This window comes from Rosa chinensis, chromosome 1 (genome assembly GCF_002994745.2).
Source record: "Rosa chinensis cultivar Old Blush chromosome 1, RchiOBHm-V2, whole genome shotgun sequence".
Classification (NCBI taxonomy): domain Eukaryota; kingdom Viridiplantae; phylum Streptophyta; class Magnoliopsida; order Rosales; family Rosaceae; genus Rosa; species Rosa chinensis.
Window position 1 is genome coordinate 43,151,824 of NC_037088.1, and position 144,179 is coordinate 43,296,002.

A 144,179-nucleotide genomic window follows, 5' to 3' on the forward strand; every position below is an offset into this window, starting at 1 on the left:
ACCGACCGTAGGATATGAGGATTGGAATATTTTATGCATGTTGTAAAAAATTCAGCCATTTTCGTTATTGTTTTTACTTCGATCCATTTGGTCAACCAATTATGCACTTATACTTCCCTAAGGGAAGCCGAACCATGAGAGGATAAAAATTCCTAAATTTTTACATTGGTTGATTTAGCTCATACCCACGAGAGTGTGAGAGCTGACAGATCGAAAAAAGAAGTTGGGAATGAGCGGTTATGTGCATATTAGATTTAGATGGTATTTAGGGTTTAAGGTTGACCTACTAGATCGAGATCCAAACGATGACAAAAATAGCTGAAATTTTGACCATAACTATTTCTTCTAATCATGACAACATCCAACGGTCGATTTTGATTAACCCTCCACGTTGTTGCTCATAGAAGATATACTTTTCTATACAACTAATAAACTAGTTAGACTACATTAGTAGACATATAAGGATTTTGTGCAGTCCAAATAATCGAAATTGGAAATCAATAAATTTGACTTTATCCATCTATTTATAGTGTATTAATATGTATTGTGTAAACAAATTAACTTGATCTGTTGTCATTTCGACATGAAATTAACCGGTCAACCCTTTAAACATTTCTACTTCCCTAAGGGGAGCCGACCCTTGAGGAGATAAAATTCAGGAAATTTTTACATTAGTCGATATAGCTCCTACCCACGAGAGCGTGAGAGCTAACAGATCAAAAAAATAAATTATGAGTGAGAGGTTATGAGCATATTAGTTTTATGTGATATTTAAGGTTTATGGTTGACCTACTAGATCAAGACCCAAACGGCGACGAAAATAGATGAAATTTTGAACATAACCATTTTTTCTTATCATGATAACATCCTATGGTCGATTTTGATAAAGTCTATTTCCTACACATTGTTACTCATGGAATGTATACTTTTCATTACAACTAATAAACTAGTTATACTAGATTAGCAGACATATAAGAATTTTGTGCGATCCAAAAATTTGAAATTGAAAATCGATAAATTTGACATTACCCATCTATTTATAACGTATTAATAGGTATTGTGCAAAAAAATTAACCAAACCCGTCGTCATTTCTACATCAAATAAAGCGGCCAACCCTCAACATACTTACACGTCCCTAAGGGGAGCTGGACCACGACGAGATAAAATTCCTGAAAATTTTACATTAGTTGATATAGGTCATACCTATGAGAGTGCGAGAGCTGACAGATCAAAAAAAAAAGTTGCGAGTGAGCGGTTATGAGCATATTAGTTATATGTGGTATTTAGGGTTTAAGGTTGACCTAGAAGATCGAGACCTAAACAACTTCAAAAATAGCTGAAATTTTGATCATAATTATGTCTGCTTATCATGATGACATCCAACGGCCGATTTTGATAAAGTCTATTTCCTCCACATTGATCCTCATGGAAGGTATAATATTTGTTACAACTAATAAACAAGTTAGACCACATTAGTAGGCACATTAGTCAGCCCTCACACTCTCATGGGTAGGGGGTTTAGTAACCTATGTCAAAATTTCTAAATTTTTATCTCCTCGTGCTATAGCTCCCCTTAGGGAAGTTTACGTCTACAAACGGTTGACTAAATGAATCGAAATCGAAACAATAAGTGATGCTATGAGAAATCTGAAATTTAAATATTTGAAATTACATTATGTGATGTAATGAGTTGGTGAAAATTTTCAGAAAATTTTTTGGACGCCTGACCTATTTACAATTAATGTATGAAGTTTTGAATTATAGAAATTCATTTTTAAAAAATTAAAAAGGCAATTGAACTAGGAACATATTTTTCAAAACTTTGTTGAATGAGAATGTCCAATTTAAAAACTCAATAATCAAGTATGCGTTGCGCCAAGTCCGTAGTAAATTTCATGACATTTTTCGGCCAGCTATTTATTATGAATTTCGGAAATTTGAAAATCCATGATATATATATATATTTTTTTTTTTGCTTTTTTAGAAAGGAACTAAATGAATACATTTAAATCCTATGGAGATTACATGGTGCAATCAGAGCCGTTGATTTCAGTCACCGACTGATCCGGGCCGTGTATCATTAACTACATTTAGAGTATAAAAATCGAGACGGTGTAGAAGAAGCCAGACTGGTCGACCCTGTTCCTCGACCCCAAAACCCATAACGGTGACCCGATTCCTCCTTTCGATTCCGGCGACCTCTGTTCGGCGGACCGGTGACGTTGGAATCGTCTCGGAGGTGCGAAGCGGGGCTTTGTCCCCTTTGGTTCAAACGGGCGAGCTGTGACGGCGGCCTGAGGCTCGAAAGTTTCCACTGTGCATGGCGGTTTCCAGTCGGATTTTCCGACTTCGACCATGACTGCTGGCGAGACTGGTAGCGGTTTCTGCGTCTCGGTGGGGTGAAGGATCATATGGTGTCTGTATTTTGGATCCTCAACTTTGGACAGAGAATCAAAACTTGGAAGGTTCGGACCTGCCGGCGGGATTTCTGCAATTTCGGGCGAATTTGGTCGCAATCGGCGAAGACCCAGATGAGAGGTTTGATGTGCTCTTACGATTATGTGTTCGTTTACGAGTTTCGGTTAAGTGTTGGAGGAATTGGTATTTTGGGTCCGTCCGCCACCAGTACATGACTACATGGTGAGGCAGAGGCCAACACGTCTTGGCACCGAGTCAAGCCCTCCATTCCCAAAATGCATATCAGCCACCTCACCACCTGCAATATATATCTCAACAAATTAAAACCTACTAATCAAAATTGCTCAAGATCAATGACTTTCCATGTTCCAGTAATCAAAAACAAGCAAGCGAGTGATATATATACCTGGACAATCTTGAAAGTCCCATCGGAGCGGAAGCGAATAGGGAGATTTGGGCTGTTCTTCTGGAGGCTTACTCGTGGATAAATGTTCTTAGTGAATAGTGATTTGGGTGTTCGAAATTTTACCCACCCATTTCTTTCTACCTCTTTATGGAACCGGACACCGTCTATGCCTTTTCCATATAGAGTGGTGTTCACCTGGTCAGTTGCTAGATTTACATCCAAAGACGTCCATATAGAGTGGTGTTCACCTGGTCAGTTGCTAGATTTACATCCAAAGACGTCCATATAGAGTGGTGCTCACCTGGTCAGTTGCTAGATTTACATCCAAAGACGAGCATGGGAAGCTCAGAGCAGGGAAGACGTTCTCGTAGAGAGGACGTTATTGATTCAATCTATTTCCTTGGAGGGTAACTTGCAAACAAAGTAACAATGCAGGCTATGAATATACCGTCCGATGATCAAACTGATATGTATGAGAAATTAAGAATCCTATTACAAATCATTGTTTCCCATTGATTTGTCAAAACTGATGTGTATCAGAGCCCAATTATGAATCATTGTTTCTTGTTGATTGTTCAAATATTTGAATATGAGTCCAAAATACGTAGAGCACTTGTGATCCACAGTGAGCTTAGCATAGAAAAATGGAGGTCAAGTACTACTAGGAGGACCTTTTCTAGGATAGAAGGGTATAGAATTGCAGAGCAAGTGACCGAGAGGGGGAAACATTGAAGTTCAGAAGACTTCAAGGATCATGACAAAGACATCGTAAGGTAATTTAAAAGTTCATTAAACAAACGTGATCCAGAAAAGCCATCCTTGCAAAACAAATCCCCTTAAATAAATGGTGTTAACACTTGATGTAAATATTCAAACGTACACAAACTACCGAGGGCTGTTCTGCCATAAAGATTCTCATGTAGTTCACTAAACCAAAAGAAATTAAAAACAAGCCCTGCTCATTTAGAAGTACACCCAAAACTGTTCCCAATCATATCAGGCCTAAGCCACAAGAGTGCTGGCGGTGGTAGATTCACTGCAAAAATAAGTAAAATAAGTGAGCACTTCAGTTACTACTACAATCTTGAAAGAAAAAAAAATAATTTGACCAAGAAGCAGAGCAATGCCTCCTTGTTATGCAGATTCAAACACTCAAATGGAAAAATAGAAGAGATCACAACCAGGACCACACTCGAGTATTAAAAATTATACCAAATGCTGCAACACTTTTGAAGGGGCAAACCAAACACAATTACTTGAAGAAGTTGCATTGGTTTCAAATTGACCTCAAATTCTGCCTGATATAATTTTTATATATACAATCAGTTCTTCAGATTTTCAAAGTTGGGGGAAAGGCAGCATCAACCACTATATGCAATACACACTACCAGCCATGTTTCTTAATGGAAGTACTTTCATAAATCATCCATTTTTACACTCGAGATGAAACTATTTGATCACCCTTTGGGCATATCACCATATTAGTAACATCTAAGCTCCTCCCAACTAAATCCCATAAAATCAGACATGCCATCAAATTTAGCAATAAAACTCATTTACAGGTCTTCAGCTAATAAGAGCAATGTCTATTATTTAGAAAGGAAAGAAGCATCCCCAGAGAAAAGAAAACTTACTATTTCCAAACTGGTGGAAGCTTCTTTGTCTTCTTGTAATATCGGGCAAGGCGATGGATTCTGCTCTCAACCAGGATCAGCCTGAATTTGGAGTCCTTATCCTTCCTGTTCCTCTCCAAATGCTTCCTGATGGAGACTGCCTTCTTGATGAGGTGGTACAAGTCCTCTGGAATTTCGGGGGCAAGAGCTAACAAAGCACAGGAAAAGACATCATTCACTCATTTCTCCAAAAGAAAACATAGCAAGGAAATAACAATTTACATACCGTGTGCCTTAAGAATACGCAATATCTTGCTGCCAGTAACACTCTTCACCTGAGCAATTCCATGAGAATCACGAAGGATGACACCAATTTGTGATGGTGTCAAGCCCTTCTTGGCAAACTTGCAAATGTTCTCCTCAACCTGAAAACCAAGCCCAATTAATCAACTAAATGCAGAAATATAAATTTCAGGTCTAATAAAAGTGGCAACTAGATATGTCATGACTTGCTACAAACGTGAGTAATAATGCATTCAATATAAAAGAGGTAAACACAAACTAATTACAAAAGAAAAAAAAATCAACAAAAATACAAGCAATAGAAAGCAGATAATCGCCTATGTAGATATGGAATTGCCAAAGACATAGGAAACTCCCCAACCTAAAATTTCCAACCAAGATATAATTTTAACCCATTTCCCAGTCCAGAGTTCACAACCTTAAAAGCTATGAAACTCAAAAGCAGTAAAGCTTTTCATACACAACAGATTAATCATTATCATGAGTGTAAGCATCATAGCGAGCCAAGAACAGATTGAGACAATGGACTGGCTTTCTGAGATGCTAGAATTTATTATCAGGTCCTATCTTGAACAATAAAATCGAGACACCCTTCCGAAGTCTGCATTAGAAGACACAGCACTCGTTGTCTCATGAGGACCTTTTTACTCAACACACAGGAAAACTAAACCGAAAACAGAGTCTTATTAGATCCTCTACACTTAATTCTTTTATCGAAAGACGATTACCAACAGTTAGTTCTCTCCCCCAAACTACATTTCCAATTCAATCATTCAACATCGGATTAAAAATACAAAGAGACTGTTTTACCTTCTAAACGATTAGACACCGTAAACATCTTTTTCTATTCCAATAATTACAAAACTGAGCTAAATATTCAAACTTTAATTCACAATCCGATCACACACTGAAGATCAAGAGTTGAAATTTCTTACATCCTGAGTGGAGATCTTCAACCAGCTCGGAGGTGTCCTCTTGTAGGGCAGAGCCGAAGCCGACATACCCTTACTGAAAATCAAAAAAATCACAAAAATGGTTAGGCCGGAGAAATCAACGGCGCCGGAAAAGGCTTCGCCGGAGCTGATTACAGAGAATAAGAGAAGAACGAACCCTTTGCTGTGCATTCTCCCCATGGTGAAAGGCTTGTTGTGGTCTCTGTGCCGCCGCCGCTACTGGTTAGTCTGAGCTTCTCTCTCTCACTCTGACGAGAAAACCCTAGTTGCCTACAGCAAGAGTAAATATAAATATGGGGGGTGGCTAGGGTTCTTATGAGTTTGGTTTATTGCAATTTAGTCCTTTGATTTGTGCAATTTTACTGTTAGGGGTTTATCTAAGGGTTTATTGGATTTGGGCTGCAGGGGTTTATCTATGTTTCCGATTGGAGTTTGGCCCTTTGGTGGCTGGGCCAATCTAAATTAAATTCCAAATGAAACATTGCAAATGCACTCAACGCAATCATAGGGGCCCAAAATCAAAACAAACTTCGGAATTACATTGGTGAATTTGACTCGAAATTAGGGTCCGTCTATAAATAATATTAATGTATCGACATATGAAATACACTAACTTGATTATGACTAGCTAAGGTTGATCTTAAACTCATCTACCGGTGTAGAAGTCAGTCTACTACTGGAGAGAGTTGGTTTACCGTTAATATATCGATATGTTAATGTATTGTACATTAAATAGAGTTTGAATATGAAATAGAGTTTAGACAAGTTTGATATTTTTCGTTGTTTGGTTCACTCCTCCTCATTCTATTCGTGCAAGTCTTGTTTGTTGTCAAGAATTTAACATCTTTCATTGTCAATTCCTCTATATTCAATTCTTGCAAATCTTGTTGCCGTCACGGATTTAACATCTTCCATTGTTTGAGTCACTCGTCCCATTCAATTCCTCCACAAAAAAGACTTAAAGCCTTTGTTTTATGAGTTTATAAGTTGTTTTTGCACTCAACATGTTAGAACTAATATCTACATAAGTACATATAATGCAATGTGTTTCTGTCAATGTTGCCGACTGATTTTAGAAACTCTAGTTTCATGCATCATATCAAAGACATGCAGCTTCTATGTTTTAGTCCAAATAGATACCAGGTGGGTTCACATCACTCTCAAATATGATTTATTCAATGTCGGAAAATAATGTAAGATCTCAAACTTCTCCACCTGCCATCAAATTATTCTGGAAGGATGATCCAAGTTTTTATGAACTCTTTGTTGCATGAATTGCAATATTCTGTTCCTTCAAATCATGAACAAGTCACATTCAAGCGAGGATGAGTCACGAATCACGATATATATTTTAACTTGTGGGATTGTGAAAAAATTGATCAAGAACTACTGGTTAAGCAAGAACAGGCTCATCCAAAAATCCAGAAAGGAAAAGTGTGAGTTCTATTCACTCATGCTTATACAGTATGAAAAGGAGAATAAGTGAATGACAATAAGGCATATATAAAAGGCATATAAAAACAAGTATTTGCCAACGAAAAGTGAAGTTAGATTGCATTAACCCAAGCAGTTGAAGTGAACTTTGTCTAGCTCATGCAATTATTTCGTCCGGCCATTTCTTGAGGGAAGAGATCAAATCAAAAATTGAAAACCCTTTTCTACGATACATCTAACATGGCCTTAGAGAAATTTATTTTCAAACAATTTGACGTGTCGATCTAAATCATTCATCATCATCAGATGAACTTACACAATCTACGTAACATATGTCAATCGATCAATGATTATCCAATTGAAAGTACAAAAAAGTTTGAGTGCCCATAAATTGACATAAGTTTTCCCAATTATAAGACTCGCTAAGCAATCACCATCGAATCGTTTCATAGTATTGGGAGTTTAATTTAGGTGAGGCTAGATGTGGCCCTCTACTAACTAGTCACGAGCAAGTTCAAGTTGGATTATATGACTAACATGTCGTCTTATCTTGCATATTACTTACCTATCTGTGGTGCAGAGCTAGCTATAGCTTGTTTGCAAATGAGACTATGAGAGTACGTAGTACCCAAAAACCCATATGTGACTACTCTTAGCATATTGATTGATACCTATGTGACACCCCCCGACCCCACAAACCCTGTCTTATTCTAATTTCCTTGACCCTGTGATTCACAGGCTCTCTGCAAAAATAGCCTTTACCTTCATAACTCAATGTGATCTATGGAGGTAGATGACAATGAATCATAATGTTTATTGTTTCCAAGTTCACATGTGGAAAAGTTTTCTACCTAATTTCATTTCCAGTTCACATGCATGATCAAGCTGGAGAAGAATGGGTCCATATGTATATGCAATGCTTGCTCTTCATGATAAATCAGGAAAAAGATGATCTCTCTTTCTTTTTCTTTTCTTTTTTTCGTTTTGGTGGTTTTTTACTTAAAAACAAGCATCGTCTCAATCATTGACTCGTATCAATTTTGATACTGTATGATGCAACTATACGTACACATTAGTCTCTTGTTTGTATTGTGCTCAGATATTCAGTTGTCAATTCAGGAATCGTTAACGTAATTACTTACTGCCATGTTTAATGAAAACATCGAAATATTCCTTATTCAACACTTTTATAGAACAAACATAACAAATAAAATGTAGTGAAACATAAATATGAGCAACTTTATGTATTGGCACTCTTGATTATGGCCAATGGCTCGTGGCCGTCTGAATAATATTGCTAAACAACGTTTTAAAACGAGGACTCAAACTTCAGTTCTTTGAGTCAATCACGTATGTCAATGTTCCCACAGTTTGACTAGAAGAAGGATGCGTATGAACATACAGTGATTAACATAGTAACAGATGTTGATAATTAGTGTATGAGCGTTTTTCTTCACTAACAGTCTGACACTATTAAATCCGCCCGTGACTACACTTATTAATATTCATAAGTAATGTTAAATCACCAAAAGCATATGATTAATTAATCAAAATCTTTACTTTAGTTGAGACGAGACATCCTTGCAAAAGACTCATTAAAGTTATCAAGACACACTACCGAAAGAACACCTTAAAGTGAATATGAGATCCTTCACATACGTCTGGACTTAATAACAGAGACAGTCATGGGGCATCAGCAACAGAGAAGCAGCACGTCATTTCTTCTTCATCTCATTCTCATTCACCGACTCACCAACTCACTCTTTTCTGTTCTTCCCCATTTGAAAGAGACACCATGAAATCCAAGTACTGTCATCCATGTTTGTGCCATTTCTCTTTTACCTTTCTGGCTTTTCATTCTACCCCATCCCCTGCAATAAAGTGGTCTCGCTAAAGCGCCTTTATCTGTGACATAGGGTCCATTTCAAAGCATCATGAATTTGAAAAATGAAATTTTAGTTCTGTTTTATTTCACTGCAGAATGATTTTTCTTGTTCCTAATTATTATTTCCACTTACAGTTGTTTTCATAATGTAAATTTGTGGATTAAGCTTCCATAATACCATCCATGGCAATACAAACAAATTTCTGATCCTCAAGACCTCAAGGATCATTTTGTTGGTTATGAATTTCAAGGGAACACTTAATCATGCACGATGAATTCAAGGAGGGATAATTTTATGCAGTCTTGTTGGGGGTTGAAAAGTCCAATCTATACTCTTTGCCTTTCCAATAATAATTTATCCATCCCCGATAATTCTGTCTGATCGATTATACAGTAGCGTTTTCTAAGTAGGATCGATTTAGACGATATTAAGTAACCTGACTTGAAAATGACTAAACACTCTCATGTAATCATCATTGAAAGGCAAGTTTTACGAGAAAATGTTAGAATTGACATAAATGGTGCAAATTTACACTCGAACTTTTTATACTGCCAGACGGCATACTGCGTATATACCACAAGCTACTACTACTGCTACTTGGCATACTCCTACTGTGGGCTGCCTGAAATTATACTTTGATTGTGAGTGTGATGCAAAACGTGGAGTCTGTGGAGCTAGGAGTTATTTCCAGGGATGATCAAGGTGGTTTGAAGGGCGCCGTGACTGTGCCTCAAGTTGGGAGTCTCTCTTTAAGATCTATAGAAGCTTTAGCACTTCTTCATGGGCTCAGATTTGCTCTTCATGTTGGCTTCAAGAAATTAGAGATTGAAGGTGATGCTTTTAACTATGATTAATGCTTTGCATGAAGAAAGTGATGATTTGAGTTCATAAGGCCATATATTAGATGAAATTAAATTGTTAGTAAAGTCTTTTTAAGTTTATAGTTGGCACTTTGTGAGGCGAGATGGTAATAAAATTGTTCATCGCTTTACAAAGGAAGCCTTGAATCTTAGTTAGCATTTTTTTTGTTTAGAGTCGGGGTCTTTGGTTTGATCAGTGTGTCAGTATGAACTTTGAGTTTGAAGTCTAAAGTGGACAAAGATATTTCTTTGTTCTTTCTTGTTGAAAGTTGGAGCATAACTTTTGTATCATTCGCATTGTAATCTTTCATTATGAATGAAGTTATCTTATGATAAAAAATAAAAAATAAAAAGAACTTTTCTGTGTAGAATTTACAAGGTATCAAGTCATACTCTTACTTAAAATTATGAAAATATTCATCTCATAGTCATTGCATGAGGGGAACTGGGACGAAAAGTGTTAGCATTGTAATTTTTATGCAGGAGTTACATGATGTTAAGTAAGACTTATTTAAAATGACGAAAAATACTTATCACGCGATCAACAAACAAAAATAACTTGACCTAAAAGTGTTAGAATTGATGAAAATGGTGCAAAATCGACATTTTTAACTAACCATTTGACAAAATCAGAATGCAAATTAAAATTTTCAGTCAAAATCAGGATAAAAGCTGGCATTTAACCCCCTGATGAAATTCTGTCTATGGCCTTTGGCCAAGAACAATGTAGGACCAGAATTTTGATTTAAAATTTTGATGGGAGAAGGTACTAGGAGAAGGGTCCCATAAGCAGCTTGGCAAAGAACTGTTTAAACCACTCAAGAGTCAGAAATCTATGCATGCAGGAAGAAAATCATTCATACTAATACTGAAAGGGAGTGTATGACAGTAGGACTCTGTTTCCACCTGCAGAGTCCACTCAGACAGTCAGATTCTCGAATCATCTCCCTTTCAAACAAAACCTCACCCTCTGTCTTCATCCAAAATTAAAAAACCTCATTCACTCTCACCTCGAATCTGCAACTTCCCACATTTTCCCACGCACTTCAAAACAAATAGCACAAAAAAATTTCTACTTACCCATTTGGCCATTTTCTTGTAGTTTCCCACAGACCCTCAAACACCCCCTGTTATCTTCACAGACTCAATGCAGAGCCTAGACCACCCATTTCAATTCAAAACCTCAAAAACCCAATAAAACCCAGAAAGCAAAAGGTAAATAACACCCCAAACTTCCATACTTTTCTACCATTTGGGCATTTTACTTCAAAACCTCAAAACCCAGAGCCAAAGACTAAAAAAGATCAAAACTTTCTCACATTTCTCTCAAACCAAAACATGCATTCCCTTCTCGCTGTTCTCCTTCTCCTTCTTCTCTCAACCCCTCTTTGTCTCTCCTCAGTGTCTGAGCTCCAGGCTCTCATGGCCATGAAGGCCTCTCTGGACCCACAAAACCAGTTCTTGACTTCATGGACTCCTCATTCTGATCCATGTGGTGATGATTTTGAAGGTGTGGCTTGCAATGAGCAAGGCCTTGTGACCAATATCTCTTTACAAGGGAAGGGTCTCTGGGGAGAGATACCCTCATCTGTGGGTGACCTGAAGAGCCTCACAGGCCTGTACCTCCACTTCAATGCCTTGAGTGGAAAAATCCCAAAGGAGATTGCTAATTTGGACCAGCTTAGTGACTTGTATCTAAATGTGAATAATCTCTCTGGAGCAATTCCTAGGCAGATTGGTAACATGTCTAATCTTCAAGGTGAGTGTTTGATTTTTGTTCAAATTTTGCAGTGTTATGTTTATGTCACTTTAATTTGGCCTATGAATTTCTTGTTCTAACTTTTTAGAAGAAAAGTTTAACTTTATGGTGAGTGTAGACACAGTGAAAAGCTTCTTTCTTTGAATCTCAGATGGGGAAGTGGCTGCATTCAAAGCTTTTGCTCATTGAATTATTGCATTTGGTTCTGGGTTTTTTTTCAGATTCTTAAAATTTAGAGGTTGAACTGGGTACATTGAAAATGGAAAGCTTTGTCTTGTTGTGTTGTATTGATCTCATTTGGTTTTCCCCAGTCATATTTCTTGTTTTCTCTACTGGTTTAGGTTGATCTTTTTTGACATTTCTTGTTTTCTCTAAGCTCAGCTTTCTAAACACTAAATTAAACTAAGAACTGGATTGGATGCAGCAAAAGCGTTAGTTTAATCTCTTCCTAAGTGATTTCATGTGGAGCTTTTCATTTGAAAGTTAGATAGCACAATTTCTTTAACTTTATATACTCTTGTTGGTTTCTTCAAGTCCTTGATAACCTCAATCCTTTTATTAATCTCTAAATGTTGTAAACTTGTAACTGACCAGAAATATTGTTAGAATCTATGTCTCATTTGTTTTGGAGCCAAGCATATTTAAATATCTTTATTTTGGCAACAATAATTATGTGTAGTTTAATACAGAACAGCAAGAATTTACACTGTAATTTCACTTAAGACCTCTATGAATATATATATATATATATATATATATATATATATTGATTTGTCAGATGAATCAGTAAAGTAATTTCTGTAGTGTAGTGTGAATAACATAAACTTTTCAGTTAGTGACTCTTTTGACAGCCCTACCGGGTGCGTCGTTATGTATAATTTCGCTGATCAATGCAATGAGTTGACATTTATCTCTCTCAAAAAAAAAAAAAAAAACTTTTCAGGGAGTATGTGTTTGTAGTCCATGATTAAATGTATGATTATAGCTTCATTCTAAATTTTCTTTGCTTTTCACTTTGCAGTTCTGCAGCTGTGTTATAACAAGTTGACTGGTGGCATACCTACAGAACTGGGACATCTTAAGAGCCTAACTGTCCTTGCATTGCAATCCAATCAGTTAACGGGGGCGATTCCTGCTAGTTTGGGAGAGCTGGATACATTAACAAGGTTGGATTTGAGCTTTAATAACTTTTTTGGTCCTATTCCTGCAAGGTTAGCTGATGCCCCTATGCTACAAGTACTTGACATCCGAAACAATATCCTCTCTGGCAATGTACCTCCAGGTAGCCACAATTGTGATTTACACAATTATTATCTTTTCTTGTTTTAATATTTAAGAATTTTAATATGATTGTCGTGGTTGTTGATGAATATACAGCTCTGATGAGACTTAATGGAGGATTCCAATACGAAAACAACCCTAGGTTATGTGGTGTTGGGTTTTCTGACTTAAAAGTTTGCAATGCTAATGCTCAGAACCCAATCATGCCACAACCTTATGAACCTAATAACCTTTCTGCAAAAGATCTTCCAAACTCACCTCCTGCAAAAGATATCCCCGAGTCGGCTAATGTACAGTCCAATTGCAGCCAATCCCGCTGTTCAGGAGCATCAAAATCTACCCAAGTTGGTATAGTTCTTGGGGTGATCGGAGTTGTTGTTGCTTTAACTGTAGCTGGACTCTTCATGTTCTCATGGTATCGACGGAGGAAACAGAAGATTGGGAATTCTTTTGACACATTTGATAGCAGGCTTAGCACTGATAAGGCAAAGGAGGTTTACAAGAAGACTGTGTCTCCTCTTATCAGTCTGGAGTATTCGAATGGATGGGACCCATTGGCTAAAGGTAACGGCGGGTACTCTCAAGAAGTTCTTGAGAGCTTTATGTTCAATTTGGAAGAAGTGGAGCGTGCAACTCAGAGCTTTTCGGAACTGAATCTGCTGCGCAAGAGCAATTTTTGTTCCATGTACAAAGGGATCCTAAGAGATGGATCAGTTGTTGCTGTAAACTGCATTGGCAAGACGAGCTGCAAGTCTGATGAAGCTGAATTTTTGAAGGGACTGAAGATTTTGACCTCCTTAAAACATGAAAATCTTGTTAGGTTGAGAGGATTTTGCTGTTCAAAAGGAAGGGGAGAGTGGTTTCTTATCTATGACTTCGTCCCAAATGAAAGTCTATTACAGTATCTTGACATTAAAGATGGTAGTGGGGAGGTTCTTGAATGGTCAACCAGAGTATCTATAATCAATGGCATTGCTAAAGGTCAGTTCATTTCCTCTTGCTCATTGAATTTACTGCCATTTTTATGTTTTTCTTTTGCTTGCTTGCTTCAGAAAACTCCTATACAGTTAATGAGTTTAATGTACATAATGATCTATCATATATGTCGGAGCAACCACTGGAAAATTTGTACAGTCTTTAGCATTGTGTAGTACCATACAATTTGTTTGCATTGCTTGCGCGCTGTGGTTGATATTATTTACTTTTGAACTGGCTACCTGTCGCTGAAATATCATTTACTTCTATTACTTGGTGTATGCTGAATATTAATTTGAGATACCTTGTGGTGCAGGTATTGGGTATTTGCATGGTAATATAGGCAACAAACCAGCTATAGTTCACCAGAGTATATCAGCTGAGAAGGTGCTTATTGATTCCCACTATAACCCTTTACTCTCAGATTCGGGTCTGCACAAACTCCTGGCAGCTGATATTATCTACTCGATGCTCAAACCCAGTGCTGCCATGGGATACTTGGCTCCAGAGTATGTGACCACTGGTCGCTTCACCGGAAAGAGCGATGTCTATGCCTTTGGTATGATTATATTTCAAATCCTCTCGGGGAAACGCAAAATCACTAATGTTACTCGTCAAGGGGCTGAGGTAGGCAGGTTTGAAGATTTCATTGACGCGAACCTGGAGGAGAGGTTTTCAGAATCTGAGGCAACTAAACTCGGAAGAATTGCTCTTCATTGCACCCAGGAGTCTCCCAATCACAGGCCATCCATAGAATATGTGGTCAAAGAACTAAGTGAGTGTATCTGGACTTGATGATCTTATGAAGTTACTGACTCAATTTCCGAATGACTGGATCAGATCTTTATATGAAGCAATTAACTGTTGACTGATGCTGAAGTTTTGTTCTTCCAACTCTTGTGTCCTTTTCTTGAAGACCCAAGTTGTCTTAAAATGTTAATGTATGTATGTACTAGTTATTGTAATTTATGAAAGGATATATTCATCCTTATTAGTCTTTGTTGAACTTAAGTCATTAGAGAGTTCAATTAGCAACACTAATTATTTGTAGCTTTACATAATAACTGGTAGAAGCTATTGTGTTTCAACTTTCATTAGCATGGTATTCCTTGTAAACTAAGAATTTGTGTGAAATTGTAAGTGGAGGCAAGTTTAACTTCCTGGATTTGCAAGCTACCCTTGATCTTTATAAACTGCCATTTCTGGAATCTATATCAATTAGGGGAAAGCAGTCATCAGTCCACAGAACAATTAATTATACCATGTTGCAATCCAATTTATGAAAGGTCAAGGATCTGAAATGGCTGTATAGAAATGGACAAAATGATTCCTGGAAAGGAAGGATCCTCAGGTTTTAAATGCGTGCATGTAAATTTTAGGTTCAAACAAAACAGATTTCTGGATTCACTGGTTGTGCCAAGCATGCCTGCGAATGCTCCTTGTCGTTTTTTGCTTGCATGTTTCTGTTTTGTTATTTTCCTCTGTAGAGTGAATAGAGAGAGAGAGAGAGAGAGGGGCAAAGAAACGAAGCAGACAGATTAGAGAAGCATTGCACAGAGATTGGGCTGCAGCAAAATTTTCTGGACAGCTCCTGCCATATCATATTCTCTATTAATCCAGATTATGATTGGAGCGGTTTAGGGATTTAATTAAGATTATCGGTTAAATTGCTTGTGTAGACTGGTTAAAGATTTGAGTTAGAAGTGAAGAAAACATATAAAGAGTGCTGTTCAGGTGATCAATTGTTCATTACTCAGATGTCTTCAACTGTATTTGGAAACAGGTCCAAGGATGGATAATAAGGAAGCTAAAATTGGTTTATTGTCTCAGTATTTTCCACATTTGAATTTAAATTCAAGAGTAATTCAGCTCAATTGATTGAGTACCGAATGGATTGACTATCAGAAATGACTCAACAAATAATTTTCAACGACTTCTTGCAATTTGGTTATTCAAATGTACATGACTACATGTTGCACAGTCATATCAAGTACATGCATTTTATGTCATGTCCTGTAGCTTTTTAAATAAAATTGTCAAATACATATGTTGGTTTTCGAAATTACTCCATCCAAGTTATACTGTTATAGACAAAGTTAAGAGACCAATATCAAATACGAGCAATTTTTTTTTTCTCGTTACATGTATTGGAATGATCAAATTTATGATATAGTTTAATCCTGACTCAATTCTTCACACTTTCTCACCACTTGAGTTAACCTCAATGACTTTTGACAAACAAACAGTGAGGGGGGAGAGAGAGAGAGAGAGAGAGAGAGAGAGAGAGAGAGAGAGAGAGAGAGAGAGAGAGAGAGAGAGAGAGAGAGAGACACCATATTAGAAGTTGTCTCTTTAAACAATCGAAAATCAAACAACCCAAATAACCATAAAAATTATGCATACTTCAGCCTCTAAACCCTGGCTAGAGCCAAACTTATCCAGACTCAAGCACAATCTAACCAAGCAGTTGGATTCAAATTTAGTATCCTTGATTGTCATTGACCTGGTCAATTAATCTATAACACATTTCTCAACAAGAGTTAGATGCCCTTAATTAGATATTTAGCTGCTCAGGTGAGTCCATGGAACCAAAAATAGAAAAAAGGGATTTGATCCTTTTAGGCCTCGTTTGGTTCGCAAAAAGGAAAGTAGTTCCTTTGTCTTTCCCATAGGAAGAGAAATGAAATTTCTGAAGAACTTTCCATTCCGATGTTTGGTAATGCAAGGAAAGTCATCTGGAAAGTTGTTAAAAAGTATGTAATTAATAGAATAAAATAATGTGTTGTGAGTAATAAATGCAAGGAAAAATGGGGGAAAGTGATTCCTTTGGAGTATGGAAAGAACCATTTTCCCCCTATTTTCCTTTGCTTCAGGAAAGTATTTCCTTTCCTTTTGCATCCCAAACACAGGAGAGGAATAACTTTCCTTTCCTGATGCTTACTTTCCGCGAACCAAACGAGGCCTTAGGGTTGTTGTCACGTCCTTCTGCTTCCAAGCATGAGGTAAGCGACCTCAACAGCTTATCTTAAAAGACAAATTTACTTAACTTATATATTCATTTTATTGTTGCCAATCTGCCATGTCCAAAGTCTCTGTCTCTGCATCACCGATTCTCTTATTAAATATTTATTCGAGATATTTCATCAAATAACCATCGTTTACTTGTGCAGAAGAAGAAGCTAAGAGATAAGAAACGATGTCAACCTCGAAGTGAGACCCCGTACGCTTTGGCTTAGATTTTACTTCTGTTGTACGTACCCAGAACCAAGGCATTGTGGACCGTACATTGGTTAGAGGCATGTCAACTTGACTTAAAATTCAAAACGATATATCTTATCATTTACATCACCACATCACCAATTTGTAGTATCATAAAGAAAGTACCAATCTCACGCTCTCTTTGACACTATTCCATTGAAATTAAATATGATCATGGTCATCATCTCCACTGTTCCCTTGGAATTTACTATGGTGCAAGTTGCCTTGTTAATATAATTAAGGCTTAGGCATGCCAGGATTATACTAATTAACTATAGTAGCTAGTGATAATATATATCTCTCATGTCGAATTGTCGATGTTGGGTGCGAGTTTAGGGGTTACTGGTTTATTTTCTTCAACTTTTAATCTTAATTTACTCGAGCTGAGTATATATTGAGAACTAAATTTCTTAGAGTACTAATGTTAGGTGAACAATTTTTTTAAGTAGCACATGCATTTTACCTTATGTGGCAATTGATGTAGCATAAAAATCAACCTATCAGAGAATCTCATTAAATAATATATGTGATGTGATACGTATATCAGCCACCACATAAGGTGGTATGAATGTGGTATATGAGCATTATTCATTTTCTAAACGCATAACGAGATGCTTTGGATCAAAATACTACTTGCATTTTGGGTCCAAACACTACTAGTGCTTGGGAAACTACATGAGCATGATGAAGTGGCTTCTTTGCTAGGGTGAAAAATTTTCATATCAACGAAGACGATTATGTATCCTAGTGTTATAACACAAGATTTGCATGCATTAAGTAGAATTATCAACTAAAGGGCTAGTTTAACCAAATATTGAAATATATGTACTGTTTTGGAAGATTAACAACGCTAGCTAGTATGCTTCTAACACTAGCTAGCACCATTTGAAGTCTGGATGTCTCCCATATTTTGAGCATAAAAGAGATCATACTTTATACTTCCATATACATTACGCGGTACATATTCTCATTTCTCTTGATGATCTTCTATATATCAAATTCTAATTTGGATATCTTGTATCTTTTATTATGGTACGTACATACTCTCGTTTACACTTTTACTCTGTCACTAGCTTCCGTCAACACATATAAATGTTGTGTAGATTATGCAAAGAAACAACGGCCTTAAATGAGATCATGTTTTAAAACAGGGTGCAAAACATTTCAACTAGCTGAAGCTGTCGACATGTCCACATTCAAGTTTGCTGATTGAACTTGTTTATTGGGTTGGTTAATTAACTAGCTATATAGCTTAGCTAATGTGCTTATCAGCTTATGCATAAACTAATGACTAACTCCATGGTTGACCAAAATAAAAAACAAACACAAAAAACAAAACCTATATATATATATATATATATATATATATATATAAAATTGTAAATATCTACATGGGCACCTACTTTAATGACGCTGGTGGACGAAATCTAACAATATTTTGTTTTTGGTCAGAAATCTAACAAAATTAATATTGTAAGTTGTTGCAACTTGCTTGGCTGAAAATATTACATTTTATGCCGGCCAAAGTAATCTAGCCGTAGTTAACTTCGTGTTTCTTAATCTGTTTCATAATTAATTAGCAGTACAACGTGTTTATGTATTTCTTTTTTGACTAATAATCACTAACATGCCAAAGTTATAGGTTCTCATAAGTAAATTAACTAATTTGAATAAACTAATTATATACTAGCCATTAAATTTAATGACCACAATTTATTTCATTAAAAGCGAAGATTACAAATAATGACTATTAAATACTGATAAAAAAGAATGTAACTATCAAAGTAACTACCTTTTCAATAAAAAAAATAACTGCAGATACTCATTTGGTGATAACATACAAATGAATGAATATGGCTAAATTACATTACCGACGCCAATCACCTATTTACTCGCAAAAGCAATAGTCACAGAGACCACACTCTTTGAAGCACTATAAACAGTTGTCACGAAAAACCATCAAGGATATCCACCGTGCCAATTTGATCACAAACCAACAAAGACGACGGATTATTTGTGTGAGGGAGAAGTACCCACCTAGAGTTTACTTGAAGAAAGTGTAGAAGAACAAGTTGAGGAGAACACCAAAGAAGGTGCTTGAAAAACGTCGAAGACGTTGAGATTGAAAACAAAGAGCCTCTTTGCAAGGATGACTAGAGTTTGGCAAAGCCATAAATGATACGGAGATCCCATGAGATGCCATAGAGATCGAGTAGAAAACCTAGCAGAGCAAACTCTAATTTTTTTTTATTATTTGTTTAGCCATTAATAGAGAGTCACACGGTGCATAATCATGTAATGTTATATTAGGTTTAAAACTTTTAACTTGAGATTCACTATTCTAGACCCTAACTAGTGAATATGTGTAAATATCTATCAATTGATTACGAATTTCAATGACTATAATTAGAATCATGTCCCAAAACTTTTTTCTCTTTTTTTTTTCAATTATATATGTCCCAAAACTGTTTGATTTTGCGAGTACATTGCACCTCGAATCTTTGTTTCCCATCCCATGAAAAAGGCATGGAATTGATGTTTCAACTTTCAATCACTCGATCCACTCCATGCATGATCACCAAACTAAAGCCTCAATTTCCTCACAGGCCATTCTTCCTATTTATAATTTTGAGCATCTTTTCGTACACGTGCCATCTTAATTAGATATTGTAGAGAGATTATTTAGAGCACCGCTGTGCACTTACACCAACATAAATGAATGGTTAGATTGCATTAAATACACTTTTTGTTTATTAAAAATAAAGTTGATAATAAATATCGAGGGTTGAGATTATTTTATAAAGATTGGGTCACTTATACCATCGGTGCATAGAATAATTTCCAGCTCTACAATATCTTTCCAGATATTGTAATCTGACTTTATTCAAGAAGAGTAAGTCAGTAACCGATCTCGAATACCGTACAGTTGTCAACTGGATACGTAGTCAGTTAGATAAGCACAGCAGCTACCAAGTTGCCAAAATGATCGATATCAGCGAACATTTCAATTCAATCCCAACTCCTATTTCACTTTTGGCACGTACATTGATTCTGCATTTCATATTCAATACACAAACCACACGTTCTAACTGAAATGTGTGCCCAAATGTCAACGCTAAACCTCGCTAGCGACAACGTACTCTATCTTCCCCTCATAACCCATTTATAAATAATCTCAGCACACAGACAGTTAGCATCAGTACTCTCTCCATCTCTCTCTCTCCTTCTCCTTCTCCTTCTCTTTCTCTTTCTCTTTGTCTCTCTCTGTCTCTCCCAATTCTCAAATCACCCAGAGAGAGAGGCGGCAGAGATTATGAAGCTCATTTGGTCCCCAGAAACAGCTTCTAAAGCTTACCTAGACACTGTCAAATCAGTAAGTATTGTCTATCTAGTTGAAGTTCGAGCTTATTTACAGGTTCTGTACTATTTAAGTTTGAGCTTATATATCGATCTCACAACTAATTGATTCTTCTGTTATTCTGTTGCAGTGTGAGAAATTTAGAGAATCTGGTGTTGCCGAGCTGCTCTCTGCGATGGCGGCCGGCTGGAACGCGAAGCTGATCGTCGAGGCGTGGTCCTACGGTGATCCGATCGCCACCAGCCTAGGCCTGGCCACGGCCGCCCGCCACACGTGCGGACGGCACGTGTGCATAGTCCCGGATGAACGTTCGAGGATGGAGTACTTAAAGGCCATGCGTAACGCACCAATACAGCCCGAGGTGGTGGTCGGGGAGGCCGAGGCGGCGACGACAGGAGTTGATTTCTTGGTGGTTGACTGCAGCCGTAGGGAGTTCGCTAGGGTTTTAAGGAGAGCCAAGGTGAGCCCTAGAGGGGCGGTTTTCGCATGCAAGAATGCTTGGCAGAGAAACGTTTCGGGGTTCAGATGGCATGGTGTGGTGGAGAGGGGGACGCGTGTGGTGAGGTCGGTGTTTTTGCCGGTGGGAAAAGGGTTGGATATTGCCCATATAGGGTACGGCGGCGGAACGGGGTCGATAGGTACAATTAGGAAGGGTCCTGGCCGTTGGATCAAGCATATTGACCACCGGTCCGGCGAGGAGCACTTGTTCCGGGAGTGAGTAGTTTCCGATCAGTGATCGATCTCATGACTTATCAGAGGGTCTGAATTAGATGTGTAATATAGGGGTGAAGTAATGCAAAAGTGAATTGATTGGTGCTTGAAAAATAAATAAATTAATCTACAAGCAGCTAACAGTTCACTTTTTCTGTTTATTTTCACACTGTTATGATTAAAATCCCAATGAAGATAATTTTGAGGAGAGATAAAAATCAGTTTTTCACCTTTGTTTGTTACTTTGTTTATCTAATATCTTGTACAAATTTATTTAATGAAGTCAGGTGATAACATCAGTTCTTACTTACTTCGTTTTTATTGTTATAAACTGATTTGCAGTTATAATTAGAGAAAAATGCACCAACAGTGTTCAAACACTTTGAAGACTGTCAAAGTGATACCTGAACTTTAAAACTGTGATACCTTGACTTATATTTTCTTGTCAACATAGTATCTAGCTACGTTAACTTTCCGTCATGGTGCCGTTATTTATGACCACGTGTGATGCACGTGAGGCCGAAAATGAGGATAAAAAAGACTTTTATTCCATCAAATCCTAATTGAATAAATTAAAAATTAAAACTGAATAAATTATTATATTGAAAATAAAAGTTGAATAATTTTTTTTGCTTTGTTCTATTAACCAAGATCCCAATCCAATACAATTAATATATATATATATATATATATATATATATCCGAAATCCAATCATCATGATTGGATATTATCCCCATCAACACGAGCAATTCTTCAGTGACAACAACGAAGATAAGTAGTTGAACTAGATATTGTTCATGTTCATCTTCTCAAATCCAGCAAAAAAAAAGAAAAGGAATCCCAGTAATTGTTCATGTTCATCTTCACAAACTCGACAAACCCATTTTCCCATTTTGGAAGAGAAATTGGAAGATCTGGGAACTACCAAGAACCTAAAAGATCGAAAAGTTGAAAACCCATTGCTGCTCGAGATCGTTATGCTTCTCATGCTCGGCGAGAAGTGAAGTTGCACCGTCGTCCACTACTAGAAATATGGCCAAAGGCAACTGATGACTAGCCACTGTTGCCAAGTGGTGCTGTATTGAAATAGCGTTCCACCATTGCATTCTTCAGTGACAAGCTTTTACAATGCCACTGATGATTAGTGGGAATTAACTGCAGTTTGATTGGTTTTAAGTTTCTCCGAAATTTCCGTAAATTTGAAGTATCGAAACGAAATTCGTATGCTATATCATTTCCGTAAGGAGTTTTCCGAAATTTTCAGAAAATTTCAGTACATTTCCTCGAAATTCTTAATTTCCGAAATATTTACTTTAAAAATTCACACCGAAATTTTATCTGAAATTTTTCTAAAATTTCTGTGAAATTCGCTTGTCACTAACAAAATATGAAATTTTGATTATTTTTTTTTCCAATCAAGTTGATATTTAATACAGCAAAACCCTCTTTGCTTTTATCGGCTACCAATCGACAATCGTGAGGCAAATTATGGAAATGACAGGGGGAGTGGCAAATCATGGCACTACAACCAATATAATAGTGATGATCATACTACTTATCCTGGTGCAAATCGTGAATACAATTCTAGAGCTAGGGATACACAAGAAAGACGCGATGGCCATTTGTCTCTAAATGAGTTTGAATCACTTTCTTTAAGTCTTGGCTCAATGGACATTAGGCCTAATAAAAAAACCCGCGGATCAAATGGGCCGATGGAGGCCCACCGGCCCTGAGGGCTAAAAGCCCGGCCTGGCCCGTTAAAAAGCCCGTCTCAGTGGGTAGTGGGCCGGCCTGCCAAAAGCCCGCAAAAACCCTGCCCGGCCACCCAAAGGCCCGCTAAGCCCGGCCCGTAAAAGCCCACTAGGCCTGGCCCCTAAAAGCCCGTAAAATATTTTATATATATATATATATGTGTAGATATTTGTGTGTGTGTTTATAAATATATATATACACACACACACACACATATAGATTTATATTTGTGTGTGTGTTTATATATATATACATATATATATATATATATGTATGTATGTGTGTGTGTGTTTATATATATATATATGTGTGTGTGTGTGTGTGTGTGTGTGTGTGTGTGTGTGGAAGTTCTTATATTTCTATATAAAATATGTGCATTAGTGCATATATATATTCTACATATCGGTTGACTAATTCGATCAGATTCTAAAATATGGTGAAATTTTTTACCACACTCATAATTTATTGTAATAAACTCATCAAACGGTCGGTTTTTCTATTTTCTTTGAATTGATAGGGGTTGCTCTTTAGAGTGTATGATATATAAATATAAGTTTATAAGAGTAACTAAGTTTGACTGAGTGGATCGAATTCGAAACGAGAACCAAATTGGCTTAATTTTCTACAACCACCATAAAACATTACAATCTCTCCATCGAGCGGTTGGTTTCTCCGAATTCATTTTCCACTTCATGGTTGGTTTAGAATGAACCTCAACAATTTAAATGTAATGTATAAGTCATACAACTTTAGGAGGAAAATTGGTATAAGTCATCGTGTTTGTAATTAAAATTAATTTTTTTTTATCTCATGTCCACACACATCCATAGATGGAATATTTACAAACGTGATGTGAAAAAATAAACACGTTACGCGGTCGTCATGTCATCGGTCAACCAAGAAAACATACAAGTGACGACGGTTGACCAATTCAATCGGATTCGAAAATATGGTGAAATTGGCTAAATTTTTTATCACACTCATAATTTATTGTAATAATGTCATCCAACGGTCCATTTTTCCATTTTCTTTGAATTGATAGGGGTTGCTCTTTGGAGTGTATGATATATAGATATGGGTTTATAAGAGTAACTAAATTTGACCTAGTTGATCGAATTTGAAACGAGAATCAAATTAGCTGAATTTTTTACAATCACCATAAAACATTACAATCTCTCAATCGAGCTGTTGATTTCTCTAAATTCATTTTCCACTTCATGGTTGCTTTAGAATGAACCTCAACAATTTAAATGCAATGTACAAGTCATACAACTTTAGGAGGCAAATTAATATGGGCCAACATCTTTGTAATTAAAATTGAAATTTTTATCTTATATCCACGCACATCCATCGATGAAATATTTACGGACGTGATGTGAAAAAATAAGCACGTTTCGCGGTTGTCATGCCATCGGTCAACCAAGAAAATATACAAGTGACAACGGTTGACCCATTCGATTGGATTCGAAAATATGGTAAAATTGGCTAAATTTTTTACCACACTCATAATTTGTTGTAATAATCTCATCCAATGGTCCCTTTTTCCATTTTATTTAAATTGATAGGGGTTGCTCTTTGGAGTGTATGATATATAGATATAGGTTTATAAGAGTAATTAAATTTGACCTAATTGATCGAATTCGAAACGAGAATCAAATTAGCTGAATTTTTTACAATCACCATAAAACATTACAATCTCTCAATCGAGCGGTTGATTTCTCTAAATTCATTTTCCACTTCATGGTTGCTTTAGAATGAATCTCAACAATTTAAATGCAATATACAAGTCATACGACTTTAGGAGGCAAATTGATATAGGCCAACATCTTTGCAATTAAAATTGAAATTTTTATTTTATGTCCACGCACATCCATCGATGGAATATTTACAGACGTGATGTGAAAAAATAAGCACGTTTCGCGGTCGTCATGCCATCGGTCAACCAAGAAAACATACAAGTAACGACGGTTGACCAATTCGATCGGATTCGAAAATATGGTGAAATTGGCTAAATTTTTTACCACACTCATAATTTATTATAATAATAATCTCATCCAACGGTCGGTTTTTCCATTTTATTTAAGTTGATAGAGGTTTCTCTTTGGAGTGTATGATATATAAATATAAGTTTATAAAAAATATTATCTTTAAAGATTTATTTGTAAATAAAGCCTGCAAGGCTAGCCCCAAAAAAGCCCGCAAGGTTTAGCCAGGCCCGGCCCGAAAAAGCCCGCAAGGCCCGCATTAAATGGATGGGCTTGGATCCTTCAATTTACAATAAAGCCCGGCCCGGCCCGTTGATGAGGCCTAATGGACATAAGAACTCAATATAATGATAACTCTAACCCATTCCATGCTCATTATCCTCATCATGGAATGAGTTCTACCTCAGAAAGTACTTATGGAATTGGATCAAGCTCACAAGGCCCACTACTACAAAAAGTTAATCACACAACACCAATCACACAACGGAACAGAAATCATCTGTTGTATGTTTAAGTAAAGTCTATTGTACAACGGTATTAGTGATGTTCTGTTGTGTGAATGTCAACAAAATGATAACTTTTTTATCATAACTACATTGCACAACGGAATTAAGTATTTTCCGTTGTCTGAGTCTTAGAAAATTTAGCAGCAGATTTCCCTCCACTCTGGAGTCTTGGTTGCCTCTTCAAATCTGAAATTTGGGCTACTAGGCACAATGGTGTTAAGATTTCCGTTGTGTGATTGAAAACTAGGCGCCAAATTTTGAGGAAGCTTACTTGAATGTCGCAAGCTGTAGAAATTAGACAACAGATTTAAGCTATTCTGTTGTGTGAAGAAGGAACTTAGGCGGTAACATTTTGAGCCAAAATGTTGTAGGCGGCATGTTTCCCTCCATGTTTCCAAATTTTGATTTTATGTAGTGCACTCATACAACGGATGGTGAGCTTTCTGTTGTGGGAGTGACTTTGAGAATTTTTTTATGTTTAATTGTCATGCCACATCGTGTCCAAAAGAAAGAAGAAAACAAAACAAAAGCTCTCAGACCCTCTCGACCCTCTCTCTCGACATACAGACTCTCAACCCTCAGAATATCCTCTCGACCCTCTCTCTCGTCACTGTTCCTCATATTCACCAACTCCACCCCCAATTCTCTTTAGCTCTCCTTCGATCTACTCTTATCCTGCGTCTCTTCCCCCATGGACACCGTCACCGAGTCCCACATGGCCGTCTCCATGGCCGCCCTCGGCGGCATCGGCATCCTCCACTCCAACGCCGCCTCCTCCGACCAGGCCGCCATGGTCAGATCCGTCAAGGGCCGCCGCGTCCCCCTCCTTTCTGCCCCCGTCTTCATGTCCCGAGGAGACCGCATCCACAACGACGACGTTTTCAACCACGGTGCCAATCCCTACGTCCTCGTCACCGAGTCCGGCGCCCCCAACTCCAAGCTTTTGGGCTACATGGCGAGCCGCGATTGGGTGAAGCTGGCGGACAAGGAGGTCAAGATTTACGATTACATGGTCAGCTGTAAGGACATGGTTTTGCCTTGGAGCTCCGATTTGGGGAAGATTGAGGAGTTCATGGCGGAGAAAGGCCGTGACGTGGCGGCGATGGTGAGGGACGACGAGGTTGTTGACTTTGTGGGGAAGGAGGATGTGGGGCGGAACAAGGGGTACCCAAAGTTGGGGGTCGGGTCGTGGAAGGTCGGGGCGGCGATAGGGACGAGGGAGTCGGATAAGGAGAGATTGGAGGAGTTGGTGAAGGCTGGGATTGATGTGGTGGTTTTGGATAGCTCACAGGGAACTCCATTTATCAGATTGAGATGATCAAGTACATCAAGAAAATGTACTCAGATTTGGATGTGGTTGGTGGGAATGTGGTGACTGTGAGTCAGGCACAGAATTTGATTCAGGCTGGTGTTGATGGGTTGAGGGTTGGGATGGGGTCTGGCTCCATTTGTACTACTCAAGAGGTTTGCGCCGTCGGCAGGGGACAGGTATAAAGATGCATTCTTTTTGTTCCAGTATTGGTTTGAGATGTGTAGAGTTTGATTAGACTGTTTAGATTATTAGTGGATGAACATTGGACCGAGGACTTGTCGAATTAATGGCATTTTCGCTCATTGGTGCTTGCTTTACTCTCTTGTTATGATATTTATGCCAGCATAGAACTTAACCAAAGGTTTGAAACCCTGCAGTGTGTAATATTTAGCACTATAATTCCATTCTTAACTTGTGAAGAAGTGTGGATTTTGTGATAGCTCTATGTGTGTGTGTACATACAGATGTATATATATGCATGATTTGAATTGTGTGATGCATATGAGATCAATAGGCTCACTGACGATGATTTGGAAGCGCTGCAAAATCTGGGATTCTGAAATGGTTTTGCTGTTATTGTTTTACTTTTTTAGCTTTTAATTAGAGGTAGAGGTCGGTGGTTTTGATAATATATCTTATAAGAGAGTGTTGTAGAGGTCGGTGGCTATGCCCAAGGAGTTGTTCAGTGGCTTCTTTCTTCAGCACTCGGTCAGTCATTGCTTGAATTTTGGTTATCTACATTTTGTTTAATGCATACATGATCCATTTGTTACTTATAAGTTTGTTTTTCACTCTTGAAAAATTGAAATCTTTGCTAGAACTTGGCAATGTTAACTAGTGGAGTAGAGAATGTCGGCTTTGTTTTCGTCTGTTCGGACCCTTTTTAGTTACCCATTAATTTGGCAATCCATTAATTTTTTTTTGTTGACTTCCTGCAGGAACAACAAGTAACATTATCACTTATATTGCATGGTATATATACTCTCTTCTTATTTAGTTATTTGTGTCAAAATGTCTGGTTCTATTTTCTGTTGCTGAAAGTTCCAGTTTTCTGTCAATACTTTCGACACAGTCATTGTCAATTTGTGTCCATCTGATCCCACCTTCCTCAGCTTTGTCTATTCCAAATTGCTTTCTTTCTTGTTTTTCTTACTGTTTTGCTTTGCTGATATGTGTAGTTTCTTTTTGTTTAGGCTCGCTTCTTTTTCCAGCTCCTTGCTTAAAAATATGTGATTTTGGGTACTCAAAGGTATGATTCTCTGTTTTCTATTTGTTACTTATCCTTTTCTTTTGGATAATGTCTTTGTTACTTATCTAATGTATACTTTGTGTCCACACTTTTAATAGAAAGAAAGGGAGCTCAAAGCTAGTCAAGATGAACTTCTAATAGAGCACTTGTTTATATATCAGTTACCTTTATGGATTACCATAGCTAAGCCAATCCCCTGGACTATTGTCTTTCTTGTTAGAAACTTAAGGCCTACCTGATACCTATCTCATAATTTTTTTTTATAACTCTGTGCACTTTGATGGGATCGATCCTATTAAGCTAATCATTTTTCTTTTCACGAAACATATGGATCGGATCTGCTATAGCACCTGTATAGATGAGCATGATTGATTTAGGCAATTATGTTCATTTGTATGCATTTCTTGGATCATTATCTTTTATGTATCTAATAATTGGTAGCTTTGGGATTAGAGCACTCAGTGGTTTGTTTGCTTTTGTGTGTGTTTTCCAAATGTTCAGAAGTTTTAATTACCAACAGAGTTATACATGTGGTGGAAGAACTCATATAGGCACCTTGGCCTTGGAAAGAGTAAGAATGCTGCTTTGTATTGATTTTATTTCTAAGTTGTCAACTCTGATATTAATTTCCTTATACTTTTGCTCATTTTTCCTACTCTTGTCGGTTTAGTGTGCTTTGAGGTGAGTTCTTTTTGTTATGTCCTTAAACTGTTCTCTGTAAATGAGCAGGTAGGCTGGTGGGTGGACGACTACCTAAAAGATTCAGATGATCCCTTTGGAAGACTCGTATGAATAACTCTTGGTGTTGGCAGATTTGTTGGTAGGACTTACGTACATATTTAGATTATTGCTTTTATGAAACTGATTGCATTTATTAAATTATCTCCCATAGTGAGAACTATCAAGTCCAGGATACCTTGTCACCACAATTTGCTTAAGGTATTGCCTTAATCACTGTTTGCTTCAGCTTGTAGACAATATTTACCAAAATAATTGAAAACCGCATTGAAAAGTTTAGTTCCAAACTTCTAATTAATTGAAATGCTTCTGAAAATCAATCTAGACCCTCTAGCTTCTCTCCCCTCAAAACCAGAAATACCCAATTCGAGAGTAGTTTGGTTTTCTGCTTTTGATCAAGATTTGTAGAAAGACAAAAGGAGAGAGTTTCTGAAGTGGAGGGCTATTATGTTTACTGTGCTGTAGGAAGCACCTGCTATAGTCAAGTCCTACTATGACAAAAGAATAGTTGGATGCCCTGGTGTTGAAGTAGGTAAACTCCTCTAGCTGCATCTTTTTCTTCCCTCCTGAACTTACATCATTCCTCTTTTTTTTTTAACAGTGCACAAGGGGTTTTGTTGTTCTCTTGGACAATGATGGTGCAGCTGCATTAGTGCTAGCTAGTGGGGAGAAGGAACTGAATGCAATAGTGTTAGCATGTGGATGTTTTTGGAACAATGATATTGTATCAGCTTTTGCTATCTTTCAATGTAATTAGCTAGAATGCAGCAACCATCAAGCTAGGAAGAATGCCTTCTTTGGTTTTATGAAATGGATGGATATATGAATGCTATCTCTTTTGGTACATTAGATTGTTGAATTAGAGTATTTCAATGCCTAAATCTTATATATTGTGCATTATTTTTGTGGAAATATTTCAGGTAAAGAATTGAAAATAATCAAACAACAGTCAATTACATTACGTTGTAAGAATATGTATATATCGTTAATCACACAACAAATCAATTTTAATCACACAACGGTACCAACTAAATTTTGTTGTCTCATTAAAACTCACACAACAGAACGAATACATATCAGTTGTCCAATGTTAAATCACATAACGGTATAGAAATAAGATGTTGTATGACTTATGAAGAAGCCTCACACATACAACAGTTACTTATGATACCTGTTGTGTGAAGGAACAACCAACAACAGTCGCCATATTTTTCTGTTGTATGATAAGTTAACCAACAACAGCATGTACTTACTTCTGTTGTCTGAGTGTTATTTTTCTGTTGTGTGAGAAGTTAACCAACAACAGCGTGTGCTTACTTCTGTTGTCTGATCACCATCGAAAATGCGCCGCATCCAATTTCTGGCATTGGCATGCGCAGAATTGGTGCAACGGTTATAAGCAATGCGTTGTGTTTATGATATTCAGATAACGGTGTTTCACCGTTGTGTGAGTGTGCTCATCACACAACATCGAGATAGACGACAGACATGGTCCACATCACACAACAGATTTCCACCGTTGTGTGATGCAGTTTTTGTAGTAGTGAGGTGGAAGCACATATCGCCTTTTTTATCATTAATTCGTCGTCCCAAATGCCATATGCTTCATACAATGAAACACCACATTGAGTAATTCCACAATATCCAATATATGGATTGCATGTGAGAAGATATTAACACACATACATTAGCCATATGATAAAGTACCAAAATCATTTCCAAAATTCATGTACTTGGGAGCAGTATTGTATGATAATAAATGGGAGCAGTTCAACCACATGAATTGAACCACATCGTACATAGTAGCTCTTATTACTAGTACTGTATATTTTTTTTGTTGTACTTGTTCATTTTCATTCACGGGATTTTGGTATTACGTCCTCCCCGTTGTGTTTTTCTAATTATTAGTGAAAAAGGCGTGATGGCCCAAGCTTCCCTCAGGGTTTCAGCTATAAAAAAAAAAAAAAAAAATCACATTCACATTATCAATATACAAAACATTTATAAATTGCATATAGATAAAAACACTAGTTTAGCAACTCACTATAGTTTTAGTTAATTACTCGTCCATATTAAAATACTAAATACCACAATTCTATTATTTATGTATCATTTTAGAGAGGTTACATTGTAAATAGGTTTATTATAGGTTAGTTTAGTCTGTGTAAAATTTTTATTCAAAAATATCATTTTATAAATGCAATAAATGTGATTTCTTTATTTTTAACCAAAATTTCCACCGAAATCGAAACTTTCCCTGAAATTTCCTTAAATTTGAAGTACCGAAATCGAAAACGAAACCGAAATTTGAAACCTTGACTGTTTGAATGCATTTTGATATTATATTATTTAGAAGGTTTTGCTAGTGGGAATTGACCGAAGTTAGAAGGTTTTGCTGGTACTGTATCCACACTAAACATAGCTAAATGCATTATAATAACATTTAACAATAATACAAGTGGGGTCCGGGCTTCTTATGTTTGGGCTGAAATTTGGCTTCTTCTGGTGTGGTGCCGAGACAACAAAGAACTCCTCTTTGTATATATTCATTTGCTTCGACTAAAACCGTAGCTTGCTCTTTGCCTCTTCCTCCTGTCCACAATTTCTGTGTGCGATGCCTTTCCATCAGGTTGGAAACCCTAATCTCTCTCTCTCTCTCTCTCTCTCTCTCTCTATCTCTCTATGGTTATCATTTCGTCTGCTCCATAATTTTGTGAGTGTTTACTCCAGAATCGCTCAATTTTCAGGATCAAAGTTTCAAAAGCCATGTTATTTTTCGGCCTAAGCCAACCTCGAGGCTTTGTTGATTCGAGGTTGTCGTAGGGTGGAGTGGCAGATCTATTGTAGCGATCTCGGACGACGACAATGAAGGGTGGTTTGGATCGATGAGGCATCGAAGGCGTTCTCGCATGTTTCTCTTCTCTTATGTTTTTAAAGTTTCAATCTTTAGGCTTGCATGTTGCAGATATTGAATGTTAATGTCTGACCCACATAAACAAAATTCCATTTTTTTTCACGGTACACTGCTAGTCCAAAACTGCATTTCATGCCTTTTGTAAACATTCTAGGTCCAACATGAAGCCAATCCATACTAGTAATTTGATCACTTAAGCTTAAACCTACCAGGTTCAATTTTAGTGCTCTATGCTCTAAAGGAAACTGAGGCAATCACCGCTGTCATGTATTTGGTGGCTGCATAGTGGTTAATGGAGACTTTGGTGGCCTTTGTGAACATTAAACACCCTTATCGGAGGGTGTCCTATAAGCAAAATTGTAGTAGACGCGTCTATGCAACCCCAACAACTCCTTTTTGTTCTTCTCCTCCCCCTTCTTCAAATCCCTATCACAACCACCCTAGCTTTCTATCCATGTTACCCATGCCCTCACCATTATATCTAAACCCACCAACCCCATTACTCCAGCCATACACCTTCATACTTGCTCCCTCCCTCCTTCCCCTCACCCTACCAACCTCCTCTACATATGCACACGCGCCGTCCATGGCTTCTCGGTCACGCTCTCCGCCTCCCAGGCCCGCGCTCCAATGCCACCCCGCCATCCTCCCCAACTTCAGCCTCGCCTTTGGCCCTTCCGCTATATAGCCTATATCATCATTTCCCAGACACCAGCCCCAATTTAATTTCAAAGAAACAAGCTTTCCAAAATCCTCGTTCTATCTCCTGATGATGAATTAGGGAGAAGAAGAACTGGTGATGAATGAGATAAATTTTTTTTTTAAATTTCTTTCTTTATTTCTCTCTTTTTTATTATAAATTTTTTTAAGGGCACATCAGTTATCTAGCTCTCTTTTTCGGTCTCACGTGCGTCACACGTGATCAACTTGATGGCACCGTGATGGAAAGTTAACGTTTGACAATAAAATATAAGTCCAGGTATCACATTGATAAAGTTTTAAAGTCTATGTATCACTTTGACAGTCCTCAAAGTGTCTGGACATTGTTGGTGCATTTTTTCCTTATAATTAAACTGATTTGTAACTGCTACTAGGATATTCAATCCACATTTCTCATAAGATGATTCAAGAGTAATTGTGGCGTTGCATTAATTTATGTCTTTGATCATGATCCTTATAATTTACACTTAAAATGAAAAAATGGTCAGAAAGCTAGAGGAACAAATTTTACATTTAAAAGCATATAAGCTTGCACACTTGCCCAACATTTTCTCCATGATAGCCTCCATCCTAGGATCCACATTTGCTACAGCATTTGATTCTGCTGCCTAGACTTCAGACTGGCATAATCATCTATAGCTTTAGCTAAGGAGAGGAGAAAGAACAAAACATGTTGAAGGCCACACAAGAACATTATAATTAATGATCATAGGAATTGTAAAGAAAAGCAATTACTGCACTTTTTATTGCTCCGAGTGGTCATCCCCCCACCCCGTAGGTAGCAGATTCACTCATGAATACCATATGCTGCCTTGACAAATTTGAGAGACATACCGCTAGGAGGCAAGTTGAGCATCACTCTCATTTACCAATACATCAAGAGAACTGAATGATATGCAATACAATATGCCCGAAAAGAAATGATTACTATAAAAATAAAATAAAATTAAAAATTAAAAAAGGACAATAGTGATAAATTAACATATTCCAATGCATTTGGAACCTAGACCACTTTTAAGACCTGAGAGATAAAAAGAAGAGAAAAGACAATGTTCTATATGTTTAAAGAAAACTGAATTGGGAGAGAATTGAGTTGTACTTTCATTGATAATGGGGGTCTCTTTATATAGAGGATTACAAACATAGTGATAGAGTTGTACATGGAAACATAATCGTACATTGATTGGATATCTCCTAAGATTCTCTGAGAATATCTCTAATATAAACCCTATTTCAACTAGAGCAAGTAACCTCTAGTTTGGGCTAGACACATATTCTGGATTTACTTAAACACTCCCCCTTATGTCTTCCAAATATGGTGCTTCTCTTGTTGCCTCATTAAAAACCTTTCCAAGTAACAAAAACCCAGTGGGACAAAAATAACCTCAGTCGAAGGGAAAAAGAGCACAACACACCCTTTACGTTTCGAGACCATATATGTAGACACCTCCCCATGATGTCTGCATGTCCCCCTGACGATTATAGTCATTGGAGTTCGGATAACTTCCGCAAACGATGCTACCAACGTGTTTCTCGAAAGTGGAATTTAGGCAATGACTTAGTGAGCAAGTCTGCCATATTGTCCACAGATCGAACCTAGTTCACTTTGATCTTGAGGAAAGTTTGTTGTTGCTGATTATACTTGGTCTAGTCGTTTTTGATGTAGCCTTGCTTCAAAACAAGCAGCATTATCCTATATGCTTGTAGGCTCATCTGTGGTAAACTTCAAACCACAATTGTTCGAACATGCGTAACTATGGATCCAATCCATATACATTCATAAATCACTTCGTGAAGAGCAATAATCTCTACATTGTTCGAAGAAATAGCGACTAGAGTCTGTTCTGTAGACCTCCAAGATATCACTGTTTTTACCCATGGTGAACACTTAACCAGTTTGGGAATGACCTTTGTATGGGTCAGAGAGACACCCAATATCAGCAAAACCTTCCAAAATACATGTCGTTTTGGGATGGGGATAGAGGACGCGAGCCAGTATTGGTGGCGTTCCTGGTGTGTGATGGGACCGAATCCATCATCTCTCTGTAGGGATAGAACAAGCCAATATCAATCGTACATCTCAAGTACTGAAAGATATCTTTTACTCCAATCCTAATGGCATCGCGTTGGCGCAGAGCTATATCTTAGCTAACAAGCTTACTGCAAATGAGATGTCCGGTCTTGTGCATTTAGCTAAGTACAATAATGCGCCTATTGTACTAAGTAAGGCACTTCTGCCTCTAGCACATCTTCGTCATCATCCTTTCAACGAAGAGGATCCTATTCAGGATCAAGACTATGGACCATCATGAGGGTGCTTGAAGGCTTGACCTTGTCAAAATGCCTAAGCATCTATCGACACGATGCTCAAGTTCCAAACTGAGACATAATCGTGTTCTCCCAAAATCCTTCATCTCAAACTCGGATTTCAAGTAGAGCGGTTATATGGACCAGAAAGTCCAAATGTATTCCTAAGATTAGGGTTTCGCTCTTGGCGCCCTATCTTTGGGGCGCGATTATAATTGGATTCCGGAATATGCTTTGTTCCCACGGATCACGAATTATAGTTCTTCACAAGGATGTTGTCTTGCTTTTCAGCGACATTCATAGCTCCAATGAGCTCAAGAAACCTTGTGATTCGTCTTGCAGTAACATCGATTCGATAGTTCTTAGCAACCATCAATGCAGAGACGGGGAAAGTAGAGAGAGTCTTCTCAATCAACATCGTATTTGTGATCTCTTTACCACAGAATTCCATTAAGGATTTAATGTGAAGTGCTTCCTAGTTGTAGTCAAGAACTGACTTGAAATCACAGAAGTGAAGACTATGCGATCTCACTTCTAGGTCAAGAAGCAGGGAGTCACAGACGTTGCCAAATCTATCTTCGAGTGAGACCCACAGCCTTCTGGGGTCTTCATTCATACACTCGTACTGGAGCGAATCATGCATATGACGAGTCATTAGGATGATGGCTTTCTCCTTATTTGCCTCTAAGGCTGCTCTATTTGCTTCCAAAGCTTGAGCTTGCTCAATAGTTAGCATGTCCTGGCTAGGCTCGAGAATCGTATCCAAGATTCCATCGGCCTTGAGATTCTGGCGGATGTCACGAACCCACCTGTGATATTTAGAGCCAGTTGTTCCCAATGGAGTAAAGTCCAATTTGTTCAGGTTACTCATCCTGAAAGAGAACAAGAAATTAGGGTTAGTTTCAGAACGAAAAAGGCTACCACGAAAACAAATAAAATATCTGAGCGTAGTCGTTTCCAAGAAATTTGATTCCAAAAGGGGTTGGATTAGATCGAAACAATGATGTTTGCGGTCGATCGTTTTATCTCAACAAACTCTAAGTTTGGAGAACTGTACAAGCTCCAAACTTGGAGTGAGCACGAACCCCTACAGTTCGGCTTAATTTGGTCTCCCCTATGATAAAGAAAGGGGGGTAGAAGAAGGGATGTTGCAAGTCCCCGAAAAAGAAGAGAAATTGAATTAAAAAACTCTAAAAAAATAGGAACGTTTAATAAAAAAATACCTCGAAATAGGTCGCCGGAAAATGGCTGGAAAGTTGCTGGAAAAGTCGTTGACCGAGCGTTGACTGGGGGGCTGACGTGTCAGTGGGTCCTGCTATTGACATGTCAGTGGATCCCTTTGATGACGTGGCTGTGGGTCCCCCTGCTGACATGGCAGTAGGCCTGCGTCAGTGGGCCTCTGCCTTCTCTGCCTTGGGCAAGGTCTTGGGCTTCTGGGCTTCTTTTCCTTTCCCTTTTTTTTTTTTTTGCTTTCTTCTGCCGGTTTTTGGCAGGCCGGTTCACCTATTTCCGAACTGGTTTTTGGGGTTTTGCTTCCGGTTCCAGAATCCTAGGGCTGAGGCGCTACTGGTGGAAAAAATTGGTAGCAATCGGAGGTCCGGAAGGTGGTGAACCCTTGCTGGGATCCCTCTTTTTTTTTCTTGGAGGGCTGGTTTGATACTTCCGGTGGCCGGTTCGGTAGTTTTCCGGCCGGTTCTGGTGGTTCCGCCTCCGGTTCTGGAATCCTGGGATTGAGGGATTTAATATATGCGGCGGTGGTGGCTAGGGTTTGAAGGGTACGATTTTAGGGTTTCAGGTTAGGGTTTCGTGCTGATAACGTGTTTAAGGAAAACTGAATTAGGAGATAATTAAGTCGTACTTTCATTGATAATAGGGGCCTCTTTATATAGAGAATTACAAAAATAGAGATAGAGTTGTACATGGAAATATAATCGTATATTGATTGGATATCTCCTAAGATTCTCCGAGAATATCTCTAATATAAACCATATTTCAACTAGAGCAAGTAACCTCTAGTTTGGGCCAGACACATATTCTGGATTTACTTGAACACTATAATGTTTTTTTTTTTTTTTGCTTCTGAGAATGAATGATTCATTTATTCAAAGGAAACCAAATTACAAAATATGGGAGTAACCGGTAGTGGACATAAAATCTCCACTCACCTTCCTACTGCCTAAACCAGTTATGGGTCCGTCACCAACGATGACATCCATGAGTCAAGAGGGCCCAAACCCTAACCAAACATATCACCCCCTATTACGAGCTACAAAACCTACCACTACATGAGCTGCCATATTAAGCCTTCTAGGAACAAAGTGAATACCTTGAATACCCATAGAACCCATTAAGAACCGAATTCTATCTACCACCAATCCTTCAACAGCAAGACATTCCTCAGTTCCATTAATCAAATGGGCAACTTCCAGACAATCTGTCTCGACGCTCACACTTCTCCAACCTTGATCCATGCTCCACTGCAATCCCATCAATATTGACATCAACTCTGCTGCCACCGGGCAAAACCTACTCATCAATCGCTCACCCATTGCAGCCACTAACATACCTCCACTGTCCCTACATACAATAGCCACTCCAACATTGTTGCCATTATGGACAACGGGGGCATCACAATTAAGCTTTAATTGGTCATCAATAGGTGGCACCCATCCACTTGATGCATTACCATGCATGTTACTACCTCCAGGTTGATTCAAAACCTGGTTTTGTAATATGCCATTCCAAACTGCCTCGCTCATTGCATAAATAACCTCTGGAGGCTGTGGATGCTCATCAAATTGCACCACATTTCTTTCCTTCCAATTACTCAATAGCAACACCACCAGAAACCTCAGTTCATCCACCGTCAACACCTTCCTAGCAACCTCCAAAAAATTAATAAAAGAATTCCACGTGCCTTGGCCCAACTTGGAATAGAAGTTCACCTTTTCCAACACCGCAATACTATATGAGCATTGATATATTGCTTGTAAAGGTGATTCCCGAGCTTGTTGACACCGAGAGCATGTAGAATCTGTAACCAATCTCCTCAAAGACAGAGAAACCTTACATGGTAGATAACCTGTAGCACACCTCCAAAGAAAATGAGACACCTTTCGAGGGACTTTAATCTTCCAAAGTTGTTTCCAAAATTCAGAAACAGTAGGAACTTCATTAGAAGCGCCTCTTAAATAATGCATGATTAAGCAAATCACTTTTGTTTCCCTCCTCTATTCTCTTAAGATGCCATGAGAAATGTTGTACATCTTGTTTACAAACAAGACTTTAATCTTCCAAAGTTGTTTCCAAAATTCAGAAACAGTAGGAACTTCATTAGAAGCGCCTCTTAAATAATGCATGATTGCGCAAATCACTTTTGTTTCCCTCCTCTATTCTCTTAAGATGCTATGAGAAATGTTGTACATCTTGTTTACAAACAAAGCAAGGTATTGATGATCAAGTACATATTTTAAGTCATGACACGTAATTGGCTTAAGAAGATTAAAAATAACATGAAGTATAACATATCATTTTTCTACAAATCCCTGAGAATTTTTTTTTTTTTTTTGAAAAGATACCAATCCTTGAGATTGAAAACATGTCAGACCCAAAATGTACACTAGCATGGAGTGAAACGGAATAAGTAATACCAACTACCTTATAAGATCGTTGAGCATAGATTCCGCTTCCAATTTTAAAGGATCCTTATCACCAAGCAATGATGTAGCATTTTTTACAACCAGACGGAATGTGCAAACCTGTGAAGTAAATGAATATAGACCACAAAGATATAGCTAATATTAGGCTAGTTAACAACGATTCTCCTCTCTTCCCATTTTACAGAACTATCATCATTTTACAACGAAAAGTGTAGGCAACCAGGAAAACACAGTACATTCAGCAAACTCAAGACCTCAATCATTTCAATATGTCTAGCAAAACACTACCATATCCACAAGAAATTAGAGCACTAACTACCTCAACACCAGTATTGGCTTGAAACGCAACGAATGAACTCCGGTCTTCCACAATGCAATCGCTAGCAGTAGATCTGAACAGTCTATGAACCTCCTCTGTCTCCTGATTCGTATCATCCACTCTAAAAAAAAAAAAAAAACAAATCAATCTTGTTTGGCTACGACCTACTTTGGCTAGCAAACAGTCTCTTTTCTGATGCGCAAGCATGCCAACATAAAGGGTGTAGTCGTCGGGGTGTCCATTAACCTGATCGACTTCTTTACAAACGCTGTGGACAATAGGAGAGCATCAACCTCTTCACAGGGGGTTCTTTTTTCTGCCTTACGGATAAGGACTTTTGATGTGATCTTCTGAGTCACCGAGTCGATACTTAGTTTTATAAACTAAACAGAGCAATCACCGGGAAGTAGGAGAAAACAAGGTTATCTAAAGCGTGACTTTACCTTCGCTGGGTTGCTGAGGAGTGACCCTGGCTTCGCTGGTTTCAACCAGGTTGAAGATATGTTGCTCAGGAGAGACTTTGGATAATCTGAGAGACTAGTTGTGTCTTTGCATTTTGCTTTAGCCTCTATATGTATAGGCCACTCACTGCATATTCACCTTTCTAATAGCTAGGAGTGAAATACCTTTAAGGGATATACTATATTTTAGACCACAGTTAATGGCCTTGAATACAATCAAAACACTTAATAGCCTTGATAACTATCGTAGGCAATAATTATATAGTTATTTGCCTCTGTGACGTAGCAATATTCTAGGACTGATTCTTGGATATGCATATATATCTTCGCGATCATTATATAGCTTAGTGGCACACTTAATTGATCTATTGTAATTAAGCATGCAATCATGTATAATAAGATCATATATACATATCCTTTGTTTAATGCAATTAAGGATGATTATATCCTTCCATATCTCGCTTCACGTCTAGCAATCCTTAATTGCATGGGAACCTTGATTATTTGCGTGGCCCGCGTTCAATATTCCTTGTGTGACTAAAGGTGCAGTTTGCTTCTTAATATCTTCCTATTTTGCACAACTTTGGTAATCAAGAAAATCACCATTAATTATCAAATATCTTGATTATTAATAATAATCCGATAAATACCAAGATTTGTCCATAGATTACTTGGTCTCCAAGTAGGCTTTATTCAACCTCTAAATAATATAGTTCGAGCTAGTCAAAAATATATAGTTTGGGCTATCGATATTGGCCCGGATTCTTTCGAGACATACCTTGTCAAGAAAAATGATAATTTGGGTTCAAACAAATCTATTTGAGAATGAACTTAGATCATCATCAATTCATGATTTAAGTCCCAAACTTTTTCATTATGAAGGTTTATGTACAAAAGTATAAGAAGGTTACCCAAGGTGGTTGAGCTGCTTCCACAGAAGACTAACAAAAATCTTGGGCCTGCTAGCAGTAGGTTTTGCCTTGGGGTCGACAATGGGAAACATCTTCTCTGATTCTCTTGCTTTCAAATCCTGGAAACCAAATTACAATACAAAAACCAACATTCTCAGAAATGAAAGAGAACTCAATTATCGAATACAAAATCCGAAACCAGTTAATGCAAATCCATGCATAGAATAAAATATGGAGCTTCAAAGACAATTGAGATTTTCATACTTCAATTTCAATAACCAACTTTAAGCTGATCTTAAAAATTTCAGGCTAAGTCTACAAATTCGAATCAAATTAATAGAACTACCCATTTACTATATACGAAAGTTGAGTTCTACTGTGCCACTATTCCTAAGGCAACAGTAAGGAACAGTTCGCGGGGCTTAGGAACAGTCAGGAACACTTCGTGGGGCAGGAAAAGACCGTTCTGCCCTCATTTGAGATGTTTTTTTTATTCTACTGTGTATCGATCAGATTCTCCTCTCTTCTAGAGCCGACTACTCTAATCCCTCACACCCGAGCCAAATCCACCTCAAAACCCAAAAATCACTACATAAAAGAGCAACAGAGAAAGAGAGTTGTGAGCAGCAAGAACAGTGTTGACGACCATAGCTTTCAAAACAGAGCTGACCCAAAAGTTGGTTTTCTTAGACAAGCACAAAGCCACCATCTTTGCTTTTATCTTTGTTTAATTGATCAGTTGAAAATTGTGTCTGTTCTAATAGGGTTCTAGCTTCAGGCCACAAATAGAAGAGCTCCAGTTAGTTAATTGAAAATGATTGGAAGAAGCCAATGGGGAAGAAGCCACCGTGACTGAGGTAAAGGATAGCTAGATAGCAAGTGACTATGAAAATCGATGAACTTTACCAGTTTTGTAGCTTACAATAATCAAAAGCTTTGCTGTTTATGATTTCCTATTGGTTCGGTTCTCATATTATAGATTGTGAGGGACATGATTGCTGTTTTGTGATTGACTTTTGCGGTTTCCTTCTTTCTTCTTTAATCATTTTTAGTATCGTTATTAACTCTCCTCTTCGTCTCCAGACTGATCTGACAAATCTCGGTGATTGGATTTTGATTTGAGGAAGCTGAAAACTTATCTGGTTAGTTGGTTTTCCATTCCTGTTTTTTTTTTTCTTTTTTTTTTTTGGGTTTCTTCTTATCAATTTTTCGGTTTAATTGGTATTTTTTTTTTCACGTCTTCAAATGCTCTGATCGATTTTCCAATTTTGCACAGCGAATTTGGATTTGAGTTTCTATATGTGGATGTAAGGGCTATTCTCTGAAAATCAAGTTGTTTGACATTATTAGGGAGAGGTTTGGACTGGAAACAATGGTTGCTACTTGCCCATCTTTCTTGCTTTCTTTGATATTCATAACATTGTTGAATTTCTTCGTTTGAGTATTGCTGAATAATGAATTGGATTGTTTTAGGTATATATACTTTTAAAACATGCTGAAGCTAATTTTGATTTAGAGCTAATGTCTTTACATTTTTTGGGCTATTATTATGATAAAGAAGCTAGCTTTTTGAATCCCATAAGCAAATAGTATATTGCTTTATTTCACCAACCTTGATTGAAGCTGTAGGTTTAGGTTGATCTTTATTTCAGCAAGGGTTTATATGTAACTAAATGAATCACTTTCTTCAAATGCTAGGCATGGATTTCAAAATATTTAAATTATGGTGGTTTTGTGGCAGGTTGAAACTCAATTTGAACAACAATGGGCGGATGGTAAGGTGGAAGAATGGAAAAATGCAAACGATGGTGAACATGTTCAGGATTAGCAGACTGTACTGCAAATATTATTGAGTTTTGAGTTGGGATGATTGGAATTTGATAATTGAAAGTCTCTGTATGCACTGCGCTGAAAAATGTACTCCCTCTTTCTCAATCACTCTTCTTCTTTTCTCCCCCCTCTAATTTTATTTATAAAAATTGTAATTTTTAATGTTTATTTTACAGGGCACAACCAGGTTTTTGTTAAGTGTAATTCCAAACTTCACTAGGGTAATTCCTTTATTTGTTTATCACTCTTTTGCAGCTTCTGCTTATTGTAGTTATGTCTGGTTATAAGTGTTCTTTGTTAATTGCTTTGATTGGTTTAATTTACTGCAGTGAAGACATAGGAACAATGAAGTTCAGTTTGCTGGTGAGCTTAAACTCAAGGGTTATAGCTATTGGTTGAAGGTACCTTCTGTGCATCCTTTTTGCACACATTTGTAATCAATATTCAAATTGTATCACTCATGAGCAGTGACTTTCCTCAACATTCATATATAGTAACTAGCTTATGATAAGAAATATTGGTATATATATGTAGTACTTCACATATCTATCTATTTTGGTGGAAGAACCTAAAAAAAAAAAAAAAACAACAACAACAACAACTAGGATGAGAAAATGCAAAAAAATGGAGCAAAGAAGTAATATTAACATTAACTATTTCCTATTTCTGATCTGAATTTCTGAAGATTTTGGGTATGGTTGTTGAGTATATGAGTCCAAACTGTAGCTTAAGTACAATTGTGCATAGACTTTTTGATCTGGGTTTTGCCCCATTATGAAGCTCGCAATGAGTAATGTATGACTCACCCTGTATCCTGAGAAACAAGAGAGTTGGCCAGGGTATACTATACTATGAGCATTTAGTATTTGTGTTTCAGGAAAAGGCATATATAGATCAAGTATGAGCATGAGAGGTCATGGTTTTGGCATCAAAGGAGGTTTAGTGCTATGAGAGGCTTCATTATGAAAATTATCGGAGATGGATAAGAATGATACGAAGTTTGGTTTTGGTGTAATTGTGAAGTATCAGGAATTAAGTACTTCCATTTTTTTTTTGTACGCTTATTCTCATCTGTGAAGCTTTTGGTTTTTGAATACCAACACTATTACCTAAATTCAGGTGTTGGAAAGAGTTGCCTGCTTTACGATTCTCTAATGGCTCCTTCACAACCAGCTTCATACCACTATAGGGTTTGTATTCTTAGAAACTTTGGATATTTTGTATTCAGAAGCTCCTTAGCAGATAAATGTTGATTTATCACATTAAGTCAATTGGATGGTGATTTAGGCTTATAGAATATAGAAATATGGCATTATAAAGTGAAGTGTTTTTTATTTTAATGTACTGGAGTCGTTACATGAATATATCTTATAATGCAAGCAAGCTTTTAATGTATTAATGAAAAGTGTAAGGGCTACAATGAGTGTATATTATAATGCAAGCAGTCAAAATTCAAGAAGCTAGGTATTTAATAATCCTCTAAAGTTTCGGCATGCATTTTGATAATTAGATGCAGGTGTCAATTTTTAATTTTGTTTGCTGTTTTGACCCTTTTTGAATTGAACCACTATGAGAACGTCAAATTTGATTGTCACAGAAGATGTTGGAGTTCCATTGGTTATGCAGCACTTGCAAATGGCTCATCTGCAAGGTTGAATTTTGATACCTGTTATACAAAGAAAGTTAATTTTAGGTATTCAACCTATTCAGTTACTAAATCATTAGGGCACATATATGTTTCCCAAATTCAGGAAAAAGAAACCCATTTGTTTATGTAAATGACATATTAATTCCTTACAATTTGATGGTATAGTGAAAGCTTTGAATTTAATCTTTGGGCAGTGGAGTATTGAGGCCAATATGAAGCAATGGAATATAACTCGAGACCCATGTAGTGGAGCTGCCAGTGACTCCACCGCATTCGACAATGGCGATTACAACCCCTTCATCAAATGTGACTGTTCAGTCATTTAGCCTCTTACTGTCAATGTTTTTACTTCAATGCCACACTGAAGAACCATACTTTACCTTCAATATCAAACCCATGCAATGATCATGATTTGCATTTGCAGGAAAGTTTATGCCTTGGATGTTGTAGGTGTACTTCCAGAACTATGAAAATTGAGCTACCTATTCAATCTCTGTGCTGATCTAAATTATTGTGCTTCAGTTTTACTCACATTAGTTAGCCAAGTATAGTACTAAATTTGTAATTTTTGACTATTTTGAAATTTGTATGTACACAAGTCTGGTTAGAACACCAGTTTTTGCAATCTGTAAAATAAAAACGGCTTCAGTTACATTACATATCTAGCATGAAAATAAACCGATATTTTGTTAATTATATTTGCTACTTTATCACTCATAGAATTTAAGAAGAAAACAAACCCGCAGGAAAGCGCGGGCAACTTTTCTAGTGATCATACTATTTCCCACAATCAATGTATTAAACAAAATCTCTCTCCAATTTTCTTGCACATAACTTCCCTGACTTGATTTCTCTAGTTTTCGAAAGCCCAAATATTCACACCCAATTTGCACTTCTCTTCCTGTTCTCTCACTTTATGAGCAATCAGATAGAAAGCTCAAAAAGAGCATTCTTTCTGTTTCCTATGACCCAAATCAGAACCCAATTTTGAATTCTGTGAACATGCCTGAGTTAAAGCCCAATTATAAATCATCTCTTCAATCTCACTTGACTCCTAGGTAAGCAAAGAGAAACTTAAAAAGGGTACATTCTTAGTCATACCTCTTAAGACCGTTGAGTGCAGTCTAGGAGGGACGATGCAGCATCGATGGATGATTGGCGCACCTACATTGATCAGAAATTGGTCATTCGTTTGACGAAAATTCTGCTCTGAGACTCGCACCAGACCACATAATAAAGATACAAAGTCACTGGTGGTGAAAACCGTGAAATGTTAGAATAACCATTCACACTCAATAGGGAACAGGCAGATAGAGTTCTTTAATGCTATCAGTAATTCAGTAAATGTTCGAAAATTCTACTATCCACCCGGGGTGGATGTCAGCCTGGACCCATCTACCGTTGATCTGTGGCTGAGTGGGTCCCGAGCAACGATGACCGTCTCTTTCCCGTTAGTTTGAGCTTGTCGTGAACGTGAGTGTGAGTTTGTGAAAAAAAAAAGTGGGACCGAGGTTGAGAGGTAGAAACAGATGGAGGGGGTAAACGGAAACTGTTTTGCTACCCATCAAATCATCAATGGCAAACCAGAAAGGTTGAAGTATGAACAATTGGCAGTTCCCTGAGCCAAAGCAAGATTTCCGCAGAAACCCGAATTGGAAACAAAAAAGGGAGAAAAGAAGGCTGTGAAGGCAGCGCGTGACGATGAAGAACCTCAGCTTTGTGGTGCTTATTTGCTTATGCTGCAAATATTTACACCTATCTCCGCCGTATGGAGGTGAAGATCTTAAGTTTGCTTCTATCTATGATTGATAGAATTGGGTATTGAATCATAATTGAAATTGGAGTACAAAGATGTTGAATTTGTGAGTTTGGGTGTTAATGCAATAATGGGTTTGGACTTTGGTTGAATAGTTTAGGGGATCGATCTGGATTAGAGTGTTTTTTTTTTTTTTTTACTTTTGTCAATTTGGGTATTTTGCTTATGAAAATTGGTTAGTCTTTAGGTATTTTGATTCAGAAGGAATGAAGGATTCTATCAATTCGAATATGAGAGGTGTTCTTGTGAATTGTTAAGTGGAGGTTGCAGATGAATATGAGGTCCTTCCAGAGACCCTTCGATCATCTCGCTGCGTCTTATGTTGATGAGTATCTTTTCCTTTGGAGTTTGAATTTTGAACTGGGTTGTTGCTTTCCTTTTTTGGTTGGGTCATGTTTCCCTTTTTTGGTCTTCTTCTGACCGTCTTTTCCTCCACACAGACTGAAAAAACAGAGAGAGCAGAAGAAGAGGGCTCTGTTTTGCTCACTCTGTTCTTTCTCTCAGAACCCAGAAAACCCAAACTTTCTTCATACATTATCTGATAAGATACATTAGATGAGAAAAGTGTGTAAAATTGTATGCTTTTCTTCCTTACATGTACTATTTTTTGAGGGGAAAATTAAAATACTCGGTGTTTGCGTCCAGTTCCTTGGGCTGGTAAAGTTTGCACACAATGTATGAGGGAGAGGGAGAGGGAGAGGGAGGTTTGACAGGGTGACATGAGAAATTACCTTAATCCACATGTCAATGACTGATCCGCAATAAAGCATCTTCTCATTCTGGGTTTTCCGAAAATGAATTAGTGACTATGATGAGGTTCGTATAATATCTAATCTAGCTGTGGAAGAATGAGTTGCACCATCATAGATAGAAACTAAACAGAGTGATGGATAGAGGAGACATTGAGACAAATACTTTTTGGCAAAACGTCCGTGTTCTGTGGGATTAATTGTCTGATTGCAAGCATACTAGTTCCAGAGGACTTCTCTTATGTTGTATCATTCATTCATTATATAGGGAATTGGAGTTGCACAGCTACATATAAACAGATAGATAGGGCTGAACCATTCTTGTTGTCTGATTCTCATGCACACTGCACAGAATCAGTTGGCACATATGACCCCTTGACAGTGAACTTAATATACGCTCGGTTTTGATCGCTAAACATGTCTGATGAGGTTAGTCGCAATTTGCGAGTAATCTATCTCCTTGCTCAGAAATATTTATGGATCTGGACTAAGTTGAAGCTTGTTAAAAGAGCGAGCAAAGAAAAATTGTCAAAAGCTATGCCAAACTTCTGTGACAAGTTCCATGTTTGAGTGTCTTGTGCAAGAACAAGAAAAATAAGGGTGCAAAGGCCGGCATGCGTTGAAATATACAAACCAAATTGAAAACCATAGAGAAGAGAAGAGAAGGTTGGTCAGTCGTCACTCTTCAGGACCCAAATATACTAGGGAAAGTCATAGAAGAGGATCATATTTTAGACTTCCATTTCAACCCCAGACCAACCAGAAAGAGAAGACGTTTCTACCCAAACCCAACCTTCCCTTAACAACTGATGCTTGGTCCACACTATTATTAATTTATCATCTTACTTCAACATACAATAAAATTAAATCAAATTTAAAAAAAAATAAGAAGAAGAAGAAGAAAAGAAAAGCACGGTTTTGAGCAATCTGTGCAATATTGCAATGGGCCATGTGGACGGTATTCAACGAAGTAAGGATTGATCTCAAACAAAGACACAATTTCACTACAAATCTGATTTTCCCTTTTTTTCTCATTGATTTTCTTGATTATGTGTTTTGAAATCGAACCCCCATTATAGGACTTTTAAATAGCTAATGTATTCACCCGTATACAACCCCCCTTTACGCCACATCTACCAGAGATTAGAAACTGGGAATTGAAACAAGAAATCGATAAATTTGATATTACTCATCTATTTATAGTGTATTAGTAGGTATTGTGTAAAAAAAATTAACCCGATCTGCCGACATTTCGACATCAAACAAAGCAGTCAGTCATTTATATATACACTTATACTTCCCTTAGGGGAGCTAAACCACTAGGAGATAAGCTTCCCAAAATTTTTACATTGGTTGATATATCTCATACCCACAAGAGTGTGAGAGCTGACATGTCCAAAAAAGAAGTTGTGAATGAGCGGTTCATATTAGTTTTATGTGGTATTTAGGGTTTAGGGGTGACCTAATAGATCGAGACTCAAACGATGACAAAAATAGCTGAAATTTTGACCATAACCATTTTTTCTTATCATGATAACATCCAACGGTCGATTTTGGTAAAATCTATTTCCTCCACCTTGTTGTTTATCGAAGGTATATTTGTTTTATATAACTAATAAACAAGTTAGACAACATTATTAGGCATATGAGGATTTTGTACGATCCAAAAAATTAAAATTGAAAATCGATAAATTTGACAATACCCATCTATTTATGGAGTATTAATAGGAATTGTGTAAAAAAATTAACTTGATCCATCGTCATTTCGACATCAAACAAAGCAGTCAACCCTTTATACACTTATACTACTCTAAAGGGAGCTGAACCGCAAGGATATAAACCTCCCGAAATGTTTACATTAGTTGATATAGCTCATACCCACGAGAGTGTGAGAGCTGACAGATCGAAAAAAGAAGTTGCGAATGAGCGGTTATGAGCATATTAATTTTATGTGTTATTTAGGGTTGACCTGGTAGATTGTGATCCAAACGACAACAAAATCAGCTGAAATTTTGACCATATCCATTTATTCTTATCATCATAACATCCAACGGACAATTTTGATAAAATCTATTTCTTCAGCTTGTTGTTCATGGAAGGTATATTTTTTTATACAACTAATAAACAAGTTAAACCACATTAGTAGACATATAAGGATTTTGTGCGATCCAAAAAATTAAAATTGGAAATCTATAAATTTGATATCACCCATCTATTTATAGTGTATTAATAGGGACTGTGTAAAAAAATTAACCCGATCTACCATCATTTCGACATGAAACAAAGCGGTCAACCATTTACACACTTATACTTCCCTAAGGGGAGCTGAACCACGAGGAGATAAACTTCACAAAACTTTTACATTAGCTGATATAGGTTATACCCATGAGCGTGTGAGAGCTGACAGAATGAAAAATGAAGTTTCGAATGAACGATTATGAGCATATTAGTTTTATGTTGTATTTAAAGTTTCTGATTGACCTAGTAGATCGAGACTCAAACGACGACAAAATTAATTGAAATTTTGACCATAACCATTTCTTCTTATCATGATAACATCCAACGATCAATTTTGATAAAATCTATTTCCTCCGCCTTGTTGCTTATGGAATGTATATTTTTTATGCAACTAATAAACAAGTTAGACCATATTAGTAGACATGTAAAGAATTTGCGTGGTCCAAAAAATTGAAACTTGAATTTGACATCACCCATATATTTGTAGAGTATTAATAGGTACCGTGTAAAAAACTTAACCCGATCCGCCTTTATTTCGACATCAAACAAAGCAGTCAACTTTTTATATACTTATACTTCCTTAAGGGGAGCTGAACCATGAGGACATAAAACTCCCAAAATTTTTACATTGGTTGATATATCTCAAACCCAAGAGAGTGGGAGAGCTAACAGATTGAGAAAAAAAGGTTGTTAATGAAGGGTTATGAGCATATTACTTTTATGTGGTATTTAGGGTTTAGGGTTGACCTAGTAGATCAAGACCCAAACGATGAAAAAAATAGCTAAAATTTTGACCATAACCATTTCTTCTTATCATGATAACATCCAATGATTGACTTTGATAAATTCAATTTTGTCCACCTTGTTGGTTATGGAAGGAATACTTTCATATGTCTAATAAACAAGTTACGCCACATTAGTAGGCATAAAAGGATTTTGTATGATTCAAAAATTGAAATTGGAAATCGATAAATTTGACAGTACCTATGTATTTACCACAGTCTTAGATACTATGTAAAAATTAACCAGGTTTGTCGTTGTTTCGACATAGGTCAAAACGGTCAACCCTATATTTGCGATATGCCATTAATTTTTGGACTTGATGAAAAACTGCACGATGCGCTAAGTTCGTGAGAATTTTTGGAGAATTTTTCCGACAGTCTAGCTATTTATTACAATTTTTGAACTCAAGCAAGTATTATTGCGTTGTACTAAGAATATTTTGATACAAATAAGGCTCATTTTGCGCCGTTTCAGGCTAAGTGAATGCGTTGTTTTTACCCCTATGACTGAGCTACTTGACCGTATGTTTTGAGAATTTAAGCTGACATGCGTAAACGATTGCAATCTTTCATGTGAATGTTGAATTTTATTGTCATAATAGTTGAAATAAAGATTTTCAAATTTACAAAATAGTCATCTCTCTGCCAAAGGGGGTTCTTTCTAAGAACAGTCTCCACGCGCTAGGGTTCGAGGAAAAGCTTGTCGCCGTCTTCTCTTGTTCTCGTCCGGCTGCGCTGCGGCGTTGGCACAGGCCTCTGTCCTGGCCGGAGTACGTCAGTTGCGGTCGGACGGGATATGGGCTCAGGGATTTGGCCTGGTGATCGGAGCACGAGGCGGAGTTGGTCCAAGCTTGTTGGATTTCGGTTTATGGCGGTGACTGCACGGGGAGGGGTTGCGCGGCAGCAGAGGGTGTCCGGCTGTGGGGCGTCGGTCAGACTTTCGGATCTCGCAGTAGGGGTTGGGGAGGACGACAGTGGGTGTCCAATTTCTGGTGTTTCTCGTCATCAGGGATTTGGGCACTCGAGTGTTGGGGCTGTGTTGGTTGAGGAGGGCAGCTGCTAGTTCTCTGTCGGCGGCGTTTGTTCGACGGTGGCCGGGGTCCGAGAGCTACAGCGGAGCGCCGATCTGGGATCTGAGAAGGTAGTGGTGGTGTTGCAGCAATTGTTTTGGGCTGGATCCAGTAACTGGGCCCTCTTTGCCCTAATCCGATTGTGGGCCTGTCCTAGGGCTAGTGATTTTTGGGCCTGGGGATTCATCTTCATCCTAGGTCCATTAAGGTTTATTTATTTCTTTAATGTTGTTTTTTATTTATGTTATTTAGTTTGTTTGCGCTCTTTGCGAGTAATAAGTTCCTACAGTAGTTGTGTAGGGCTAGTCAGGCGGTGGGCCTGTGTCTGCACTCAAAGTGCCTTGTCTGCTCTGGGTAGGCGGCGAGTTCCTTGTTTCGTCAAATGGTCGCTACCGCCTAGTGGTAGGGTGAAGCTAAGTGTCGTCGGATGTATTCTCCGGCGGCAACATAGTAGGAAAGCTGGGATTATAGTAATTATGCTACGATATAATCGGGTTACATATTGAGTTATCTTTCCGTTATGTCACCGCTATGTCAAAGCAAATAGAGTAGTCATTCGTGCACTCTTTGCTAGTTAGTGCTTGTTAGAATACATGTCTTCTGTAGAGATTCCTGATGTTGTTTCGGGATATACTCTAGATGCCTATTGTAATCAGGGGTTTAGGCTCAACGTCCCCCCCCTTGTATTCGACAGTTTCTTTAATCAAGGCGTGAGGGCAACCGCACCCGCCCTTTATTTAAAAAAAAAAAATGATTTAGCAAAAGTAGTTACAGTTGTCTCGTCAAGTAGTTACAAAAGACCTTAGTTCCAGTTGTCTTGTCAAGTATCAATTTTTTAACCAATTGAAGATTTAGATTTATAATATAGACATAGAATTTAAATTTTGCAAACCATTCCATTTTATCAAACTGGATATAGAGTTATTATAAATTTAATTTGACATGAGTTTGTTTTCGAGAGTCTTATCCCTTGTAAACATAAAACAAAGGCTCTCAACTCTGCAAGAGTGAAGCGGAATTCAACTCAACATTTCAAGTTCTCAACCGGAGCCTTCATCGGCCCAGAAAATTTAAAGTTTCCCGCTTGTGCAGTTTCACTTCCCTCTCATATGGAAATCCTAAATTTCCAACTTCCCTCCAATTCCATTCAGCTAACCCACTTAGCTATCAGATTCATTTCATTTCTCCTCCCATCACCAGTCCTCTCACCTTCAACCTCCAATTCTTTAGTCCCCATCGCCCATGGGATTTCCCTCTTATAGTTCGATATGGGTTAAGTTTTAACGAGTTGTTAAGTGCCAAAATCTAGAGTTCAACACCAGCCGCTCTCTGGGATTATGAGGTGATTGTTCTCTCCAGGTTATTTCATTGGGTTCCATATCTTCCTAATTTGCAATTGATTTTCTCTGCACTTCAATGTGATCTATATGTAAATAGAAACCTGGTGTTTGCTCGGTTAAGTTGCTGGTTACCTCCATTAAAGCCTGCTTCTCTACAAGTAGTTACAAAAGACAAATCATTGGTTTGCCGTTGACACTGTGTTTAAAAACAATGAGATTGTCGAGTGTATTTTCGTTGTACTTGAGAGCGTCTTCATATTCAAGTGTTAATCTATTTCTTGTGGTGAATATGTTGGAGGTCTAACTATAGTATTCTTCAGTATTGCAGAGGAGAATCATGAAACAAGTACAGATGTATTGGTGTCGGGAGATGGAATTGAATTTTGTATGCGGACCATAGTCCTCAACGGTGGAATGTCATGTTGAGGATTTGTTGGAGCTGCAACAAGAGTTCCTGGCCAGCGAGAAGGTTTGTTCTAGCTACTGTGTTTAACTTATTTCATTGTATTTGCTCGTGCTTTTGAAGAATTTGCTTTCAAATGTTTCTAGCTATTGTGTTTAACTTTCATTGGCATTCCAACAATGGCAAAATATTTTTGGTATTTTGTGTATATTATTTGTGTGACAGTCTAGGCACATATACATCGAGGAATTGAGGATGACCATTTTTCATGTCATATAATACAGTTTTTCTACACTACCATTAGTACCATATACTCTGATGTGGTATATAATACATCAACTTACTTGGAGGGTTTACATTTTATAATTGTAGCTGATATATTATAGAGAAGAAAGAAGAAAACAAAAAAGTGAAAAGATCATCTTGTCAATATGCTAATTTCACTAATACAGATATATGTTGATTCATTATGCTTCTGATAAACCAGACAAGTATATTAAGCTGTGTTTCTTCTGGTTGCAGAGAATACTTGGGCAGCCTATCCCATGAGTACATTCCCAACGCAAACATACTATGTACATTCCCAACTTGGCACAGACCATGTACAATTTCATCAGTGGTTTAATCCTAGATAAGACAGTTTAGTTAACTCATTAACTAAGCTAGTTAAGTAGTTATTGATGGACTTTAGGTTGCTGGAACTGAAGACTGCTTGACAACATTCTCAGCTTGCTTTGATGCAAAATGCTACATCCGACCAAGTAGGACTGGTTGAGAAGAATCTGCTTGCTTTGATGCAGCATTTTTGACGTAGCATCCTGGCATGGCTACTGAATGGAAAACTATGATCATGCATGCCTTTCCAAATAAACTTGCAGTAGTGTAGTAACTAGAAACCACTAAGTTTGTGGGATTGTAATTTTCTACTGCTACTTAGCTTGTGTTTGATTATTTTCATTTAGAGTTTGCTTCATATTAGGAAGCATACATGAGTTTCCTTTTTGCAATGTTAAAAGATAAAAGCTTGTAGATCACAAATGAATTACATTGACAATTGAGGCCTTATGTTCCATTGATTGAATTTGACAACAATAATAGCATATATCTGTTACATTTGGGCAAGAATAGCCTGTCTTAGCAAAGCACATGTAAAAATTAGAAATATATAGTTACACCAGTGAGAACATTGTAAAACATAGCAAATAAATTATCAAACAAGCAACTGTCTCTTGAAAACAAATCCTATTTGCCTTGAAAGATTATCAGGCCTTGTAGAGGACCAAGTGGAACACAAATTACACTTGCTCCATCTGCAAAGTCAGCCTTTTTATGTGATAAGCAATCTGGACCTCCTTTGCCAAGCTAAGCATGTGTGCGAAGGATTTGATAATGGTATCCTCTGGGTCCAAACTTGTATAGCAATGTAGTCTGCACGTTTTATCGTTATCATGCTTTCCTTCATACTCCACAGCAAGCTCATAACACCATTCCTTAATTGCTCAACCAATAACACTCATCACAGTAACTTTCAGCACAGACCAATAACATTTGGTTCATCAAATGCATCCTTATGCTAATCACCACAATGATAATTAATTCAAGCACCATTCCTTAATTGCTCAACTAATAACACTCATCACAGTAACTTTCAGCACAGACCAATAACACTTGGTTCATCAAATGCATCCTTGTGCTAATCACCAGAATGATATTTAATTCAAGCATTGCCAACCCGAGATAATGTGCCTAATTTGTTTTTTCATCTATGTCATGTTTAACCTCTTCAAAATATAAGATCTTTAGAATTTACGAAAATTATTCTACGCACCGACGGTGCAAGTAACCCGACAGTTAAAATGCAATCTCAACCATTCATTTGATCCAACCGTTCATGTGACACTAACATTCACACTAACGCCGTTAAGAATTAAAACCCCAAAAAAAAAAGTCGGTTAACATGGTAGAAACAGAGATGGGTAACTCAATTTATCTAATTAAACAAGGGTGAAATCTAGAAGTGGGAACTGGAAAAGTCGGGCATGGAGGCAACCCCAAAGAAGTCGTGGCTGAGCCATAGCCTCCGCCGATATAACGGCGGATTCTACTCTTCAGCCAAAGGTAAAGCCGCCACCAGACCCGTCTTCTTTGGCGCGTGGAAGCTCAGACTCGTGGCCTCTGTTTTCCTCCTTTGCGTCGTCGTTTTGTTTCCTCCGGGCTCAGCTTTCTCATGATTCTAGAATAATTGGTTTTATAGTGGTGAATCGGTAATTGGGTTTTGAAGCAGAGGGTAATCGGTAATTGGTATTGAAGCAAAGGGTAATCGGATCTGGTTTTTGGCGGATTAATACAGTGAGGGAGAAGAGGTTTCAGATCGACCTGCGTTTCCCAATTTTTTAATTACTAGTTTTTGGTGTACTCATATAAGAATAATAATGGATGAGAGTGAAACCACCAGCCATGCATAGCGTAGTGGTTGAGATGCTATTCATATGAGTGGCTAGCTACGGGTTCGAACCAGCTTAAGGTTTTCTTTTATTTTTTATTTTTATATATTTTCTAATCTTTGCTTTAATAAACTACTTTTTTTTTTTTTAATTCTTTTTTATCAAGCATGTAGTATTCAATAAAACTTCGTGGTTTGTTATTTTTATAAACTACGTTGCTTATCTATACTATATTTAATTATATATATATATAATTTATTTAAATAGGACTATATTTAACTATATTTAAGATAAAAGAGTTTGTCAGTCAAATCAGAATTATTTTACATAATACCTTTTATATTTTAAAATACGATGAAAACCAAACTAATTAGAAAGAGTACACAATTAAACCACAATTCAATGGCTGATTTACTTTATCATTGCATCCAAATATCGGTTTTCCTAATTCGAGGACTCATTTTGAAGAATCTAATTGAAAGTTATATGGTTATAAATGTAACTTCGGTTGACCAAGCAGATCGAAGTTGAAACAAATATGAAAGTCGTTGTATTTTTTACTCTAGGGATGAGGTATTCAAATCGTCTCCTCTAATGGTTGATTTCTCCAATTTCATTTATCTCGATTGGGTTGCCCTTTGAGGAATCTAATATATAAACATAGGGTTATAAAGTTAAGGGTTCTTGACCCAAAGCACCAAAATGAACAAAAATTGTCCCACTTACCACAACAACAAATTTTTGTTCCCACATACACAATTTAACAGAAAATAACCATTTTACCCTCAATCCAATTAAAGATTTACAACCCTGCCACTCTGTCTTCTCTCTCTGCGGACGCCGATTCTCTCTCTCTCTGTCTTCTTCAATTCCCGTCTTCTTCCCCTCCAAGTTTGCCTCTCTCTCTCTCTCTCTCTCTCTCTCTCTCTCTCTCTCTCTCTCTCTCTCTCTCTCTCTCTCTCTCTCTCTCTCTCTCTCTCTCTCTCTCTAGATCTTACATGCTCTGAGCTCTCTCACTCCGAGTAGCCATGGCGGCTCACCGATCTCTCCTCCTTCTCCTTCCCTTACTCGCCTCCCTCCTCCTCCGTAATGCGGCGGCGAACACTATCTTGTTGCGCCTGATACACCACTTCTCAGACGAAGCCAAGGCTCTCAAGGCCTCCCGCAGCACCGGCGACGCCAAATGGCTCGGTCGGTGGCCGTGGAGAAACTCCATGGACTACTACCACCTCCTCGTCAACACTGACTTCCACCGCCAGAAGATGAAGCTCGCCGCCATCGCCTTTTTTCGTCATCATCAGTTCCAGTTCCTTTTCCCCTCTGAAGGTAGCAACACGGCATCGTTTGGCAATGACTTCGGCTAGTCCGTCCCTCTCTGTTCATTTTGCTTATTCCTTCTTTGAAATCGAGGTTGTTTGATAATGGAATTTGTGTGTGAATTGTTAGGTTGCATTATACATGGATTGATATAGGGACGCTGAATATTTGGTTTTTGCCACAATGCGGCTTTCAAGTCTGCCCACCACATGTTCGACGAAAGTCCCCTATGAACTTTGGCTTTACTATAGACGAATTTGTTGTTCTATTTTTGTTTTGTTTTGTTTTTTTTTCCTTGAAAGGTATTTTTGTTTTGGGTTTTTTGGCAAGGAATTGCATCTGTTCAAATATAGTTTTAGCTAATATAGTATTCATTCAACATTATTGTTGACCAATAATATTATGTAGAAAAGATTAGAAAGTAATAAAGGTCTATTGGGGGGCAATAGACGCTTTGAATTGATGTAATCACCTCGTTTTTTATCTTTAATCAAAGTTTTATTTGTGTAATTTTAATAAGATTAGTTCCCATTTTGGTAATCGAAACGTCTATTGGGGGTAATAGACGTCTATTGGGGGGCAATACATGGCTGATATACGTCTATTGGAGGGCAACATACTATTGGGACAATATTCGTCTATTGGGGGGCAATAGATGTCTATTGGAGCAATAAACCTTTCCGGTGAGGTTTTCTAGAAAGTTCGGTGGGCGGCAGCAGGTGACAGGCTCCGACGAAGTCTCTTATGGTTTCTCTCTCTCTCTCTCTCTCTAAGTAACAAAGGGGTGAGGGGTAAAATAGTATTAAAAAATCAAAAAAATCCTAATGGGGTATTAGGGAAGACTCCCTTAGAGTGTATTAGGTAAGAAGGAATTAAAAAAACTTAATGGGGTTATGGGAAAAAAATCCCTAAAAATGGGGTAAATTGACAAAAACCCTAAAGTTAACAATGGTTAACCAAGTGGATGAAAGTCAAAACATAGACAAAATTGACTAAATTTTTTTACAACAACCACGATTCCAATCATCTCATCCAACGGTTGGTTTAGCCAAATTCATTTTTCTCTGTGTCTTCACTTTTGGAAGGTCAACATCACTTTATATGCAATATACAAATTAGACAACACTAGTAGACACATCACTATTTCTTGTGATCCGCCAACTCGAAATTGAAATTTTTTGTTTTCAACCCTTAACAAGTACGCACCATGCAGTTATATACGCCATATGGAAAAACTAGCATGGTTTGTGGTCGATATGACATCGGTTCACCATTATGAATGTTACTTTGGTTGACCAAGTGGATCGAAGTTGAAATTATGGCAAAATTATCTAAATTTTTGATAGAAAGCATAGAATATTCCAATCATCTCATCAAATGGATGATTTCCCAAGTTTCATATCCCATGAAGGTGTTGTCCTTTGAAGAATCTAATAAATAAATATAGGATTATAAAGAAAACATAGGTTGACCAAATTGATCGAAGTTGACACGTAAACGAATCTTGCTAAAAATTTTATAGTAACTATAAAAGATTCCAATGGTCATATCCAACGGTCAACTTTCCAAATTTCATATGTGTTGATGGGGGTGACTTTTGAGGTATGCATGTATATTTGGTTGACCACGTGGATCAAGATCGAAAAGATGACGACAATGGCTAAGAATTTTACCATGTGCCTGTAATATCTCGGTCATCACATCCAACAGTTGATTTGACCATTTTCCTTTTTCTTGATCAATTAATTTTGACATGTATACATTTCTATACAACTAATAAACAACTTAGACAATTTTAGTAGGTACATTAAGAATTTCGTGCAATTTAAGAAATCAATTAATGAAAAATGATAGATTCAATCTTATATAATATACACAACGTGAAAAAGATTGGCCTTATGTCTTCATTCCGGCCTCAATCAAGGCGGTTGGTTCTTAATTTTATCTTTACCAAAATACCTTGTCATTAAAATAACTTTAAAAAATTCGATATTTGAGCTGTCGTGACCGTACACTATTATGAGTAATGTAGAAATTTAATCGTTCTTTTGAAATTTTTGATTGTATATATATTTATCACACTACAAGAAATTTGACACAATTTTAATGTTGTAAATGAAAGTATTGTTTTGAGAAGGAAAAACAAAAAATAAGTATGATATATTTTTCTCATTTTACAGCCAATTTTAGCAGTATGTTGTAGATATTTCATTCCATCACCACTTGCTCTCATCCTCATCGTTCTGAGGCCGCGAAAAATTGAATTAAAACTCAAAAACCCCCGCCACGAATTTTGTTCTCCCGCTCCCTAAATTTAAGTTAAATTACAAAACAAAGCGGGGGAGAAAAGAAAAGGAGAGTCTGTCTTAGAGGTCTCCCCCAACCCTGTCCAATATCTGGTTTCTCTCTCTTTTTCTATAGTCTTTCCCAATCTCTTCTCAGTTAGGTTTAAAATCATTAAATTCTAGTCCAATTTCGTCTCTTTTAACTCTTCGATTTTGTTTTTGATTCCAGATCTTTGAGATTGAAGCAGAGCACTGATGTCTGGGCGTGGAAATGGAGGCAAGGTTTTGGGTAAGGGAGGAGCAAAACGACATCGTAAGGTCTTCCGCGATAGCATCAAGGGCACCAAGCTGTCGACGGCGAGGAGAAGGAGAAGTACGGTGACGAGCTTTACTATGTTTCTTTGTGCTTATTGATTCTCTTGGGTTGAGATTGATTGCAATTATGTTTGAATTCAGTACATCACACCGGGAATTTGGTGGGCGGGACACAGTTTCATTCGAGCGGCAATAGGGGGACATGGATCAGTTCACTCAGACCAGGTGTTATATTATTCAGTATCGAATTGTTATGCACACAAGGTGTTCGACAAAATGATTCTAAATTGCTTTCTTTTGAGTTTAAGACTTTGGGTTTAACCTACAGCAGGTTTTGGTCTTTTTGTCTTATGCCACTAGTGATTGATCTTAATTACCAGTTACTAAAGTATTTGGGTAGCTAGACATGATCACGGGAATCTAGTCTCACTCAGTGGTCAGCTAGTGACTTCCACCGAGGAGGTGCATATTACGTGTAAAGATGCGGTTGTTTCCGGTTTATCAGATGGAGACCAGAGAGGCTATTTCCGTTTTACTAGAGGGAGTCATGAAAGGTACTGACTTGTGAGAATAGTCTAGATTGTGATGTAGGGTCTCAAGTATTTAGATCTGGTTTGTATTGTAAAGGTTTCTGTAAATCTCTCATCCCAAACGTTAAGTGCAAATAGGAATTCAATAATTTTTTTTGCTTGTATAATTACCGTATGGCTTCAAGTTAAGCAGAGAGCACATTTTTCTGTTTCGTTCAAGTTACCCAAAATATTATGTATGGCATACATGCTCTACTTTCCATCTCTGAGGAAAATTATCATACTGATATGGCATACTTTGTTCACGTTAGTTTACGCGGAAAGCAAAATGATTGACACTTCACAGAGTGATGAACGGTATTTTCGGTTTCCAGAGAGTCATGAAAGGTATAGGGACTTAAGTATTCACCATTCAGATCCGGTTGTTTATAATTGAAAAGGTTTCTGTAAATATCTTCTCATCCCAAGGGACAGTGCAAATAGGCATACTTTTTTCACATTAGATCACGTAGAAAAGCAAAATGAACGGCAAAAAAAAAAAAAAAAAACTGGGAGTTTACAAGAACTCTATCAATGACTAGAACTTCAATTTCACACAATACAACATCAGAATCCCATTTTCTGCAACTCTCCTTGAAAGACAAAATACTGAGTATTTTGAATTGCAACTTCTACACTTAAAACACATTGGATCTTGATTGGCCTGTTACATATCTTAAACCCATAGCATGAGTTCACTTTATTATACTATACAACTGACATTGTATCTATTTTTGAAAGGAATAAGGTTTTAACAAATAGTGATTAAACTAAGACTTCTGCAAAAACAAATTCAGGACGGGAGTGGGGTCTTCCAGCAATCAAGATATATATGCAAACTGCCACCTTTTAATCTCCAGCAGTCTTCTCCTTTCCCTGCACAAGTCCTCGGCATCTTTCCTGGAATATCCGAATATGTAACCATTTGAATAACCAATGAGCAACGAAAATGCTTGCACTATATTACTTGAAGAGCAGTTAGCTTCTAATCTGTTTCTCACCTCTTTCTCCAATCTTTTTAAGTTGTCCTTCAGGTAGCATGAATACAACGTTTAAACTTTATCCATTGCCTGTAAAGAAACTAACAATCTATTCAAACAAAGATTAAAACATAAGGATGGTAGTAAAATATCAGGAAAAAGGTTATTAAAAGCTCAATACTAGACGAGTAAAGTTACAGTTCTTCATGAGGTTGCCACAAATAGAGACCAAGAAACTGGAGATTTAACATATTGCCTAATAGTACTAGATATTGGGACGCATTGCAATCCCCATATATTAGGACATAAATACGCATAAGAATAGGATTGATACAAGTTAATAATGATAGAAATATTTAAGTATATCAAAAACAAAGTGTGATTAGAGATTTATCAAGCTCCAAATTACATTACTTAAAAACAAGTTATGTTGTTTCAGCATATGCAGACTACTCTAATGGGTCAAAGACCCTATTTTTAAGGGTATAAGTTCTGCACTAAAGAGGATTTAAATGATCAAAAGGCACCTATAGGGATCTAATATGTTTGACACCTTAACCTTCCTTTCAGCATGTAAAATACCCAATGCCTTAAGGATGCTGTTTAGAGGTAGGTAACACACAAAAATTTAACTCGAAATTGTGTTTGGAATTGAAAACATGTGTATCTTTTCACAGATTCAAAAACATTTTCAACCATAATGCATGCCGAAAGCCTTGAACATTTTCCAAACAGAGGCTGCATGTCTGTTTTCCAGAGATGAGTGCAAACCATCACGAAATTCTATAGCAAGACATTTTTACATGGAAGCCAATTTCCCTCTAGTCTTGACACATAGATAACATCTAAATTTATGACCCGAAGACACTATGGGAATATTTCAGGGAGGTTTTTTTCTCTTAAATTTTAACACTGTTAATAGAGCAAAAAACGTATCTCCAAAGACAAACTTCAAAGGGAGACAGATGATTAAGTAACCAAAATAAAGGATGACCAATGCATTGATGTCTGGTCCAAGCAAAACATTTTTCTCCGTGCTGATTTTGAGTCAATCTATTATCTATACCAAATTATAGCAAAGGATAGATAGCCAGATCAGCAGTCACTTGTTACACTACTGGGTCAAATGGTCTGAACATTACAGTTGTATTTACAATGCTTCAATCTAAAAAGCAAGCAATTAGAAAAAAAGGATACGAAGAAGTATCAAATAACTAAAAAGAGAAGTTTGAGTTTATATAGCAAGTTGCAGAGAATGTGATAACATGAATGAATTTCCTGGAACATGTGAGTTTGATTTTATATACAGAACCATATAATATGGAACCATGACAATTTACACAACATGTAGCAGTAAAAATTAAATTTGAGCTCAGACACCTATTTGTAAGCATATCAATATAACCTGGATACTTTTGATGATTAGCCTATCCATGTAAGCATTTTTTAATAGTATTGTGCAGAACACCAAAGAAGTGTCTCATTCCTATCCAGTTTAAAAGTGGGCAATATGGGCATGAAACGTTTGCAGGTACTTCGTGCTTCTTAATTACTATAAGCTCACCTTGTCAAAATAAGTTGCAGGGGGAGGTATCACACCTCCTGCACCTATGACAGGTTCGGCAATGAACGCAGCAATCTGAACGTAATAAACTGTGTCAGGCACACAAAGTATTCTCTGCACTTGTAGAATGATTTTATCTGTGCAAGTCTTTAAGAGAATATTATGAATAACTTACAGTCTCTGGTCCTTCTTTGAGGATAAGATTCTCCAAATCATTGGCTAATCTGGTTGAGAATTCCTCCTCCGACTCACCTGTCATATCCATTAGCAAGATAAAGTTTGATAGAACTGGTCAAATATGAATCTGAAAGATTAAAACAGTGAAAAGTAAAAAGACCTGGCTGGTGATAGCGCCAATAATGGGGACAATCAGTGTGCAATACAAATGGAGCAGGAAGATCAAATTTTTGATGCAGAGCTGGGAGGCTGTGAAAAGAAATTTACAGTTAATGAACTGAAGGGTGATCTTTTCCTGAAATTTCACTAAAATATGTATCATACCCAGAAAGGCTTGCTGCTATCAAAGTTGAACCATGGTACCTGTAATAATACAAAGATAACATCAAAGGACTTGAGTACAATGACCAGAGAAAATAAGGAGAAAACAAATTAATTGAGTAGTGAATATACGATTTATGTCGAGCTATGAATTTCTTTTTATCTGGTCGTCCAAGTGCATTATTATAATACCAAATTAGATTCACCAACAAAAAAAAAAAAAAATGCCAGTTATAGAGACATTATCTCAGGATTTTGACAAAGTACTTGAACATGAAAATAAATTAATAATCGACTGATTAGTGTCTCTATATCATCATTTTTGAGCTCTGATAAAACAGAGAATTTGAAGTTGTTGAATGTGGGTGATTTAGGTCGAAGGGTAACTGAGATATCTCCACAATCGTAGCTCACTAAAGGAGCTCAACCCAGAATCAAATGCACACACTCAATTCGATTAAAACCTAACATGCAAGCACAAAATGATTCTTGTATGCAAGGTTCTAAATATCATGAGTTCATGACAACTTCAGAAAACCCAATCAGTTAATCCAATCAATAGACCCACTCAAAGAAGGAAGTTGTATGTCAAATCTTATTCAACTCTCAAGAAATCAACTGGATAAAATCAAATCGAATCAAATATAAACCCAAAAGCAAACGACTTACAGGGGAATTTGAGCTCCGTGGGCTGAATGCTAAGAAGAACTCCGGATTCGGTATTGATTTGGGAACCAGGGTTTCGCAGAAAAGAATTGGTCTTCGCCTCAGGAACTATCAACAATCGGTGTTCTTCTAATTCTTCTTGTTTGGAGGGACCCTTCGGAGACTAGAACCGCTCTCTGTCTTCTCTCTTGTTGATCTTTCCCTTGTGTTCTGCATCAAGATCAGTGAACAGTCTCTGCCAGCTGCAATTTCCCCGCAAACAAAAATTGAAAGGTCGGGCATAACAAAGGCCGATCTCAACAACCACGTGCATGCCAACTGGTCGGGGTAAATTTTCTTTTTACTGTACTTTGGTTTTTTTGTTCTTCGTTTCCGTTTTCTTCACTAACCAACGGATGGCAACGTCTGTTAATGCACGTGACTTGCACACTGCTGGTGCAACTGACCCGACGGTGCATGGAATCCTCTCCGTAGAATTTAATTTACCCCGGCCACTAAAGGTTCCAGGTCCTAAGGTCTAACCATTGCAAAGAGGGAGCATCATGTACGCCTAGGAAGTGATACTAATGTCTGGAGCACATAATCTTCTATATTCCATAAACTAGGAGTACATTCCTATGACACTGACTCTGGCACTTGCTTTGCAAACAAATCATCAATGATAGAAGTCCATTCCATTAAACTTTGAATGTGCTCATTAACTGCCTACCTCTGGTGATGATACAACTGTGATAATTTTGATATATTTGTGTTAATTTCTTATACGGAATATATTTTTACATCACCAATAAAGCAATCCAACCATTACAAGGATCTTTTAATGTTTCTACCACTCTGCAAAACAATAGGATATATATTTTCTGCTCTTGTTCTATACAAATAAGGTTTTAAAAGAATGAACACGAACCAGAATAAGAACAACTCACGTATGTTTTTGGTCATCATTTGTATAAGATGGTTTAAAGAGCTCTATTGCTAGTATAAGGTGATCTCAAATTCTGAAAATGTAATGCACTGCAAAAATAAATAACAGACCTTCAGTTTGACAAGATATTAACAAGCCATCTAATCAATTAAATAAATGACATGAACTTTGATATTTTTTGACTGAGTTAGAAAACAACCCAAAGAACTTAATTTTCATAAGATTATAAACGCCCATATTTTGTGTTTCACCAATTTTTTGAAATAAAGGACCAACAGATATAATATGTAAGCAGAAGAGGAGTACCTTGAGACTATCAGAGAAGAACAAGATATGATGTATATGAACCCCATCAGAATTAGATGCTACTCGAGGAATGGGGTAGTCATTGTTCCCATGAAGCCCAAGACTCTTAGAAAGTGAACTAAGATTTCCTTATGCTGCAAAGTGCAAACAATCAGATTTTCAAGTAATTACCCCGCAAACAAACCATTCAGCTCAGCACAAAAACTCAAACTCAAACATGGAGAAGGGGGAAGAGAGAGAGGTACCTCGCTCTAAGGTTTGAGCCGAGGCCATGGCGGCAAACATGCGGGATTAGACGATTCTCGAGCTGGAGCCCATCTCTCGTAGTCGTACGACCCGAGAGAAGGGATCACTCCCAAAACGCCCGACGGAAAAATGTAGGTCATATCACCCTCTTTGTTTCAGTTAGGCAGCACGTGCAGTGCAAGTGATTGCAGTAAACATAATTTTACTGACCTCCACATTTTTTTGGTATTCCTTGCAAAACGGTTAACATCAACAGAGCGTGTGTTACACGCACTGTTAACGAACACACGCTCTGTTAAACCCCACTTGGAGGTGGTCAGCAGACACTCTCGTAAATGTTTACCTTTCGGTGATGGTACAGAAGTCCACTGCTATTTAATTGCATCAAATGAATTAGTGACTCCCAGATCAATCAGTGAGTTTGTCACCTGTTATATGGAAAATGCTGCAGTTTAGGAAATCCCACGTCAACCCAGCGTAAATGATTGTCATTAGCATTGAATGTCACAACTCACAACCATCGTTGGGTAAAGAATTTAATTCTTTTTACCTAAATAGCTCTGTACGACTGTACGTACGTAGTTCAGGTAAGGACGCTCCATGCATGTCGATCTTTCTCCATCTCTCACGTACACATTAGTTAGACTGTTGGAGGATGCAAATCCCATTATTATTATTATTATTTCCACCTAAATAGCCGGTCAGTAGGTCAATCTATTTATCACCAAGAATGATTGGTTCACAACTTCACATCCATCAATCTATGATTATATAAATATCGATCTCTCTTCAGGTTCCAAGGAAGACCGGAAATATATTATACAGAGACGGCAAAAAATAGCCCAGCTAGTATCAAATAATATGGAGTTTGGAGAAGAAGGACTACTACTGGAGCCGGTGAGCCCTGGTGGTCAGTTCTTCAACAGTACTGTCTTATCTCTTGCAATAATTTCCGTTTTGGAATTGGAATCACAATTTTCAATGAACGATTCTCAAACTTTTTCACTTCTTAAAACTGTGTTCCTCCCGATCAATCCACGCTTCTCTTCCATCATGGTACTCTCTCTCTCTCTCTCTCTGAGGAAACCAAGTAATTCCCTCTTGCATATATGTCGACATAATTGCTTTATGTAACACTGATTAATGAATGCAGGTTGAAGGTGTGGATGAAAAGAATAAGCAGTGGAAGAGGGTTCAAGTGAAGTTGGAAGACCATGTGCATGTCCCCATTTTCCCCTCTGGAATGTCACTTGAATCATACGATACTTACTTTGATGAGTATATAACGAAGATAGCATCAGAAACATTCCCACAAAGCAGGCCATTGTGGGAACTTCATATTTTCAAGTACCCAACAAGTCATGCAGCTGGACAAATAATATTCAAGATCCACCATGCCCTTGGCGATGGCTACTCTCTCATGGGCGCTCTTCTCTCTTGTCTCCAAAATGCTCACAATCCTTCTCTTCCCCTGACATTTCCTTCACTAAAGGGTGCAAAGAATGAAACTAGTAGTCGATCTCGTGTATTTGAGTTTGTACCTAAGATATTTTCTGCTGTTATCAACGGTGCATGGGATTTCGGTTGGAGCATTTTGAAGGGCACTTGGGTTGAAGATGATCGAACACCAATAAGGTCAGGCGTTGTTGGAGTTGAGTTTCGGCCTTTGTCCACGTCAACCTTGATGCTGTCTATTGAGGAAATCAAACTTATCAAGAACAAGCTTGGGGTGGTAAGCTAGATAGACTAATCTTTTACTTGTACGTAGTTACGTACCTCATTAGTTATTGGGGTACGTAAATCTTTTGGTTAGATTGTGTTGGTGCACTGTTTGTTTGCTGTACAATGATGTATTGATTAGGGTTGGGAAGAACAAATGGACGAAAGGGGCTAGCAAAACTAGTTATATATATGTCATTATTGTTATTGAAACAAGTTTTAAATAATGCAAATACAATTTGTTGCATGCAGACGATAAATGATGTTATTGCGGGAATAATCTTTCTGGGCACCCGAATGTACATGCAACAGATGAATAGTGAAAAATCAAGTAGCCAGAATTGCACGGCACTCGTGTTGCTGAATACTAGACTTGTTGCGAATTACAAGTCGGTGCAGGAGATGTTGATGGAACCAAGCAAGTCTTCTTGGGGCAACCAATTTGTGTTCTTGCATGTCCCGGTGCCCAAGTCGAGTGAAGTTTCCAAGCCATTGGATTTTGTATGGGAAGCACATAAAATAGTCAAGAGACATAGAAGCTCTTCAGCTTGGTACCTTACTATTAGGCTCTGGGACATTTTGAAGAAATTTAGAGGCCCTGAGGTAACTAATTATTAACAATGCAATTATAACTTTTTAGCTATATTAATGCCTCCATGTCTCATTAGCTAACTTTCTTTTTGTACCCTAAAAAAGAGTGGTAAATTTTTTGACTATAAGTGATAAAATATATATATATATATATATATATATGTCTTGTGTGAGTTTTTTATTTTATCTATTTATTATTATTTTTGGAATAAAGATAATTTTAATGTCATTCATCTCAAGTTAGAATGACCATTACATATCTTTCACTGTCATCTATAAACAGATATAAAAATGTGGTACATAAAGATAAGTCCACTCATTGAACATCCAATGCTCACTAAAACTAGTGAGCCAAAAACTAAACAATTTAAGGTGCACAAAAGTGCATAGTTCTCCCCACCCAAAAAAAAAAAAAAAACAAGAAGAAAGAATTATTAGAAATAAAATTAAAACTAAAACTAAAAACAACATCCCAAAAGGCCCAAAGGAAAAGCCATAACCCTAGGCCCAACAGTTGGCCTAGCCTTGTGTACACTTTTTGCTTTATTATTATTAATTTTTTTTAAAGAGGGTTGGTGCGGCTGCTTTCAACTCTTGATTAATGAAACTGCAAAATATATAGGGGGGACATAGAGCTTGAACTTCAGATTACAATAAGCATCAAGAGAATATCCTAAAATAATATCAGGAGTCTTCACAAAATCTATGTATTCTAACAAGCACTAATTAGCAAAGAGTGTATGACTGACTACTCTATTTGGTTTAACAAAGTGGTGATCATGATATAACTAAAAGATAACTCTATCACGGAAAAGCATTATTACAAATAACACAGCTTTCCTACTATGTTGTAGCACAGAAATAAATCTTGCGACACTTTGTTTCATCCTACCACTAGGAGATTGCGTCCATTTGATCATAACTCGCCACCTCTATAGGTCAGACAAAGCACACTGAGTGTGCAATCTGGGATAGAGACCACGTCGCCCTACCAAAATATGATAGGGACTTATTGCTAGCATAAAACCACTTTTTCCTTTATTAAAGCATCTCTAGCAACATTTTTTTTTCTTTTTGTTCAAAAATATACCTTAAACTTATTTTGACTAACCATTTTTGAAAATTTTCTCTAACAATATTACTTTATCAAATTTAGTTATATGTGAATAAATCTTTATTTCTAATTTATTAGTCAAAAGAAAATTAGCAAGTCTTTAGTGATTAATTGCATTTCTAATATAAAAAGAAATAATTGATTTGATGTTGCTATTGTCGTTACCTATATTGTTCTTTTTGGATATAGGAATAGGTGATGACAAATGTGAAATTTAGCTATTTTCTAAAATAAGGTATGAGATAAGAGAACTGTTAAAGACTCAAAGTTGATATTTGAGAAAAACCCTCATATTATTTTTGTAAAAAACTAAAAGTAATGTTTAGAGGATCCGTTGGAAATGCACCTTTTTTTTCTTTGATAGAAATATATCAATCTTTATTAACGTACCGAAACAATCAATGAGTACAATATCAACTATTCCTTAATATCTATAGGAATGCTACCAAACCATGAAATATCAAAATTTAGGGCGTGTTTACTTACTTGGAATTGGAGGGAATGATTACGGAGTAAATTTATTCCTGCGTTTACTAACACATAAAGGAATTGGAATGATTCCGGGTAAAAGTATTTATGCGTTTACTAACACATGAAGGAATCAGAATGAGTGTAGGTCACACCTCCTCATAAGGAATCGATTCCTGAATACTCAGGAATTTGATTACGAATGGGGGAGATGAGTTTAGGAATCAACTCCTCTTGAATCAATATTGATTCCTTTCTTCTCCCATTCCAGTTGTCTCCGATTCATGATTATTTCCCTTCTAAGTAAGTAAACGTGCCATTAATGTAAAAAATTGGCCTACCTAGTTTGCCAGGTGCTGAATTAGCCTCCTTATACACATGTGAAAAAGAAGAGTTAGGTAGCTACAACATGACTTAGGAATTTCCCAAAATAGGAAATGAGATAGTTGGAACTGTTGGAGTTGGTTTTAAAGAAAAACCCTTATATCTTTTTTGTAAAGTTAAGTTAATGACCTAGTTAATTAGCCTAACACAAAATTTCAATAATGTCTGATGAATAAAAATATGAAGAAGTGAAAGAATTGCAAAATCTAAAAGAATATCTGAATTAGGGAAGGGGTGACAACTAGCAACATGTTTAAACAAATATACTTTTAAGTAACCCTATAATTTTCTTTTTCCACCCTACAAATAGTATAGATATTAGTAAGAGAAGAAGTTTTGTTAGCCAAAATAGAAAAAAGTACCAAAATAACCCCGAAATATTAAAAAACTATACAACTAAAAAAAATAGATAGGGGTGATATAATCAAATTACAAAATAAACAGAAAATATAAAAAAAGGTGAAAATGAGAAAAAGATAATCAAACTATCCACTTTTATCATTCAATGAAAAACTACCCACTTCTGTAAATAATTTACCACTCCCTATTAAAAAAAATTAATTTTCACACACAGTGTGTGGGGCCATCTAGTTTGAATTATTGAATGACTATATTACCAAAATGTAAAATGACTAATAAGTACCATAATTTTCCAAAAATATAAATATGTAAGGAAAACTAAATACATAAGCAATTAATTAAATACAAAACTACTTAATTTCTCAACGGATAACATTAACCTTCATCATTAATTTGTTATTCAATTCACAAAATTATTAGTATTAACTTCTGAAAGTCTTTGCAAACCCTATCAAATACTTTGTATCAATTAGTTCTCTATTCTATCAATAAAGTTTGACATCATTTACCTCAAAAAAAAAAAAAAAAAAAAACCTTTGATTCCTTCTTCCCCGATCGATCGAATCTCCTTCCCCTACAGTCTTCCTTTTCCAATTTCTCTATCTCACCCTCTTCACTTCAAGCTTCTGTATAGAAGGAAAAAAAAGAAAAGAAAAGAAAAAAAGCTAAATATAAATTACTACCTTGTTGTTTAGGTCCAAAATCAATTCAGTCCCTGAACTTCTAATTTCATCAAAAACACCCCTGCACTTTCAATTTTGATCTAATAGGTCCAATTTGTTAGTTTTCCAACAATTGAGTTATTTAACTTGTTAATGTGGCTCATATATAGCCTATGTTTTATGATGTGGTGTCGAGGTGGTCTGCATAGTCAATTTAGGAGTGAGTCCTACTAATAAAAATAAATAGTTTTTCAACAAATAATCCAACTATAACTTGAACTCATAACAGAATATTAACGAATTGGACCAATTAGATCAAAATTGAAAATGCAGGGGTGTTTTTGATGAAATTAGAAGTTCATGGACTGAATTGATTTTGGACCTAAATTATAGGGTACTAACTAGTATTTAGCCCAAAAAAAAAAAAAAAAAGAGGGCTTGCTTTGGTGATCAAATGGCCTCCAAATTGTGATTAGACTTCATATTTGCTATGGGTTTTCATCGGGCGTTCATATTCCCAACTCAAATTCAGAATCTTAATGCTTCCTGGTCTATTATCTTCCACAATCAAACCTATTGTGCTGGTGGTGTTGTTGCTTTCTACCAGAAATCTCAGTTTTGAGATTTGATTTGAGTATTGCAAACTATTTAGAAGTCCCACTATAATCTATACCCAACATCTTCCAACAAGATTTCCTTGAGGAAAACCCAAATCGAAATGCCACCCACAATCCATAAAGCTTCAATTTCTCAATATTAATTGTTTTGTACTTGGTATCGAGAGGCAGATTAATCAGCTAATCTGCGAACAAAGGCAACGCGAATTCTCAGAATTCCACCAAATTCTTCCACTCTGTGAACCAAGCATGACCCATAGTGTTAATTTTAAACCGAGAGAACTAGTCGAGGAGGTGGAAAACCAACCAAAACTAAAAACCGTAACCATGAACGATGACCAATAGAGGACGACTCCTAATCTGGGATTTTTCGGTTATTGTTTGTTTGTTTTAGAGTTGCCATACTTCATGAATATTAAATTACAAGGTACAAGTAGAAGAGAGAGAATATTCATGAAGTGGTCTGCAATTGAGTTTGCTGGGAGGAAGATGAAATTAAGCTCCTGAAGAACCGTTTCTGAGAATTGGGAAGGAAGAGAGTTATTTTTATTTCTTTCTCTTCATTAATTACAAATATTATTAGTTTATTATAATAGAATTTTAAAGAGTTAACCATGGTTGTACTGTAGAACACGTGGCAAACTTTTATAGGGTGGTGGTATCACCACCTAACCAAAGATAGTGAGCAAATTTGAATCCATAAAATTTGTTGGGGGTCACAATAATGTTTATTATGTGTCAATAAAGTGCGAAGGGTAGGAGGGTTTCAAGACTTGTTCTTACAACCTAGAGGTGTGTCTGACAGAACTTGCCCAAAATTTAACCATAAAATCTTGTGAGGCCCAAATTAGGAGAAATTCTAATGAAAATTTGACAAAATTACCCCTAAAGTGAACTACCCATCATCCCAACCCCAAATCATGGTATGAGATCTATGCCAAACGATTCATTACAACTCCAGGAGTAAGTTTATACCTACCACAAAGTTTGATTATACGTGGTTTGGCCGGAATTTTTCTCAAAGTTTCGGTTGCTTAAATTTTCTTCCTCAAGTTGAAAGCTGTAATAACTGAAGAAGCAAGATCGATTTGATTATGACGAGAAAATCTTTTATATTTTTCACTACTCGCCTTGAAGAGGCAATTCCAGCTAGACCATGTGGTGGTCTAGGGTGTGGTATGGTGGAGAACCCTCCTAGTTTGGTATACGGGTCAAGAACAGTGGCGTATCCAAGATCTGAATATGGGGTGGGCTGGATTTAAGTACATAAAAATTTTCGACCTTGACCTCCATCCCAAGAAGATGGATAACTACTTAATTGGGGTTGATAGGGTCCTAAGACCACATAAACTCTTCGAATATTGTCATGCTCATTCAAAGGATACTTACATATTGAATGTCGTATTCTAGGATCACATTCAAGAGAAGTAACATCAAAACTCACTTCTGTCTCAATTTTATCATTACCACTCTCTTCTACCGGACTAGATGGACAAGAGTCTAAAAGGACATCATTCACAGAATTCTCAGTCACATTTCTACTCCCACTCCCAAACGCATTCCCACTACCACTAGATGGAGTATCACTTGTAAACCATGAAAGAAGATTTTTGTACCGCTTGGGTTTTCGATGATTCGTCATTGTATTCAATACCTATAATAATATATATGTATCATCATTAAAATTTTATATATATATACAAAAACCAAAAACCAACATCAAGATTCAAGCACCAGGTTATAACTTATAACAAAAACAAAAACAACAAAAACAAAAGCTAAGCAACTGAAGCAAGTGAACAATATTTATATAAACAACCTAATATTCTAATGACCAAAAGAATGGACACCAGGACATGAAATATTGGCATATATAAAGACCTCCCTAAGTCGGCAGAAATCTACTAAAGCAACCACATATAATATTGCATATTTCAAACATCCATATTTAATATTGCAAGCTTCCAATGGCCACAGCAAACCAATTAATCCACCGCAAAGCAACTAATATACCGATTATCATTTATCAATAGTCCATCCGCCATCCCTATCACATATTTCAAACATCCACTGATCCACAGATATACCAGAACATCCACTTGGGGCTTTTTCTCCTTGATTCTAGGTTGGGCTATAGCCCAACAAGCCCTGTAACTGGTTACGCCCCTGGTCAAGAATTGAAACAAGACGAAAATTTAGGTTAGTGGCTCTTGGGCTACCATACTGAAATGGAAAGTTTCCATTGTGAGAACTTGCTTTTGTAGTTAGTATCTCAAAATAGTATATCAACTTCCCCATATCATATCTCAGTTAAAGAACTCCGATATTTTCGCATTATTTGTGTCTGCAAATTCAGTTTAACAAACTCTACAACTTTTGTGAAGGATGTTTTATGAATAACTGGATAAAAAAAAATGCAAATTCACTTGTGTTAACATGAACAAAAGTCAAAAGAATTTTTGTTGTTGTTTACCTTGGTAAATCTTGGTCTAGAATGTAACAATTTTGACCCTAATAAAAATTATGTAGCTGCCAATTTGTGTGGGGGGTGGGTGTTAATTACCACTACTCTAAGTACATCTCTTGAAGGATGGAAACATGACAATCCCATGGAGAAGGTGAATATGTCATATTGAGTGGGAATGTAAGTCTACGAGGGATAAAAGGAAGTATTGCTTCCGGGTCAAAAAAGTAAAAGTCGGTTAAGTAAAAACAATTGTGAAATACAGCAAACCTTTGCTAGGGCAGGCTTCTCCCATTGAATTATTGCTATCATTTAAGAGACTTTCATCCAAGCTTGACCTTTTACATTTAACACATTCCAAATTAATAATATACAGATGAAATCGCATCATCAGTTTTGCATATCCTTGTGGTTTCGTATAATTAAAAATAGGAGAAAATTATATGAATTAAAAATAAGCAAGCAAAACACATAAATCAAGAGTTATGGTCAAAGTAATTATATCGCACAATACTTCAATATTTTATAAGAATATAGCATAAGAGAGTAGCGTGCTGATGATGTGTTATATATAGAAAGCTTGATTGCATAAAGTGGAGAACACAAAGAGACATAATGGAGGGGGAGAGAGAGAGAGAGTAGATGTTTCTTATTCATTTTCAGTAGCCTCATCTATATATAGGTAGACTTTAAATCATAAAAACATGAATACTGAGTATTTACCTGATCAACCACATTTTATAGTATATTTACAATAATTTAACTTAAAAATAATTATTGAAACCTTCAGACATTTTTTTTTCCTTTTTGGTTCCCAAAAGGTCAATAATTATAAGGGTGGTTCTATTCAAACCTCCCAATTTGCTATTTGGACCTCCTTTATTTTTTGCACAATTTTAAAACCAATTTTACCCCTTTACAAATATATAAAAAATAATATAAAAAAAAAACTTGTATCTACCTCTCTTACATCTTGCAGTTCTCTCTCCAATTCTATCCCTATCCACAAAATTTAGAAAGAGATTAAAATTCAAACTTTGAAATAATTACTCCATCTTATTTATTTGAAATCACCATCTAATCAAAGATTAAACACGTTTTGATCAAAACTGGAAAACAGAAAAAGAAAAACATGTATCATATGATCTAAGCAGTAGACATCTCTCTTTATCTCCAACTCTCTATTGTAACCCTCTCTCTATTCTCATTTCCCTCTTCCTCACTATTCCTTCATGTCTTTCTTCTCATTCCCTCTCTCGCTTCTCGTACCCATCACCTAATTGGTTGTCACTGGCTCTAGGAGCTTGAGACGTCTTCATCGTTTCATCTCAAGTTTATTATTAGATTCTATAAATTATAGATTAGATGATAATTGAAATCTTTGAATTTAAATTTATGCAATTTCAATGTCAATATATCTTTGAAATCAGAAAATAAAAATAGGGTCAAGACTTACTTTCACTGATTTTTCTCTCAACCCAAAAAGGATTGATCAATATTCATCAAACCTAGTTAGGCAATCAAGAATTATAAGGTTCTTTAAATTGCTCCAATGGAAATCCAACTTCAACTGCATCAAGTAATGTCAAATTGTTTGAAGAACACAAAATGGGATTTGAAATTGAGAGTTCAAATTAGTCGATCGTAATTATCAAAAACAGAGAAAATGTTAATCTTAAAAGATTTTTTTTGGTGTGCTCCTAGTTGATCATGAAAGCTAACTGGAGTTTGGAGGTGCAAATTTTTTTTTTCTTTTATTATTGGAACATCGCATATATAACATAGGTGTAAATAGATAAAAATAGGGGTAAATCAGGAAGTTCAGTGGCAAAAAAAATGAAGAGAGGTCCAAATAGACCCACCCTAATTATAATCAACTGTCATTGAGATTTGAGAGATTTTTTTTTTTTTTTTTGAATAGAAATTGATATCATTAGAATCAATAGACATGAAAAGGCCAAAGTCTACAAACCCTCATATAAGACCCCGACAAGTAACAACTAGTACAACCTATCTAAGAAAATGCAAACAATTAAGTTCTAAAAGCGCTCGCTTTATGCAAGCCTATACAAGAAAGGATTACCTCGTCTTCTAAGGAAATGAATCATTCAACTAGTCCCTACTTGCCAATCACACAATTGTGGTACAAGCAAATAACTAGAAATGTCTTAGAAAACTTATAGAAGCTCTCCCAACTCACACATGCTTGAAACCCTAGTCCATGAAGATCTATGCCACAACTAGCTCCTTTCCTTTCAGATTAGAGCTTGTAGTAGCATTTGCACCATTCAAGTTGTTTAAACAGACTCTTCTTTACAGACCTCCGCTTCCCAGTACCATCTACCTTTGAGTCCTTCATCTTGTCCGTGGTACCAGATGGGATTTTATTTTTGCTTCCCACTGGCCTCCCTCTCTTCTTCTTCACCATGCCTTGATCATTCTGTGGCAATGAGACCAGCCCCATATCAGCAGGCTCTAGAGTTTTTTTACCCACTGCTAAACTCAATTTGAGTTTCTTGGGAGAGATGGTGAGCTCAGCCTCAACCCTAGAGCAACGCTTGCCTGTTATGGACTCCACCATACAATCAAACTCATCTATCTCTATAATGCTTTCCTTACGACGTGGTTTATGCACCAAATATGTAAGATTGCACAAGAGTTGTTTAGGGATCATCCTAGGGAGTTGAGTTTTGAAGATCAAACTATGCCTATTGAAAGAAACCCTAGGAGTGAATGTAGCTGCTTGATTGCAACCTTCAGAACCCGACCCCATATTCAAGTCTCTGATCTCGACCTGCATGGCACTACCCTGCTCCACTGTCGATGACCCTAATATTGTGCGCTCTGCAGCATCATCTTCTTCGTTCAACGCCGGCCCTGAGCACGGCAGCCCAACATGAGTGATCAACCCACATACTCCACACCTCCCAAACAGCTTATCATACCTGAATTTTCACAAAAACTCCACAGTGTCTTCCATCCAATACCATCGTTGAAAGGACAACGGCATGATAAGAGGAATCTCAACCTGAATCAGGTACTTGCCAACCTTCTTCCCCTGCTTATCAATCTCCTGAAAATCTCCCAAAGTATATCTAATCATTGTCATCACCCTTTCAGATCTAAATGCAGGTTGAATACCCTGCATTATGATCCAATATGAGGACTTCACCAAAGGCACCTTCTCAATTGGCATAACCCTATCATACTCTGTCAAAGCCACAGGAGCACGGTTAAACCCCCATGGCGCACCCCTCCAAACCCTAGCTTGGTTTGTAGGATCCGAAAAAGTGAACAAAACCCAACCTCCTTCAGCTTCTTCAACTTGCAGCATCCCATTGACCCTCCAAGCAGATCTGAACATACCTAGGAAGGAGCGAACCTTGAACTCCCTAGCAGTGATGAGTTTCCCAACCATAAAGACTTCAGATTGCCGCAAGCCCTTACCTTGCTATGGACGGAGATCTACGTTCTTCTTTGCCTCTGCCAGTGCAAGAGAGGAGGGGAGTCGGGCAGCCATGGCATCAACAGAACTCATGATGAGGCAGTTGAAACTTGAACAGAACGGCAAAACCCTAACCCTAGAGTGATAGAGAGAGAGCGGCGTTCTTCTTGGAGTTTGAGATTTGAGAGATAAGTGAACGAATTTTGAGGTAAGTGAGCAAGTGATTGCATTAATGTGAATCATATGAGGTCTATGAAGAAATTTTACTATCATAAAAGTATAAGGAAGCTATAAAAACAACAAGAGATAATTTAAGTAGATCTGAAGGTCCCAATAGTAACGAATCGAACATTTACTATTAGATGATTTATTATTTTCTAAAAAGAATATGTATCATTTTGATACATCTTTTTTTGAACCAAGCAATTCATTCATCTCAAGCGAGAATGACACAGATACATATATTCCCTTGCCAAACTCAAGGACAAGTTTAGGACGTGGCATGCTAGCACCACTTATTAGATAACCAGTGTTCACTTATTCAAAAGCGAGCCTATACACTATGAAAAGAAAACATAGTAAATAGGCTAAGTTCAAACAAAACTTAAATTTCCTGAAGCCTATACTCTAGACAACTCTAGTACCACATGTGTCAAGTATAAACATAGATAGTTGGATCATACCACCCGAATCCCAGATACGAAACCCTCTAGAATTAGCTCTCCTTATTTTGGTCCATAAGTGGGCCTTAATCCAAAGAACATTCCCAGATCTAGGCTTCAGAGTTGATTTGGGCACCCAAGTTGGATCAGGCCTCCACTTGGATCCGAGCTCCCCTCCTTCTCTACCTATCCCCGTCGCTGCAATCGCCTCCATCACTCCTGGCACACGGCCATCATCAAAGTCAGCCAGCGCTTGCGCAGTTGCACACGCAATTGCCAAGACTCTCTCCTTCCTCCTCTAGAAATTGGAAGCACGTCGTGGCCCAGATCTAAGCTGCCATGCCCTCTTGCCGTTTACCTCGACACCTGATCGGAACACCACAGCACCGGCAGATTGGATCGCTGCCACCTCTGTAGATTGGATCCCAAATCCAAACACCATCTGCCCAGCAATCCCTGTAAACCAAACTTTATAGGATTTTAGCCTTGCTCTACATAGTCGGACTCGACCCCCCCTCAATGGTTATTTCTGCTACCTTATGCCACGCCACCATCTTCATAGCAGCCCCCAGAATTCCGGCTGGGCCTTCTCGTTGATGTCCCTGAGAAGTCAAAAGTTTTGGATCAGTCGATCCAATCCAACTCGGAGGTTTGCTTGGTTGAGTGTTTTTCGAAAAGAAACGACTTTGAAGGGCTGATGACAGACCATAGAGTGTGGAGAGAAAAGTTCCACTTAGATGGGAGGCCAGCCTTGGTCGCCATGGGCGAAAAGCAAAGCTCCGACGGCTAGGTTTTGGAGATGGGAAGAACATTTCTTATCATTTTGATACATCTTAGTTTCAAACCCAATTGAGAAATATACTAATGAAATAGAGAATTGCTTCAATGTACTTCAAGCTCTTGACCAAATTTAATTCTAATTCAACTGAAACGCTCCGGCTTGAAATTTCTTATTAAAACTAAGCACATTAATGATAACAACACAAACATAAAATTCGTTCTTTGCTGACTATATTTCCATAAAATTCGTTCTTTGCTTACTATATTCGATCATAAAGTTTTGCCAAAAATAATAGTTGCCATCAAATAACCATACAATGTAATTGTAATGGGCTGCCATTGCACATCCTTTAACTATATCTTGGCTATCAAAGCATATGACTACCTAAACCCGATATACTAATAATAGGCTGTCATTACACTGCCGTTAGCTACTTGGCTATCAAAACCTAGGGCTACCTAATCCCAATGCATTAATAATAACACGTTTGTTAGCTATGTTTTAGCTATCAAAGGATAGGGTTTAGGATCAAAGGATAGGGCTACCTGAGCCCAATAATCGTACCACCAATCATGGTCACGTTATATATAAATTATGCACAACGCCAGAATGAAATCATCTTCTGGCTATAAGATTATCATAAGCAATATACAATTTTAGTCTCCCATTGCACAAATTATTTGTAAACATGTCACCACCAACATTAGAAATTACATCAATTCAAATGGAGAATACTCAAATTCACAAGAATACCAAATTGTTCAGAGAACAATAACATTAAAACCAATTCACAATTACCTCAAACTTCACACGAATACGATACAAAACTTTATCCAATGCTGTATTAACCACAAAACTTCACACGAACAATAACATGTATTAACCACTGATCTGATCCTTCAACTGACCACACATGTACAGATCATATTACAACATAATTACATATTTCTACATACTTGATCGAGTTAGTGAAAAACAATGTAATCATACTATAGAAATTTCTCACCTGTTGAATTATAAGCAAGACTAGATACTAGCTCTACTTCTCTAAATCTGTTTGTCATCAATTAATTCATCATCACAATAAATCTTATTGAAAAACCCCAATACAATCAGACTTACTCTATTCTTCTTCTTACTTACAGTAATCAAATAAAATGCACCACAACTATCCACGATCAGCAAGAAGATTAAGAAACGAGCTCAGCTCCAACATCTCTTCCCCAATACAACTCCTGTATTTTCTCTTTTTTTCTTCATTCTGTCGACCGCCCAAAAACTTCCCTCTTCTCCCTCACTCTCCTTGTTTCCCTTCCTTGTTCTCTACTTCTCTCCCTCCTCCTTTCTTAGTCGAAAACAGCCCACCTTCGTATCTTAAAGGATTTAAAACAAACGAGCATAATCGACAAACCCTTTTGTCCATTTACCTTAATTCTAGAGATTTTTTTCCCACTAACCCCATTAAATTTTTTTAATTCCCCCTTACCTATGAAGACTCTAATAAGGTCTTCCCTAATATCCAATTTTTTTCAAGACTATTTTACCCTCACCCCTTTGTTATATATAAAGAGAGAGGCTAGAGAGAGAAAACGAAAGAGAGATAAGCTATAGAATACTTTGTCGGAGTCCGGTCGCCGGATTACGGACAACGATTGTAGATTCAGGTCACCGGTCACGGGAATCCTATCATTTGCCACCGCCTACCGGACTTCTCTTAAAACCTCGCCGGAGGTCCCTAAAGAGGTGGTCAGAGATCTCATAGCTCGCCAGAAAGGTTTATTGCCCCCAAAGAGATCTGTATTGCCCCCCAATAGTACTTTCAGTTGCCGGAATGGGAACTAATCTCTCTAAATTTAGACAAATAAAACTTTGATTAAAGAAAAAAAAAAGGAGATTACATAAATTCAAAACGTCTATTGCCCCCCAATAAAACTTTCAATCACTGGAATGAGAACTAATCTCCCTAAATTTAGACAAATAAAACTTTGATTAAGGAAAAAAACTAAGGAAGTTAATAAATTCAAAACTTCTAGTGCCCCCAATAAACCTTTAACATACCTCTATTGCCCACCAATAGCTCTTTATTGCTCCATGATAAAACTTTTTTTTTTTTCCTTTCTTTCTGGGCCTTTTGCCTCCATTTTAATGAATTCTCAGATTTAATGGAATTAATATATTCCTCAACCAAATTGTTCACAAATCCATGCACAAGCTAGCTTTGGAAAATCTTTAGTGCCTCCATCATGAAAGCAATTATGATAGCAATTACGATACCTTTTGAACAAGAAATTGGTACTTCGCGGACAACCACAGAAAAAATGCTTCAAGTACTAGAGCTATAACCAACATACCTTTTGAATATTGCTGATTGCCCCCAACATTTTTGTTTGCAGCTGGCCCAATTCGTATGGGCCATGAAGAGCAAACAACTCCATTCATCTCAATCATTGCACGCAACTGTTCAATCTCATCTCCAAACTTAACAAAACCATATCTTTTTGTTGCGGCCAGTAACCTTGCGATAACAACCTTGGCTCCCTTACATGATGGTTAGCGAGCCTTAAATATCTCTTGTAGCATGTAATCTGTCACATCCACAGCCAAGTCGCCCACAAATATTGTATAATCAGGCGTATCATCAGAACACTTATCCCCTGTAGATGCCCAGTTCAATATGAAAGGTTGGCCACCATTTGGCATGGGAGTACCATTGTACGTTTGAAGCATTCTTTCTTCCTCCACCTACATCGCGATCTGAGTTTGACTCCGGCGAGGTAGCTCCGACCGGAGCTTCTTCGCCATCGTTAGCCGTGGATGCTATCGCCACCATCACCACGCTGGAGGTGGAGGTGGAGATCAGAGAGAAGGAGAGAGACCGGATGTGGAGATCGGGGAGAACAGGAGAGAGAAACCGACTGCGTCGAGAGAGAGGGGAGAGAGATAGAGAGAGAGAGAGGGGAAAGAGTGGCGTGGATGCAATTTCTTAATTTTATGAAGGGCAAAATTGTCATTTTATTATAAACTGGGTGAGTGAGAATGAAAATCTGTTGCTAGGGTAAGTGAGATAATTTTATCCAATTTTGATGCTTTGGATCAAGGACTCTAAAATAAAACCAAAAATCTTAATAACCACTCACCCCTATAAAAATCTCTAGCTTTTAATTAAATAGAAGAAGAAGATTACTCTGCCTATTTACTATGTGGTAGTTAATAGTTTATAGGCTCCATGTATGAGCATGGAACCGTCAAATGATTGGACATAATTTATGTATCACTGTACTACTAACACAAACTTTTTATCTGACGGTAGAGGAATGATATGTAATTACCATTTCTGGCTTGAATTATTAATATATTAATATGATATTCATTCAAAAAAGAGAAGAAGATAAAGTTCAATTCAAAATGTCCTGTAATAAGACATAAACCAAATTATGGTTATCTTCCAAACAAAATAATACTTAATTAATTAATATACCTAAAAAAATAGTACTACAAAGTCTGTCAAAATAGTAACACTAGATAGGTGAATACCGAAGCTGAAAAAAATAAAAATAAAACCCTGCTGTTTTGGGTTTGGGCTATCATATCAAAGGTATTGGTTTTGTTACTTTTGTAGGCAGTAGCTGGATACATTCATAACACACTAATGAACTCAAGCATGACAATTACAAATATGATCGGGCCACTGGAACAAATGGCTTTGGCTGGTAACCCTATTAAAGGAATCTACTTTATGGTGGTCGGTTCACCTCAGGTATATATACATCTATTTTTGTTTAAATAATTAATCAACTATTTTATTGTCCAAATTATATGCGTATTTGTTTTTCATGAAAATATATACGTTTGTTAATCACTCACATATGAGAATGATCACCCTAGATTATTCAAAGGCACTTTAATAAGTTTTGAGCAACACCTATAGAGCAACAGATCAACAAAATTCTATCCTACTCTTTGCAAATAAACTTTTGTTGTAGCTAATGAAATACGGTTCTTTTGTATCAACATTTGATCGTAAGTTAGGGCATCAATTTATGTTTAAAACCCTACGCGAATTTATAATAGTTAGAGTGTCTCTCTTCAAAGATTGAATTTGAGACGTTTTGGAATCCATTCTTTGTCCTAAGAATTTAAAGATAGATCCTCGTGAGGACCACTTTGATCCATTTTCAAAGTAATAGTGTTTGAATTGGAAAGATAATTTGCTCCAAAAGTTTTTGAACTTAATTCAATTCCATACAATTTTTTCTTTTCTTTCTTTTCGTTGATATTCAACACCAATTGAAAATACACACAAAGAGAGGTTATGTGTTCTCTCTTGAGGAAGAAGGAGAAAGTTGGGGGCGTGTTGCCAATATCCATCTTTTTTTTTCTTTTTTTATTTCATTTTATTAAAGAAGATAAAAAGATTTCACTCATACCTCCATGGTGACTCGAACTCAGGACCTGGATCTTAGGTAATGGATGCAAGTGAACTAGCAGATCTCAGTTTTTGGTATTTATAGGCAACTTTTTTTTTTTTTCAATAACAAAAAGATGTATTTGATGTTAGAGAAATTTTAAATACACACCTCAAACTACTTAATACACATCCCTATTATTTTATATTTCAAATCAGATTTTATAGGTAGGTTAAATGACCAAAATAGACATTTGTGTATTAAAAGAAAAAAAATAATAATCATATGTTCCTTATATTAGTCTATAATTATAAACACAATGAATTTCTATACATGACATCCTCATTTAAAACAAGAATAAAGTTAGAAACCATCTAATTTAATTTTTTCTTAAATGAATTGTAATTAAATGGGGTGAGATACCAAGTAATTTAGAATTTCGAAATCAATAGCATTAAATGTTTTTAAAACATATCGTTTTACTCCCACTTTTTAGTTCATTTTTTTAATCTAAAAGTGATGATTAGACAATTTCTTATCTAATATAAAACATTACATGTATAAAACTTTGTAATTGTTAATGTGTTTAACCATCCAATGACAACTTTGTAGTTCCGCCATTGTGGAGAAACTACTGATACAGTTTTGGTTGAATGTTCGACTCAAAATTTTATACTTGATCAATAGGGTGTTTGGTGGATGAGAACTCAAATAATACAAAACCTGTTTCTAAGCATCTATTTGAACTTTGAATGAAACAATAATGAATCCATAAAATCCTTATGGATTTCCCAATAACTAACACAAGTAATTAATATGGTCAATTATATATGGGATAAATTCTGTTTAGTCCCTGTACTTTGCCTCTCTCATCGTTTCAGTCCCTGACATTCTAATTTAATCTAAAAACTCTCTGACCTCTCAATTTTCCTCCAATAGGTCATTTCCGTTGGAAATTAGGAATTGGCCTTAGGTGAAATGTCTAATATACCCTATGTTATTTCTTTTTCCTTTTTTCTTTTTAATTTCTTTTTTTCATTTTTTTTTCCTTTTTCATTTCTTTTTTTTCAGTTTTTTGTTTTTCCTTTTTAATTTCTTTTTTTCCTTTTTTCTTTTTTCTTTTTAATTTCTTTTTTGCTTTTTTGTTCTGCCTACTTTCTCCTTCCTCAACCCACCAATCCCATTCCGATCAAACTCCACAACCCATCTGTTTCCCAATCAGCTCAGAAATTCGCCGCTAAACCACTCCCCTCTTGTTTTCACAGCTTACTTCTCTTTCTCCCACTCAAATCCCACTTTCTCTCTCCACATCAAGTCTCAATTTGGAAACTTTTCACTGAAAATTACCAATTTTTAACTTTTCACTGAAAACTACCATTTTTTCAAACTCTGAGGTTTTTGGGTCTTGCTCAAAATGGTGATTTGGATTTTGGGTTTGGTTGAAATGGTGGTTTTTGATGGCCAAGCTAACAAAAACTAGAAGTGAAGAAGAAGAATAGTGATGGAAAAGAAAAATGGTCGCCGGCGTGGAGAACAAGAATTGGGGTTTCGGGTCGATCTAGATTGGTTCGCCAACGTGGCGCTACTGATGCAGCAAAATACGATGGTCATTAAAAAGAAAAAAGAAAAAAGAAAAAAGAAAAAAGAAAAAAAAGAAAAAAAAGGAAAAAAAAAAAAAAGGAAAAAGAAAAATAAAAAAAGAAATTAAAAAGGAAAAAAAAGAAAAAAAAAATAACAGAGGGGTATATTGGACATTTCACCCAAGACCAACTCCCAATTTGACGTCGCAGGGACCTATTGGAGGGAAATTGTGAGGTTAGGGAGTTTTTAGATTAAATTAGAATGTCAGGGACTGAAACGATGAGAGAGGCAAAGTACAAGGACTAAACAAAATTTAACCCATTATATATACTAATCAAATGTTAAATAATAGTGTATTTCATGATTTTTAAGTTTAAGGATATTTTAGGTAATTTGGGTTGTGTATTTAGTAAAATATTAGAATGAGAAATTAAATGGTATGTGTATTGAGTAAGGAGTGTGTATTAAGTTATTAGAGGTGTGTATTTAAAATTTCTCATTATCCAACATTCATTTCTGTTAGTGCAAATGTATGTTAGTGCAATAAATACTCTCTAATGGATTAGGTTAGAACGATGAATCTTTTTTTATTTGGTTAAATAGAAAGATGGATCTTCGAATATGTTGCAATCATTCTCTTCTCTCTCTCTCTCTTTTTTCCCGAATCTTATTGATTTGATGTTTGTTATTTAATTTTAAATAAATTAGGAGCAAAATTGGATTTTTATGGAGAAAATGTGGACTGTGGGGTATATTGAGAAAACTGATAGGTGTCAATAGTCACACCATTTTTTTAAATCTTCAATGGGTATTAATACATGGACGGTTCATCACCGATCCATCTATTTGATATAATTGTAGAATGATATTCTATTCAATTTAGTTTTTGTAGACATTTTTTATAACATGAAAATTCATTAAGGGGAGTGAAATTTGCACTCCCCTTTTTGTAAACCACACACCCTTTTTCTCTTTTGTGCATTAAATTTCCCAAATTACCCTTATTGTGTTCTTATATTTTCATCTTCACTAAATGAGTTTCACAAAACAATCAGAGGTTCTCTATGTCTTCCTAGAACTCTAGAAGTCGAGAAAACCAAACAAGGCCACCAAATCTCTCTCCATCTCCGACCCCGATCATCACTTGTTCAAATCCCAAATCAAAACTCTGTCCAGCCAACCAATCAGATCCGTCCAGCTCGACAATGCTCTGTTTTGCGCTACCAAGTCTGGTCCTAACTGGCTAGACCACCTCCGGTCCAAAAGGGCTTCCCAGCCGGCGACAACCTTGAACTCAACCCTTTCCTTAGCCGAAACCCCAACTCCTCCTTGACAAACCCGAGTCCCAATGCCAAGTCAACTGAGTCAATTTGACCGGTCTCAAATCGACCCGAATCTTCCAATCTGACCCGAGACGACGGAAAAGGAGCTGGGCCTGATGAATGCCGCTATCTCTGAGTTGTTCTTTATCGATGGCTTAGAAGAAAGCTCAGAACTTTCCAGCAAAAGAGTCCTGATAAAACAAACCGACCCCTGAATTTGTGTCACCTACACCACTCACTCCAATAGCAAAGATAAGAGCTCGAGGAGCACCAGAAATGACGTGCACGACCTTACCACGATCCCTTCCTTGATTTTGGACAAAAACAAGGAATTGATTGAGATGGAAGAGTTGGAAGACAAAGGGGAGAGAAAGCTGAAAGGGTGTTCAAAAAACGAAGTGACTGTGATCGACACGAGTTCCGAGACGGATAAGGCATGTTTAGGAGGAAGAGTGTGTGGAAAGTGAGGGAGAAGAAAAGCAAGTTGAGGAGCCTTGGAAGGAATAAGAGGAAAGTGGCCAATGGTGAGGAAGGTGATGATGGCATTGAGAATTTGAGGAGAAGAGGAAAGTGGTCAGTGCTAGTGCTAAAGCTCCTCCGCCATATTGAAATCATTCTCATTCGGATCCACTTCATCTTCTTCGATCACTTTCATATTTTTCACCTTCATATTCTTCATATATGCCCTCTAATGGAGCCTTCACATTCCACTCAACAAAACCAGAAACAGGTACCAAAGAAAAGAAAGGATAAAAATAGAGAGTGAAGGACTGACAAAGGTACTTTTCGAATAAACAGCAAAGGGTGTGTGGTTTACAAAAAGGAGAGTGCAAATTTCACTCCCCTTCATTAATCATAAATGCATTGAACAAGTTCACCTTATGGTGAATCTACGAGTTGTCCAATTTTATGTAGCTTTTGCTCATTTAAGTATAATTGTAATATGTTTATTTTATTTTTCTTACGTCTCTGGTTTTGCAGAGTCTTACTATATCAGCAATAAGTTATATGGGAAAGCTAAGGATTGCCATAGGAGCTGAAAAAGGTCTCGTAGATTCCAACAAATTGCAGGCATGCATGAAAGATGCATTTCGGGTGATATCTGAAGCTGCGAATTAATTTCCTATACACTAAAGACAATCTTTTTATTGTTATTTTTTGCATATTTGTTAAGCGAGTTTGGGAACAAATGTCTTGCATTAATTTTTTGTTTGTAACATACTAGAAAATTCCTTTTTGGCTTGTATGATTGTTCTTGTTTTGGGAACGACATTGGTCTGACCCTCCATCCCATATGTATCTTCTATTTATTTGAATAAAATTCTGTAAGGGGGCGTGGGGAGTTGGTCCTTTTCTCACCTATTAAAAAAAAAAACAAAGTATTAGATTTTCCTTAAATTTAATATTAATGAGTATCTTTTCGTCATAAACATTCATATGTTTTTTTTCTTTCTCTTTTAATTGAAAGCATTCATTTCAGTATTCTCTCTCTCTCTCTCATACACAGTGGCGGAACCAAAAATTTAATTTTGTGGGGGCGAAATTTATTTATTTATTTTCACTAATGAGGTTGGTGTTTTCAAGCTAAAATATGTGTATGAATACATACAAAATATGTATTATGTGTTAAAGCGTATACGTGTGATGAATTCAATCTATAAGATTAAGGACCTTGGAAAATCATATAGCTGAAGGAACTCAGTCTATTAACTTACATCCTCAAATGTGCCTGGTGGAATGCAATTGTGTACCCTGCTGCTGCAGATGGGAAGTTTGCCAACTTTGAAAAAAAATCAGGACTGCTGCAGAGACTTCCCATCTTTCATGGCCTTAACGTGGAAGACTCTAATAAGCACTTGAAGGAGTTTCAATTTGTTTGCTCAAGTATGACCCCTCAAGAAGCTGATGAAAACATTCTCAAGTTGAAGGCATTTTCATTTTCTCTGGCTGACCGTCCAAAGGATTGATTATATGAGCTGCCTGAAGAACATATAACATCTTGGGAGGAATTAATGAAAGCATTTTTGGAGAAGTATTTTCCCACATCTCGTGTGATCATGCTTAGAAAGAAAATCACATGAATTGCGCAAGATGCAAATTAGACTTATCCGGCTTACTATGAGAGATTCAAGGCCTTGTTATCACAATGTCCTCAACATAACTTCAAGCGGATGAGAATCTCCTCCAATTATTTTATGAATGACTCACATACTTGGATAGACAAATGCTTGATGTTGCTAGTAGTGGAGCCTTTGTATATAAGACGCCTGCAGAAGGGATAAAATTGATTGCCAATCATGCTCAGAATGCCCAACAATATGAAGGACTTGGTCAATCAAAGTAGAGGGTAAAAGAGGTAAATACTTATCAAATTCTTGATGAGAAACTTAACAAACTTACTTATATTGTGAGCCAGGTACTTAGTAGTCATGGATAACCAACGCCCCAAAATGGTAGTTGGGAGGACTTTAACGCCATTGGAGGCTATGCTCAACAAGGCTTCTTTCAGAAGCCTCATATTTCTCAAAATTTTGTTTCTTCTAATTATGATTTGATTTCTAACTCTAACTATGATAATATGTTTGAAGTTCTAGCAACATCTACTCAAGTACTTGTGGAAGGTCAATAAAATCATAGTAAGGACATCTCTGAGCTAAAGAAACAAATGGGTCAAGTTTTGGACTTTATAGGAAAGATTTTAGATCCAAAGTTCCAATCTGCTAAGAGCAAGTTCACCCGTTGGGTCACCTACTATTCACTATTTTTTAGTGTATATCTTCATTTTCTGGGTCACGAAATACACTGTGCCAGTGACCCAGGGCACGAAATACACTGTGCTAGTGACCCAGAGGGTGAAATTAACACAATAGTGGGTGACCTGGTGACCCAACTTGCTCTAAGGCTGTCACCAAAGAAAGGTAAGAAAGCCCAAGACGTCAATGAGGAAGAGGAAGACGTTGAGTCCTCAAAAAGGGCACTTGAGACCTAGTTTGGCCTCGTGGTGTTTATGAACTTATGGCTTATAAAAATATTTAAGTTGAAAATTCTATTTGGTGAATCAAAAGCTAGCCACTTATAAAGCAAGCTCCCATTTCTACATACAAATTATAGAAGCTGCAAATTAGATGCTTCTATAAGCTGTGGCTTTTAAAGTCATCTAATTTTTGCCTTATATACCTATGTGGCTAACTTTTAAAACAAATTTTATTAAACACCCAATTACTTAATTTCACAGCTAATTATTCTTATAGAATAGTTTTTTTTTTTAATTAATCACATCGGGGCAAAACTAGGCCTAAGTGTCGGAATATTCTTGAGCAGCATGGAGTTGATCAATCAAACTCTTCCTCTTTTTCTTGTAAGAAAATCCTTCGTCTTGGTTTTCTTCTCCTTCGAATTAAGAGTCGATGACAAAACCACTGTAAGTGGCTTAGTGGTTCTTGCCTACTTGGGTGTACTCCTCAACCTAGGTTTGAACCTCGAAGTTGTCAAAGTGGCTAGGCAATGTGCTGCCATGCACAGTTGAAGCATTCACATGCGCTGAAGTGGTTTATTTTGGGCCTAGAAAGCCTTTGGGTTCCCCTTGACAAAGTAAAAAAAAATAGTCGATGGCAATTTCTACTGCTCTTTATGAGCGATTTGTTTGGACTTCGGTCTATATTAGAGATATCTCACCTTATTTTTCCTTTTAGTTGATTTCACTTTGTTGAGGAAAAATTGCACACAGTGAGCGAAAATGTAACCCAACATAATTTCACTCGTATTCATTTAGTGAATAGAGTTTTTAGTATTTTGGCTTCGACCCATTCAAGATAGAATGTGTCTCTTAATTATATTCCCTTGTTACAGGAAAACACCATTTGATTCCATTTATGAAGAAAACAATTGTGGATGTGTGTTTGTTTGTTTTTACTGCTGCACCCGGATATTTGAATGGGCTGCCTACGTACCTTTGGAGAGGGATCAAAGCACTCGTAGTTCAAGAATTCCAATGGGTAGATGACCCATTGGAGAGTATTGCTTTTTGGAATGAGAATAGTGTTTGGACGAATTTGGTGTAACTGAACCAGAGATTCGATTTAGTGTTTGGGTTTGTGCTTGAGGTCATTTTGTGAATGATCTGACTTTTCTGGTGTTTAGATGAATTTGACTGGCGGAGTTAGGGATTCTGTTTGGACTTGCAGTTGCATCTAGTGAGTCACTAGATTGCCTACATACCCTTGAAAAAGGATCAAACCCTTGTAGTTCACAAGAATATATATTTCTGGTGTTGGGAGAATTTGACTGGAGTCAGTGATTCAATTTAGGACTGGCTAAATTTGACTAGTGGAGTCAGAGATTCTGTTTGGATTTGTGGTTGCATCTAGTGGGTCGCTAGATTGCCTACATACCCTGTAAAGGGATCAAACCATTGTAGTTCAAAGGAATTGGTATTTCTGGGTTCTGTACCAACTTTTGTATTCGACAGATGTATATATTTCTTGAATCCATCAAATTTATTTCTTTTGCAGGCATTCAAATTGTAGAGTGTCTGTTGACTTGATTCGGGGACCCAATGTATCAAGCTTTGCAGTGGGCCCAAGATTTGAAGTGGGCTTCACATCACTTGATTAAGCCTGAAACTCTGAAGAGTGTAAAGTTGGTTCGAATATCCATTACGAAGAAACGAGCCTTTATGTCGAACCACTACTTTGACAAGCCTAACTTTTGATTTTGGGCTCAGAATTTGTTCCATTTCTGTAAGAAGCCCAATAAACCGAACCTGTCAAATGTGATCTTCTTTGAACCCTTTGGATTTTTCAAACATGTGATTCTTCAAGTTAAATTAATGAATATTTATTATCCATTAATTAATTAACCAATTGTTTTTGTCATTAGTCTTTGACGTGATAAGCATGACTTCACGACAAAGTGGGGAGACCAATTCTGAGATTTATGTTGAGTACGAAGTGGTGGTTATCTCCACATTGCACTGTGAGTGTTAATTATTAAAAGCAGAGACCACCATTTCCATTATTTGGTCCCTTCATTTTTGTCTCCGGTTAGCTTCATAATTAGCCAAGGCTTTCTTTGAGTTTCTTCTGAATGCTAATAAAAATTACTGCCACTTTGACTAGTGAGTTCTGGTCAAGGAAGGTACCATGTTTGTTTGGTGCGTATGAGCAGTAACAATATTAACACTTGTGTGATTATTCTTTGGCTTAGGAATCATGTTTTTCCTTTAGTGATGGCTATGGGTGGCTTCTCAAGAATAATCATGCATGGAGATGAATCATGGCTCAAGCTTGGTTGGTTAGGACAAAAATTGCCGCTCCAGACTTATCATCTTGCAAAAGCTTGCTGCAATGACAATTTGGCTTCATAACAAGAGTACAACTTGATCGCTTCGTTGTGACCTTGGATTTTATTGTTGTGACTTGAATATTCAGCTTCATTTCCTCTGTCCATTCCTTTTGAAGACACAGAACAAATGATGGACTTTTGAGGTCGTTCGTGAATGGCCCTATTTGTGCATCTGGAGCATCAAACAGTGGTAGTAATGACGCCATGTTAAGAGACTATTTATCATTAAACATGGCTGTTCATGAACAACCATTGCTAATGCAATGATCTAATTTTAGAGGAGCTTCGAGCATTGAAACGAGGTTGTCCATGAACAATTGAAACGAGGTTGTCCATGAACAATCATGTTGTTTCGATGTGTTAAACATCGTCTTGGAGAGGCTGGAAAAACTCTAATGGTTGTGGTCGTTCATGAACGGCCTATTAGAGTTTGTAAACTCCATACAAGATGGTCACTGTCTTCCGAATCAATTGAAGATGCTTGCATCGCAGGGAGGCAGACTTCTTTTCCTGTCATGCATGAGCATCGTTTAGGAATTTTCATAGAAAAAAATAACCATGGATGCAGTCATATACCTGCAGCTTTTCTTTTGCTTCTTGATTTGGTTGCAAAACTCAGACTTTTCTTCTCGATTTCTCTCCTCTCTGTATTTCTGCTCTAGTGTTTTTCTCCCCTGTTGCTTCTTCTTCTTTTTTTGCTATGTATTTCTCTTCTTTTTGCTTCCCCCGTTGCTACCTTTTATATAGCAGCATAGTTGGTGTTAATGCTCAAAAGTCTGGCGGTAGCCAAACCTTGGTCTAACGCTAGTCCGGCAGGCGGACCGCTACTTTGCCGCCCTGAGGATTATTGCTAGCTGCCAAACACAAGACAGGGCGTTAGAGGGAGACCGCGTTGGGCGGTCTTCAACTCTCCGATGCCTAAGTCAGTCAATGCATATAGGCAGCATAACAATACTGAGTAGTAAAATGCGTAATTAATGAGGAGAGAGGAGAGGACCTTTTATAGGTGAGGAAGAGGATGATCTTCTCCTTGTTTTCGATGTGGGACTGATGTGCTTCAGTTCCCAGTTTCAGTAGCTTCTGGTGCTAACTTGACACGGCGCGTGGTGGCGCATCGGCGGTGCTTTGGGGTTGATCCGGGGCTCAGGCGGTAACCCGGCTAGCTGTCTTTACGCCAGTCACACATATGGTGGGCGTTGGTACCCCTGGCGGTACAATGAGCGTGGCTCATTATAGCTAATTATGCTTGCAAATGCACATGTATGTACAAGTCCCCCAAATCCCCAGTCAAGGAGGGCAATCTTGGTTGGGGAGTTGATCGGCGGTTTGAAGCGTTTCTCCCGATAGACTTTGCAGAAGCATAATTAGCGTCAGTGCGTCGTCAACCATGGATTTACTGAGCAAATGCTTTGTGCCCTTTCGGGTGGGCCCCTGCTAGGCCCCCCAGGGAGTCCCCCACTCCCCGGCTAAGATGGACCTCCGGATGGTCGTTATTATTGTTTGTTGAGGGGGAGCTGCACGGAGCAAAGGGTGTTGGGTTGCGAGCCCAATCTTAGCACCCAAATGACGGGGGTCAACGTACCTGATCAGGGCTGTCGTAGACTGTTGACTAGTCCCCGTGTCCCGTAGGGACATTCTGACCGTAACTCCGCGTGGCGGCGTTGTCAAAGGCGTGGCCTCGGGATCCGCCGCTGGCGGAAGTCCCCCCGCTAGATGTAGCAGGAAGCAGCGTCAAGTAGACGTGCTTGGCGGTATTTTATTGAGCGGTATTGCGCTGAATAAAGTACGCAGCTTGTCAGATGAGAAAGGGGGTCCGCTAGCGGTGTACTGTGTAGCGGAGGACGCCCCGTTTACCGAACGACGAGAGAAGTTCCGTTGGAGACTTCGATGGTGACAAGAGAAGTTCCGCTGGCGGGGTTTCGCTCAGCGGAGACTCCACTTGGAGGATGACAAGTAAAGATCCGCTGGCGGGGTTTCGCTCAGCGGAGACTTCGTTACTTCGAGAATGACAAGTGAAGATCCGCTGGCGGGGTTTCGCTCAGCGGAGACTTCCACTTGGAGGATGACAAGTGAAGATCCGCTGGCGGGGTTTCGCTTAGCCGAGATTCCGTCACTTGGAGAATGACAAGTGAAGATCCGCTGGCGGGGTTTCGCTCAGCGGAGACTTCGCTTGGAGGATGACAAGTAAAGATCCGCTGGCGGGGTTTCGCTCAACGGAGACTCCGTTACTTGGAGCATGACAAGTGAAGATCCGCTGGCGGGGTTTCGCTCAGCGGAGACTTCCACTTGGAGGATGACAAGTGAAGATCCGCTGGCGGGGTTTCGCTCAGCGGAGACTTCGAATGGTTGGGGGTTTTCTTCTCAAGTGGTTACTTCCCTTGGAAGCTAAAGGAGACGACGGTTGACACGTGGCCAACTCCTAGAGGGTTAGCGTCTTGAGGCTTGTCTCCTAAGCCTAGCCGTCTTCTCGTCATTAATGCGAGTAATGATGGATTTCGTAACCGAGGCGACGCCTCGGTTAATCCGGGGAGTCAGTGAAGACGTGGGACACGTGTACGGTTGCTACGTGATGTCGTTTTCTAGCGGACGGCTCAGGATTGCTTGATGTTGACATAAAGGGGGGGGAACTCAGCGAGTTTCGACACTTCTGGAAAATCTTCAAATCTAAGTCGCCTCCTTCGAGCCTTGTTCGTCTGTGAATTGCGAAGAAGATTCCCTGATTTGGTGGAGCTTGTCGGACTCGAGAGGACGAAATATCTGTTAGTGAAGACGAGTTGCATGCCACAGCTTCGACGTGAGGTTGGTATTTCGAATCCTTTTCCTGTTTCATTGAATCTGCAATGGTGGTTTCTGGGTTTTGCTATTTCTGTTAATGGTGTGATCTTGTTTCTTTGGTGTTCTCTGAGGGTGTAGAGAGAGATTTGAGGGAGGTTATGGTGTTTGACAGAGAGTTGGGGTTTTGGGTTTTGCTAGATGGTCGAGTCTGGGTTGAGTGTGCGTTTGTTCTTGTTTTGGTATTTTTCTGGGTAATTATTCTTGATGTTTTTGCACTAAACGAATATAGGTAAAGGCTAGATCTTGTGTAAACTGACCGGTTTGGGTTTTAGGGTTTGGGATGGCTAGCGTCGTAGAGATTTCGAGCAGTGAGGATTCCGGGTCTGACGTGTCGTTCAGCGCGGCGGATAGGAATTTTATTGACTCGTTGCGTCCGTCTGCCCATGCAGGAACCTCACTGCCAGAACCGCTAGACATCGAGCCGCTACAAACCATACCCTGGGAAGTAGTAATGGGTCGTGCTTCTCGCCCCGAGAGTTCTAGGGCCAGGGAGGCTGCCGCTGCTCAAAATAGGCGTGAGGAGCGGTTGGCAAGTAACAGCGCTGCCAGTGGCTCCGCTGACGGGGGAGATGCGACAGGGGAGGATACCGAATCGGCATGGGTTCTTCCGGATGGGATTCCTGTTGACGAGGCGGGAGGGCGGATGACCGTTGCCAATGTCAACCGGATAAAGCGGATGTTTCGGTTGCCCGGCACGGTTAAACTGCGTCCACCGACGGTGGATGAAAAGGCTTCAATTCTTCCCCGGGGGTTTGCCGCTGTGCATGAGGCAATATTCCGCCAGGGAGTGACACTACCGCTCGTGCCCAGTTTTCAGATCTTGGTGTGCGAGTTCGGCCTAGCCTTTGGGCAAGTCTGCCCCAACATGTGGCGATTGATGTTGGCGATGACTTCGCTGTGGCGGTTGTCCGGCTGTGAGGGACCAACCGTGGCGGAGGTGCTGCATTTCTATGAGCTGACGTATGTGAAGCGTCAGGGCTGCGGAGGCCAAGTGAACCTAAGTCGCCGCCAGGGAGCCCCCAAGTTGATAGAGAACCTGAGGGATTCTATGTCGTATTGGCGGGACACATTTTGCGTTGCCACGACGGGGTGGGAATATCAGGCGGAATCCAATGACGGGGAACCGGCGTTTAGGATTAAGTCAGAGTTCCAACCTATCCGAGGTGGTTTGTCGGTCTCCGCTGAATATTGCTGGCGGTTTACGTTATGCTTAGTCTTGAACCCTGCTAACGTTTATCCTTGTTTTGCAGTGGGCTTGCGCTACAACCTGACTCGTGAAGAAGAGTGTCGTGTGGCGCGCATCAAAGGTTGCTGGCGGAATCGCAATTTGTTGGACTTCCGCCTACTTACCGGTTGGGAGCTGTTGGTCGATCAACGATTGACTCGTGCCGTTGGTAAGAAATCTCCGCTACCTTGTACACTTAGTTAATTTGGCCCTGTGGTTGACTGAGTTGGTTTCTGTTTGTTTAGAGACGCCGCCAGGTAACGCTAGGAGCCGTGACGCATTTGCCAAAGCCATGGACCGCGCGGAGATTGACAACTTTTTGGAGGCCATGTATGCCTCAGGGGATGCGGCTCAAAAGACAGTGATAGACCCGGTGACGCTGGCGGTGAGCCCATCCGAGGTCCCGGTGGTGCTGCCAATGCCGCTGCACTCCCACCTTGTCGCCGACGGCCTACCCGTTGTTCAGACGGGTGCCAATGTGGGGGGTGGAAAGAAGGGGTCTGGCGCCGCGCCGCAGACAGAGAGAGTGCCCAACGTGGGACGTGGGCCACAGAAGGTGGTGCGGCCGGCGGGGGCTGCCGCTACGGTGGGTCAACAGCAACGGGGGTCAAGGCCTGCGGCCGCTGGACAGACGCGGTTGTTGCGGAAGCATCGGCAGACTGACTCCGACGAGGAGGATGATGATGATGATGAGGTTATCGGGGTCCGCCAGCAAAAGAAGGCCCGCCAAGCTTCGCTGAAGGCGCCAGTGGCCGCTGCAGAAGAGGCGCCTGCGAGTGACCTGGACTCGTTTGCCGCCTATGCCGAGTTCATGACTGACAATGAACGGGGATTTCTCTACCACCTCTGCGAGATACTGGGGTTTGGTGGTCTGGCGGGGATTTCTCGCCCAACGGCGATTGACGGGTCACCCTTCAGTTCAGCTTTTGGTCACCTTTCGGTTGGGCTGCATGAGATGTTCATGGCGGCGCAGAAGCAGCCCGGGGTTGAGCGGCAGCTCAGGGACGAGATCAGCGGTCTCGAGAGGGAACTGGGGGACGCCAAGGACAGGCTGGCGGATGTGGAGCGGCGCCTGACGAAGGCGGATTGCGACGCCGCGGACGCTCGCGGCAAGTTGGAAGTGGCAATCCGGCGGGACGTGGAACGGAACAACGACATCTCCAGGATGGAACAAGACATGTCTCTGCTGCAGGAGCGGGTGGCTGCTAAGGAGAAAAAGATTGATATCCTGCAGCGGGAGTCTGCCGCCAAGCAAGCAGCGGTGACGAACCTGGAGGCTGAGGTAGCTCGCCTGCGGGACGAAGGGACCCGTGCCGCTGCCGCCGCTGTGGAGAAATTCAAACAGTCGGCGGAGTACAAAAAGGCGATGACTGAATCGGCGAAGGCCGGCGCCCTAGCCAACGTGGAGATGCTGAAGCAGAGGGGCGCCATTGACTTTGCGAAGGCGTCCCAGCCACCTGTTCTGCCAGTCAAAAATGCTCCGCCGGTGCAAGCTGCGGTTCCTATCCAGCCTGAAGGTGTGCGCTCGGGAAGCGGGGAAAGTGGTGCACAGCCCGCGGATGGTTCTCAGCAGACTCCTCTGCCTACCCAGTCGGAGCTGTCCCGTGCCAGTTTCCTGGCGGCACACACTCGTCCGGATGGCACCATAGAGACTCCAAGTCCTACCGCCAGAGGGTCTGACCAGACAAGCCGCGCACAACCACAGCCGCCTGCGGAAGGTGGAGATGTTGAAGCCAACCCGAAGAGCTGAGCTCCTACATGTGTTGTTTTTTTTTTTTTTTTTTTTTTTGCTATTGGCTGAGTTTCGACATTTTGAAGTAATGAACAACTTTGGGTGGGGAGTCTCAGCCCTGAAATGAAATTTCAAAGTTTGATGTTTGTCATGATCTGTTTGTACCGCTAGAGTTTTGACTTAGAGATTTTTCTTTTGCCAAGCAATGAAACATTAAAGGAATTAAAATTGGTCCAAGTGCACAACGTAGCGGACGTGGTCCGCTGACGATTCCTGGCGTTGCCAGTTGCCCTCAGTGCAAGACTTGGTAACAATGGTTTGAATAATTCCTCGTTTCATTGATAGCTGACTGATCAGCGTTTACAAAAGAGGGGTAGTACCCGTTGGGTAGCTTCCCTTAGCTAAATATTGAACAAAAATTTAGCTAAGTCAAGATGCCTTTGGGTAGCGGCATGACTATTTGTAATAATACCGAAGGTGTTCGGTATTCCAAGGGTGGGTCGTTGTGACGCCATCCTTGTCCATTAAGTAGAAGGTGCCTGGGCTGACGACTTCCACAATTTTGTATGGACCTTCCCAAGTTGGGCGAAGCTTTGTTGGCGGTGGAATGACTTCCTTCATTACCCAGTCTCCCAGTTGGAGGTTCCGGGCTTTGACTCTGGTGTTGTAGACACGCGATACCCGCTGCTTGTTTTGCAGGTTGCATAAGTGGGCCTTGTGTCGCTTTTCCTCCAGGAGGTCCTTGTCCAGGTTGATGCCGTCAGTGTTGGTTTCTGGGCGGTAGCCCTCGACTCTGGCGGTAGGTTGAGTAACCTCAATAGGCAGGACAGCCTCCGTTCCGAACATCATGCAAAAAGGAGTTTCACCAGTTGCGGAAGTTGGGGTTGTTCTGATGGCCCATAGAACTTCCGGGAGTTTCTCCGCCCATAGACCCTTTGCTTTGTCGAGTTTTTTCTTCAGCAGCTTTTTGATTATCTTGTTTGCTGCTTCGACCTGACCGTTGGTCTGGGGGTGGGCGACAGATGCAAAACTCATCTTGGTACCCAAGTTGGCGGTGAAAGAGATGAGCTCCTTGTTGTTGAACTGTGTGCCGTTGTCTGTGATTATTGTGTGTGGGACACCGTAACGGCAGTAGATGTTCTTCCAGAGGAAGTGAATTACCTTGGCCGTAGTAATTGCCGTTAGTGGCTCCGCCTCTATCCACTTGCTGTTGTAGTCGATAGCAACTATGATGTACTTGAACTGGCCCTTGGCGGTTCGAAATTTTCCCATCAGATCCAGGCCCCAAGTTGAGTGAATCCATGGAGCGATGATGACCGATAGTGGTTTCGCCGGTGCATGTGGGAGATCAGCAAATTGTTGGCATTTGTGGCATGATCTCGATATCTGGCGGGCATCATCGCCGAGAGTAGGCCAAAAATAGCCTTGCCGCATTGTGCGATTGGCTAAGGATCTGGCGCCTGAGTGGTTTCCGCATTCTCCGCTATGAATTGCTGCCAGAACAACCTTTCCCTCCTCTGGGGTTAGGCAGCGGAGGTTGGGATGGGTGAATCCCTGGCGGTACAGCTTGCCGTTCTGGATGTTGTAGCGGGTTGCCCTCCGCTTGAGTTGTCGCGCCTTAACTTTGTCTTCCGGCAATGTGCCGTTGCGCTTGTACTCAAGGACTTCGTCCATCCAGCTGGTATTGACCTCAATGTTGAAGATCTCCGCCAGGGTTTTTGTGATACTTGGCTTGTCAAGAAACTCCACTCTTGTGTCCGCCGGACTCTGATGTGGCTGGGCGGTTGCCAGTCTTGCCAGTGAATCAGCCTTGGCGTTCTTTTCCCTGGGGATTTGTGTGATGTTATGAAATTTGAATTTCTTGAGGAGTGTCTTAACGTACCCCAAGTATGCCGCTAACTGTTGGTCCTTGGCCTGGAAGCTGCTATTGACCTGGTTAACGACCAACTGGGAATCACTGAAGATGTTGACACTGTCAGCCCCTGAATCGATGGCGAAGAGTAAGCCGGCAATGAGTGCTTCGTACTCCGCCATATTGTTGGAGGCCTTGAAGTTGAATTTCAATGCGTATTCCACGTTCAGCCCCCCTGGTCCTGTCAGGATGACTCCGGCGCCGCTGGCCTTGGCGCTGGCGGAGCCGTCCACATGCAGGTTCCAATCTGACTATAGGGGAGCTGGCTCCTCAGCGGTTACCATTTCCATCCCGGGCTCAGCCTCCGTGCCGGGATTGGGCTGACGCTCGGTGAGCTCAGCGATGAAGTCCGCTACCGCCTGGCCCTTCATGGCGGTTCTTGGCTTGTAATCTATGTCAAATTCACTGAGCTCGATGGCCCACTTGCTGAGGCGCCCTGAATGTTCAGGGTTCTGCATCACCTGTCTCAGCGGTTGATTAGTTAGCACATGGATTGTGTGTGCTTGAAAATATTGGCGGAGGCGCCTGGCGGCAACGATGAGTGCGAGAGCTAGCTGCTCTAAGGGTGGGTATCTTGTTTCTGCCCCGTTCATGCCTCTGCCGGCGTAGAAAACTGGGAGCTCGTCCTGTCCCTCCCGCCGGACAATGGCGCAACTCACCGCTGATATCGATACCGCTAGGTATATGAACAATGTCTCTCCTTGCACAGGGATAGAGAGTAGTGGGACTGCCGCTAGGTAATCCTTCAAGCCCTGAAACGCCGTCTGACATTCTGGGTTCCAGTTGATGACTTTCTTGTGAGTCGTTTTGAGGAGTTTGAAAAATGGGGCACACCTGTCAGTGAGCCTGGAGATGAATCGAGAAAGGGCGGTTAACTTGCCTTGGAGGCACTGGACATGTACCTTATACTCAGGGTCCGCCAGGTCGAGTATGGCCTGTACCTTGTCCGGGTTAGCCTCGATTCCTCGTTCACTGACGATATAACCCAGAAATTTGCTGGCGGTGACGCCAAAGAAGCATTTTTCTGGGTTGAGGCGCATGCCATAGGCCAGGAGGATGGTAACTATGATCTTGAGGTTTGCCACATGTCCGCTGGCCTTTATACTCTTGACCAACATGTCGTCCACGTAGACTTCGATTATCTTGCCCAAATGTTCAGCGAACATAGCATTCATCAGCCACTGATAAGTTGCACCGGCGTTCTTCAGACCGAAAGACATAACATTGTAGCAGTACAGGCCCTTGTCGGTGGTGAAGGTGGTACACTCCTGATCGCTGGGATGCATCTTGATCTGGTTGTAGCCGGAGAAAGCGTCCATCATGCTAAGGAGTTCATGCCCGGCTGTTGCGTCAACCAGCTGATCAATGCGTGGTAGAGGGAAACTGTCCTTTGGGCACGCCTTGTTGAGATTTTTGAAGTCGACACACATCCGCCACTTGCCGCTAGGCTTCTTGACCATGACCAGGTTGGAGATCCACTGGGGATAGATTACCTGGCGGATGAATCCCATGCCCTGGAGCTTGGCGACCTCCTTTCCTATGGCGCGGTATTTCTCCTCGTCAAAGGCCCTTCGCTTCTGCTTGATAGGATAGAAGGATGGCTTGATGGTTAGCTTGTGTGTGATGATTTCAGGAGAGATACCTGGCATGTCTGCATATGACCATGCGAAGACGGCGGCGTTGTCCCGTAGGAATTGAGTGAGTTCTGCCGCCACCTCTGGGTCTAGCTGAGCTCCTATGCGGACTGTCCGCTCTGGGTGCTCGTCGGAGATGCTGATGACCTTCAACGATGTTTCTGGATTGACCGGTTCCTTCTTCACATATTTCTTCTCCTCATCCCTAGGATCCTCGAAGATATCTGGTTGCGGTGCCTGATTTCCTACCGTTAGGATTTCATGGCGGCGGGTTGACCGCGCAATGGTGGTTGAGTAGCACTCTCTTGCCAATTGCTGACTTCCCTTGACGCAACCCGTGCCGTTGGGTGTGGGGAACTTCATGAGAAGCATGTATCCGGCGATGATGCATTTGAGCTTGTTGAGTGCCGGCCGTCCTATGATGGCGTTATACGAACTGAAACAATCCACAATTATAAATTCATTATGTACCTCCGCCATGCATGGACTGGAGCCGATGGTTAACCGCATGTAGTCAGAACCCAGCGGTTGAGTGATATCGCCGGAGAAGCTAAGCAATGGCTCATGGTCTTGCAGTAGTTTCTTGTTCCGCTTAAGGTTGTTGTAACAACCGCTGAATATGACATTGACAGCAGATCCGCTATCCACCAGGATTCTTCCCACTGACCATCTGTCGAGAATGGCATCGATCAGAAATGGGTCGTCATGGGGTAGATGTACTCCGCGCCCCTCCTCCTCTGAGAAGGTGATGGGCTCCCAACCAGACTTTGGGAGTTTGGCGGATCTCTCGTAGCGGATGTTACAGACTTCCTTTGGGTGATTGGCGCGTGCGTAACGCTTTCTTGCCCTGTGAGACATGTTGGTGATTAGAGCCCCGCCATCGATGGTGTTGATGCGGCCCAGTGGCTCAATGTTGGCAATTACAGGTGGCGGTTGGCGCACCTTGAATTGATCCATCTTGCCGTCACGGTACAGGGTCTCAATGGCCGTTTTGAGAGCGTTGCAACTGTTGGTATTGTGACCGCTGTCCTCGTGGTATTTGCACCACATGCCGGTGTTTCTTGGCTTGCCCTTTTTGGGGAATTTCGGTGAGGGTGGCGGTGGTATCCGATCCTTGCACTGATTGTAAATTTCCTCGTACGAGGCTGTGAGGACCGTGAATACTGCATACCGCTGAGAGGACTCCGTCTGCTTGTTGCGATTGTCCCCATGGGATGGGCGGTTGCCCTTGTAGTGGTTGTCTTTCTGCCTCTTGCTTTGATAACTGCCATGTTGCCACTCCCTCTTCTTGTCAGCTGGCGGTGCAGTGGGGGCCTTGCTGGCGGTCTCCTGGTGGCTGGAGGAGGGTTGAGATGATTTGTTGGTGTTGCTGGTGGCGGTGGGGTTTCTCCATATGTGATAAACTCTGCTTGGGCATGAATGACCGCCTCACTCATAAGGTGATCATACGCCGCGTTTGGATGATTGTAGTTGAGGTGATAGAGGAATGGTCCCTTGAGGAGTCCCTGCTTGAAAGCCGCCGAAGCCATTGTTTTGTCGAGATCGCGGCACTGAGATGCTGCCGCCCGCCATCTTGTGACGAATGCCTTCAATGATTCGTCCTCTCCCTGCCGGACGCCAAACAACTGGCTCGTGTTGTGATGACCGGCGGACAACAAGATGAATCGAGAGAGGAAAGCATGAGATAACGCCTGGAATGAGCCGATGGACCCTGGCGGACACTCGAAAAACCAACTCATTGCCTCACTATCCAGCGTTTCGCTGAACAAGTGGCACAGGGTGGCGTCATCAAATCCCTTGTTGTTGGTGACCTTCTTGAACGTGTCCATGTGGACGAAGGGATCGGTCTTACCGCTATAATGTGACATTTTTGGGGTCTTTGCAAACGCTGGCCTGACGGCTTGCAAAATTGTAGAGGTGAATGGTCCTGGCCTGGACGCGAAGAGTGGGTTTGGGGCTGGCGCCGGGGTGCCTGCCTCCGCCAGGACTAGCCTCTGTTCTAACTGCTGTATCCTTTCCAAAATTTGGGCGGTTGCGTTGCCAGCGGGGCCTGCTCGGGCGCTCCGCGGAACTGACCCTCGCCCGGGAATGGGTAGACTACCCTCAGTCCTTGCTCTAGTTCTCGAGGGGTGGGTGCGCAGCGATGACTCCGCCTCCTGCTCCAATAGTTGGGGGACAGGGGGTGGTCCCATTCCTGCCAGCTCAGGTGGGTTTAGCGGTACCTGCATTTGCACAATGGGTCCTATACCAGCGGTAGGCCGGTTGTGTCTGGTGCTGTGTGACTGCTCACTTCGTGCTGGGTTGGCGTTTGCGTCCAGCGCCCGCTTTAGCTCGTCGAAACGTGTCATCAGCGTGGCCACCTGCTCCTGGGCCTCAGCCTTTTCCTTGCGTTCCTGCTCGCGCTCTCTATTTGCTTTGTGGAGGTCCGCCAGCGCCAGCTCATACAAGGCGGTGAGGTCCTGACCTGGGGGGCGGCTGCCGCTTGGATTTGTTTCACCGCCAGGGTTGACTGGGGTGCTGAATAGTGCGCAGTTGATGCTTACCGCTGGGTGGGCGGGTTGGGGAACGGCGGACTGGTCTGCCTGCTCCTCGACATTTCCCCCGCTACCGTTAGTCATGGTAATTGTGATGGGATGACTTTTTGTTCAAGGTTTCCCACAGACGGCGCCAATGTTAATGCTCAAAAGTCTGGCAGTAGCCAAACCTTGGTCTAACGCTAGTCCGGCAGGCGGACCGCTACTCTGCCGCCCTGAGGATTATTGCTAGCTGCCAAACACAAGACAGGGCGTTAGAGGGAGACCGCGTTGGGCGGTCTTCAACTCTCCGATGCCTAAGTCAGTCAATGCATATAGGCAGCATAACAATACTGAGTAGTAAAATGCGTAATTAATGAGGAGAGAGGAGAGGACCTTTTATAGGTGAGGAAGAGGATGATCTTCTCCTTGTTTTCGATGTGGGACTGATGTGCTTCAGTTCCCAGTTTCAGTAGCTTCTGGTGCTAACTTGACACGGCGCGTGGTGGCGCGTCGGCGGTGCTTTGGGGTTGATCCGGGGCTCAGGCGGTAACCCGGCTAGCTGTCTTTACGCCAGTCACACATATGGTGGGCGCTGGTACCCCTGGCGGTACAATGAGCGTGGCTCATTATAGCTAATTATGCTTGCAAATGCATATGTATGTACAGTTGGATATGTGATAGCCCCCTAGACTTTGTATTTGAATTTTGAATGAGAAGCTTATCTCCAACTGTAGTTTGACTTTTTGAATAGCAATGAATTCTTGTTTGCTTCACGTTTGAGTTTTTCAAAGCCAACAGAAATTTGAATAGCAGCATATATATCTCATTTTCTTGTCATTTGAACTTGGTCAAAGCTTAACAACTTCTACGAGCTTACCAACCACCACAGGTGGTCGAGTTGGTAAGAGCCTCCAAGTGTGGAACCCCCATATCCGGGTTCGAATCTCGCCGACGCTTTTGGAGTTAAATCCCAATATATTCTTGGTGGTCAGGAGGGAGGAAGCGTTCTGACAAGATCCTCTGAGCACGGATTAGTCTCTGGGCCTAGGAAGCCTTTGTGGACACCGTGTGATTGAACAATAAAAATAAATAAAAAATAAAAACTTCTACGAGCTTACCAACTGAATATATTTCCTTTGTTTTTCACAACTGGTTGTACGAGCAAGTAATTGTGTACCAATGTTGTAGTTGGCTCCCATTTTCCGATTTATTTTGAAAGACCATCACCATGTAATTTTTGGACTCATGATTTTTTTTTCAGTTTCAACACACTTCCAATTAGTTTTAGTCTCCGTGAATTCTTCTTTACCCCAACCATCTTTTTCAGATCTTCTTTCTTTTCTTCCTCATATCAATTCCTCCTTGTGCTCTAGTTTCTCTAGCAGTTCTAATCTCATACCTTTTGTCATAATTTGTAAATTTGCTCCGCTCTACTGTAAGTGGATTTTTTTCACTAGACCACACAAATCTGAATTCAATGGTGTAATAGGGCACTAATCGTTATCTGGGGTGAGTGCCCCTTCAATCCCTTTAGGATCTCCCCTCTTTCTATCTTCTCTCATTTCTTTGAAATTCTCAAAATTTCAAACTTTTCAGACTAAAAATTTCCAGTATGTTCTATATGCCTATATGGAGTTCTAGGCTAGAAATAAACTTTTAGCACTCAAATTTTCAAATCTCACGCACTTTCACATGTTCACAATATATCATAATATCAAGTGATATAATTAATCAAAACAAATCCACATACAAGTCATATTTTGACAAACTAACATTTAAACACATTAAAACAACATTGACATTAACTCAACAAATTAACATACTTGAGCAACTTGTACTTAAGTAACTTAACACTAACAGTAAGATTCTAGTTCCATCCACATAAAAACAGACACAATGACAGTCATAGTTCTTAAAATATTTAAGCCTTATGACTTATTACAAAGCTCAACAACTTAACAACAATGTGAATGTCTAAAAAAAGGAAATTAAAATGAATATTATGAAACATTGAAACACTTGAAACAATTAAACACAAACAATCTCAAACATGAATTGAACTTCGAGATAAAAAAAAAATCCTAGCCACTGACGCGAGAGATAGGGAAGTAAAAACCCTAGTTTCAAAATTCTCTAAGCTTGACGGCATGGAGGAGGTGGATGAGATGGTTGTTCGACTGGCAGCTTCTATTGGACCGGCAGATGTTAGCAGGCCGGTGGATCTTCGTCCAACTCATGGAGAGGGTTTGCATCATTCCCAGACGTATCTGGTGGAAAAGTTGTTGACGGCTAGTGCCTTCAATAAGAGATCATTCATGGGCATGTTCCGTCTTGCAAGGAGGTTGAATGGCTGGTATACTGCTCAGGAACATGGAGACCGCTTTCTATTCACCTTAACGGATCCAACAGATCGTAACAGGATCCTTCGAGGTGGTCCTTGGGGTTTTGATAGAGCTCCAGTTGTCCTAGCACCGTATGATGGGGTGGGGGCGATCAAGGATGTTCTGCTCTCTACTTTAGCCTTTTGGATCAAGGTACGTGGTCTGCCACCAGATTTTCATACTGATCGGTGATTGAGAAGGATTGGTAGCGCCTTGGGGCGGTATGTGCAGAAGGACACAGTAGAATTTGAAGAAGGAAGGATTTGGATCCGAGTTGAGATGGATCTTCTGCAGCCTGTGATCTTCCGACGGAGCTTCACGGTGGATGATGGGGTTGATGTGGATCTGGACTTTTTCTTTGAAAATCTCTATGGCAGACGTCAAGAATTTGGTTTGATTACTCATGTGGTGGGACGCTGCTGCCGGTGGACGCCAGGACTGAGCCGGCAGAATCTTGAAAGGGTTTTGAACCGCGTGGAGTTGTCTCCACATGTTGGACCATCGATGGTGTTTGGAGCACAGCCGAGTCCACAAGTTGGGCTAGAGAGATTCTTGCTAGCAGCTAAACCAAAGGAGAGAAAGGAGATTAGGCGTATATAGGCTTGTCACTAGTAGTGGTGAAGGAAGTTCTGGGGTGCACAATGCATCTCAGAGCGAGAAAGTGGAGACTGGTAGTGAACCATCTTCGAGAGGTGTAGGGCAGGAGCTGATTGGGAGTGGTAGTTCATGTGAGAAGGCGTTGATATGGAGGCAGCTCGTAGTTGTGGTATGCGTTGGAAACGTGTAGAGGAAGATGGTATATCTCCAACGCAGCTGCAGTTGAGCTTAGCAGTGGGCAGGACAAATTTGGATGCTATGACAATGGGATTGAGTTATGTGAAAGCTGTGAAGGAAGTATACAAGAAGAGGCCGGGACCGCCAAAGGGGGCAAAGAATAAGGCAAAGGAGCCTAGGTTGTGCATGCTTCACCTATGAAGAAGTCACCGGCAAAGAAGCTCAAGACTCCTAGGAAGGAGGAGAAATTGGTGAATGGACTACATGAATTCACTGTGGTGGAGGCAGTTCATGGTTCCAACCCATCACGGGGTAAGGAGCCAATAGTAGTTTGATAGGTTTATCCTAGTTACTATTGTCTATGCTAGTAGAGATACCTCTATGAGTCTTGTGGAAGTACTTAGTTTTTTGCGTACCACAATTGCATGCTCGACGTGTGAGACTAGGTAGAAAAGATTACCTGCAAGGCGAGGTGTTTGTATGTGGCATAGACTACTCAGAGCATAATTGTCTTTATGGGAGTAGTCATTGTACTATTTCTTATTCTATAAACGGAGCATGCTATTGGTATGTCTCATTTTGATTAAAAAAAAAAATCTCAAACATGAATTAGTCAAGTATATGGACAACAGACTTTCCCTTCCCTTTGATTGTGAAATTGGTGGACATGTATTTCTACTGGGCAGCGATCTCAGCATCTAGAAAAAAGCGAAAAAAATTCACAGTAAGTAAGAAAGGGACTAATGGAGTTCTAACTTGTAAGAACTAAGAGAAAAATTTTAAAATTTAATATGATCAAAATTCCTAATTCTACTATTTCATAGAATTTTATGTTTTCGGTCAAAGGCTCATCTTTCACTTGAGCAATATCATCTGCAACGTAACATCCAGTTTTGCATGTAGATTAAAGCCTCCACCATTTTAGGAGTCAAATAAATGCATCAGTCACTCTGTCTCTAGTACTAAAACAAGACTTTGAAGCAACTGTTGAAGTTTGAATGGAAAGTACAAAACCTGTTAAAACCTTTCTTTCTGACAGAACTAAATGGCAGCTCATCAATGACAATCATCCCTGTGCAAGCTTCTAGGTAATCATCATGATCATATGCAACTGTTGTCATCTTGTTTCCCAAGACTTACAATAATGTCTTATTTTTATCAACATTTGGTGGATAATATCTACAGTTTTGATATGCCCAATCACACGCGATATCAGATTTTTGAAATTGTCCATTGCAATATCTCCTACTTCGCCTCTAGGACAGTAAATACAATATGCTTGTTTCCTAACAATTTCTACATCGTTCCATTTTGCATCTTTTCTCATCTCAATCTTCTCATATTCTTTAAAATGATCCCAAACAAAACTATGTTCATGACTTGAACTCACAGTCGTTGGAGGAACAGGAGGAGTGTCACTTACAAGAGCTTGTTGAGTTGAAGTTGCTGGACCTTGCTGACTTGAACTTGTAGGAAAATTGCGGCTTCGTTTTGCAATGGCATGGAAGGTGAAGTTGTTGTTAAAGAATCATCAAGCTCAGAACCACTTGGCGAGGTCGAGCAATTGGCTTCTCTACGTACTCTAGCCATGAAATCAATGGTTTGTGAAAGAGATGGGGAATTGGTGTTGTCCGTGATGAGTTGGCGATGTACTGGACAACCGATGATGAATCAGTGATGAAGATTATTAGGGCCTAATGAATCAATGGTGATGAATTGGTGATCTTGTGAGAGATGAAATAGTGATTTCATGATAGAAATTGAAGGATTGAGGGAGAGAATTACAGAATTGAGAATTAGGGATATAGGGTGACAATGAGAGAATGACAGAATGAGAATGTCCATCCAGCTTAGATTGATTGGGTGTGGTCGAGTCTGTACAGGAAAGTATAGACTTGACCAATTAGACTCAGACACGTATTATAAATAATGAAAAAAAAATTTTGATTATCTATTTCGGTATGAAAAGGGTTAACCGGTTCCTGTCCCATTTCTTCTAATCGTTATGAGATGGGCCTTAACAAAAAACTTTGGGTTTTTAGAACCCGCTTGTCTCAGTACTTTTTAATTTCGTATCAGTTTGATTTCTGAATTATGCCTAACCCTAGTATTAAGAAAATAAGCATGTGCAAATATAAATTTTCAAAGTCATTAAGCAAAATACTTTTTGATCTCATAGATGATTTGCCGATTGTCAGCGACCATGGCCTCACAAATAAATTGTTGTAAACTTTCCCTCCTTGAAATAAGAATGTAGAAGGAAATACATGATCATTTCATATTTCCTCTTTTTGCCAATACCAAAGATCACGAGGGAAAACCAGCCTAGCACAATGAAATATCAATTGAGGGATGAGCGCTGCTAGAACTCTAAATACATGCATCCACACTATATCAAGCACATAATGAGCAATAGATAGATGAAAAGTGATCACCTAAATGTCATCCATATATATCCGTGCATCAATATCATGCTATGCTTTAACCTTTCTACCATTAATATAGCAATTCTTAAACAGATGTTTTGTAATTTGTTGGGAGAACACTTTCTTGATTCTATATATTTCTATAGTTTGTTTTAAGATATTGAAGAAAATTGAAGGCAAATTGTGCTTTTATATTCTATTTCAGTTTTGGTAGAATGCTTACAACTAATTAGCTAGACATGATAAATTGCTTGCATTGATTGTGGGGGTGCAGTTCGCCTCACAAACCATTTTACACCTGTGGTGTGGTAGTGGAAATAGATTGTATAGGGCTTCAAATCTTCTGTCCCCATTTTCCTATCTCCTTCCCTGTCTTCCTATCAAATGTTGACACGTGGCATTTGGTGTCTCCTCCCTAACCAGCCTCCAACCCAACTCTAACTCACCCTCTCCTCTTCCCATTCCGAATCTCCCCCCTTCTCTCTCTCTCTCTCTCTCTCTCTCTCTCTCTCTCTCTCTCATCACCAACCTGCCTCCTGCTGCTTCAAACCAACAAAAACCCACATCATTGAACCCAGCTACTTATATTACTTGTTTTCCCACCATCATCACATACATACATACATACTTTTTCTTTTTTTGAACAATTAACTGCCATCAGATTCTCTGATCATTTCCTCCATTTTATACGGTGAAAAACCAAACCAAACATCCATAATCCCATTCCAAAAAAAAAAAAAATCAGAGACTTGTTCCGGATACATCAAACATTCAAACGTGATATGGAGAGATGTAAGATCATCTCTGCAGCTCCATCATAACAGCAAAGTCCTCCCGCAGCTCCGAGGAGGAAGACGACGCCCGGGCTTGTGGTCGGACGGCAGGGGATCCTAGGAGGAAGACGACGCCGTTCCGGAGCCAAAGGACGGTGGGTCGGAGCTGGAAACGGCGGAGCGGTCCTTCTTAGAGCGGAGGAGGCGTTTGGGGCTGAGGCTATTGATTTTCTTGAGCTTCATGGCTGAAGATGAAGATAAAGATGATGAGAAGAAGCAGAAGCAGGAGGCAGGTTGGTGATGACAGAGAGAAAGAGAGAAGAAGAAGAAGAAGAAGAAGAAGGGGGAATGGGAATGGGAATGGATCAGAGGTAGGGGAGAGGGTGAGTTAGAGTTGAGTTAGGGGCTGGTTAGGGAGGAGACACCAAATGCCACGTGTCAACATTTGATAGGGAGACAGGGAAGGGGATAGGAAAATGGGGACAGAAGATTTGAAGCCATTGTATAGACCTTGTGCAGGATATAATCCACTCTATGCTTGACAACTCAGAGCTGGGTTCTTGAGCGGGGATGGATTGTTAATTGAAGATTTGAGGAGAATCTCTTCATGATGCTTAGAAGCTAAGGTTTTGTTTTTGGGATGGCACGCCAATTTAGTGGCCCATACTTTATCCCATGAAGCTAAGTTAGCTAAGTTTGTTATGAATTTCGTTACTTTTCTTTCTTTAGGTCACTACTAGAAATCTGTTCATTTACATCACATCATTTAAATCGGTCAGACTTGCACATGATGTAAAAAAGTAAGTTAACATCGTTTTAGAAAAATACCGATTTAAATGTATACCATTAACATCGGTTCTTAAAATGACCGGTGTTAAAAGTTTTGTTTGAAAATTTCCGGGAACCTAATTTTACAAAAAGTGCTAAGTTATTTCACTAAAAAGCAGGGACTAACACTCAAAACTTTCACACTTAGAAAAAAAATTGGCGCCCGACCCAAAACTGAAACACAAACCCTAAGCTCAGTGTCGACCTCCATTCTCAACCCAGACTCGAGCTACTCCTCCTCCTCCTCACCATCACAATCCTCCCTCCTTCATTCTCAGGCGGAATCTGAAGCGCCGAGATCCCGACCTTGATCTAAAATTGAAGTAACAGCTCTGAATCCTGAGCCAGGCCTCGATCTGAGATTGGCAGAGTTGAAGAAATTAAAGAGGAATGGTTCTTTCCTCTCAAGCCCCACCGAAGTCGGGGTTGGAGCCCTAAACTCGAACACAGCAACCCAGCTGCACTCAACTGCGCCATTTCTGACTCTCTCCTTGACTCTGTGTCTCCGTCTCCGCCATTTCTGATTCTCTCCGTCCCCGACTCTCCGTCTCCGCCTCTTCGGTCTCCTGTCTCCAAGCTCCAGGTATCTCTCTCTCCCAGTCTCCCTCTCCGTCTTCTTCTACTCCTCTTCCTCTTCTTCTTCTCTTCTTATCTTCTTCTTCTTAATCTGATTGAATTATGAATCGCCCATTTGAAATTGAAATTGAATTCCTCAGAGTAATGAAATTGTATGTATGAATGTATCCTGATAATCTGATATGTTGGTCAGGCCCAGATTAGAGCTACTTTCATGGCCAGGTGGCCAGCAGAATCTAGATGACTAGATTAGGAAAATCGATCCCATTGATCTGCTATGATGCTTCTTTGCTTCGGTCAATCTCGACCAAACGATCACCTCAATGAAAATTGAAATCGTAAGTTATTTCTTTTTCTAGAATTCTAGTTGTTGAACGTTGAATTGTTGATGTCCTGATATATATAGTGCTATTGCTGATTTACCGATTATGTTTAGAATGAGATTGGCTGTTAATCTGAAAGATGAAAGCTTCAGAGTTGAATGCTTTCCTGGGTAAGTTAATCTGCCTTAATTTGCAGGCTTGGTGATTGTATTCAGATATTCTTCTTCTTCAATTCATCAATTGCCCCATCGATTCACCGATTGTCATCACCAATTGTCGAGAACTGCTGCTTCATATGTGTAAGGTAGTTAGAAACTTAAAATAAAGCTTGAAAGTTGAAAGCTTTCCTGGGTAATTATTAATTAATTCAACATTCCCGCAGGTTAGTGTCGAGAAGCCCTCAGAAGCAGAGGGCCACAATTCCTTTGAGAAAGCCCTCACAATTCCTTTGAGAAGCCCTCAGAAGCAAAGGGCCACAATTCCTTTCAAACCACTGAGCTTCTCTCTATTTTGCTTCAATACCAGAAATCTACTTTCTCTTGGTAAGAACTTCTACTCTCTGTTAAATTCCTGTTCTTAAATCTATTCAAGGTTCTTGTGGAATGCACTTTTGATAATTACCCAGCTTTGGTAACCCCATTAGGATGGACTGGAATTGAACTTTTTTACTGCACTCCAAGTGTTTGATGTTATGCCTCAAAGACAACACCCAAGCTGAACCAGTGGGCTATTCTATGATTTTTGAAAAACCTATGCTCCTTGTTTTACTCTCAGTTTTTGACAGCTTAAAGTAGACTCTTCAATGATCATTTTGAGCTTGGTTTCACAAAAAACGGAGTTAAAATGAGATACTTGTGCTATTTTGAATTTACTGCACTGTTTCAGGATTTCTGCATAATCCAGCTTTTCTGTAATTTCAGATTCTTGTTTGACCCTCCATTTGAACTTCGATTAGCATGAAACTTTGCAAAATAGTAGCTTTGCATGTCTACTTCAAATCTGGAAGGTTTTGCTTGAAATCACTGAAAGACAAATTGTTGGTGAAATTTTCTTGCTTGTTACCAGTTTTCTGAAATTTTCTCAAACTTGCAGCTTATTGTTGCAAACAATTGATTTGAGAACCTTTACACTTATTTTTCTATCCTCGATCTTTAGTGAGTCGGATTAGACATGCAAAACATGCCTTGAAACTTAACTTCAGTTCGAAAGGCTTAGAAAAGGTTGTCTTTGTTCGAAAGTAACTACAAACTAGTGTTTTCTATGCTTTCTGATCAGAACATTCTAATCAATGTTTTCTTTTAGGAATAAGCCCACACATGGTGAAGCTCCAGCTATTGCTCAGTCTCTAATTGAGTGATTTAGTCTAAGGGAGAATTAGATTAAAGATTCTAACTTGCATCAGTTAGGATTACGAGGTTTAGGGAAATTGATATCAAAGAGGTGCCAACTTTTGCAAAAGGATCAGATTTCTCATTATTCATTGCACATGCTGAGATTAGTATAAACCTTGTGAGTGTGCTATTTCACTTTGTTCTCTATGATTGATGATATGTTTAAACTTACAGATTTTCTTCTGCTGAACTTGCTACGAGGACTGATATAATCTAGGTGGTTTTCAGGTAGGAGGTGGGATCAATTCAGATAATTCTTTGCAATACATAGAAGACGGGGCTAGCCACGTCATTGTCACTTCTGTGAGTTATGTTTTTCTCCTCTTCTAAAATTGAAAAACCATGTATATTTCTTAGAACAATTGATATCAGGAAAACATTTTCTAAAACTTGTCATGGTTTTCTTGCAGTATGTATTTAATAATGGGCAAAACCTTGAAAGGCTTAAAGATCTTGTTCGTGTTGTTGGAAAAGAAAGGCTTGTTTTAGACCTTAGCTGTAGAAAGAGGGTATGAAGTTATCCAGAATTATACGTCTTATGTCCTTCATTTGTTCACTTTCTTTACGAGGCTAAGCAGTCTCATTAGACTACGTATTCTTGAGCAGTTTTAATTATTGCCTTTGAAATATCAGTTTATTAAAACTCAGATCATATTATGAATGCTAGAACACAGTGGACGAGTTTTGCAGCAAGCTACTGGAACTATTGCATTTTTTTTTTCTTTAAGCATTTTCAAGTACCATGTTTAATATATAATAGGCTTTTGTGCTTTAGCCTAATAAGCAACTGTCACACATTCGCCATCTCATTAATTTATTCAAGCCCCTCTTTTATTCGTTGGCCTTAATGTGTATCTGGTCTTTTATGTGCAGGAAGGTAAATATGCAATTGTCACAGATAGATGGCAAAAGTTCAGTGACGTGTATCTTGACAAGGAAATATTAGACTTCCTTATGCAGACGAGTTTCTGGTACATGGTGTCGATGTGGAAGGGAAAAAGTAAGTCATTTTTATTGCTATACATGCTTCTTTACACAATACATACGCTTACATAAGTGCGGCAGAAATATAGATATTTAAATAAATGCTCATGAAAACCATTTCCTTGTGCGAGGCTTTTTTTATATTTTGTCTGTTTCTTTGTATGGTCACACTCTTTTTGCTGTTATCAAGAAAACATATTTTACCAATAAATTAGAATAGTTGAGGAAATTTGGTGGATTCCCGAATTATAAAATTACTACTGATTTTACTACTGTTCAGAACATAGGGTATATGTTCTTTGGTTTACCAAGAGTCGAAGTAGTTTAGATTGAAAAGATTTGGCTTATTGCTGCTTTTTCTGTTAGTTTTAGGCAGTGTTTGGTGAGACTTCTTCTGATAATCAACTAGCAGAAGAACATATGTATAGCTGGTTTGACTTTTGAAGATGATCCAGTCGATAAAAGTGAAAAGCTGGAACGAGATGGGAAACAATGGGTTGATATGTGCTCTTCAAGGTGTTATGTACCCAGAGTGCATGATAATGTCCTGCTGCAAAAGTGGCTATGTGAGAATAACACAAAACGTTTTCTTTAGCATAATTTACCCCAACCTAACCCTGGCTGACCTGAATAAAGAACTGTTCAGTAATTGGTGCTAGGGTAGGTATTCACAATCTGGTCAGTTCAAGTGTGTTTATTATACAAATAAATAAATAAATAAAAGCACATTTATGTAGATTATGTTAAATTTCTACTTGTTTCTGACTATATCAGGAGCTCAGTTTTAGTCTCTCATTTTGCTAGTTACTGATGTCACTGAAAACATGTGCATATAAGTATACCATTTTTCTTGTGCTCCTTGAATCCTGTTTTCTTTTTCTTTTTCTTTTTATGGAGAAGAGTGCTCCTTGAATCCTTAAGCCTGATACTCTTAACTTTCATTTTATCTTGTGCTTTACAGATTATGAAAATAATGTTTCTGAATACAGGGTTTGTGCATCTGGCTTCTGTTATCCTTATTCTTATCTTTCCCCATCAAGTTCTTTATATGGGCAGTTTTATTATACTGTTTTCTTATGATACATCATAACTGCTTCTTGGAGTTGTTGTGATAGTGTTTTTTTTTTTTCTTTTTCTCTTTTTTTCTTTTCTCTGTGATAGCTTCTCTGAGCGTTTGTATAATTCGCTAGTATGTGATGTTTCATTGTTATATCAAGAATCAGTTCAAATTGGAGCTAGTCTTATGGTTGCTCAGAATTATACTGAAATGTTCAACCAATGATACTTAAATTCAAATAATAAGTGATGCATTTTGAAATCCACAATCAGAAATTACGCAAGCATATATATTTGGCTGATTGTAAAGTTGCTCAAATGACATGGCATGTTAGCATTCTTCTAGTAGTTTGTCCCCTAAGTAGTGGTAAAATTAACAATAGCATTCTGCTGCCTATCAATGTTACTGCAGATCACTATCTTCTCTTTGATTTTCCAACACCAGGAATATTATCATGAAACTCATAAAGAAGTTAAACCTCAGGTTATGATTATATTCTTCTTTTGTGATATTGTTGCTTTGACCATTCACCATGACCATGAATGATTGATGTGCCTTCTGCTCTTCATTTGGTTGGCTTCCTGATTTTCTGCAGTTGGCTGCAACACATTTAGTTGACGCCCATATATGCAGTGACGTTGCAAAGTATGTTACTGCATTTCTTCTTTTTTATCAACCATGATACATATGGAAGCTAGGTAATGGCTGCAGCTGTCTTCCCTTTTTTTTCTTTTTCCCTTTGCTTACACATGACTTGCAATGTAACTGTGTGGAAAGGTGATATGGGATTATGGGGTTTTGCTGCATTTGGAAACGAGTTTGCTTGCAATTTCATGTCTTTGCTTTTGACACAGGTACTTGCATGAACTTCTTACTCAAAGAGATGAATTTGACACCATTGCTTTGTTGATCCGGCATCTACATATAATTGTCAAAGACCAGACTTTGTACGTATTGAAGTGGCTGATTATATACAGAGTTTGGCTACCAACATGATTGAGTAAGACTTGTTTTTGCTTTGAAGCAAAGTTTGGCGTTGAACTTTTGTAGTTGGTTGCTAATATGTTTATAGGCTAGCCTTTGTAGGTTTTGGGGTTTTATTTTGTGAATTATGTAGAATCATGAATGAAGATCAGAAAATTAATTGAAAGCCCCAATTTTTGAATGATGAGAAATGTATTTCTAAATATTTTCCCACCACCAGCAGCTAGATGATTATTTGCACATCATTTTTATATTGTTATATATATGAACTGATGTATATAAATGGGGAACAAAACAATAATGACAGAAAATGATGTCAATTCAGAGATTAGAAATCAGTACATAAAACTGGACTGATGTCTCATGATTATCAACATATCGAAATGTCACCCCAAAATCGATGTACATAAAATCAATGCACATCGATATCTAAACACCAGACCGTTATCTACTGTCAACGTACAAATCAGCTGTTATAATGTAAACCGATTTACCATGAAATACAGGACATCGGTTTTGAAAAATAGAAATGATGTCTACAAAACTACTAGACATCGTTTCAACCAACGAAAAGCGATGTTCCTAGTAACATAAAACATCATTCTTAATAGATTAACTTATGTTGCCTAAAGGTACATACATCGTTCTCAGGAGAATAAGACGGCAAGATGCACGTAAAAATGGACACGAACAAACAAATTTTTTTAGAGACTGATGTCTACGAGTGTATTAGACATCATTTCTGAAATTGTAATCGATTTAAATGTTCACTTAGGTATTGCTCGAGATATACTTTATTAAGCATAAAATGTGAAAATATGAAGAATTAGACATACCTAACATACAAAAATATGATGATTATAACGATTATACATCGATTTGTTTTTTAGAATCGATGTTGGTTGTTGTCTGGGACATCGGTTAAAAATGCGCTTATACTGATGTCTATATCTTTCTCTACACCCACTAAGATATCGGTCGAAAATTAGTTTAACATCGGTTCTGGGCCGATGTCTATGAACAAAATTCTAGTAGTGGGTGCGGTTACGTTATTTCTTATTGTAATGATATTTAATCAATGCAATAATTTATCGCCCCCTCCTAAACCAAAAATAATAATTTGACAGCCTATTTTTTTTTTCCAATAATTCTATACTTTCACATAAAAGAAGAGCTCAATTGTTGGATGGCTAATGAGATGATATGCCATTTCTTCGGAAGGAAAATCATCTTTTTCTTTCCCCCTTCAAATGCACTTGCATTTATCAACAGTAGTATCATCCTCTTTAACTTATCAACAGTAGTATCATCCTCTTTTGCCATGATCGATTTTATCTTTTCATAAGCAGGAAATTGAATTGCAACAGCAGCAACATGACTTATCCGAGCCAAAAGAAGGTATGAATATTCCACTATATAAACCTCGCATCCCTTCCTTAGTTGCTATATATCTTTGTCAAAGCGGATCTCATGCTTTTGTATGGACCCAGGCCTCATTCCTTGTGTTTGCAGTCTTGTCTTAACCACCCACAATTGATTTGTTGAAATGGTTGTGGCAACCCCAACACCAGCAGCAGCTATCATATTTCCTCGAATTGTGAGTTCCCCGCCATCCTCGTGTGACTGGAGTAGACCCTTGAGTTCATAAACTGTGAAATACACTACACAATTCGAAAGTAGAGCAAGAATTGCTGGCAAAAGGCCATGATACATCCCCTAAGACCTTCTGTCTTTAATATGTTCTGTAGGCTCGTGAAATGATACTGCGGTACTGCCTCTTTGACCAGAAGGCATGCCATGGACCTGTACACAACTTGCAGGTCTTGATGATATCCAAAGGGCACACAAACGTAGCCGCCATAGAACCAGCTGCGGGGACCAGCAACGGCGTGGCATGATGGTATTTTGACGGCCTGGTAGTCGGATTATAAAGGTCTCATCAAAAAGCCCGCGGATCAAGTGGGCCGATAGAGGCCCACCGGCTCTGAGGGCTATTAGCCCGGCCCGGCCGGTCAAAAAACCCGCAAAAGCCCGCCTCGGTGGGCCGAGGGCAGGCCCCCCAAAAGCCCGCAAAAACCCGGCCCGGCCCGTAGGCCCGGCCCACTAAAGGCCCGCTAGGCCCGGCCTGTAAAATATTATATATATATGTGTGTGTGTTATATATATATAGAAAAGATATATATGCATTACCGCATAATAAATATATATATATATATATATATATATAGATATATATTATGTGTGTGTGTGTGTTTATATATATGTATATATATTTATATATGTGTGTGTGTGTGTGTGTGTGTTTATATATATATATATATAGATATATATATGTGTGTGTGTGTGTGAGCGCGCGCGTGCGTGTGTGTGTGTTTATATATATATATATATATATATATATATCTGTGTGTGTGTGTGTGGAAGTTCTTATACTTCTATTATTCTATATAGAATATGTGCATATATATATATATTCTACATATCGGTTGACCAATTCGATCGGATTCGAAAATATAGTGAAATTGGCTAAATTTTGTACCACACTCATAATTTATTGTAATAAACTCATCCAACGGTCGGTTTTTCCATTTTCTTTGAATTGATATGGGTTGCTCTTTGGAGTGTATGATATATAAATATAGGTTTATAAGAGTAACTAAGTTTGACCTAGTTGATCGAATTCGAAACGATAACCAAATTGGCTGGATTTTCTACAACCACTATAAAACATTACAATCTCTCAATCGAGCGGTTGGTTTCTCCGAATTCATTTTCCACTTCATGATTGCTTTAGAATGAACCTAAACATTTTAAATACAATGTATATGTCATACAACTTTAGGAGGAAAATTGGTATAGACCAATGTGTTTGTAATTAAAATTTTTTTTTTTAATCTTATGTCCACGCACATCCATTGATGGAATATATACAAACGTGATGTGAAAAAATAAGCACGTTTCGAGGTTGTCACGGCATCGGTCAACCAATAAAACATATAAGTGTGTACGGTTGACTAATCCGATTGGATTAGAAAATATGGTGAAATTGGCTAAATTTTTTACCACACTCATAATTTATTGTAATAAACTCATCCAACGGTCGGTTTTTTCATTTTCTTTGAATTGATAGGGGTTGCTCTTTGGAGTGTATGATATATAAATATAAGTTTATAAGAGTAACTACGTTTGACCTAGTTGATCGAATTCGAAACGAGAACCAAATTGGCTGGATTTTCTAAAACCACCATAAAACATTACAATCTCTTCATCGAGCGGTTGATTTCTCCGAATTTATTTTCCACTTCATGGTTGCTTTAGAATGAACCTAAACAATTTAAATGCAATGTATAAGTCATATAACTTTAGGAATAAAATTGGTATAGTCCAATGTGTTTGTAATTAAAATTAATTTTTTTTATCTTATGTCCACGCACATCCATCAATGGAATATATACAAACGTGATGTGAAAAAATAAGCACGTTTCGCGGTTGCCACGCCATCGGTCAACCAATAAAACATATAAGTGACTACGGTTGACCAATCCGATCGGATTCGAAAATATGGTGAAATTGGCTAAATTTTTTACCACACTCATAATTTATTGTAATAAACTCATCCAACGGTCGGTTTCTCATTTTCTTTGAATTGCTATATGTAGCTCTTTGGAGTGTATGATGTATAAATATAGATTTATAAAAAATTAGTGTTTTTAAAAATTTATTTATCAATAAATTAGTATCTATATATAAATATAGATTTTTTTGGGTACAATATAGTTATATAGATATGTTATCTTTGGTTGTATTTGATCATTATCCATTGAATTTCTAAAGCTTGATTAAAAAAAAAAAATACTTGTGTCTTTAAATATTTATTTATAAATAAAGCCCGCAAGGCCCGGCCCAAAAAAGCCCGCAAGGCCAATCCCGGCCCGGCCCGAAAAAGCCTGCAAAGCCCGCTTTATATGGACGGGCTTGGATCCTTTGAGTTTTAATAAAGCCCGGCCCGGCCCGGCCCGCAATTATTTAAAAATATAGCAAGGCCCGGCCCAAGCCAGCTATGAATGGGCCGGGCCGGGCCCGGCCCGTTGACGACCCCTAGGATTGTTGTAGGGCCACCTCACCGCCCATCTTTGAAATCCAATGAATGAATGAAAATTTCTCTTAAAACTTCACTCCGACGACAGTGACAACACTTAATCTATAAAAATGTTGCTAACTAAGAGGAGAAAACCTTAGCTTTGCTCTAACCTGCTTTTGATTGACCTAGAACAAAAACGAAAGTCATTACATTGCCTTGAGTTACATACATTTGATGGAAACTCCCACTTCAATAACTGTCCATTATCTTGATCAGTGCTACTTGGATCGCGGGTCGTTCAAGTACGGGTTTGCGGTAAGAGTACGCGGTACGATAGTTAGTTGGGTACTCAGTAGGATAAGGTAAGCTTCTATATTATGAGCGGGTTCTTGCTATGTACACCAAGCTTCTTGAGGACCTAAAGAAATACCTGGTGGAGCATCCATATATACTTCTTAATTGGCCTGTTTGAGTACAATTTTGATATAGATATTAACCTCTTCACTCTGTTGGGGAAATTCTAGTGTAGTGGTGCGTATCTCATACCCACATTTACAAAAGTGAGAACAAATTTTGTTGTCAAAGTTGTAATTTGAGTCATACTTTGTGTAATTTTAGTTCTAATAATGGTAATTACACTTCTTACTACATTTTACAAGTTTTTGAACAAATTCGTTGTCAATGTTGTAATCTTAATTCTAATAATGGTAATTACACCTCTTATGACATTTTTACAAGTTTTTGAACAAATTCGTTGTCAATGTTGTAATTTTTGTTTAACTATATGTAAATAGTGTAAATGAATATGGTAACTTTTGTTCTCAATGTTGTAATTTTAGTTCAAATACTTGTAAATTTTTGTTCAAATAGTTGTAAATGAGAGTATCTCATACCCACCAGTACACTAGCTTGTCTCTACTCTATTGTATTATGGATCTGTTCGACTGTATTTGTGATTTTGTGGTACATCTTTAAAATAAAAGCTACTGCTAAGAACCATGTAGAATCAATCAAAAGTATGAAAAAAGAAGACGAAACAAGTCCTCATAGTTAATATCACGAGACTTCGCTGAGTTTGCTCACTAGACTGTTAGTTGTCTTTGGGGGCTATATATGCTTGTTTGATCCTCAAACAACTAATCCCTATATTCAGAATTTCAGACGAGAGACGTGGGAGAACATTCTCGGTGGAATGGAATTGCGGGGTCGGATTCCAAAAAGTTATGGTCAGTTTTTTTTATGCAGATTGTTGGCAAATGAAAAATGGGAATATTAATCGATGTTTTTATTTTGTTCATCCATCTATACGGTTCTACGTTACAGTGTTTTGTCCCATACTGCCATTTTACAAGATAGTTGGTGGGACGACATTTGGCTCCTCACCGGCTCACCCATGTGCAGCTAAGAGCCTAAGACAGTAAGACTATCCATCTTCGTACATGGCTCAATAAGAAATATACTCGTCTTCACACATTGCGGTAGTCATTGCCACTATTATGAATTACTGTTAAGAAATATACTTGCATCTGCATTATATTCACATAAATTATACATCATATATGGACATAAGTTTTGGAACGTGTCAATTTACTACTGTGGATCCTACAAATACATCCCATCCTACCTCCTACAGTCACATAATTTGTGCAAATGAATTCATAATGAATTAATGAGCATTGGCAAAAAAAAAAAAATCATACTGACCAGATTTTCATTCTGTGACCTGATCTTCTAATCTCATCCATTTCACATGTTGTGGCTTTGGTTGAGCTCTAACAAATGCATGGTCGTGCTATATAATGAGCTTTTATATCAGCATCTTAATAGCATTAGCTTCCTCCTTTCCAAATTGGCAAACAAGGGTTCTGTTATTTTATATCTACTATATAAACACACACACACACAATATATTTATATATATATATATATATATATATTTTGGAGATACTGGAGTAAATTAAAACTTTATAATTTGAAGTCCAATCCAATGATTGGTTCTACAAATTATGATAGATAGAATCACAAATATGTCAAGGATGATTATCTTGTTAAAATTGTCATCAAATATGTTAAATTTTAAAACAATCAAAATAATAGCTGAATCAAACTAATTCAGATTAATGACAAATGAGTAGAAGTAGCCCAAATTGAACGAATTTGTACGCAAGAGTCATACCACCTTAAACAAATTCACTTGTCTTGTAGATTGTAAGTTATATGAGACGAGTCAACAAGTCAACATGGAAGACAAGTCAACAAAATCATCTCTAGATGGTGACACGTGTCATGCACTAATTGATCAGCAAGAAAACGTGGTTAGATAAACTATAAGTTAGGGTTAAGCAAGATTAGTTACAACCATTCCTATACAAACTCATGTAATTAGCTGTGCACTCTTCTAAGCTCAATCAATACAAAACTATCGTCTTCTTCATTCTCTCCCTCTCTCATATTTCTCTTTTTGTTTCTGCAAAACCCAAGCAATATTCATTTCAGCAGTAGACGTCTGGAGTTTTTATTTTTATTTTTATTTTTGTATTTTTTTTATGGACCTTTTGAAGCCAAACAAATGCACCCTGTAATTGGTGGTCGTGGACCATGCAGTTATGTGGTTCTGGTCGTGGATGTTCCCTTCGGAAATGGGTGTGACAGCCTTCTTAGCTAGCTAGGCAATCTCATCACTTTGAGGTAAATGTTACCAACTAAGTTTATCATTCACTAATATGTTTTGAACAAAATGATTCAAATTTGATGAATAACAAAATCTAGATGAATACATTTTTTTTTTTGAGATGAAAATTCCTTTATTCAAATAAATAAACCAAACTACAAAATCCAGGAATGACCGGTGGTGGACAAGAACTCCCCACTCTCTTCCCTACTAACCGAACTAGTTATGGGTCCGTCATTATCAATGACATTCATGAGCCAACTGGGCCCAATCCCTAACCAACTATACCGCCCATTACCTCGAGCTACAAAACCCGCCACTTCATGAGTAGCCATATTAGCCACCCGTACCACATGATGGATCCCTTGAATCTCCAACGCACCCAACAGCATGCGGATCCTTTCCACTATCAATCCCTCATCAGCAAGACATTCTTCATAGCCATTAACCAACCTTACGGCCTCCAGACAATCCGTTTCCACCCATAGGTCGCTCCACCCACACATTACTGCCCATTCCAAACCTTTGAGAACACATAAGAGCTCCGCAGCTCGTGGTTTTAACCTCCCAGAGATCCTCTCACCCATAGCTTCTACAAGCCTTCCTTCACTATTTCGACAAATCCAACCAATACCAACTTGGCCCCCATTTGCCATCACAGATGCATCACAATTAAGCTTCAGAGAGCCATGCATGGGTGGAACCCACTTGCCTCTATTTTCTACGTCATTGGCATGCATGCCTAGCTGACCATAATTATGGTTAGACTCTTGTATAATGCCACCCCAAATGGAAGCTACAATGTCATATATAACCTGTGCAGGTCGTGCCAGCTCTCCAAATTGAACAACATTTCTCTCTTTCCAGTTACACCATAATAACACGACAAGAAGCTTGATCTCATCCACAGTTAATTGTCTCATTGCATCCTCCAGGAAGCTAGAAAAATTATCCCACGTACCTTGGCTCAACTTTGTGTAGAAGCTCGCCTTTTCCAACACCGCAACACTCACTGGACAGAGACCGGTTGCGTGTAAAGGCGTTTCAGAAGATTGTTGACACCGCGAGCACGTAGGATCCGTTATAATTCTCCTCAAGAACAAAGCACTCTTACAAGGCATGTAGCCTGTAGAACATCGCCACAGAAAATGTGACATCTTTGGAGGTATTTTGAGTTTCCAAAGATGCCGCTAGTAATCCGTATGAGCTGGAATAGCACCTTGAACACCACTTCTCTCCCTTCACTCCTTCAACGCTAGCCAATAACCACTTTTAACTGAATATGTTCCATGTTTGTTCTGGTTCCAAATCAGCTTATCACACCCACCATTACGAACAATTAGTAGACCAAGTATGGCTTCTACCTCTTGCTCACTTCCCACTTGTTCAAGTCGGTTCATATCCCATTCCCCATTTGCCATAATTAATTAGCTCAGAAACCAACATAGACATATTCATACCATCCTTATAGGACACACGGAACCCCTCCACCTCAGGAACCCACGGGTCAATAAAAACTCTAATATCACTTCCATTACCAACCCTCCACCTTAGCCCCTGCTTCAATAGCTCCATACCCCAAACAAAAGATCTCCAAACTGACGAAGGGCTTCGTCCCTCATCAGCCTCCAGTAAAGTGCGCCTTGGAAAATAACGTGCTTTCAACATTTTGCTCACTAGAGAGTTAGGATTTCGGAGTAACCGCCAACCTTGTTTTGCCACAAGCGCCTTATTAAACATTTGAAGCTCTCTAAAACCCAGACCCCCTTCATTTTTAGGCCAACACATACGGTCCCAACTTCGCCAATGAATTCCCTTTCCACCAGATTTTCCCCACCAGAATCGAGCAATATGTTTATTAATCTCCTCACACGTCCCTACCGGCAACTGAAAGACACTCATGGTGTAGGTATGGATCGATTGAGCAACCGCTTTTATAAGAACCTCCTTCCCCCCTTTAGATAGAATCCTCCCTTCCCAACCTTTCACTCTATTCCAAACTCTATCTGCCAAACCACGAAAAGTTCTCTTCTTATCCCTTCTAGTAATAGTAAGTAGACCCAAATAACGCTCGTGGCAGGGGACAACTTTCATATCTAGGACCTCACAACACTGCTCCTTTACCACTCTGCTTGATCGAGGACTAAAGCGAACTGCAGATTTATCATTATCAATTTTCTGCCCTGATGCCACTTCATAAACACCAAAAATCTCTTTCAACTTGGCACAATCCGGCACTGTAGCATCACAAAACAGTAAACTATCATCTGCAAAAAACAAGTGAGAAATTGAAGGTGCACCACGTGCAATAGCCACCCCATGTAACTGCCCCTCCAACTCAGCTTTCCTTAAAAGAGAAGAAAAGCCTTCCGCCACGATAATAAATAAATATGGGGAAATGGGATCCCCTTGTCTAATCCCACGTGATGGCTTCACCTTCCCAAAGGGTCTTCCCTGGAGCAAAACTGAATATGCAACTGTCTGAACACACTCCATAGTAAGCTTCACAAAACGTTCCGGAAACCCAATTACAATCATCATCCTCCTTAAAAACTGCCACTCAACCCGGTCATAAGCCTTTGCCATGTCCAACTTCACTGCCACTTTTTGCCTGCTTTTCTTTCCTCTGCTCTTTAGATTATGGATTACTTCAAAAGCAGCAATCACATTATCATGAATAGATCTATTAGGAACAAAAGCACTCTGGTAACTAGAAATCACCTCCGGTAAAACCTTTTTCAGCCGATTAGCCAGAACCTTTGACATCAGCTTAGATGAATACATGTATTATGCATTCATTTGGATTGTCATTTAAAAAAAAAAACATTCATTTGAATGCCACATAAGAACATATTCAATGGAGATATCAAAAATTTTGGGTCAAATTTAAATTTGACAGATGACGTGACATTTGACAAAAATTATGACATAACCTTTTAAAGTGACTCTTATTTTTCTGCTTCTGCTTTATATTATGCCAACGTTTTATATATACGTGAGATAATTACTCAAACAAAAATTTCTGTATCTTTCGAGGAAAAAAGTAAATGCTGATCAGCTTATGCGTGTTGGTAGCTGCCTAGCTGGTAGATCCGAGTCAAAACTCAAAAGTGAAACATAGGATTAAGTGTTGGGAAACTTCCATTGCCTTTTGGGTAAAAGCCCATGCCCATGAACAGTATTTCCTTTTGGGTAATTGTCTATATTTGAATTTATTTTTACAGATACACTATTTGTGACTCTGAGTCTCTCCAGACCAGGCTAGAGAGAGGGGAAGAGGAAGAAGAAAGGGAAAGATCTTAATGGCAAGAAGAAGGGATCCTTCTTTCTTCAAGATTCTTCTGGGGGATCACTTCTCTCACAAGTTGGTAAGTTCAAAAGCTCCTATTTATAGTTCCAAATTAGAATGCTTGTCATTACTAGAAAGAAAGCAAAGAAAAATGGAAAAGAATGTCTTTTAAGTAGCAAGTGGGTTTCCCTGATCCAAAAGTGAGTTTTGAAAATAATAGTTTCATTTCATGCTTTAGCATTTCCTAGCTGTGTGTTTGAGTCCACATATGAAGGGGAAAATCCCTGTCATTACAAGTGAAAAAGCAAAAGAGATTACTTTCTGTTTTTCGTTAGTCATGGTGGGATTTGCAGTGTGCCTGATTCCTCAACACTAAAGTTTCCAACTTTACATGCTCTTGCTGTGTTTTGCAATCCTAATAAACGTTAGTAACGTTTTATTATGAGACTTTTTGGGCTTGCCTGTGGCTTCAATTTAGTTTACTTGTCCTTTTTGATTCCTGATTGAGCTTATAGATTGTGATTTGGAGTCTACAAACCACCCATATTGTTTTCAGTGTAGTCTAATTGGGTTATGAAATGAGAATCAGTCCTCCTTAGTCCACTTAAAACCTAACCCAAGAATCTGTAAACTAGTTTGGACATTGTCATTGCAGTATTAACAAGATTCGTTACTTTAGATTCTGCTCCAAGCCTCCAACTATATTTATACATTTGAGGGCTGATTGAAAGTATGGTTGTATGGATTTCTATACCTACATCCTAATCACGTTCGTTACAGATAATTCCTGGAGCTTTTCTCAAACATTTTGATGGGAATGTGCCTGAACAGTTTCGTCTTCAAACACCAGCTAAAACTTGGCTTGTTGATGTGGAAAAGGTTGATCATAAGTACTATTTCCAAAAGGGTTGGAACGAATTTGTGAGTGAAAATGGCTTAAGGGTTAAGGAAATTCTAGTTTTTCATTATACTGGAAATTCAGACTTCTCTGTCGACATATATGGAAAAAATACTATCAAAAAGGTGTTTGTAAAAGAAAGTCATGCCTTCCCGCGATCAAAAGATGTTGGCATCCCCACAGATATTGACTATCCTATGGAAGAAGCTGATGAAGATGATGATCCGTCTGTTGAAATATTGGATGATGTTGCACCATACCCAACAAGTAGAGGAGAGAAATATCAGATATCAAGTCCTCTGCCTCACATTGATTATGATCTTGACATTCAAGATAACATATATGATGAGAATAAGCATGAAAGTTATAAAAATGAAGAAGATGAAATTGAGGAAGATGTTGATAATGAAGATGAGGATGAACATGAAAGTGAGGAAGAAGATGAAGATGAAAGTCTGAGTGAAGAAGAAAATGAAACTGCGGAAGATGTTGATTTTGGAGATGAGGATCAAAATGAAAGTGAAGAAGAAAATGAAAGTGAAGATGAGGATCACAATGATGATGATGATGATGGTGACGACAACGACGACTCTATTGAAATCTTGAGCGAAAAACCACCATGCTCTAAAACAAGAGGTAAATCTCCATTAGAATTGCAGCTCCACAAGAGCAAGAGAACATGTTCTAATACTAAAGCTCAAAGCAATATTAAAGATGCAGGTGGCTCTTCCAGAACTGGAAGTTTCCGAAAACCTGAGATACCTAAGAAGATGAATCTAGCTATGGAAGTTGGAAAGCATAATGCTCTTCAGAGAGCTCTTGATTTTAAATCTAAATCTGTAAATCCTTGTCTTGTGCTTCCCATGCGTGCCTCTTATGCCCGTGGAAGTTACTTGGTAAGACTGCTACCCATCACAACTTTTGCTAAGTTCTTTATAGACATATCGTTATATCTGTGTGAAAAGAGATTAATCAAACACTGACTGTTTTGTTTTTTTGGTTCAGAATTTTCCATTTGACTTTGCCAAGAGATATCTTAGGAAGCAGCCTAGTAACGTCACTTTTCTGGCCGATGGTGTATCTTGGCCTGTCAAGTTCCATTATCCCCAAAACCAAACCAGAGCAGTGGCTGGGTGGTCTGCATTTGCGCGAGTCAATAAATTGAAGGAGAGTGATGTGTGTGTCTTTGTGTTGACTGACGACATCAAATTTGTATTTAGTGTCGTGATTTTCCACATTACAGGTGCTGCAAATTGCACCTTACCATCACCAGGTGAGTAGTAATCTTTTTGGTTTGTGAATGTTTGCTCACATCACGCTCGCCTTTTGCCTAATCTAAAGACTTGTTCTTTGCGCTTTTGTTTAGGACGAAGGCAAACTGCCACAGCTCAATTGAAATCAAAAAACAACAAGAGAAAGCCGGATAGAAGAAGTAACAGAATCTGATTGCACCATGATGAATTTGGAGATTGGCTGGTATACGTATAGCTCTAGGGAGCGTGTATGGGGCTTCTCTCTCAGTCTAGTATATAACTACGTATCTATTTATGTATGCGGATTGTAGCATCTAGTTAGTCTTGGACTGATAGGTTGGCCTGAAAAGTTGTTTGTTTACCAATCATGAATCTTCAAACTAATCGATCTGGTGGTTTGAAAATTTTCCACAATGTGTAATAGGATATGCACGTTGCATTTGATCTCTATTGTTGTTTTAAAGGGTTCAATTAGACTAATCTTGCAGCAACTCCTGTGAATATTATTACACTACAGAGAATTTATAGGGGTGTTGCTCTTGCTTCAGTGTTTCAGAGGCTTGTCTTTGCATATATAAAGAAGTTACAGGATTGATCTTATTCAACATACGATTTCTTGGATGCTTGAAAATCGGGGAATTCAAGGACAAGTAAAACCTAAAGCTTCAAACGCATGCATGCATGCTACATCAGAAAATATATGCAGATGTTTTGAGCAATTAGTTAGTTTTCTTTTATTGCACAGCACATATTGTTTGGATGATCTTCTAGTTTTACCCATCAATGTGTACAACATGCTGCGTGAGTCACAGAATTGCCAGAGTTTACAATCTGGTGGATTTTTGATTGAGCTGCAAATGTCCACAACGCATGATCATATTTATTATATATCTAACCTCAGCTTCTTACAATTAATAGCAGTCTCAGTCTCTCAGAGTACCCATTCAGTGTCCTGAAACAAAGTATTGCAATGTTACTTTGCTGCAAGACATGTATGTTGTGTCTGATAAGTGTTCTGAAACAAAGTATTGCAATGTTACCTTGCTGCAAGACATGTATGTTGTGTCTGATAAGTGTTCTGAAACAAAGTATTGCAATGTTACTTTGCTGCAAGACTTGTATGTTGTGTCTGATAATTGCACATTCGACCTTTTAACATATTAGAATAAATTAATTCTCTTTTGTTTTTCGATTCTTAAAATACTTGAAATTTAAAGAGTGCTCAACACTATTTTATTTAAATGTTTCTTGAAATATTTGAAATTTCGAGCGTGCACAACACTATTTTATTGTAAAATTATTTTTCTAAACAAATTAACAAGCATCCTATATACAACCATATATGCATGCTATGTGGAGGCTGGAATGAGTCAGTATCATCCTATCAGCTTTGTTGCCCAAGGGGAGAATAGGAATCTGCTTCTAAAACCATTGTCAATCTGATGTTTTTTCTCCTGGCCTCACTCATTCAAAAAGTTGATTTCTTTGGCACTTGTAGTACTGAACTACTACTGACAGTAGTATTCATTTTGAATATGCTTCTTCTACTTTATTTAAGTTCTTGTAAAAAGTGACCATGCCATTAAACAAAAGCACCATAGCTAATTTTCCAGTGTGCTTCTTCTTATCAAAAGAAAAAAGAAAAGAAAAAAACATACAAAGTAGTTTAAAGGTCAAGTATTTTTAAACAAACGTGCTACTCAAAAACAATGTTTTTAAATGATATCTCTACTCATTCTAATGTCAGTAGGTTACAAATACACCACAATTTTGCTCTGGGTTATTGACAAGGTGATGGATATAGGGATCTAATTCCATCTAATATTAATTACAATCAATTTTTTTTTTTTTTTTGAGAATAAGAAACTTTTATTGAAGATAATCAAAGTTACACACTTACATTACAATCATTTGAACAATTAAAAAAACTTACAAAGAAAAAATTGATCAACTATGTTGTACAATAAATGTTTTTCTTTTTTCAAGTTTAACATCAATTACGTATGTATGTTAGTATATTAAATTCTTGCCAAACAATTAGAGTATATGAATGCTGTGTCACACTGTCATGTGAATGAAAGTTGTCTTCAGTCGGGTGTCTAACTACTAGATTTGTCCAACCGTCAAATAAAGGTTCGTGCAACTCTGAAAGAAGTAAGCATATCTCTATATATCCATATCATGTGATTGGTGGAGTGGAGGTTTAGTGTCACGGCCACTCCACTAAAGATTTTCTCGTGATATGTTTCATCGGAATAGATGTGCCGTCGATTTTTCTCTCTCCCATCTGTTTGTTTTCCTTGGGCTGTGTATGGGATTTATGGGGTGTTGTTGGCCTATTCAAACCAAGTCCACTCTCCGCTTATATAGGCCCAATAAACTGTTTTTATTAAGCGGCATGCATATACGCACAGGTTTTCTCGGCGCCGGCGGGCAATAGAGTAAAAGAGACAGAGCTAGAGAAACCAAGAACGGCAGAGATACGACAAGCCTGTCACAATGGGTCGTATGCACAGTAGAGGGTTCGTTCTTAATCTCACTCTCTATAACAATAGATGTAATGAGCTCCCTCACTTTTTCAGCATTCGCTCATTTGTCTGATACTGTTGGTGCTTGGACTTGCTCTGTTTTGCAGAAAGGGAATTTCGGCTTAGGCTCTGCCCTACAAGAGGACCCCTCCTAGCTGGTTGAAGATCTCAACTCAGGATGTGAGAATCTCCAACACTAAACTCTGAACAACGTACTTGGGTTGTGTTTTGATTTGTTTGATTGACGAGAAAAATGAGATAAATTTTGAATATTTATCTCAATTTCTTCATTGAGGCTTGGGTAAAGGATTGCTTCACTTATGTAGTCACGCTGTACGGGTCTTGGCAATCACAGTTGCCAAACAGAGCCCTAGCAGCGTCTCTTTGTCTTCCTGCTAATCTTCAGTGTGTATTGATAGACAGACGAATTGGGTTTTTTCTCCTTTCGTTTTCATCAGTACGGTGCCTATTTTATGAAGTAATGCATTGTTTGAATGCAATGTGGCTACATTTTACCTTTCTATGCACCAAATGAAACGTCGAGTCTGGTTCTAGCTTCCTTGCGTGATATCCTAATTTGATGCAAGTTTTGGTGTTACAAGTCTGCTGATGTCTTGTTATTACATGCAGAATCTTTGTTACTTATTGGAAATTAGTCCTTTAGTTTGGCTCTTCTCAGTTGTTTTCAATTTTATGGTGCTCAATACGTCAAGTATCTTTTGCTGAGTTCCATTTTCTGCTCATCAATTGAACGGTCACTCCTTTTTGTGGCAAAGACATGAAACTTTATTGAAAAGAGAACAAAAATTTGTTTGGTTGTATATGAGGCACTGATGTCTTCAAGGGAATTTATTGTCACTGCAAACTGGTTCTGTTCTTTTAGGTTGAGGGAACATCTACAAGTTTGCCAAGAAGGGTCTGACACCGTCTCAAATTGGTGTTAATTCTTCATGATTCTCATGGGATTGAAGAGTGCTACTGGAAGCAAGATATTGCTTATACTGAAGGCTGATGGTGTGTGTTTTCTTTATTTTCATTTATATATATTGACAGTGTCTCTTCCATATTGTTTCGTATTTCTGGAGAGAAATAAGTGAATAATTTCACGAGGGTGTTTAGGAGAATGGTTTGCTCCCATCTACGCTGATGTTTGAACTATCCCTTGAGATACCCACCTTACTTCCTAGAGTTTCCTGCCTCCCAAGATTTATGGTGTTTGGAAAGAGTCTCCAGTTCTGTCGTGGGTCTGGGTCTGGGAAGACTTTCGGTGATTCTGGGTATTTGAATAAATTAGAAGACGTGTGAACGATTGCTCATCCTTATTTTTTTGGTGTGGTTAGGTCTTGCTTGAAATACCTGAGGATTTATACCATCCCATTAAGAAAGCATACTCAATTAGGAATCATTTGGAGAGAGACAGGAAAGAGAAGGATTCCAAATTTAGGCTAATTCTGGTGGAGGGCAGGATCCATTGTTTAGCTCGTTATTATAAGAAGACAAGGAAGTTTCCACCAGTTTGGAAATAGTAAGTTTCTCTTTCATTTTCTGTTAATTTTTCTTCATATGAAATTCTGAATATTGATAGCTTTCATTGGCCTCATGAAATTGTCACTGCGAAGAAGTTTGTAAGTACTTGGGGTAGGACTTAATAATCCTGTTATTACCATTTTGTAGAATCCTAATAAGATACTGGATTCTGTATGCAAATAGATATGCTGCAGTAGGGTTTAGGGCGGTAGCTTCTCTAAACCTGTTGTGATTCCACTGCATTTTTTTTCTTCCTTTGGATAGATGGGCCGAAAAGGCCCAACAAAACAAATAAGTACGTATCAGAAATTACGGTTGTAGATTTAGGACTTGCACACAAATCATCAAGTATTGATAACTTGCAAAAAAAGTTGCTTCATGAAATGCACTCCAAACTTAGCTTCTACTGCATGTTGACTTTCCCTTTCCTTTTTTTTTTTTTTTTCCTTTTGATTGTTGAGCCTTTCCCTTTCCCAAACAATCAAAATTTGAACAACTGATTACATGCAAGAAGCTAATAATTAATGTCATGCAGAAGTAATCGTTATTCAAATCTATGCAAATCATGTTCATGTTTTGTTTCTTTTCAGCCAATTTCATGGAAATGTTAGCTATAGACTTGAACTCATCTTTGTGATGTTGAGGCTAAAAGAACTGTCAAATTGTCTTCTGCACAAAATTTGAAACGGTCTTCAGCTTGCTCATATTAATTAATTTTTCGTCGTCAGTGTGACATCATAATAGTGCCAAAGTTCTTATATCCGCTTTGAACTCTTTTTGCAGTGAATCTACCACAGTCTACCACAGCCAGCACTCTTGTGGCTTAGGTTGGAGATGATTGGCCCAGATTTGGAGGCTTCCCATTGAAAGAGCAAAACTAGTTGTTAGTTGCTACTTTTGTTTGCTTCAATTTGAGAGCTCCTTCATGAATCATGGCAGAAGTTCTTGCTAGATAGTATTCAAATCATTCGATTTAGTTGTTTCTAATGCCCCTTTAATATAATCGGTGGGTAAGAATACATAGATTTTTTGGAAACTCCTGATATTATTTTGGGACGTTCTCTCCATGCTTATTGTACTCTGGGGTTAAGGCTTTATGTCCCCCCCCCTGTATTTGACAGTTTCATTAATTAAGGCCTAAGGGCCGCCGCACTGACCCTTCTTCCAAAAAAAAAAAAAAATCGGTGGGTTGATTTTCTATGCTCACAACTTATGGAGATTGTCACCAGTAGTATGAGCATGATAATTTAAAAATATTGTCTCATTCTTTTCACATGGTAACCATAGTCATAGAATTATCCCCTTTTTAGTATTACAAGTTGGTGATATGAATGATAAGTTGTGATATGACCAGAATCCAATTTGTGTTGTCCTCTCCTCCTGCCAAAATTTTGAGATATTTGAGTGAACTAAAATATATTTGTTTTAACTTAAATCGAGCTTATATAAAACCAACTTGTTAGTGTCATCAGCTAACCAAACCCTACATCTTTTATAGAAGTAGGCAAGTTAACTCCTTAGCTTAAAGACCGCTTTCTCTCTCTAGGGACTTTTCCTCTGCCTTCTCTCTAGAAAACCCATCAGTATAGTTTTCCTTCTCCTCCCCCCTCTCTTGCTCGATCTAGGTCTTTTTGATCTAGATCTTGGCCTGAGAGTTTGGGGAGTCTTTAATTTCCAGCTTAATTTTCTCCTTTCCGTTTACTTCCAACCGGCGGGTTTTACCTGGAGTCTATCTCCGATCTTGTCTTATCCTTCCTCTATGAAAGCCTCTGAATCAATCTTGGCAGGCTTTGTCGAAACTTCTTGTCTCTATCCTCGGATCGACGCCCTTGGGTGTTTTCCTGAGGTTGATTCTCTCTGCTGCAGTTCAATGCATTGCGATGCACTTTGTGAAATGGAGGTGTCTTCTCTGGCTGGCCGTAGGTTCAATTGGGTTTGTTTTGCTTTGGGCCGCTTGTTGGGCTTTTCTGTTTGCTTGTTTAGTTTGGGCCTACTTTTGGGCCAGTTTGTTTTGTATTTCCTGCCCTTTTGGGTGTTCAATGAAATCTCATTGTGTCAAAAATAAAAACTCCTTAGCTTATAAGAGGATGTGCCCCAATATAAATTGGCATAAGCATCTATAATGCCTCTTCATTCAAACTCATTCAAATTCTTTAGCTAAAGCAATTGTTCATAATTTAACTAAAAGTGAAATTCTAAAGATTCATAATTTAACTTTTAATTATTTTTTTAATAAATTTGTTGAATAATGTACCGTAATTCAAATACTCGCTATTGTCCGTCTTTATAATATTAACTGTTTTTTTAAATGAGTAATTTATATACTTGTTCATTACAACTTTACAAGTGATTCAACATCAACTATTTTAAGTGTATCACCACCAACTAACCCACTCATCAGTTGCCCTTCCTCTATGAAAACAAAATCTCAACAGAGCCTATGTTTATTTTTTAACATAGAGGTAGACATAGTCAAAAGATATGGTCTTTGGGAGGATATATATTGAGATCTTCGTAGACATTTGTGGTCGTTGATAGATGCTAGTGGAAGATAGTGTGTAGGTAGGGTTTAAGAGCAAGTTCACCAGTGGGTCACGAGGTCACCTACTATTTACTGTTCTTTATGTGTATTTTCACTCTTTGGGTCACGAGCATAATATATTTCATGCCTTAGGTCGCCATGTGTCACCCTGGGTCACTTTCTAGGTCATCTTGGTGACTTGCAAGCTGACTGGTGACCCAAGTCTTATTGGAAACTATGTCTGTGTCTAAGAGAGTGAAAATAAACACTAAAAAATAATGAATAGTAGGTGACCTAGTGACCCAACAAGTAAACTTGCTCTAAGGGCTATGTTTTGGCCAGTTTGGTGGTCAATCAATTGGAATTAGCTCGTCGATGGGTTCAGTGGAGGAACTACAAATTCCGATTAGAAGTGATCAAGGATGATGTAACAAAAGAAACTATTATAGTTATTTTTTTTGCCAACTAAGAAATACTAAAAGAATTCCAACCCAAATAAAAGATATAGACTAGAGTTAATGTTAATATGAATGGAAGGACACCTTGCCAGCCAAATATTTTGGTTCAATATTGCTTGTTCGGAGGATATTGAGGTAGTTTACTCTTGTTATTGAATTATTATGAAAGAGTTTTTCTATTGGAACTTCTAAATTTGCTCACTTGACCTCTATGCTTTTTACACCTCTTATCAAATTTTCAAATACTAAATTTACTCACCAAACCTCACTAAACTTCCTCAAATAACCTCAATCATATAATTTGCAAACAAATTGTTATCTTTAAAATAAAAAAGTTAGTCATTTCAATGATTTAATCACTCTATAGAATAAAATGACTTCAACTCTCTCTCTCTCTCTCTCTCTCGAGAGAGAAATATTGCCGGTCTCTTTCTTGGGAAAGCGGCGGCGACAAAACTACTCGTCTGCTTCTCTCTTCGGGTTGCAATGGCGACAAATCTTTTCGTCAGACTCTATCTTCTGTTAGAGGAGGCGTATTTGCTATATTTGATGGTGATTGGGTTCTAGTTCACCGGATCTGGTTTGGTGGAAGATTCCCAATTGGCAGTGATGTTGTTCCGGCTAATTGTGCTGGAGGTTGGCATGCACAGAGCGGTGGACTGATTCCCAGATCTGTTGGTGGTGATGATTGCGGAGGCTTCTGTGCCGACGACGACAATTTGGTGTGGGCTATAGACGACGTGGTGCGATGCCCAGATGGCCTTGCTGGATCGCGATTGGTTTTAGGTCGGGGATGTGACCGGATCTAGTTTTATGGAGACGTAAAGGATCCGGATCTTGGTGGCGGCGCTAGGGTCGCGCTTTTGGGATGGTTGGAGATGGCAAAGTTGATCAATTGTCATGGGTTGGCGGGGAAGCTTCTCTCTCAGCGTTCAGGCTGGATGGCCAGTGTTGGTGTCCGAATTGGCAGGGAAGATGACTTTGACCCGTCTGAGTTGGGCAGTAATGAAGTCGGCGGTGGGTGCGGGGTGTTTCCCTCGACTGGAGGTGGCGACGGCCACGGCGCAGCGGATGGTTGTTGGCTAGAAGTACACTTGTGGGCTTATTGGGCTAGGGTTTTGGTTTACCCTACTCTTTGGGCCTGCTCTTGGTATTGTTGGGCCTCCTGGGCCTTGGACTGGATTGTGGCCCTTAGTTTTGGGTACACTGGTCTAGGTTTTCAAGTGGCCTGGATGGATAGGGTCTCTATGGCCCATAGTGCTGTTTAATTTTTGTTTGGGTCGCAAAAACCAGTACCTTAGTTGGAACCTTTTTATGTAAGCTTCGAGGTTTCTAGGTTTTTGTTAGAATAAAAGTGCGTGGATTTACCAAAAGGTGGGTGTACTCTGGAGTTTTTGGGATTTTATTCTTCTAGAATAGGGTTTCAAGAGGTTCTAGTGAACTATTTTTTTTGTCGATCCTATAGGGGTGTTTCGTTTTGTACTGCTTGCTGAATTATAATGAAATGGCTGACCTATTTCCTTCAACAAAAAAAAAAGATTTAATCACTCTATAAATCTTAACTAAATATACATTTCTTAATCAAAATTGGGTTTCAAAAATTAATGTCTAATCAATAAGAAAATGCCATGAACTATTCTGTTTTTAAAATTTTTTTTTTTCTATTTTAGCTGTGAAAAAAGAAATGAAGAAATCTTTTTTTTTTATTCTAAAAAAAAATCATTTGTTTTTAATGTTTTTTTTTTCTCTATTTTTTGTACCACATGATTAATTATTTAAATATTTTTAGTTTTTTTTCTTCTAAACTACTAGTTTTTTTTTTTTTTTTTGCAAATATAATTGGTTGACTTAGATTTAGGTCATAAATCATAAACTCACCAATATGCGTTCAACACATATATCATACATTTTTATGTCATATGATCTTAATCATGTTTGGCTAGCAATGGAGTTATTGTGAAAGAAATTTAGGCTTTTAGGGATTGCCAACAGAGATTTATATAACCTACATCTCAATATGGTAGTTTTTTTTTTAATTTTTTTTATTTATATTTATTTTTATCGAAAATAGAGATCCATTCGATCACATAGAAATTACAATCAAGGAGATCATAGTGGCCTCATTAAACTTGCACAGCATTAGCTAAAGTTGGAAAAATATACTCTTACAAAATCACCTTTATACTAAATGTGCCTCACATGCCAAAGAAAAAAGGAAAACCAGAGATCGAGAGTTGTTTCTCCAGGTCAAGCATATAGCGGGCAAATTAGCCACCGCGTCTCGATCTGGAAGGGGATTTTAGTTGTTGTGGAGTGCAAGCGTTTTTGCTTCCATTCCGATGCATGTTTGCCTTTGAAGGTTGGTGATGGTGTTGGAAGGAGGACACGTCAATTGCAGGGCTGGCCTGCCCTAAATTTTAGGACTTAGGGTAGGGTCAGGTATAGTCAAAGTGAACCAAACTTAGGACCGAAGCGAGGCTTCAATATGTAAGTCTTTACCTGCCCTTAAGAGCAAGTTCACCCGTTCGGTCACTAGATCATCCGCTATTCACTGCTTTTTAGTGTTAATTTCACTCTCTGGGTCACAAGCATAGTGTATTTCGTGCCCTGAGTCACCCTGTACAGTATTCTGGGTCACCATGGTGACCTGCACAGTGTATTTCGTGATCCAGAGAATGAAAATATACACTAAAAAGCAGTGAATAGTAAGTGACCCGGTGACCCAATGAGTGAACTTGCTCTAAAGCCCATCCCATAAGGGTCAAAAGGGCCGAGTCAGGCCAACCTTTCGAATACGGCCGAATAGGGTTGACAAGGGCCTTACTTTGGCAAAATATGGATCAATGGTTGTATCGGTGGGTAATCCAATACTCTCTTTTATTTTTATTTTTACCCCGTTTAATAATACATTTTTTGAAGTTACCTTAATAACGTTTATAGATATTGGTTAAGCTAGTCATATACAATTAATTATCTCTCCAAATCTCAACAAGTTTGACAAAGAAAATAAATATTAAAGAAAATAAAGTTTCCTAAATCAATTACAAAGCACCAAAATTGGACAAAATTATCCAACTTATCCCAACAATAGATTTTTATTCCCACAAACACAATTTAACAGCTAAATGACTATTTTGGGCTCTAAAATTATATATTGCCACACTCTCTCTCCCTCTCAGACTCTCATTCTGTCTCTCTCTCTCTGCCAAGATGCAGTCGACGACGACGACGCTAATGTTGATAACAAATGCTTCGAGTTTGACCAACCCAACCCCGATGATCACTCCGATTCCTATCCTGGCCTTGCCTTCTACCCCGCACTCATCCCTCCGTGATTACAAACGCTCCGAGTTTGACCAACTCATAATCATTGTGGTTGAAGTTGCTGGCATCTGGTGCTAGGCAAGAACATCAGAAGCGGAATCCGGCAACGGCGATAGAGAATTAGACGTCAGAGGTGCTGGAGGTGAAGCAGAATTCGTTGAGTTCGCTGGAACCCTAGCGAATCATTTGGATCCTCTCACCGATTGATCAAATCTAAGGTATGTTTTCTTCACCGCTATGTTTCCTATTCAGATCTATTTACTTCTTATCTTTTCACGTTTCGATTGATTTGTGATATCAACTTCGTTGGCTAGAAGAAGAGAGTGGATGCGATTTCATTTGTGATTTTTTGTTCATGCGGTGGTTGAATTTTAATTTGATTGGATCGGATTACGGTGACTGCGGTGGTGAAGATGTTGACCAAGTTCGAGACGAAGAGTAGAGTTAAGGGACTGAGCTTCCACACTAAGAGGCCATGGATCCTCGTAGTGGTGTGATCCAGCTTTTAGTAATTTGAAATGGTATTTTGAATTGCTTTGATTATGAGCTTTTGGATTTGGGAAAAGAAGAAGTCACATTGCTGAAATTTGAAGTAATTTAGAGATCTTGGGAGGGAAGTGTGACACAATGGTGTGTCTAGTTTAATTCATTAGCCACAGAGCAAGGCTGATGGGCTAGGAGTTCTCAGAGCCCAACTTGATTATATTTGGGTATAACAAAACGTTGTGTATGTATTGCTGTTGGTAGTGTATGTGTGTATTGTAGAAGTAACGATTCACAGTCGAAGAAGCCGGTCGAACTTAGGTAGAGATTTTTTTATATATTTTTTGTAAGATGGGGGCAGAAGACCCAGAAGGAAAGAAAAAAAATCTATTGGGAAAATAGAGTCTGTTAAGTTTTTTTTTTTTTTTTTTTGGGGGGGGGGGGGGGGGGGGGTGGGGAAGGGAAGGGACAATTGACATTTATTGGGGGGCAATAGACATCTAGTGGGTGGCAAATGACGTTTTGAATTGATGTAATCTTCTCGTTTTTTTTTCTTTGATCAAAGTTTTATTTGTCTAAATTTAGGGAGATTAGTTTCCATTTCAGCGACTGAAAGTTCTATTAGAGGGCAATAGACGTTTTGAATTGATGTAATTTTTTTTTCCTCCTTTAATCAAAGTTTTATTTGTCTAAATTCAGGGAGATTAGTTCCTATTCCGGCAACTGAAAGTTCTATTGGGGGGCAATAGGCGTCTATTGCCCTTCTATTGGGGCAATAGAGGTTTATTGGGGGCCAATAAACCTTTCTGGCGACCTCTTTGAGAACCTTCAACGAGGTTTTTAGAGAAGTCTAGTGAGTGGCGACCGGTGACCGAAATCTAGCGATTGTTGGTCGGTGACGGGACTCCGGCAAAGTCTCCCATAATCTCTCTCTCTCTCTATGTAACAAAGGGGTGATGATAAAATAGTAAAAAAAAAATTAAAAAAAAACTTAATGGGGTATTAGGGAAGACATCCTTAAAGTGTTTTGGGTAAGGGGGAATTAAAAAAACTTAATGGGGTAAGTGGGAAAAAAATACCTAGAATTGGGGTAAATTGACAAAAACCCACAAAATAATAAAGGGACAAGTTGTATGTGGATTAAAAAAGATGATAATATTTAGAAAATAGAAAAAATATAAAATATTTTATTTTATTTTATTTGGGCAAGCTTAAAAGGTCAGGCCGAGCTTGGCTCTTATGGGCTTAAATGGACCAGGCTAGATGTCATTTCTATGGCCCTTACCTTAACCTATTTAAAAAAGGACCTGACTGACTTGCCTTAATACAAGGGCTGACTTGCCTTAATACAAGATCGGTAGAGCTTAAAATGGGCTTAGGGTCTAAATACCAAATGATGACCCCTAAATGTAATTGGAAACAAATTCAATGACAAAACAAAACCAATTCAACAACGTATTTAGAGGAATTTTTTTTTTTTTTTTGGTAATTTTTTTTGGGGTCCTATTCTAACTCAATTTTGATATTGAGATTTAACCGCGTAGAAATGAAAAAAAAAGAAGATATTATAGGGCTTATATATTGAATGAAAAAGGAAAAACACTATTTGTGGCCAACCATGCCACGCGTCAGATCTCTTTGGGGGAAAACAAAGTATTAGCGTACACATGTTTGCAGCTGATTACTCCTCGCCAAGTAACCTAAAACCCTAACCTCCTCTTCCTCTTTATATTAGCACATACGGTGCCGCCTCTTCTCTTCCCTCTCAGTCTTCTTCACCCAGAACCCCTTTCACCTCTCGCTCTCCGGTACGTCTCTGTCTGCTCGTTACAGATATTATCTTTTGAATTCTGTTTCTGGGTCCATTACAGTTTCTCTTATCTGGGTCGCGCTTTACTTCAACTACTGTATTTGAGATTCCATTGCAAACTACAAGCCTAACTTGTTTTTTGTCGTTGAAATTTTAGTTTGGGTGTGTTTACCCTGAGTTGGAAATCACAATATAGAAATCTGCAGGTCTTTACTAGCCTGTCTTCAACTGGGGGAATATAGTTATTGGGTTTGCAGATGTAATCGAAATTAGAATTGTAGAAGAGTGGTATGTTTGTGTAATGGTGTAGCTTAGTAACTTGGCCTTGTGTATATAAGATCGTGAGAAGTGTTAAGGGTTGTGAAGGTATAATTCAACTGAATGAAAGTTAATGATGATTGTGTTTCAATAATGGGATTTAAATTTTGGTTCTTGCATCAAGGATGGTTTTTCGTGATGTTGGAATATATGTGGTTTATAGATGTGAGTTTGATTTGGGTGTGGTTTGCAGAAGATAATTGACAATGAGTCGAGGAGCTGCAGCAGGCCCCAAGGGGAAGAAGAAGGGAGTGGCTTTTACCATTGATTGTGGTAAGCCAGTAGAAGACAAGATCATGGATATTGCATCCCTCGAGAAGTTTCTCCAGGAGAGGATCAAGGTTGGAGGCAAGGCTGGTGCCCTTGGTGACGCTGTTACTGTGACTCGTGACAAGAGCAAGCTGACCGTCTCCTCTGACAACAACTTCTCTAAGAGGTAATTCAGTGCATTTTGGTTTGTACTTGTAATATCAAATGGTATTTTGTGGTTAATTTATATTTTGGTTTAGTTATAGTTTTTCCTTCGAGGTGAAATCTTTGTGGAGTATCACTTGCCACTTTGGTGATGATACTTGTGCTGCTCATAATTGTCATACCTTTTTAGATGATATCGGAAATTAATCTGCATTAGCCCTCTCAGGGCGAAAGCTCTGTTGTTTTGATTTTAACTTCATTGGTATTTTGTGGTTAATTTATATTTTGGTTTAGTTATAGCTTTTGCCTTTGAGGTGAAATCTTTGTGGAGTATCACTTTCCACTTTGGTGATGATACTTGTGCTGCTCATAATTGTCATACCTTTTTAGATGATATAGGAAATTAATCTGCATTAGCCATCTCAGGGCGAAAGCTCTGTTGTTTTGATTTTAACTTCATTAGTTTAATTAATTTAATCTTCTCCAGTGTTCCTAGAAGTAACTAAGATCAATACAAATGATTGTTGTGGTTCTCACTTTTTGAGAACCCTAGCCTTTACATGGTCTTATTATTGTAGAAATACTAAACTTTTAAAGTCTAGCAGAAAACACTGACACTTTAGCCCCCATGTTCTAGTCTGGTGATTGTGTCTAAGTCTTTGATCCAACACTTTAAAAAGTATACGACAGAGTATTAGTATTCTCTTGGCATCATCCTACTGTTCATCTGCGTTGTACCCATACCCAGAATTGTTACGGAGTGCATATTACGACATTATGAATACATCAATCTTAAAATCAAAGTTTCTCCCTCAACTATATAAGCACATTTATTTTTGTACAACAAGTTGATTTAGTCTTTTCCTTTGTGGTTCAGATATCTGAAGTACTTGACCAAAAAGTATCTGAAGAAACACAACGTCCGAGACTGGCTTCGTGTTATTGCTTCCAACAAGGACCGAAATGTCTATGAATTGAGGTACTTCAACATAGCTGAGAATGAAGCAGAGGAGGAAGATTGATATTCGGGAATATTTTTGTCGAACCTTACTGTTTTCTTTGTGGCACTTTGGTGAATTAATGCCGTTTTGCAATTTTGTTTTCTTAAATCTAGTTGTGAGATATTGCTACTATTGGACAAGATTATAAGGTGTTCAATTCATGTTTAACCAATTGATCGGGCTTATCAATTTTTCCTGGTCATAATTGATCAGTGGAGCATGACTTGAATCAACTAGTCTACCCTCAAAGCTCAAATTAATACTACCACAGCAAATAGCAAAAGATAAAGAACTCTGAAATATGTGATACTAAGCCAAGACAACTCTTTGCAGTCGTTTGTGATATTTCTGTGTCTCGTGAAGCTTCACTGTTTTGCTAGCTTCACTGAAGTATGTGATACCACGCCAAGGCAACTGTTTGCAGTCGCTTGTGATATTTCTGTGTCTCGTGAAGCTAGCAGGCATACAATTTTTCGTTGTAGACACTGGGTAGGCACGCTTGCTCTCAACGTTTTTTGTTCTGAGGATGATATTGTACATCTGTCTCATCCATCTTACATGCCGCTAAAGTCATTGGATTTGCACCTTTTCTCAGTTTATAAGTAGGACGGATTGGATCGAGTGTAATCAGAATGCATGCTAGTTGGCCTCTCTGTTCAACCTCTCTGAACGTCATATACAATTATAAGGAACAACTTTTTGTTATGCTTTTAGGATATTGGGGGGAATTAAAGGACTATGATTTTACGAAAGAATTATTTTAAGGCTGCAAGCCTGTTTTAATCGGGCCCTTGCTAAGGGAAGTTTAAGAGCTATGACTCTTGGCATTGTGATTTTTGATACTCCATCCCTTCATGCTGCTAGTGCCTTCACTGATGATCTTTATGATCTCTCAAGAGGTAGGAGAGTCGGAACAGGCGTGTGAGATCATAGACTTCTATCGTTGAGAGGTTCTGACAGTCTAGTTTTGATTTTGACAAAACCCCTTTGATGGGATGAGTAAAGTATGTCCATCGCTACTCAATTGGTTTATAAACAATTATGGAGACCAATGACAATAATTCTCTTAAAAACGTTCGTTTTTGTTTTTGTTTTTATTTTTATTTTATTTTTGTAAATTTTAGTGATACAAAACAAATGGGGTTTTGCATTTAAAATAAAAAAAATAAAAAATAATGGAGTTTTGTATATGTTTCTCAAATTGAGTTTAATACATTTTTTAATAGTTGATGGATCTTATTAACACTTCTTGTGGTTAAAACTATTGTGATCGACTCTAAAGTAACTATGTAGCATGATAATTACTGCAAGCGGCCTAGTGATTTTTGCCTAGTTGAGTGCACTCCCATACTTAGGTTCGAAGCCCGAAGCTGTCAAAGTGGCCAGACACTATGCTGTAATACACAGTTGGAGCATTTCACATGCACCGGAGGGATTAATCTTTGGGCCTAGGAAGTCTTTGGGACACCCTTGACTAAGTCAAAAAAAAAAAAAAAAAAAACCATGTAGCATGACGAAATATATGTATTTCAGACTATTTATATTCCTACCTAATTTCATGGTTTTTGCTCCCTTATTATTCATACTAGCCCCTTAAGCACATGTCAATTGACTTTTGTTTTTATTTTTTTAAATTAAATTCTCTTTGTTTAAGGATATCTCTATTTGTGTTTAATCCAAACTCTAGGTTACTTGACCTAGTGGTAATAGGGTTCAATTAGAAGAATCTAGAGATTATCTTTTCTTGTATGATTCTATCTCTATGCATTGTAATCCTCTATATAAAGAGGCCCCTATTATCAATGAGAATACAGAGCGATTATCTCTCAATTTCTGATTCCCTAAAACACGTTATCAGCACGAAGCCCTAACCCTGAAATCCTAAATTCGTAGCCTACAAATCCCAGAAACCACCGCTGCCCACCTTAAAGATCTCAACTCCAGGAGTCCAGAACCGGCGGCCCCACCCCCAGAACTGGTCGGAAAACCACTGAACCGGCCACTGGAAGTAGTGAAAGTCCCTCTGCCCGGTTCGAAGCTTTCCTCCCTGCCAACTGCTACCAAACTTCACCAGAAGCTGCAGCCGGACCCCAGATCACCGGAGCAGAAAAATCACCACCGGAACCGGCCTAGAACCACGTGAACTGTCCGCCTGAACCACCGAACCGCCGCCTGAACCTGTGCTTCAGTCAACGTCAACCTCCGGTCAGCCCTAGGCCCAGATCTAAGTCCAAGGCCCAGAAGCGGAAGTTCAAGGCCCAGAAGCCCTGCAGCCCGAAGCCCAGCAAAGCGGCCTACTGACGTCAGCGTCCACGCAGGCACACAGTCAGCATCCAGTCAGCCCTGCCACGTCAGCTCTGATCTGCCATGTCAGCACCCCGGTCAACGGTCAGTCAACGCCGGTCAACCCTCCGGTCAACACTTTTCGGCAACTTTTCCGGCGACATTTTTCCGGCCAACTTTTCGATCAAGTTTTCTGGCCATCTTTTTAAGGTAATTTTTCTAAAAGTTCCCGTTTTTGAAGTTTTTTTTTATTTTCTTCTTCTTTTCTCGGGGACTTCTAACATCTATTCTTCTACCCCCCTTTCTTCTTTATAGGGGAGACCAAAAGCCGAACTGTGGGGGTTCGTGCTCACTCCAAGCTTGGAGCTTGTAGCTTGTAGCTTGTAGAGTCCTCCAAACTTAGAGTTTGTTGAGAAGAAAACGATCGACCACATACATCGTTGTTTCGATCTAATCCAAAACCCTTCTTGGAATCGGATTTTCTTGGAAACGAATACGCTCAGAAAATCCCTAATTTCTTGGAAGCGATTACGCTTAGAAATTTAATAGCTTTTCGTGGTAACCTTTTTCGCTCCGAAACTAACCCTAATCTTGTGTTGTTTTTCAGGATGAGTTACCTGAACAAGCTGAACTTTGTTCCACTAGAGACAATTGGCGCAGGATACCATAGGTGGGTCCGAGATGTGCGCCAACATCTTAAGGCTGATGGACTTGTGGAAGCCATCCAAGAGCCTAGTCAGAACGTGCTCTCCATTGAGCAAGCTACTGCTTTTGAAGCAAAACAAGCTAAAGCCATAATTCTCATGACAAGGCACATGAATGACGCGCTCCAAAATGAATACCTCAATAAGGAAGACCCAAGAAAGCTATGGGTAGAACTTGAGCAGCGATTTGGCAACGTTCGTGACTCCCTGCTTCCTGATTTAGAAGTGAGATGGCACAGCCTTCGCTTTTGTGATTTTAAGTCTGTGCTTGATTATAACTCGGAAGCTCTTCGTATCAAGTCTCT

The 144,179-nt window shown here is 38.8% G+C and overlaps 7 protein-coding genes, 4 long non-coding RNA genes and 1 pseudogene across 20 annotated transcripts; 10 read left to right on the forward strand and 2 right to left on the reverse strand.

Annotated features, from left to right (window-relative positions):
* Positions 1-3,594: 3,594 nt before the first annotated feature.
* LOC112192217 (40S ribosomal protein S13) lies at positions 3,595-6,003 on the reverse strand. The gene is made up of 5 exons (XM_024331893.2): positions 5,852-6,003; positions 5,677-5,749; positions 4,725-4,863; positions 4,460-4,646; positions 3,595-3,861 (listed from the first exon to the last, which is right to left on the reverse strand). The coding sequence occupies exons 1-5, from the start codon at positions 5,872-5,874 to the stop codon at positions 3,828-3,830; spliced, it is 456 nt and encodes a 151-aa protein (XP_024187661.1). The 5' UTR covers positions 5,875-6,003; the 3' UTR covers positions 3,595-3,827.
* A 4,703-nt stretch (positions 6,004-10,706) lies between these two features.
* On the forward strand, positions 10,707-15,063 carry LOC112185670 (protein NSP-INTERACTING KINASE 2). The gene is made up of 4 exons (XM_024323950.2): positions 10,707-11,633; positions 12,655-12,915; positions 13,011-13,895; positions 14,206-15,063. Exons 1-4 carry the CDS (start codon positions 11,213-11,215, stop codon positions 14,682-14,684), a joined length of 2,046 nt encoding a protein of 681 aa, XP_024179718.1. The 5' UTR covers positions 10,707-11,212; the 3' UTR covers positions 14,685-15,063.
* Positions 15,064-20,345: 5,282 nt separating this feature from the next.
* LOC112176652 lies at positions 20,346-21,505 on the forward strand. The gene is made up of 2 exons (XM_024314699.2): positions 20,346-20,520; positions 20,636-21,505. The coding sequence occupies exons 1-2, from the start codon at positions 20,461-20,463 to the stop codon at positions 21,221-21,223; spliced, it is 648 nt and encodes a 215-aa protein (XP_024170467.1). The 5' UTR covers positions 20,346-20,460; the 3' UTR covers positions 21,224-21,505.
* Positions 21,506-25,735: 4,230 nt separating this feature from the next.
* Positions 25,736-26,964, forward strand: LOC112167317 (annotated as a pseudogene).
* A 24,203-nt stretch (positions 26,965-51,167) lies between these two features.
* LOC112177226 lies at positions 51,168-53,197 on the forward strand. Its single transcript, XR_002927320.2, has 3 exons — positions 51,168-51,525; positions 51,844-51,992; positions 52,449-53,197. It is a non-coding gene; the product is annotated as an uncharacterized LOC112177226 (long non-coding RNA).
* A 4,715-nt stretch (positions 53,198-57,912) lies between these two features.
* Positions 57,913-59,030, forward strand: LOC112177236. Of its 2 annotated transcripts, none has more exons than XR_002927323.2 (3): positions 57,913-58,086; positions 58,202-58,345; positions 58,429-59,030. It is a non-coding gene; the product is annotated as an uncharacterized LOC112177236 (long non-coding RNA). The 2 variants fall into 2 exon arrangements; XR_002927324.2 differs by having other exon boundaries at positions 57,913-58,059.
* Positions 59,031-59,372: 342 nt separating this feature from the next.
* On the reverse strand, positions 59,373-64,055 carry LOC112177245 (gamma aminobutyrate transaminase 3, chloroplastic-like). Of its 5 annotated transcripts, none has more exons than XR_005804950.1 (10): positions 64,041-64,055; positions 63,796-63,929; positions 63,491-63,578; positions 62,568-63,290; positions 61,902-61,940; positions 61,738-61,826; positions 61,576-61,652; positions 61,401-61,475; positions 59,858-59,926; positions 59,373-59,756 (listed from the first exon to the last, which is right to left on the reverse strand). XR_005804950.1 is itself a non-coding variant. In XM_040512886.1 (4 exons), exons 1-4 carry the CDS (start codon positions 61,663-61,665, stop codon positions 59,706-59,708), a joined length of 243 nt encoding a protein of 80 aa, XP_040368820.1. In that variant the 5' UTR covers positions 61,666-61,680; the 3' UTR covers positions 59,373-59,705. The 5 variants fall into 5 exon arrangements, 1 of the variants encoding a protein (XP_040368820.1); XR_005804978.1 differs by adding an exon at positions 60,831-60,889 and having other exon boundaries at positions 62,568-63,578; XR_002927325.2 differs by having other exon boundaries at positions 62,568-63,578.
* Positions 64,056-64,853: 798 nt separating this feature from the next.
* On the forward strand, positions 64,854-85,968 carry LOC112181780 (O-acyltransferase WSD1). Its single transcript, XM_024320184.2, has 5 exons — positions 64,854-65,097; positions 65,195-65,773; positions 66,013-66,363; positions 80,928-81,065; positions 85,599-85,968. Exons 1-5 carry the CDS (start codon positions 64,903-64,905, stop codon positions 85,734-85,736), a joined length of 1,401 nt encoding a protein of 466 aa, XP_024175952.1. The 5' UTR covers positions 64,854-64,902; the 3' UTR covers positions 85,737-85,968.
* Positions 85,969-110,069: 24,101 nt separating this feature from the next.
* LOC112181872 lies at positions 110,070-114,318 on the forward strand. 3 transcript variants are annotated; one of them, XR_005804326.1, is made up of 9 exons: positions 110,070-110,199; positions 110,278-110,437; positions 111,461-111,589; positions 111,697-111,795; positions 112,160-112,286; positions 112,637-112,836; positions 113,739-113,810; positions 113,923-113,972; positions 114,182-114,318. It is a non-coding gene; the product is annotated as an uncharacterized LOC112181872 (long non-coding RNA). The 3 variants fall into 3 exon arrangements; XR_002929167.2 differs by lacking the exon at positions 112,637-112,836; XR_005804325.1 differs by lacking the exons at positions 113,923-113,972; positions 114,182-114,318 and having other exon boundaries at positions 113,739-113,916.
* Positions 114,319-124,310: 9,992 nt separating this feature from the next.
* LOC112190623 (B3 domain-containing transcription factor VRN1-like) lies at positions 124,311-127,021 on the forward strand. Of its 3 annotated transcripts, none has more exons than XM_040512998.1 (5): positions 124,311-124,431; positions 125,133-125,886; positions 125,965-126,146; positions 126,256-126,523; positions 126,617-127,021. In XM_040512998.1, exons 1-5 carry the CDS (start codon positions 124,366-124,368, stop codon positions 126,694-126,696), a joined length of 1,350 nt encoding a protein of 449 aa, XP_040368932.1. In that variant the 5' UTR covers positions 124,311-124,365; the 3' UTR covers positions 126,697-127,021. The 3 variants fall into 3 exon arrangements, with proteins under 3 accessions (XP_040368932.1, XP_024185843.2, XP_040368931.1); XM_024330075.2 differs by having other exon boundaries at positions 125,971-126,146; XM_040512997.1 differs by having other exon boundaries at positions 125,133-126,146.
* A 1,727-nt stretch (positions 127,022-128,748) lies between these two features.
* Positions 128,749-131,711, forward strand: LOC112182330. The gene is made up of 5 exons (XR_005805019.1): positions 128,749-129,025; positions 129,139-129,211; positions 129,915-130,045; positions 130,372-130,556; positions 131,342-131,711. It is a non-coding gene; the product is annotated as an uncharacterized LOC112182330 (long non-coding RNA).
* Positions 131,712-139,010: 7,299 nt separating this feature from the next.
* On the forward strand, positions 139,011-141,076 carry LOC112186055 (60S ribosomal protein L22-3). The gene is made up of 3 exons (XM_024324405.2): positions 139,011-139,152; positions 139,666-139,908; positions 140,764-141,076. The coding sequence occupies exons 2-3, from the start codon at positions 139,679-139,681 to the stop codon at positions 140,906-140,908; spliced, it is 375 nt and encodes a 124-aa protein (XP_024180173.1). The 5' UTR covers positions 139,011-139,152; positions 139,666-139,678; the 3' UTR covers positions 140,909-141,076.
* The last annotated feature ends 3,103 nt before the right edge of the window (positions 141,077-144,179 follow it).

Bases quoted from the DNA above. Each gene is read 5' to 3' on its own strand.
- LOC112186055 (XM_024324405.2), top strand. From the start codon at position 139,679: ATGAGTCGAGGAGCTGCAGCAGGCCCCAAGGGGAAGAAGAAGGGAGTG. The intron at 139,909-140,763 runs GTAATTCAGTGC...TTTGTGGTTCAG, and splicing joins GACAACAACTTCTCTAAGAG to ATATCTGAAGTACTTGACCA.
- LOC112190623 (XM_040512997.1), top strand. From the start codon at position 124,366: ATGGCAAGAAGAAGGGATCCTTCTTTCTTCAAGATTCTTCTGGGGGAT. The intron at 124,432-125,132 runs GTAAGTTCAAAA...CGTTCGTTACAG, and splicing joins ATCACTTCTCTCACAAGTTG to ATAATTCCTGGAGCTTTTCT. The intron at 126,524-126,616 runs GTGAGTAGTAAT...GCTTTTGTTTAG, and splicing joins TTGCACCTTACCATCACCAG to GACGAAGGCAAACTGCCACA.
- LOC112176652 (XM_024314699.2), top strand. From the start codon at position 20,461: ATGAAGCTCATTTGGTCCCCAGAAACAGCTTCTAAAGCTTACCTAGAC. The intron at 20,521-20,635 runs GTAAGTATTGTC...ATTCTGTTGCAG, and splicing joins ACCTAGACACTGTCAAATCA to TGTGAGAAATTTAGAGAATC.
- LOC112181780 (XM_024320184.2), top strand. From the start codon at position 64,903: ATGGAGTTTGGAGAAGAAGGACTACTACTGGAGCCGGTGAGCCCTGGT. The intron at 65,098-65,194 runs GTACTCTCTCTC...TAATGAATGCAG, and splicing joins CACGCTTCTCTTCCATCATG to GTTGAAGGTGTGGATGAAAA. The intron at 65,774-66,012 runs GTAAGCTAGATA...TGTTGCATGCAG, and splicing joins TCAAGAACAAGCTTGGGGTG to ACGATAAATGATGTTATTGC.
- LOC112192217 (XM_024331893.2), bottom strand. From the start codon at position 5,874: ATGGGGAGAATGCACAGCAAAGG. The intron at 4,864-5,676 runs GTAAGAAATTTC...CTTGGTTTTCAG, and splicing joins TGAAGATCTCCACTCAGGAT to GTTGAGGAGAACATTTGCAA. The intron at 3,862-4,459 runs GTAAGTTTTCTT...TTATTTTTGCAG, and splicing joins CTTCCACCAGTTTGGAAATA to TGAATCTACCACCGCCAGCA.
- LOC112177245 (XM_040512886.1), bottom strand. From the start codon at position 61,665: ATGGATATGACAGGTGAGTCGGAGGAGGAATTCTCAACCAGATTAGCC. The intron at 61,476-61,575 runs GTAAGTTATTCA...TATTACGTTCAG, and splicing joins TCAAAGAAGGACCAGAGACT to ATTGCTGCGTTCATTGCCGA. The intron at 59,757-59,857 runs GTGAGAAACAGA...CGGATATTCCAG, and splicing joins TAAAAAGATTGGAGAAAGAG to GAAAGATGCCGAGGACTTGT.
- LOC112185670 (XM_024323950.2), top strand. From the start codon at position 11,213: ATGCATTCCCTTCTCGCTGTTCTCCTTCTCCTTCTTCTCTCAACCCCT. The intron at 11,634-12,654 runs GTGAGTGTTTGA...TTCACTTTGCAG, and splicing joins TAACATGTCTAATCTTCAAG to TTCTGCAGCTGTGTTATAAC. The intron at 12,916-13,010 runs GTAGCCACAATT...ATGAATATACAG, and splicing joins CTCTGGCAATGTACCTCCAG to CTCTGATGAGACTTAATGGA.